Source organism: Salvelinus alpinus, chromosome 22 (assembly GCF_045679555.1).
Source record: "Salvelinus alpinus chromosome 22, SLU_Salpinus.1, whole genome shotgun sequence".
Lineage (NCBI taxonomy): Eukaryota > Metazoa > Chordata > Actinopteri > Salmoniformes > Salmonidae > Salvelinus > Salvelinus alpinus.
This window is the reverse complement of record NC_092107.1, coordinates 441,421-585,599: the sequence shown is the minus strand read 5'-3', so window position 1 is coordinate 585,599 and position 144,179 is coordinate 441,421. Positions and strand designations below refer to the sequence as shown.

Sequence of the window (144,179 nt, the reverse complement as noted above, 5' to 3'; positions counted from 1 at the left end):
GTTATGAATGCAAGTGCAAAGCACGTTCAAGTTGTGTTACAGATAGGTTTGTCATTTCCCTTCTTCACCTTAGCATTCTCAGAAGGTGAAATCATGAGTTCCTTGCTGCAGGCCGCATATCGTTATGTGGCAAAACAAAAACACAGGCAAAATACACAAGACGATTGGATGAACCCATTTATTATGCACAGAATAAATTGGCCTCTGAAGCTTGGTGAAATTAATCTTCCTCTGAATTTCCCCCGAAATGTTTTAAATGACACACATCAGTTTGGTTATGCTAAGTCAATCCGTAACATTTTCATTTATTGAGGAGTAAAAAGTCAAACCACTATTTGTAATCTGAATATATTGCCGATAAAATGGTAATTGTCTCCCAGTACAGACATTATTGTACATAATTCATCATACATTCATGTGTAGGCATCCACTAACACAAGACTGTTTTGTTACTGTAGTCTGTCGGGCCATTGGTGTGATGCTGATGTGTAGAGAACATGGAGGCCTTTGAAGACTACACCTGATCTTCCATTATATTGATATAAAGTCGTATTTTTTATATTTAATTAAAACATGTTATTTTTTTATGTAGATGGTAGATCAGCTTTAATATTTCAGATACATTGTGGCTTCCATCAATGTAATGTTCTGCATAATTTCCAATCCCCCGTATTTTTGGGGGAAATATATATAAATTATATACAATATATATATTTTTTATGTATTGTCTTTTATTATTTTCCCCTAACCCTGCCATCCCTTCCCTAATTGGAGTAAACTAATGGACAACAACACATAGGCTTCTACTTCCAGCTTATACATACTATATACATTTTACGGACACAGTATATTTTACAATAGTTATCTTTTGTTTGTTTTTAGTCCCATCCTTCAGCTCCACTCAACCTCTCCCATCCATCTCTGAACACCATACAGTTTCTATTTGTCATATATGTTTCAACTGTGCTGTGATGTTTCACAAAAGTTCTAAATGTTTCTATTCTCATAGATTCTACATATTGTAAATTAAAGATAAACATTTTTGCTAAGAGTATTATTATATTATTGATCGATTGACTATTACTTTTTAAATCACCCAGCAGTGCTATTTGCAGAGTTAACTCCAGGTAAATTCTGCAATTCTTCAGCCATTCCTGAACCTGCGACCAAAAGCAAGCTAGATATGGAAAGTATCAAAACATATTATCTAATGATTCTGTTTTTTGCAGCAAAATCTGCAGAGCTGGGAAGGTTGTATCCCCCATATACAGTGGGGCAAAAAAGTATTTAGTCAGCCACCAATTGTGCAAGTAACCTTGTGAAGACTTACAGAAAACATTTGACCTCTGTCATTGCCAACAAAGGGTATATAACAAAGTATTGAGATACATTTTTGTTATTGACCAAATACTTATTTTCCACCATAATTTGCAAATAAATTCATTAAAAATCCTACAATGTGATTTTCTGGATTTTTTTGTCTCATTTTGTCTTTCATAGTTGAAGTGTACCTATGATGAAAATTACAGGCCTCTCTCATCTTTTTAAGTGGGAGAACTTGCACAATTGGTGGCTGACTAAATACTTTTTTGCCCCAGTGTATATAACATTCTATTGGTTGCAAGAATTTTGTATAATCATTTAAATTGTGTATCAGTTCATAAACCATGTGCCATGGAAACGGTACATTGAAAATCTCTTCACAATTATTTTGCAATCTACAGTATATGGCACAGCTGTCAATTATTTTGTCCTTAAATGAAACTGGTATACATATTTATTTATCACAATTTCCTTTAGCAAATTTGGTCTTTAATCCACTTGCATCTTCCATTTTGCGGTAATGCTGCAAATAGTTGGTTGTAATTTTGTGTAATTTTGTTGTGTGTGACATAACTCCACCAGTCCTATTTATGATAAAATTTACAAAGATTATACCTTTTTAGATTATACCTAAATATAGTTTTTTTATCAATCAATTAGTATATTTGAGTTTAACCATAATATTTGTTCCTATATTTGTTTTGTCTTTTCTGGTGGATTAAATTGAAATTGCAACCAACTTTCTATGGCTTGTTTTAAATATAACGATATTTTTGGAGATTATTTCATTTTCAAATAACCAAAAGTGAGAGGTTGCAATTTGAATAAAGGGATATAGGCCATTCTTGAACATCGGTTGGGACATTCGTACTAATCTGCTAGAGAACTAGTTTGTATCTAAGTATAACTTCTGTATTACTGAAGCCTTTAGTGAGAGATCTAATGCTTTAATATTGAATAATTTCTGCCTTCCGAATTCATATTAATTATTTAAATAGGCCCGTTTGATTTTCTCTGGCTTGCCGTTCCAAATAAAATTGAATATTATTATTTAAGTCGCTAGCTGTAGGCAAGGCCATAAGCAAATTGGTAAATTGGGATATGACTAAAGAGTTAATCAAGGTGATTTTACCACAAATAGACAGGAATTTTCTATATTAAATTAAATTAAAATATATTGTAGTGAGATAATTTCTTTCGGGATATGTATACCGAGTATGTCCACTTCACCGTCAGACCATTTTATTGGTGAACTACACAGTAATGTAAAAGTTGTCTTTTTTAGTGATCCAATACGAAATATAGTACACTCATCATGTAATCCAGAGAGGTTAGAAAAAGTATCTAGATCATCTATGAGGCTGTGGGTTTAAAAGCAAACATGAATCATCATTTTACAATGACACCTTTGTTTTTAAGCCGTGGATTTCTAGGCCCTTGATATTATTGTTGGATCTGATTTTAATAGCTAACGTTTCATAATAAATAGATATGCTGATAGTGGACAAACTTGTTTTACAGTTTAATACGTTCGAGAAGTATTTACTATTTTACAGCTAGGTGTCACACCCTGATCTGTTTCACCTGTCTTGGGCTTGTCTCCACCCCCCACCAGGTGTCTTCCATTTTCCCCCATTATCTCCTGTGTACTTATACTTGCATTTTCTGTTTGTCTGTTGCCAGTTCGTCTTGCCATTTTCCTGTTCTCAAGATTTGTTTATAGTCTTCCCGGTTCTGAACTTTCTGCCTGTCCTGACCCTAAGCCTGCCTGTCGTCCTGTACCTGCCTGACTTTGACCTAGTTTATGAACCTCTGGCTGCCCTCGACCTGTCATTTGCCTGCTCCCTGTGTTATAATAAATATCTGAGATTCTAACTATCCGCCTCCTGTGTCTGCATCTTGGTCTTTTTCTGAGCCATGATACTAGGTTTACTATGCATAACTTTAACCCATTGTATAAGAGATTCTCCAAAATTGAAATATTCCAGTCATTTAAATATAAATTCCAGTCGTACTTTATCTGAATCCTGCCTTAGGAAGGCCACCAAAAATGTGGAGATTTCCATACCCAACTACAACATTTTCCATCAAGATAGAACTGCCAAAGGAGTTGCAATCTACTCCAGAGATAGCCTGCAAAGTTCTGTCATACTTTCCAGGTCTATGTCCAAACAGTTCGAGCTTCTAATTTTAAAAATGAATCTCTCCCGAAATAAGTCTCTCACTGTTGCCGCCTGTTATAGCTCCCAGCTGTGCCCTGTGTGAATGTGAATTGATTGCCCCCCATCTATCTTCAGAGTTCGTTCTGTTAGGTGACCTAAACTGGGATATGCTTAACACCCCGGCAGTCCTACAATCTAAGCTAGATGCCCTCAATCTCACACAAATTATCAAGGAACCCACCAGGTACAACCCTAAATCCGTAAACATGGGCACCCTCATAGATATTATCCTGACCAACTTGCCCTCCAAATACACCTCTGCTGTTTTCAATCAGGATCTCAGCGATCACTGCCTCATTGCCTGCATCCGCTATGGGTCCGCAGTCAAACGACCACCCCTCATCACTGTCAAACGCTCCATTAAACACTTCTGCGAGCAGGCCATTCTAATCGACCTGGCCCGGGTATCCTGGAAGGATATTGACCTCATCCCGTCAGTTGAGGATGCCTGGTCGTTCTTTAAAAGTAATTTCCTCACCATCTTAAATAAGCATGCCACTTTCAAAAAATTTAGAACTAAGAACAGTTATAGCCCTTGGTTCCCACAAGACCTAACTGCCCTCGACTAGCACAAAAACATCCTGTGGCGGACTGCACTAGCATCGAATAGTCCCCGCGATATGCAACTTTTCAGGGATGTCAGTCAGGAAAACAAAGGCTAGCTTTTTCAAAGATAAATTTACATCCTGTAGCTCTAACTCCAAAAAGATTTGGAACACTATAAAGTCCATGGAGAATAAGAGCACCTCCTCCCAGCTGCCCACTGCACTGAGGCTAGGTAACACTGTCACCACCGATAAATCCACGATAATCGAGAATTTCAATAAGCATTTCTCTACGGCTGGCCATGCTTTCCTCCTGGCTACCCCGGCCAATAGCTCCGCACCCCCCGCAGCTACTTGCCCAAGCCTCCACCGCTTCTCCTTCACCCAAATCCAGACAGCAGATGTTCTGAAAGAGCTGCAAAATCTGGACCCGTGCAAATCAGCTGGGCTAGACAATCTGGACCCTCTCTTTCTAAAATTATCCACTGCCATTGTTGCAACTTCTATTACCAGTCTGTTCAACCTCTCTTTCGTATCGTCCGAGATCCCTACAGATTGGAACGCTGCCGCGGTCATCCCCCTCTTCAAAGGGGGGGACACTCTAGACCCAAACTGTTATAGACCTATATCCATGCTGCCCTGCCTTTCTAAAGTCTTCGAAAAGCCAAGTTAATAAACAGATCACTGACCATTTTGAATCCCACCATACCTTTTTCGCTGTGCAATCCGGTTTCCGAGCTGGTCACGGGTACACCTCAGCCACGCTCAAGGTACTAAACGATATCATATCCGCCATCGATAAAAGACAGTACTGTGCAGCTGTCTTCATCAACCTGGCCAAGGCTTTCGACTCTGTCAATCACCGCATTCTTAACGGCAGACTCAACAGCCTTGCTTTCTCAACTGACTGCCTCGCCTGGTTCACCAACTACTTCTCAGACAGAGATCAGTGTGTCAAATCGGAGGGCCTATTGTCCGGACGTCTGGCAGTCTCTATGGGGGTACCACAGGGTTCAATTCTCGGGCCGACTCTTTTCTCTGTATATATCAACGATGTCGCTCTTGCTGCGGGTGATTCCCTGATCCAGCTCTACGCAGACAACACCATTCTGTGTACATCTGGCCCTTCTTTGGACACTGTGTTAACTAATCTCCAAACGAGCTTCAATGCCATACAACACTCCTTCCATGGCCTCCAACTGTTCTTAAATGCTAGTAAAACCAAATGCATGCTTTTCAACCATTCGCTGCCCGCACCCGCCCGCCCGACCAGCATCACTACCCTGGACGGTTCTGACTTAGAATATGTGGACAACTACAAATACCTAGGTGTCTGGCTAGACTGTAAACTCTTCTTCCAGACTCATATTAAACATCTCCAATCCAAAATTAAATCTAGAATCGGCTTCACTCACGCCGCCAAACATACCCTCGTAAAACTGACTATCCCACCAATCCTCGCCTTCGGCGATGTCGTTTACAAAATAGCTTCCAATACGCTACTCAGCAAACTGGATGCAGTCTATCACAGTGCCATCCGTTTTGTCACCAAAGCGCCATGTACCACCCACCACTGCGACCTGTATACTCTAATCGGCTGGCCCTCGCTACATATTCGTCCCAGACCCACTGGCTCCAGGTAATCTTTCAGTCTATGCTAGGTAAAGCGCCGCCTTATCTCAGCTCACTGGTCACAATAACAACACCCACCCGTAGCACGCGCTCCAGCAGGTATATCTCACTGGTCATCCCCAAAGCCAACACCTCCTTTGGCCGCCTTTCCTTCCTGCCAATTACTGGAACGAATTGCAAAAATCGTTGAAGCTGGAGACTTATATTTCCCTCACTAACTTTAAACATCAGCTATCAGAGCAGCTAACCGATCGCTGCAGCTGTACATAGCCCATCTGTAAATAGCCCTTCCAATCTACCTACCTCATCCCCATATTGTTTTTATTTACTTTTCTGCTCTTTTGCACACCACTATTTCTACTTGTACATCATCAATTTGTAAGTCGCTCTGGATAAGAGCGTCTGCTAAATGACTTAAATGTAAATGTAAATCATTTGCTCATCTATCACTCCAGTGTTAATTTGCTAAATTGTAATTACTTCGCTACTATGGCCTATTTATTGCCTTACCTCCTCACGCCATTTGCATATATAGACTTTCTTTTTTTCTATTGTGTTATTGACTTGTTTATTCCATGTGTAACTCTGTGTTGTTGTTTGTGTTGCACTGCTTTGCTTTATTATGGCCAGGTCGCAGTTGTAAATGAGAACTTGTTCTCAACTAGCCTACCTGGTTAAATAAAGGTGAAATAAAATAAAATAAAACAATTAAAAGTATTTTCAAAGTCAGCTATGAATACCAGGCCTTTTTCCCCCAGATTTTTCATAGTGTTCTATTGTTTCCAGTACTTGTTTTATATTATCTCCAATGTATCATCCATGTAAAAAACCTGTCTGATTAGGATTAATAATGTCACGTGTGCTCTCTCTCCGGCGCTCTATTTCGCGATGCTCCCGCTCCTCAGCCGGATCGACAGATTCCTGTGCCTCAGCAGAGGTGACCGGTCCGCTCCTGATTTCCGGGATCGTGATATTGGTCGGCGTCCTGCGGCAGGGGCCGCGCATCAGGGACGGGGTACTGTCACGTGTGCTCACTCCCCGGCCTCTAGGTCACCAGGCTGCTGATTATTGCGCACACCTGTCACCCGCATCAGCGCCTAATGACACTCACCTGGACTCCATCACCTCCTTGATTACCTGCCCTATTTATGTCACTCCCTTTGGTTCCTTCCCCAGACATTATTGTTTCTGTTTCAGTTTCATGTCTGCACATTGTTCATGTTTCATGTTTTGTATTATGTTTCGTTCATTCATTAAATGTATTCACTCCCTGAACTTGCTTCCCGACACTGTAATTTTCTGTACAGCTGTCAATTTTACATTATTACTAGGAAACAAATCCTTACAATTAACTTTGTTTTGTGGAGATGGAGACTGAAACAAAAATATATGCTTAAAGTACTTTGCTTCATCTTTCAAAATATTGTTTGGTGAATCATGGGTGACCCCGTCATTTGTAAGTTTCAGTAAATTCTTTTTGGTAGCATTTCTATGCTGAAGATGAAGAAATATTTTGCATTTTTCACCATATTCCATCCAGTCTGCTTTTTATAATATATTACACTTGTTCTTTCTTGAATAAGTTCCTCTATTTATTTGTGTTTTTCCTCTAATGTATTCTGTGCCTATATGGTACAGTTTTTTTTGCTATCTATCTGTACTGTTAGTCACTCTATTTCCTTTCTTAATATGAATTATTTTGACTTAAATTGCTTTTGTTTTAAAGATGGAAAAAGTAAGTTATAATTTATTCTGTCCTGGTAAAAAACAAGTTGACATCCAATAAATAGGCTTTGATTACATATCCAATACCCTCTCCCACATGGACATTCTATAAGAGTAATGTATATGCCAATTGTTTCATGGTCTGACTGAATTCTGTCCCCTATCAACACTTTTTAAACTTTTGGTGCCAGTGAGAATGACATAAGAAAGTAGTCAAGATGACTAGCTTGATTGAGCCTCCGCCATATATATCTCACTAGGTCAGAATATTTAAGAGTCCATATATCCACTAGTTCCATTATATCCATGTAAAGGCAGTCAATGTTGTTCTCCCCCTTAGACGAGAAGGAGCATGGATAGGACCAAGATGCGGATTGAGGGAAATAAGCCATCTTTTAATGACAACAGCAAACAAGACACTACAAAACAACAAATGTGACTAACCTTCAACCGTCCTGTGAGGACACAGGAACAAACACCCACAAAACCCCAGTGAAACCCTGGCTGCCTTAGTATGACTCTCAATTAGAGACAAACGATACACACCTGTCTCTAATTGAGAATCATACCAGGCCGAACACAAAAACCAACCTAGAAATACAAAACATAGACTGCCCACCCAAAACACACGCCCTGACCAAAAACACATACAAAAACAACATAAAACAGGTCAGGACCGTTACAGAACCCCCCCCTCAAGGTGCGAACGCCGGGCGCACCAGCACAAAGTCCAGGGGAGGGTCTGGGTGGGCAGTTGACCACGGTGGTGGCTCAGGCTGAGGGCGAGGTCCCCACCCCACCATAATCAATCCCCGCTTCTTTATCCCCCTCCCAATGACCACCCTCCCACTAACACCACCTAAATGAAGGGGCAGCACCGGGATAAGGGGCAGCACCGGGATAAGGGGCGGCACCGGGATAAGGGGCGGCACCGGGATAAGGGGCGGCAGGTCCTGGCTGAGGGACTCCGGCAGGTCCTGGCTGAGGGACTCCGGCAGGTCCTGGCTGAGGGACTCCGGCAGGTCCTGGCTGAGGGACTCCGGCAGGTCCTGGCTGAGGGACTCCGGCAGGTCCTGGCTGAGGGACTCCGGCAGGTCCGGGCGTAGGGACTCCGGCAGGTCCGGGCGTAGGGACTCCGGCAGGTCCGGGCGTAGGGACTCCGGCAGGTCCGGGCGTAGGGACTCCGGCAGGTCCGGGCGTAGGGACTCCGGCAGGTCCGGGCGTAGGGACTCCGGCAGGTCCGGGCGTAGGGACTCCGGCAGGTCCGGGCGTAGGGACTCCGGCAGGTCCTGGCAGGACGGCTCTGGCAGGTCATGGCAGGACGGCTCTGGCAGGTCATGGCAGGACGGCTCTGGCAGGTCATGGCAGGACGGCTCTGGCAGGTCATGGCAGGACGGCTCTGGCAGGTCATGGCAGGACGGCTCTGGCTGGTCATGGCAGGACGGCTCTGGCTGGTCATGGCAGGACGGCTCTGGCTGGTCATGGCAGGACGGCTCTGGCTGGTCATGGCAGGACGGCTCTGGCTGGTCATGGCAGGACGGCTCTGGCTGGTCATGGCAGGACGGCTCTGGCTGGTCATGGCAGGACGGCTCTGGCTGGTCATGGCAGGACGGCTCTGGCTGGTCATGGCAGGACGGCTCTGGCGCTAGGCAGACGGCAGACTCTGGCCGGCTGAGACGCACTATAGGCCTGGTGCGTGGTACCGGAACTGGAGGTACCGGGCTGAGGGCACGCACCTCAGGGCGAGTGCGGGGAACAGGAACTGGGCACACTGGACTCTCGTGGCGCACTCTAGGCCTGGTGCGTGGTACCGGAACTGGAGGTACCGGGCTGGAGACACGCACCATAGGGAGAGTGCGTGGAAGAGGAACAGGGCTCTGGAGATGCACTGGAAGCCTGGTGCGTGGTGTAGGCACTGGTGGTACTGAGTTGGGGTGGGAAGGTGGCGCCGGATATACCGGACCGTGAAGGAGGACACGTGCTCTTGAGCACCGAGCCTCCCCAACCTTACCAGGTTGAATGGTCCCCGTAGCCCTGCCAGTGCGGCGAGGTGGAATAGCCCGCACTGGGCTATGCAGGCGAACCGGGGACACCACCTGTAAGGCTGGTGCCATGTACGCCGGCCCGAGGAGACGTACTGGAGACCAGATACGTTGGGCCGGCTTCATGGCACTCGGCTCGATGCCCAACCTAGCCCTCCCAGTGCGGCAAGGTGGAATAGCCCGCACTGGGCTAAGCACGCGTACTGGGGACACCGTGCGCTTTACCGCATAACACGGTGTCTGACCAGTACGACGCCCTCTTACTCCACGGCAAGCCCGGGGAGTTGGCTCAGGTATCCAACCCGGCTTCGCCACACTCCCCTTTAGCCCCCCCCCCCCAAGAAATTTTTGGGTGAGCCTCTCGGGCTTCCGGCCTCTCCTATGTGCTGCCTCCTCATACCAGCGCTCCTGGGCTGTGGCTGCCTTCCTCTCCTCCCGAGAGCGGCGATTCTCTCCAACCCTTCCCCAGGGTCCTTTTCCGTCCATGATCTCCCAAGACCATTCCTCCTGTGTCCAGTGCCTTAGTTCCTTTTCTCTCTCCTCAATCCGCTTGGTCCTGTTGTGGTGGGTGTTTCTGTAAAGGCAGTCAATGTTGTTCTCCCCCTTAGACGAGAAGGAGCATGGATAGGACCAAGATGCGGATTGAGGGAAATAAGCCATCTTTTAATGACAACAGCAAACAAGACACTACAAAACTACAAAACAACAAATGTGACTAACCTTCAACCGTCCTGTGAGGACACAGGAACAAACACCCACAAAACCCCAGTGAAACCCTGGCTGCCTTAGTATGACTCTCAATTAGAGACAAACGATACACACCTGTCTCTAATTGAGAATCATACCAGGCCGAACACAAAAACCAACCTAGAAATACAAAACATAGACTGCCCACCCAAAACACACGCCCTGACCAAAAACACATACAAAAACAACATAAAACAGGTCAGGACCGTTACAATCCATGATATTTGTAATTTTCTTAAGTGCATATAGGTGATAGTGATTTCCTTTACAGTCCTTTGAGGTATTTAATTAAAACCATATTATAATCTCCCACCATAATAATAGAGTCTTGTATTGCTTGTAGGCTTGATCAATTATTACATATGTTTTGAAAGGAGCTTGGATCATCATTATTTGGACCGTATAGATTCATGAGTCAAATCTGTTTATGGTCCAATAAAATATTTAAAAGAATCCATCTACCCAGATCTGTTTGAACAATTTGCACATTCGGATCAAAAATACTCATCGTCTTTTCTTATTATCTGCTAAGCTATTACATTTTTAACTGGCAATAATTAATTATTTGCACTGCTACTGAGTAAACCTCCAATTTTCTCAACTATTCCACCCGCTAAAACCTCCCCCGATCCCAAGTTGGATTGTCGTCCCAGGGACTGGCAGACCACCCCTGTCCACCTGTATCCTAGGGCCACTGTTCCCCGGGCGCCGAAGACGTGGATGTCAATTATGGCAGCCCCCCGCACCTCTCTGATTCAGAGGGGTTGGGTTAATGCGGAAGACACATTTCAGTTGAAGGCATTCAGTTGTACGACTGACTAGGTATCCCCTTTTCCCTTTCCCTTTGAGAGATTGGGACCAATCCTTTAAAAAGAGCAAATTTTGCCACCCACAGAACAGAAGCAGATTAACTGCCAAAAGCATTTCCAATGCACTCACCTCGATTGTATTGTATACAGTTAGTAAAAAAATATACAGTACCAGTCAAAAGTATGGACACACCTACTCATTCAAGGGTTTTTCTTTATTTGTACTGGTTTCTACACTGTATAATAATAGTGAAGACATCAAAAATAAAGAAAAACCCTTGAAAGAGTAGGTGTGTCCAAACTTTTGACTGGTACTGTATATAGAGTTGAAGTCGGAAGTTTACATACACCTGAGCCAAATACATTTAAACTCAGTTTTTCACAATTCCTTACATTTAATCCCAGTAAAAATTCCCTGTCTTAGGTCAGTTAGGATCACCACTTTATTTTAAGAATGTGAAATGTCAGAATAATAGTAGAGATAACAATTTATTTAATCTTTTATTTCTTTCATCACATTCCCAGTGGGTCAGCAGTTTACAAACATTCAATTAGTATTTGGTAGCATTGCCTTTAAATTGTTTAACTTGGGTCAAACATTTCGGGTAGCCTTCCACAAGCTTCTGGCCCATTCCCCCTGGCAAAGCTGGGGTAACTGAGTCAGGTTTGTAGGCCTCCTTGCTCGCACAAGTTCTGCCCATACATTTTCTATAGGATGGAGGTCAGTGCTTTGTGATGGCCACTCCAATACCTTGACTTTGTTGTCCTTATGCCATTTTCCACAACTTTGAAAGTATGCTTGGGGTCATTGTCCATTTGAAGACCCATTTGTGACCAAGCTTTAACTTCCTGACTGATGTCTTGAGATGTTGCTTCAATATATCCACATAATTGTCCTTCCTTATGAGGCCATCTATTTTGTGAAGTGCACCAGTCCCATGCAGCAAAGCACCCCCACAACATGATGCCGCCACCCCCGTACTTCACGGTTGGGATGGTGTTCTTCGGCTTGCAAATATAACGATGGTCATTATGGCCAAACAGTTCTATTTTTGTTTCATCAGACCAAAGGACATTTCTCCAAAAAGTGCGATCTTTGTCCCCATGTGCAGTTGCAAACTGTAGTCTGGCTTTTTTATGGCGGTTTTGGAGCAGTGGCTTATTCCTTGCTGAGCGGCCTTTCAGGTTGTCGATATAGGACTTGTTTTACTGTGGATATAGTTGCTTTTGTACCTGTTTCCTGCAGCATCTTCACAAGGTCCTTTGCTGTTGTTCTGGAATTGATTTGCACTTTTCGCACCAAAGTACGTTCATCTCTAGGAGATAGAACGCGTCTCCTTCCTGAGCGGTATGACGGCTGCGTGGTCCCATGGTGTTTATACTTCCGTACTATTGTTTGTACAGATGAACGTGGCACCTTCAGGCGTTTGGAAATTGCTCCCAATGATGAACCAGACTTGTGGAGGTCTACAATTTTTTTCTGAGGTCTTGGCTGATTTATTTTGATTTTCCCATGATGTCAAGCAAAGAGGCACTGAGTTTGAAGGTAGGCCTTGAAATACATCCACAGGTACACCTCCAATTGACTCAAATTATGTCGATTAGCCTATCAGAAGCATCATTTTCTGGAATTGTCCAAGCTGTTTAAAGGCACAGTCAACTTAGTGTATGTACACTTCTGACCCACTGGAATTGTGATACAGTGAATTATAAGTGAAATAATCTGTCTGTAAACAATTGTTGGAAAAAATGACTTGTGTCATGCACAAAGTAGATGTCCTAACCGACTTGCCAAAACTATAGTTTGTTAACAAGAAATTTGTGGAGTGGTTGAAAAACGAGTTTTAATGACACCAACCTAAGTGTATGTAAACTTCCGACTTCAATTTTTTACTGGGTGGCAGGTAGCCTAGTGGTTAGAGTGTTGGACTTGTAACCAAAAGGTCCCAAGGTCAAATCCCTGAGCTGACAAGGTAAACAGCTGTCATTCTTCCCCTGAACAAGGCAGTTAACCCACTGTTCCTAGGCTGTCATTGAAAATAAGATTTTGTTCTTAACTGATTTGCCTAGTTAAATAATGTTTAAAAAAAATATATATATATACACATATAAATAAATCTTGCATATCTTAATTTACTTCCACAATTAACAAATAATATGCGTAATAATGCTGGCAGTTCATACGAAGCATTGTTACCTATAACCAGGATTAGCATTACATTAAAATTACATTTTTGGAAAGCAATTATTATTTCTGCAAACAATTATTGTGATTCATCCAGTATTGTCCCTAACATCATTACCCAATAGCAACAGATATGGGTTACATAAACCACACACACACACGCGCACACACACACACACACACACACACACACACCCCACCCTTCCCCCACAAACAATCACAAGCTCAGATGTTCAACAGTTGTTCCATCCCCGAGCCCAACTCAAGAGAAGACTTGATTTGTGAATGCATGGATGTAAAGTATTGGGTGACAGGCACAAAATGCATCAGTTTGTGCACTTTACCATGGGGCTGGCCATGGGCCTCTTTGTGTCACACCCTGATCTGCTTCACCTGTCCCTGTGATTGTTTCCACCCCCTCCAAGTGTCGCTTATTTTATAAGTGTATTTATCCTTGTTTTTCCTGTCTCTCTCTGTGCCAGTTCGTCTTGTATGTTTTCCTAGTCAACCAGCGTTTTTCCCGTTCTCCTGCTTTTTGCTATTCTCCTTTTTCTAGTCCTCCCGGTTTTGACCCTTGCCTGTTTCTGGACTCTGTACCCGCCTGCCTGACCTTTCTGCCTGCCTTGACCACGAGCCTGTCTGCCACTCTGTACCTCCTGGACTCTGATCTTGTATTGAACTTTTGCCTGTCCATAACCATTCTCTTGCCTACTCCTTTTGGATTAATAAACATTGTAAGACTCCAACCATCTGCCTCCTTTGTCTGCATCTGGGTCTCGCCTTGTGTCATGATACTTTGGTGTTGTATAGAGTAGGAATCAGATCCCCATTGGTACAAGTACATTCAAATCACAGTAGTATCACACTCTCCAACACATTTACCAAGACCTGAGTCAAAGAATTAAAGAGGGTTCAAATAGATTTAGTTCCTTTTGAGAAAAACATCACAGGTTGTTAGATATTGGAATTGACAGATTCAAGTTGTTTTCATGCAGCAAACAATCCTCAACCATAATCGGGAGAAAATATTGGATTCCACTTCTTTGTCAGCTATTTTAATATCAGAACATATTTCCCTATGAATGAAAGTACCCGGTGTGAGATGAATCAAAATTGCACAAAACAACAGTTGAAAAAGAACACCAAATAAAATAAACCGTGTACCCCCCATGTAGAATACTTACAGACAAGAATTTATGTGACTACAGGCTACATAGAAATGAATTGATTCTTTTCAGATGTCTTATACTGTCTGGATTCTTACAATAGACCTAGTCATCAAACATTTACATAGCCTGCTTCAAATCCACCGTACCATCACAAGGCTTATCAAAGGCATTGCTATAGGGAGAAAAATATTGCAAAGATGGGCTTTACTGTTACCTGCTACTTTCTCAGAGACAAATCATCTCCTCTTGAAACAGGTAATCCATTTCATAAAGATTGTGTTTCACTAGAACAGATTAGTTTTGAATGGCACAATTAGATCATCTCCATATGAAATTAATGCAACAAAGGATAAAAAATTAGGCCCAAAGTTAAATTGTTTCAAATAGGCCATTGGGGGAGGCAGTGGAGGTTGTGAGGAGTGAGAAGGCACCAGAGCAGGGACACAGGGGCTTGCTCAGTCAAGTGCTGAATTACTTACAACCCCCCCCCATGTGTTCCTGCACTGAAACCTTTTCTAACAAAGGTAATTAAAATCTGCAGCAAGCACTTAACAAGATTAATTCCATCTTGATCTCCAAAATAAGGGGGGTTGTCAACATATGTGTCTCAGGATCTCAAAATATGTTTGAGCTAGGAGGCACTGCACTCTAATAAATTCCCAGGTTTTCTAAAATAACTCAAGCAATGAACTTCAAAGTAAACACACCAAGACCGTCATGAGGAGGGTACAACAACACCTTTTCCCCCTCAGGAGATTGAAAAGATTTTGCATGGGTCCCCAGATCCTCAAAAAGTTTTACAGCTGCACCATTGAGAGCATCCTGACTGGTTGCATCACCATCTGGTATGGCAACTGCTCGGCATCTGACCGTAAGGCGCTCCAGAGGGTGGTGCGTACGGCCCAGTACATCACTGGGACCAAGCTTTCTGCCATCCAAGACGGTAGGCTGTCATTGTAAATAAGAATTTGTTCTTAACTGACTTGCCTAGTTAAATAAAGGTTTAAAAAAATATTATAATAATAATTAAAACTGTACTGGAGCGCCAAGTCTAGGACCAAAAGGCTCATTTACAGCTTCTACCCCCAAGCCAAAAGACTGCTGAACAATTAATCAAATGGCCACCCGGACTATTTACATTGACACTTCCCCCCACCCCCAATTTGTTTTTCCACTGCTGCTACGCGCTGTCTATTATCTATGCCCCCTGTATATAGCCTCGTTATTGTTATTTTATTGTGTTACTTTTTATCATTTTTTACTTCACTTTATTGAACTGTATTGTTGGTTAAGGGCTTGTAAGTAAGCATTTCACAGTAAGGTCTACTACACCTGTTGTATTCATGTCACGTTCCTGACCCGTTTTCCTTTGTTTTGTATTTATTTTAGTGTTTTGTTGACTTTCATTAAAAGAATGAACACTAACCACTCTGCGTTTTGGTCCACACCTTCTGTCAGCGAGGACAGCCGTAACAGAAACACCCACCACAAACGGACCAAGCGGAGTGGAGAAGGGCAGCGACAGCAGCAAAGACAGACAGAGGAATGGACATGGGAACAGCTGGAGGCAGCGAGGAGAGCAGAGGCAACCGGAGAGAGGAACCGGAGGTATGAGGGTACGCGGCTAGCACGGAAGCCCGAGAGGCTCACCCAAAAATTTCTTGGGGGGGAGCTAAAGGGGAGTGTGGCGAAGCCGGGTTGGATACCTGAGCCAACTCCCCGGGCTTACCGTGGAGTGAGAGGGCGTTGTACTGGTCAGACACCGTGCTATGCGGTAAAGCGCACGGTGTCCCCAGTACGCGTGCTTAGCCCAGTGCGGGCTATTCCACCTTGCCGCACTGGTAGGGCTAGGTTGGGCATCAAGCCGGGTGCCATGAACATGGCACCAGCCTTACAGGTGGTGTCCCTGGTTCGCCTGCATAGCCCAGTGCGGGCTATTCCACCTCGCCGCACTGGCAGGGCTACGGGGACCATTCAACCTGGTAAGGTTGGGGAGGCTCGGTGCTCAAGAGCGCGTGTCCTCCTTCACGGTCCGGTATATCCGGCGCCACCTTCCCACCCCAGCCCAGTGCCTCCAGTTCCGGCACCACGCACCAGGCCTACTGTGCGCCTCAGCAGGTCAGAGTCAGCCGTCTGCCCAACGCCGCCTGCGCTGCTTGCCTGCCCAGCGCTGCCTGAACTGTCTGCCTGCCCAGCGTTGTCTGAACTGTCTGCCTGCCCAGCGCTGCCCGTCTGTCCCGAGCCGTCAGAGCTGCCCGTCTGTCCTGAGCTGCCCGTCTGTCCCGAGCCTTCAGAGCCGTCCAGCCAGGACCAGCCAGAGCCGTCCAGCCAGGACCAGCCAGAGCCAGCCAGCCAGGACCAGCCAGAGCCAGCCAGCCAGGACCAGCCAGAGCCAGCCAGCCAGGACCAGCCAGAGCCAGCCAGCCAGGAGCTGCCAAAGCCAGCCAGCCAGGAGCTGCCAGAGCCAGCCAGCCAGGATCCGCCAGAGCCAGCCAGCCAGGATCCGCCAGAGCCAGCCAGCCAGGATCCGCCAGAGCCAGCCAGCCAGGATCCGCCAGAGCCAGCCAGCCAGGATCCGCCAGAGCCAGCCAGCCAGGATCCGCCAGAGCCAGCCAGCCAGGATCCGCCCCTCAGTCCGGTGCTGCCCCTCAGTCTGGTGCTGCCCCTCAGTCCGTTACTGCCCTTTGGAATAGTGGGATTGACATGGAGGGTGGATATTGGGAGGAGGCCACGGAAGCGGCGGTTGACTATGGTGGGGTGGGGACCACGACCAGCGCCAGAGCCGCCACCGTGGACAGACGCCCACCCAGACCCTCCCCTAGACTTTGTGCTGGTGCGCCCGGAGTTCGCACCTTAAGGGGGGGGTTCTGTCACGTTCCTGACCTGTTTTCCTTTGTTTTGTATTTATTTTAGTTGGTCAGGGCGTGAGTTGGGTGGGTTGTCTATGGTTGATTTTCTATGTTGGGATTTTGTGTTCGGCCTGGTATGATTCTCAATCAGAGACAGCTGTCAATCGTTGTCCCTGATTGAGAATCATACTTAGACAGCCAGGGTTTCACTTGTGTTTTGTGGGTGTTTGTTCCTGTGGAGGTTGTTGCCACACAGGACGGTTTTGGTTTTGTCACGTTGATTGTTTTTGTATTTTGTAGTGTTTTGTTGACTTTCATTAAAAGAATGAACACTAACCACTCTGTGTTTTGGTCCACACCTTCTGTCAGCGAGGACAGCCGTAACAATTCAGCGCATGTTACAAATAAAATTCGATTTGATTGGAAACAGTATCTCAAGGCTTATACAATGCTAAGTTTCAAAGTGTAACCTGCAGCTTGTGTTTACTCGTAAACATAAATATATCACCACACAGAATATTTGCTGTACACACACGTTATGTGCACATCGCATGCTGAACCGTCTCTTTTAGACCAATCATGGGCTCATGGGCTCTCCGCATGAGTCAGGGGTGTAGTTTTTTCCAAACAGTATTCATTGCCATGTTAATCTTAGTTTAGCAGTCAGAGCATTAAGGTACTGGCCATTATGTTGTTATTCAGAGCCCAGGGCAGTCAGAGCATTAAGGTACTGGCCAACATGTTGTTATTCAGCACCCAGGGCAGTCAGAGCATTAAGGTACTGGCCACCATGTTGTTATTCAGCGCCCAGGGCAGTCAGAGCGTTAAGGTACTGGCCATCATGTTGTTATTCAGCACCCAGGGCAGTCAGAGCATTAAAGCACTGGCCACCATGTTGTTATTCAGTGCCCAGGGCAGTCAGAGCATTAAGGTACTGGCCACCATGTTGTTATTCAGCGCCCAGGGCAGTCAGAGCGTTAAGGTACTGGCCTCCATGTTGTTATTCAGCGCCCAGGGCAGTCAGAGTGTTAAGGTACTGGCCACCATGTTGTTATTCAGCAACCAGGGCAGTCAGAGCGTTAAGGTACTGGCCACCATGTTGTTATTAAGCAACCAGGGCAGTCAGAGCGTTAAGGTACTGGCCACCATGTTGTTATTCAGCAACCAGGGGAGTCAGAGCATTAAGGTACTGGCCACCATGTTGTTATTCAGCAACCAGGGGAGTCAGAGCGTTAAGGTACTGGCCACCATGTTGTTATTCAGCAACCAGGGCAGTCAGAGCGTTAAGGTACTGGCCACCATGTTGTTATTAAGCAACCAGGGCAGTCAGAGCGTTAAGGTACTGGCCACCATGTTGTTATTCAGCAACCAGGGGAGTCAGAGCATTAAGGTACTGGCCACCATGTTGTTATTCAGCAACCAGGGGAGTCAGAGCGTTAAGGTACTGGCCACCATGTTGTTATTCAGCAACCAGGGCAGTCAGAGCATTAAGGTACTGGCCACCATGTTGTTATTCAGCGCCCAGGGGAGTCAGAGCGTTAAGGTACTGGCCACCATGTTGTTATTCAGCAACCAGGGCAGTCAGAGCATTAAGGTACTGGCCACCATGTTGTTATTCAGCGCCCAGGGGAGTCAGAGCGTTAAGGTACTGGCCACCATGTTGTTATTCAGCGCCCAGGGCAGTCAGAGCGTTAAGGTACTGGCCACCATGTTGTTATTCAGTGCCCAGGGCAGTCAGAGCGTTAAGGTACTGGCCATCATGTTGTTATTCAGCAACCAGGGGAGTCAGAGCGTTAAGGTACTGGCCACCATGTTGTTATTCAGCGCCCAGGGCAGTCAGATCATTAAGGTACTGGCCATCATGTTGTTATTCAGCGCCCAGGGCAGTCAGAGCGTTAAGGTACTGGCCACCATGTGGTTATTCAGCAACCAGGGCAGTCAGAGAATTAAGGTACTGGCCACCATGTTGTTATTCAGCAACCAGGGCAGTCAGAGCGTTAAGGTACTGGCCACCATGTTGTTATTCAGTGCCCAGGGCAGTCAGAGTGTTAAGGTACTGGCCACCATGTTGTGATTCAGCGCCCAGGGCAGTCAGAGCATTAAGGTACTGGCCACCATGTTGTTATTTAGCGCCCAGGGCAGTCAGAGCATTAAGGTACTGGCCACCATGTTGTTATTCAGCGCCCAGGGGAGTCAGAGAGAGAAAGATGACGTCAGCCTGGCCTGGGCCATCTTTAAAACCAAACAGACTCTGGCTCCTCTCTTCCACATGACTGTTGTAGAAAAACAAAACTGGTAGTTCTACCAGTAACAGGTCTTGGGGGCTTAAGCCACACAAATCCCCCAGATTCAAATGTCATAGGGCTTACCTTCTCTGCTGTTTTGCTTTGCCCACTTGGCCAACCTTAGAGTGAACTACCTCTGTTGAACCAATCTATTAATCAGTTATGTTTGATGATTGAGCCGTTGACAGAAAGTTGAACCGGATCAGGTGTTACCTGGCTGTAAATTGAGAGAGGGGGTTGGAGGACAGGAGTTCTGTACAATCATCCCTCTGGGGCTGGACAACATGCTCTCCACAGGTTCTTGTCACCACTCTTGTCACGACAGTAACAAATTACTTTTGCCTGACTTTTTTGGTTTGACTTTGCAACTTTGGAATCGCGGTTACCTAAACCATTACATAACTTCAGTTGTTTCATGAGGGCTAGAGCCATGAGAGCTCAAATGCTTAATAAGCTAAAATGTTGAATGTAAATTGCCTTTCACGTACGTTTTCTTGCCCATATCATCATGGTACCATAGTGCACCTCAGTTATCAAGGGAAGGATCACTTATACGGCAAGAATGTTAATCAACTCAATCATATAAATACAGTTGTTTTTATCATTTTGGTGCTATTTTCATAAGTATGTGGTGAATTTTAAAAACTCAGTACAAAACTCCAAACTGGTAACCCTTGTAATGCAGCAAGTCTCATATTCAAAACGTTTTATTGTGTATTAATTTTGCTTGAAGACATCTTTCAATACACAACCAGATACAAAATCTAAGTTTACTGTGATGAGGACATTGATTTAATTGCAAAAAAACAACACAATGATATCTTCTCAATTTTGTTATTTGAACAATCAAATCAAATCTATTTTCTTTTGTCTCGTGCAGAATACAACAGGTGAAATGCTTACTTACAAGACCTTAACCAACAATGCCTTTTTAAGAAAATAGAGTTAAGACAATATTTACTAAATAAACTAAAGTAAAAACTGTTTTTTTAAGTAACACAATAAAACAACAATAACGAGGCTATTTACAGGGGGTAGCGGTACCGAGTCAATGTGCGAGGTAATTTGTACATGTACAGTACCAGTCAAAATGTGGGACACACTTACTCATTCAAGGGTTTTTCTTCATTTTTACTATTTTCTACATTGTAGAATAATAGTGAAGACATCAAAACTATGAAATAACACATATCATGTAGTAACCAAAAAAGTGTTTAAAAAATCAAAATATATTTTATATTCTTCAAAGTTGCCACCCTTCGCCTCTATATTTAACCAGGCAAGTCAGTTAAGAACAAATTCTTATTTACAATAAAGGCCTAGGAACAGTGGGTTAACTGCCTTGTTCAGGAGCAGAACGACAGATTTGTACCTTGTCAGCAGGGGGATTCGATCGAGCAACCTTTCGGTTACTGGCCCAACGTTCTAACCACTAGGGTACCTGCCTTGACAACTTTGCACACTCATGGAATTCTATCAACCAGTTTCACCTGGAATGCTTTTCCAACAGTCTTGAAGGAGTTCCCACATATGCTTTTTTATTTAACCTTTATTTAACTAGGAAAGTCAGTTAAGAACAAATTCTTATTTACAATGACGGCCTACATGCTGAGCACTTGTTGGCTGCTTTTCCTTCACTCTGCGGTCCAACTCATCCCAAACCATCTCAATTGGGCTGAGGTTGGGTGATTGTGGAGGCTAGGTCATCTGATGCAGCACTCCATCATTCTCCTTCTTGGTCAAATAGCCCTTACACAGCCTGGAGATGTGTTGGGTCATTGACCTGTTGAAAAACAAATGATAGTCCCACTAAGCACAGACCAGATGGGAGGGCATATCGCTGCAGAATGCTGTAGTAGCCATACTGGTTAAGTATGCTTTGAATTTTAAATAAATCTTTAACAGTGTCACCAGCAAAGCAACCCTACACCATCACACCTCCTCCTCCATGCTTCACAGTGGGAACCACACATGCAGAGATCCTCCGTTCACCTACTCTGCGTCTCACAACGACACGGTGGTTGGAACCCAAAATCTCAAATTTGGACTCATCAGACCAAACGACAGATTTCCACCGGTCTAATGTCCATTGCTCGTGTTTCTTGGCCCAAACAAGTCTCTTCTTCTTATTGGTGTCCTTTAGTAGTGGTTTCTTTGCAGAAATTCGACCATGAATTTCTGATTCACACAGTCTCCTCTGAACAGTTGATGTTGAGATGTGTCTGTTACTTGAACTCTGTGAAGCATTTATTTGGGCGCAGTTAACTCTAATGAACTTATCCTCTGCAGCAGAGGCAACTCTGGGTCTTCCATTCCTGTGGGGGTCCTCATGATAGCCAGTTTCATCATAGCGCTTGAAGGTTTTTGCGACTGCACTTGAAGAGACGTTCAAAATTCTTGAAATTTTCTGGAATGACTGACCTTCATATCTTAAATTAATGATGGACTGTCATTTCTCTTTGCTTATTTGAGCTGCTCTTTACATAATATGGACTTGGTCTTTTACCAAATAGGGATATCGTCTGTATACCAACCTTACTGTACCTTGTCACAACACAACTGATTGGCTCAAATGCATTAAGGAAATAAATTCCACAAATTAACTTTTAAGGCACACGTGTTAATTGAAATACATTTCAGGTGACTAACTCATGAAGCTGGTTGAGAGAATGCCAAGAGTGTGCAAAGCTGTCAAGGCAAAGGGTGGCTACTAAATATAAAATATATTCTGTCAAGGCAAAGGGTGGCTACTAAATATAAAATATATTTTGAGTCGTTTAAGACATTTCTGGTTACTACATGATTCCATATGTGTTATTTCATAGTTTTGATGTCTTCACTATTATTCTACAATGTAGAAAATAGTACAAATATTATTTTTAATTAAAAAAAGTCAAACCTGTTTTCACTTTGTCATTATGGGGTATTGTGTGTAGATTTATGAGGAAGATTTTTCATTTAATCCATTTTAGAATAAGGCTGTTACATACAGTACATCTCTGATTTTGACAATATCAGATTTTCGAAAACTTACTTTGAAGTAAAATCAGAATAATCATCATAATAGTACATTGCAGTATATATATATCATACTTTATATGTTTATACTTTACAAACATACATTTTAATTATTCGTTCATTATTATTATTTCATCATTATTAGTTCTCAAAATCTGTAGTAGACAAGCCAGTTTAAAATCTATAGGTTTACCAAACGGTTAATTGATGACCAATTAAGAACAGTCGGATTCAGTAATAGTAAAATGTATTTTAACCATTGATAAGAGAATCATATCAAAAGTTAAGTGAGCTCTGCATTGTGAAAGGCAAGTACTTAATATAAACATACAGTTGAAGTCGGAAGTTTAGCCAAATACATTTAAACTCAGTTTCACAATTCCTGACATTTAATCCTAGTAATAATTCCCTGTCTTAGGTCAGTTAGGATCACCACTTTATTTTAAGAATGTGAAATGTCAGAATAATAGAAGAAAGAATGGTATTAGTATTTGGTAGCATTGCCTTTAAATTGTTTAACTTGGGTCAAACGTTTCAGGTAGCCTTCCACAAGCTTCCCACAATAAGTTGGGTGAATTTTGGCCCATTCCTCCTGGCAGAGCTTGTGAAATTGAGTCGGGTTTGTAGGCCTCCTAGCTTGCACACACGTTTTCAGTTCTGCCCACAAATTTTCTATAGGATTGAGGTCAGGGCTTTGTGATGGCCACTCCAATACCTTGACTTTGTTGTCCTTAGCAGAAAAGCACCCCCACACCATGATGCTGCAAGCCCTGTGCTTCACGGTTGGGATGGTGTTCTTCAGCTTGCAAGCCTCCCCCTTTTTCCTACAAGGTCTACAATTTTTTTCTGAGGTCTTGGCTGATTTCTTTTGATTTTGTAACGGCAGTCTATTTTGTCCTCCTCATCGGACGAGGAGAGGCGAGAAAGATCGGAGGACCAATGTACAGCGTGGTAAGTTTCCATGATTTAATAACAAGAAAACTAGACAAAATATAAAACAACAAACGTACTAACCGTCACAGTCCCGTGTGGCACAAACACTGACACAGGAAACAACCACCCACAAAATCCCAACACAAAACAAGCCACCTATATATGATTCTCAATCAGGGACAACGATTGACAGCTGCCTCTGATTGAGAACCATATTAGGCTGAACACAGAAACAGACAAACTAGACACACAACATAGAATGCCCACCCAGCTCACGTCCTGACCAACACTAAAACAAGCACAACACATAAGAACTCTGGTCAGGACGTGACAGATTTCCCCATGATGTCAAGCAAAGAGGCACTGAGTTTGAAGGTAGGCCTTGAAATACATCCACAGGTACACCTCCAATTGACTCAAATTATGTCAATTAGCCTATCAGAAGCTTCTAAAGCCATGACATCTTTTTCTGGAATTTTCCAAGCTGTTTAAAGGCACAGTCAACTTAGTGTATGTGAACTTCTGACCCACTGGAATTGTGATACAGTGAATTATAAGTGAAATAATCTGTCTGTAAACAATTGTTAGAAAATTTACTTGTGTCATGCACAAAGTAGATGTCCTAACCGACTTGCCAAAACTATAGTTTGTTAACAAGAAATTTGTGGAGTGGTTGAAAAACGAGTTTTAATGACTCCAAACTAAGTGTATGTAAACTTCCAACTTCAACTGTATATTTCTAGATGAAACACTGATTAAGTTTGGTGAAGAAGTGACTATATGATTTTGTGTGTTGTGCTTAGTCAATTGAAAATGTGCTTAGAATTTTGAAAAATCTGCCTTTTTGATGATCTGTTTTGAGTTTTGTACTAAGAGCGGTGAAAATGTTACCACATACTTGTGAAAATTGCACCAAAGCAATAAAAAAAATAAAAAATTCTTGATTTGAGGCAAAAGAATATAGGCTAGCTACCCTTGCCTAACATGGCATGTATGGATTCCCTTTCTACAGAATCCAGTACATTGGAATTTGAAAGGGGTTCATTGAATTTATTTAAAGCCTGGAAATATGGGAAAGTACAGGCCAAAACAAAGTGGTTCAAAAACTACTCCAGAGAAAATACTTTTTGATGTAATGACAGCTCTTTCAACCCCTAGCCCAAAAATGGTATCCGTAGATCTAGCTCCTTCGTCTGTGGTTGAAAAATAGTGTCTTTAATGTTGGATTTCTATGTCATCTCTTTGATATTCTTGACATGTCCTTTTCACTCAAATCTATCAGGTTTTATCTTGCCTTTTCTGCTATATATCTCCAGCTTTTGCTTTAAAGATTAAATGGCTAATCGAATATCAACCTGCTTTCTTTCTCACAAAGATTTCTGCTTTGTTTGAATTTGGATCTGTAGCGAATGATGGGGAACAGAAAGAGGACTATTACAACATATTTACCTCTAAAGTCAAACACAGCTGGGTCAGAGGATTAGCAGGCTAAGGTTTTCCAATGCTTTCAATTGTTATAAAGCTACACTACAGTGAATAATAAGCATATAAAACTGATGATGAAGTAATTAATACCCTGATACCTAAAGTGTAGTAAGTAAAGTAGTATTAAAATAGTAAACTATTATTGTTTGTTAACATCTTTCACTACATTTTGGAAAGTCTGCTGTCTTTGGAGACTGAGTAAAATGAATCAGCAAAAAGGTCCACAGTCCCAGACTTGTTCGAGGCAAGACAACATTGCAAAGTTGGAGATCCATACTCTTTGGCAGCTTGGCAGATGCATAGGTTATTGCAGGTCTGTGAGCAAGCCCAAACCATCCCCATGATAGACACAATGTTTACAATTACATATCAAAATCCAATAATCAAGATACTGTAGTGTTCCAGTGCAATAACTATAAATTGGACTAGACTCCTAAATTAATGTGGGATTTGATCTGGCCTCACATCAAAGAGAGGAAAGTTCAACATTAAATGATTTTCCAGTTTGCCTGTTTAAAAAAAAATATACAGTATATATACATTTAAACACAATCCATAATTAACCTGTATCATTGTCTGCATCCATTGCATTAGCTTGTGATGTTATACAAACAGTTGGATTAATGAAACGCTTCGGACCATTGTGCACATGGTGCACATTGGGAGAAAAGCGTAATTAGGTATCTATAAACATAGCCGGTAAGATGTTCTGCTGTCAATTTTTTCTCTGGACCAGATTTATTTTTTTGCCCGTGCTACAGACGGCTATATCGGTACGCTAATACAGGACTAGTAAAGGCCCAGTGCACTACTTTTGTAAAGAAAAAAACATGTTTTATTCAGATTTCTCAGTGGGTGCTGCAGCACCCTCAGAACCCCTACTTTCCCGCGGCTATGTCTATAAATCTCACCTCATTAAACACACAATTTTCAAAAGTTATCATTTGTTTCTTTTCTGGGTTTGCTTTCTGATTGTAAGCCTGCAGGCGGAGAAAACATAAGTACGGTTGATTCCAGAGGCATCATTAGCTGACAAACCAACAAATAATTGCAGGTTTGGGTGAGCATAAACATTAGTGATGCCTGACAGCTGCCTGAATCCTAGCAGACAGGCCGATGTCTTTATGAATAATTTCTCCACCTCTCTAGCTACCAGCGAGTAACATTTAGGGATATAACAGGTACCAAACAAACAGCACAACACAGCACAGCACAACACAGCAGCATGCATGGCAGACTACACAGTGAATGCCACAGACTGAGTAATAGAGGCTGGGAATAATTAGCCCAATTGAAACAATATGACGGGCCTAACTACAATAAAGATGCAACCTGCCTTGTTGCTTTAATAGATAGCATCAATAACCCATTTTTATTGATTACCTTAATATAATGATGGAGGACTTGAAGGGGATCAAACACAGAGATCTGGAACTATGAGGAGGATGAGTTCTGAAAAAAAGTTTAACTCTACAGAGAACAATAACATCGATTCCGACACTGACTCTGCGCAGAGGCAGAGCTAACCTGCCATCGACCACTGGCCGCTCGCACACTCAATCAGATTAACTAGTGAAGCAATCATCGATTCGAGGCTCTGCTGCTGGCTGACACAGGGCCGGCCATTAAGTGGATCCTCATCTCCCATGGACACAGCACAGAGAGAATGTCAGGGTCACTGTGTTCTCCGTCCGCTCTGTTCCACGGCCTTGTCACAGAGCCTATTCACTGGGAGACTAATCACTCCACCACTGGCCCCTGGAGGAGATGTGACCTAGGCCTCCTGCTTCATGGGACCTGCAATATCATGTCCCCAAGGCCCAGCCAGGGGACAGCATGCCCTGTGTCATATCATACATGCTGCTTCTCCACAACGGAACACAGAGACAGAAGCAGGATTACTATCAAGGCTATGATGGTGTAATTAATGCACCATGTTTCATTAAAATGTCACTCTGCTGTCCTGCTCAATGCCTTATATAGCCTATTCAGAGCATGAGATGATAAAATGCACTTAGGTAATCAATATATCATTATGTTACAGTCACTTAAGACCCTCAAAATAAGTAATAAAAACTCCCCAGCAATGTAATGATTTCAACCCATGAAAGATTCACTGTGTAGGTATGTTGACTGCCCCTATATATAACTAGTTTTATTCTACGAATTCATAGAAACGCAAGGTTATTTTTATTCACCCTGATAGCAAGGGCAATGTCACAAGATGTCTCAAAAGATGTCAAGGCGAGAACATTCTCTTTCATCAAATAAAAGATGTGAGCATCGGTACAGTGGCTCAGATATGACATGATATGCTGAAATTCATTATTCCCTGTGAAACCTTATTATTTAGCTCTGTGGATAGCAAATGCTTTCCAGTGCATACTAAATATTACTACTAAATTACTGGGTATTCATTATCATTCTTTCCCTCCTAAACAAAAATATATATTTTCCTAGCCACTGTGCATCTGCATTGCTTGGTCTTTGTGGTTTTAGGTGGAGTATTTGTATGAGCACTTTGTGACAATTGATGGTGTAAAAAGGGCTTTATAAATATATTTGATTGATTTAGTATTGTACTATTTTGTGTGCACCTTTTAGAACTAACAAAGCTACATTTGCTAGGATTTGCATAATATGTCATTTGTAATCTGTAACACAATAAAAAAAACGGCATTATCTTGCAATCTTGTATAGTATGTGGAGTTAGAGACTCTTAGAGATAAAGTTTTTAATGTTCTTGTTCAACTATCTCAACTATATATGTTGGCCATCACTTCTTTCAGATGTTCAGTCTTGGAGTTATTTGCTTTAGCCTTGCCTACCCTAGCTGGTTTATGGGTCTCCTGAGATCCCAGCTCAAGTGCCAATTATACCAACCTGTTTTTGTTTGGTAATTGAATGCCGAACAAAGTCTAAGGCTTTGTCACCATTCTGACCGAATCATTCTCACCCGTGTGGAAAAAAATAAATAGTTATCTTTTTCTTCCTGTGCAGTCAGGCATATCACTCTCACAGAATATTGCTTTGTGGTTCACTCCTAATCAAATTGCATTTAGTTTTTCACAACCAGTGCACGCAGTACATCCTTACAAAACCATTGTACTTGAAATCCTTCTCCGGTTAGATACATTTTCACCCCCACAAATCGGCTTTTTACCCAAGCTTGACCACTCAGTTAACAGCACAGTGAGAGCTAAGTTCACAATGTCTGGTTTTGTCAAATGCAAACTCCATAATCTCACTCACTTCTGATTCTCAGTCTCACCTCTGAATGTCTAGCAGCATTAGAAATTATGCTCTGCTCGTCTGATCAGAGCACAACCTCATGAAATTGGTGCTTTGATGGAGTCACTGGCAGAGGCTTCAAGGTAGATATGAAGCTCAACAGACACAGAAATAAACTCTGAGTCACAGAAACCATCTAAAACCCACTGCCATCTCAGTTAACTGCAGCAGCAGCACACCTCAGCCTTGTACATATTACCTCGACTAACCCCGCTCATTGACTCGGTACCTCCTGTATATAGCCTCGTTATTGTTAAGTAATTTGTGTTCATTTTTATTTTATTTTTTTCTTTAGTTTATTTAGCAAATATTTTCTTAACTCTATTTCTTGAACTGCATTGTTGGTTAAGGGCTTGTAAGTAAGCGTTTCACAGTAAGGTCTACACCTGTTGTATTTGGCGCATGTGACAAATATAATTTGATTTGAAAACAAGTAAAGCCAGCAGCAGCACAGTCTGAGTCTAGTGGGAGTATTGACTGTATAGTACTACCTACCCAAACACAAGTACTGACTGCTCACATCCTCTCCAACCTTTAAGATACCTCTGTCCTCATTTTAATCAACACAGGATTAAAGTTTAACACCTGACGTTGCACAATGCTGAGCCTCTAATCAGGATGTTAGTGAGGCGCTAGTTTGAACACCTACTGTCTCTCTCTGCCATCAGCAACTGAAATCAGGATTCAGTAAGGGACGAGCGATGTAATCTAGACATCATGCATTTTACATTTTAGTAATTTAGCAGACACTCTTATCCAGAGCGACATAGAGCAGACATTGGCAGATTTTTCACATAGCGGGCTCGGGGATTTCAACCAGCAACCTTTCGGTTACTGGCCCAACGCTCTTAACTTCTAGACTACCTGCCGCCCACATCATGCATTTTATTTCAGTCATTAGCATTACAAACTTGGGTGGCACATAAAACAGCACATTAGCTATGAGGAGTCACAATAGAAACTGGCTGCAGTGGAGACTTTAGTGCTAGCCCACACCCCACCCTTTTCACATCCAGCCTGGCCTCAGAGCCATACGAAACATACTATACTTGTTTCTGAGCAGCTCCAAGATGTATGATATCTACTTATGGTCAAGTTACTTTAGACAGAAACAAAAGTAGGGAGGTTGGTCGGAGAGGATGCGTGGGTGTAATCCACGACAGTCTAGCAATCCAAAGGTTGCAAATTCCACTGGTATTTTATTCAAACTATCTCTTGCAATGCAAAAAGGCAATGTAAAATAACAGTGCGCTGCAGTTATGAATTTAAACTATGAAGAGCCACCTTGAGCCTCCCACTGGGCAGAAACTGGCTGAATCAACGTTCACTGTAATGATGTTGAATCAACGTGGAAAACTTATTGATAGGGGAAATTCTTGTTTTTTAACCTAAATCCAATGACATGGTGACACATTTTTTTATTTCACATTGAATTCACATTAGTTGACAACTCAACCAAATGTAAATCAAAACTAGACGTTGAAATTACATCTGTGCCCAGTGGATTATTTTGGCCACTGTGTATGCTTATACTTGTCTTACTTCACACATGTACAAATGTGTATTAATTTCAAAATGTGTTTTTTGCATATCCCACTCTCCCTGAGACCCTCTGAGCGTGGGGTCACGGACAGGGTCTGCCATTATCAACAGCGACCCGGGAGCAAGTAGGGTTAAGTGCCTTGCTCAAGGGCACATCAACAGATTTTTCAAATTGTTGGCTCAGATATTCTAACTAGCAACTTTTTCGTTACTGGCCCAACACTCTAACCGCTAGTCTGTGTGTGTGTGTGTGTGTGTGTGCGTGTGCGTGTACGCGCGTGTGTGTAATGCAGTGCGGAGTGGGATCCACAAGATTGTGGTAGATCCTGGGCGGAGTTGCTGTAAAATCCTACCCTACAGAGCTTCCCGTCGTCGCTCACTCGATGCGCTCCCACATTTGTTTGCCAGTGCAAGTGAGAGAGCACATGTTATACAGCAGTAACTGCACACAGTTAGTGAATATTTAACCCTGAAGTTTACGGAAATAAGTTAGCTGATCGATAATAACAAACATATTATCGACCTTTAGGAACAGCAGGGCAAGGATATCTGGCTTTCGCCAGGATGCATTTTTCCAGCTGTCTGTGTGCCCTCCTCGTCGCTCTTGTCTACCAAGGTACTGTATTTAGCCTATCATGCATCATATCTTACATTGTTTAAAAGAAAACTGATAAATTTTGTCATAATTTTTAACAAACACATCATGGGAACTGCATGGTGGTGATGAGTTTGTAGACGATACATCTGAAGTGAAAATACTTGTCATTCGATTAGCAATTTTGATTTACACTGAGGTTTGTGAATACAGAGTTATAGCTAGTTATAGTCATGGTTAGAACGTTATTTTGCAACTCTACCATTATTGCTCATAGCATAACTACTGCGTAACTACAAGTTGTATAGCGCATTAAGTGTGTACAACCTCTGGCCACACTTCGTGGGAGTGTTGAGTATGTTTCGCCAGGTGATAGTCATGCGCTCTCAATTTGGGAGCGATGTCCTCTCATTTTATTTCAATAATTACAACAGTAAACCAACTTTTCACAATAATTTGTGAGATAAACGTGTGTGGTAAACGTTCATTCCCAAACATACATTACGCACTCAAACGCGCACACTTGTTTCCCCACGAGGCAGGAACACCTTGCAGATTAAAGTTAGGCTTTTTTACATTCTGTAAATGTCGTTAAATAAAGCTTTTTTTCCAATCCAACAAGTATGCACCATGTGTTTAAGCATTCAGACTCAACATTTAACCAAACTGCAGTGGAGCTCTCAATAGTCCTTTGGGAGAGGGAAAAACCTGTTCTCAAAGCATTTCGTATTATTTTTTACGTAAATCAGAGACACTCCATTTAGTATGATATGTTACATTTCGTATGGTATGTATTAATTTATGGATGTCCATCACCCATTTCATATATGTTACGAATTACAATTACTATTATATGTTACGAATTTGCAAACTTTCAATATGTTACGAATTTGCCAAATGGATGATTTGTTACGAATTCTAGCTAGGTGGCGTTAGCTAGGCTAGGGGTTAGGTTTAAGATTAGGAGTCCAAATCAAATGTTATTTGTCACATGCGCTGAGGGGTTAGGTTTAGGGGAATAATTTGCTAAAAGGGTAAAGGTTAGGGGAAGGGTTAATTAACATGCTAAGTAGTTGCAAAGTAGCTTAAAAGTAGTAAGTAGTTGAAAAGTTGCTAATTAGCTATAAAAAAAAATAAGTTGTCCGCGATGAGATTCGAACCCACAACCTTTGGGTTGCTAGACGTTTGCGTTATATGCCCGACCAACCAACCTCCCTTTGTTTTTGTCTTAAGCAACCATCTGTCTTATGTAACCATACCAAACATAACATATCATACTAAATGGCTCGTCTCGGAATTACATACAGAATAATACGAAATGCTCTGAGACCAGATTGGGAAGGGAGGTGGGTGATCAGACTTAGGTCCTCCTCTGTCTGACACTGTCACTTGACATGCCTGTCATTGTAAATTACAGTGTGCCTCCCTTGTCACTGTCACCCGCTCTCAGGCGTTTGTACTTGAACTGGTTGGAAAAAAGAGCCTCCCCTATAATAATAGCATGTCACGTGTTAACAGTTTTTCTAGTTGGACTGTGTGTTGTAGTTCTGTTGCCAATTGCAGCAGTTTTTAAAACAGTGGAATTTGAAGGCCTTTAGGGTGGGGCTGTAATTTAGGTTTATAGCCCTCCACACCAACATTTGATGAGTAAACATGATGCTGGCAGTTTGGCCGTCAGTCCTCCATAAATGGTGAAACCATGTGTCTGTTTGCTTGTTCTATGGAGGATTGATGATGACTTTTCAATGTGCTGGTTACTCATTACAACTTCATATGCAGTGTCATTTTAAGAAGCACTAGGCAACCATCTAGTTATTCATCTTCATCAAATCACAAAATCCCTTAGTCTAAACACCACATATTTCATCTATCACTCATGCCACCTTGTAAATGTTGAATTGGAGGTTTTAAACTAAGTGCTCAGTTTGTGAAGGTAGTTTTCAGAATAGACACCATCAGTCAGTAATTAGATACACTGTTGATCTTTTATTCCAAAAATTCTCCTCTGGCAAGCGGTTCAGGCCAATCATGCTCAAAACCTCCCGCAACCTGAACAGTTTCTTTCCCCGGGCTGTGGCCCTCACCAACCGGCCATTGGGCCCATAGAAACGAAAGGACTATGCACTCTATGCTGCACACGGGATCAAGCCATCTCTGAACTGTACACAAAATAACTACACTATACTGCATTGCACTCTGTTCATCTCTCTTCATTTAGATATATTCATACTGATACTGTACATCCACTGTATATCAACTGTATACCCATCATATATTTGTTTACCGACTGCACATTCTCTTATATGTTTATCCTCAATCTATCTAGTTGTATATAATGTACCATATGTAAACTTTGTTTAAACTCCACTGTCGGTATTCTGGCTCTAAATGTTGTCTATCACTAGCAGCACCATATCACCAAGTCACATTCTGAGTATGTGTAAACGTACTTGGTGAATAAAGGTGATTCTGATTCCGTTGTTTTAGAGGTTGTTAAATGCAGTTCCTCTGGCTCAAACACTGAGAGCTGTGACCCTCGGCCTAGACCAGATAGTGCTGGAAAAACAGGGCCCCGAAAGACTTTTAGAACAAATAGTCTGCATAGATGCATTTGTTTTTTTGTTCCCTGCTTTCCTCCACTCCTCCCCCACCCTCATCCTACCCTCCCTGGAATAGACAACACTCAGTATCACACCTGGTATTACTCGTCAAGCAAGTAGGGCTCTTCATTTGCTAATGGACTAATCTGGCCCCTGTTCGCATGGGGACCACAAGGTTTCATTGTCTGAGTGAAACCTCATTGAAATATGTTCATCCACTTTCTCACTCTCCGTAACCAGTTTTTGTCCCGACATGATAGATAAATGTTCAGTTGATTGGTGTAGAGAAAGACTGGAGCGATTTGTGTTCTCAGTTTGCACTTGGGATTTGCGCATGTTAATTTGTGTGACTGTGCACGTCACGTCTTGTTTAGAGGCGGGTTTGTCTAGATGTTTGTGGTTGTTCTATCTCCCGTTGACTCCTTATACAATGTGGCCCTTCATGCAAAATGTCGTTTCATGGATGGAAAGCACAATAACATGAAACTCTTCATCCTTAATCGTAGCTGTTTATGATCCAGATCCTATTTACAAAGGAGAGTGTATGTGGGGCAAGACAGTGATATCAGATAATGCAATTGTAATATCGTTATTAACTTGATGTTCTACAGTTAAATAAAGGTTAAATATTATTTTTTTTTATGCTGATGACAAGTTTCATGACAGTGTTACAGGGAGGTGATAGAATATAGATAAATATAGATTAGAATATAAATAAAGTGCCACTGCTATGCTGAAAATGCCACACTTAGCTCTGAGGAGAGTGGGTGTCACTCAGGATGACATCATCATTTTGTGTGCTCTACACTTGCATTTACAGGTCTTCAATCTGTAAATCATTCCTGTAATATCTTTGCAGAAAATGTCACCATCCTACATCATAATACTGCAAATATGGATGTTTTTAATGAGACAGTATCAACAGTTTGGTATACAAGACTATATATTTATTCCTATGAGTGTCTTTCTCTCCTTTTCTGAATTCATTTCCTACCCCTCATTTAGATATGAATTACTGGAAATGGCCTCAATCACACATCATACCCAATAAGCATACCACCTTTATCCAGCTTTGCAAATTTTCAACTCGCACTAACAGCTCTTAATTTCCTTCAAAGCCACTGTGGGACAGTCAGTGTTGTGTTTGAACTGACATTTTATGTATGTCATAGGAAATTGCAATGAGCAATGTTAAATGGTCTCATTCTTTGAGGGTGTCTCTTGCTTTCTCAGTCTTTCCACTATATCATTGAAGTGCTAGAAAACAACTGGTGAAAAAAGAAAATAACTTGTATATTTCGATAAGGGGCATCATATTTTGGGCAATCTGGGAGTGGGAGGACATATTCATTCTAGTAAACCAACTGCACTATTGTGGCTCTGCCTCTTTATAATTCAATCCAGATTAGGGTCACAGAGACTAATTTAGTTTTAATCCACTTTGAGGCCTCTCGAGAAAAGGGGTGAGTGACAAATGGAACCTATCCTTTTACCCAAATGCTGTGGATGAGGGTGAGCTAGCCAATAGGTCAGGGTTCCCCAAATGGCGGCCCGTGGGCCAAATTTGGCCCGCAGGTGGTTTTTATTTAATTGGGAGGACAATGTGTACAGAGACAGTTGACTAGGTGGAGGGTCCAGGATCCTACTGAGGGACCTGTAGTGGTTGCAATGGCCCTGCTCTCTGTGTGTTCCCAGTCGTTAGTAGGACCAAAATTCAGTGTCTTTATGTCTACATATCATTACGATAACTGCTGGTGAACTGGCCAACGTTTACCCAGCTATTTGAAGTGGAGCTTTCCCGTTACAGCTAATATCACAGGTGAGAGGGAGAGCATACAGCTCCATGAATTAAAACTCTATAAATCATCCCTACACTTTTAGAAAAAAAGGTTCCAAAAGGGTTCTTTGGCTGTCCTCATAGGAGAACCCTTTTTGGTTCTGTGGAAAGGGTTCTATATTGAACCTAAAAGGATTCTTCCTGGAGCCAAAAAGGTTTCTTCAAAGTGATCTCTTATGGGGACAGCCGAAGAACCCTTTTAGGTTGTAGACAGCACTTTTTTTCTAGGAGTGTACATGAGTGAGAATAGGCTATGATATGCACACATCTAGCATACTAGAGTCATTCACTCTGGTTCAATCTCTGATTTCTCCCCTGAAATGTTAAATTCTCAGTATTCACTTAGTTTAGAGAAAAGTATCGGCACTTTCTGTTAAGAGCTCAGGATTCTCCGACATGATCTGTCGTGAGAAAATGTTTCAGCACTACAGAGCTATAGTCAGGCAGCAATGAGAACATTTAAGCCAACACAGAGAACAGTGTATTTCCGCAATGTATAAAAGAGTATTCACAGTGACTGGACACACAGCTTTGCTTAAGGAAAATGAAAGGGCTTGTGTGGCCAGTGTAATCAGTCTCAAACAATGACTCACTGGTGAAAAAAACATTTTGTCTGCCTGTGACAGTTTTACACATGAGGGTATCAGTAAAACAGCCAAGGGAGTCTCAATTACACTAGCTAGTATGATTAGCTCGTCCCAGTTTTAGAAAGGAGCGGGAGATACGTTCTGTTTCAACATTCATGATTGAGATTTCCCCTTAATTCTCCCCTTATCCAGAACACTCACAACTCTGCTTGTATTGTCACTGGTTAGACAGGTTAGAAAGGCCTGGGTTGGGTTTTATTAGACAGCTTAAGATATATGACATGTTTTACATATAGATTACATTTCCAGTCACACATTCCTGCGTGAAAGCTATAATGTAAAAATGTTGGAGAATGGCACAGAACACCCTGGTATTTCATTGAATGGAGATGCCAGCCTTCGAGTCCGCATATGTATTCTACTCCCCATTATCTCTCAGCAATCTTTCTTCATCATAGCACTCCTGCTATTCACACACAAAAAATATATTTATTTGTTATATGAAGGGAGTGACTACATTTTTGAGAAAGCCTTTAATAACAGGAGTGAGATGACTGGTCCCTGGTCCCTTATGCCGAAATGCACCCATTGAAATGCATGAGGGTATCTTTGGTTTTGGGGAAAGCCTACAGCGCACTGGAAACAGCTCTACCCCTGTTTTGGGACAAAAAAGTGAGGTTGTTTCTCTGTTTTGTTATTCACATTATCCCCCCTGCTTTCTCTGGTTTCCTGCGGACTCCCCCCGACAGTATTGATGCTGACTTCTCCTGCCGTCTCCTCTCTTTGTCATGAAGATGGAACAGTGCACCCCCCTGGGAGGGCATTGAGTATCTTCCCCCTGTTCTCCCACCTCTCATATGCGCAAGGCAATCCAAGCCTACTGGGGGAAAATAGGTCTGGTCCATATGAAAGCTAATGACATGGCCCATAGTGAATGACACAACAATCCTAGTTGAAATATTCCTTGGAAAGCTTTTCACTAGGTGTGATTTAATTAGAATAGTTCATTAGCTGCATGAAGAGGAAGGGGAGGTGTTCCCAAGCTCTTTGTTCTCAGAACTCATAGAAGAAAATGTATCTTGTCTTGTTTTCCTCACATTGCCTGATGGAATCTGAAAAGAGAAAAAGCCGAAATAGTGTTTCCCATTATTGAGAGCCTATTAAGAGCTCTCAATAAGAGAGCTCCCAAGCACTAGGAACTCAACCAGACCCACTAAAGGTCAGTGGGGAAACTGCCAAAATGTACACACCCATAAAGTGATTATATTGCCACCTATTTACATGGAGTCAGGGCTGAAGCAGGTGGTACTATTGTATCACACCTATTTTTGACTCTGCAATTCAGAGCGGTCTACTGAGATGACAATGTCATTGTCCAAAAGATGAAGCAGAAATAAGAAGCAGTGTGCAATAAAATGTCATGCAATTTTCACTTTCCCATTCACTTTTAAATCGCTTTTTGGTCAGAAACAGTCCATCAATAGTGACTGGTCTCTATTCATTCAAACTTTATTTTGCAATTTTCAGCCATGAAAACACAATGTCATATTTAGTGTAGCTCCATGAAGTATCCTGCCCCAGGGATCCAAACATAAGTGTTTTGTGTCTGCATTTGACCTCAGTTGGGCCCCCATTCTAGCCTTTATAAAAGCTAGTTCTTTGTGCACTGTTGATGTCCCTCATCTATCCTTCTGAGAAGGCGGCACACTACGGAGCCTGGAGCTATCTATGATTACATGCTGCTTCAGATGAACTTGCAGGAGTTCTCATTCAAACCCAGAGAGCGCCTCACTTTCAACAGGGACAGACACTCAGTCATTGCATATCTCTGCTTTCTGGAGATTAAAACGCCTGTCATTTTTCATGCCAGGGTATATAAACTCGTAAAAATACAGAATATCATATTCAACCCTTTTTCTTCAGCCCACTCACATGTCAAGAGTACAGGGTGTACTCTTTCTTAGTTGCTTTAAAGTATTCTTCAAGGTCCTAAACATGTTGCTCAGGAAGTTTCAAATGCATGCTTCCTCTCATGCGTTGGATTCCTGGCTGTAAATCCCAGGTGGTAAAGGACTTTGTAAGAGAGTGGTATTTATGCTGATACTTATCTGGTTGTGGCGCTCTCGCTGCCTGGAATTCAAAGCCTTGTATTAGCCTCGGATGTATGGAGTTCCTTCACCTGATGCATACATGAAAAATCTAGAACCAAGGCTTTTGTGATCATTTGTAACAATTCATTTTATATATTCTAAACATAAATCTGAATTATTATTTTTACCATATGATAAAAGTACGTTGAAAGGTGTCTGGTGAGGTTGAGAACTAGACATATTTACTGGTCAGTCACTGGTTGATTCTCATAAAACTGCCTTGTGAACGACCACTGAAATCTACTGTTTATATAGAAGGTATGTACAGTACAGTGTATTTTTTAAATTAAATCTAAGTACTCAGAATTCTTCACACCAGCTCTATTATCTTAGATGTTGAACCACTTCACTTTCAATTAAGTGAAATGGTGCTCTAGTAAATGTGTCACTGTGTGGATGCCGTTGATAATGAATGCCATGTAAAACTGTGAGGTGTTTCATTAGCTAGTTGCTACTGTGCAGTAGCTGTATTCTAACCCTTCCATTGTCAGACATTAGTGGGTAGGCGAAAAGCCTATTGTGCACCATTTAGATGGAGAACCTAATTGTCTAATGGGACCCATCTTGAGAGGTCAAGTAGCCCCATGTTCCTGCAGAGAATTCTGAAAAGTACTTTAACTCCCATCGGAGCTGTTAAACCAGGGTTTCCCAAACTCGGTCCTTGGGACTCCAAGGGATGTACGTTTTGGTTTTTGCCATAGCTCTACATAGCTGGTTCAAATAATCAACTAATTATCAAACTAATCATCAAGCTTATCTATGCATTGTCACTTCACCCCTACCTACATGTACAAATTACCTCGACTAACCCGTACCCCCGCACATTGACTTGGTACCAGTACCCCCTGTATATAGCCTCGTTATTGTTATTTTTTTGTGTTACTTTTTATTTAAAAAATTACTTTAGTTTATTTATTCAATATTTTCTTAACTCTATTTCTTAAACTGCATTCTTGGTTAAGGGTTTGTAAGTAAGCATTTCACAGTAAGGTCTACACCTGTTGTATTTGGTGAATGTGACAAATAACATTTGATTTTATTTGAAAAGCTTTGATAATTTGAATTCGCTTTGTAGTGTTAGGGCAAAAACCAAATGTGCACTCTTTGGGGCCCCCAGGACCGAGTTTGGGAAACGCTGTGTTAAGCAGTGAGACAGCTTAAGACGCATCACAGGAATTTGCAATGAAACACTAGAATCTGTTCTACAATTGTCACGTTCTGACCATAGTTCTTTTGTGTTTTCTTTGTTTTAGTGTTGGTCAGGACGTGAGCTGGGTGGGCATTCTATGTTGTGTGTCTAGTTTGTCTATTTCTATGTATGGCCTGATATGGTTCTCAATCAGAGGCAGGTGTTAGTCATTGTCTCTGATTGGGAACCATATTTAGGTGGCTTGTTTTGTGTTGGGGTTTGTGGGTGGTTGTCTTCTGTCTTTGTGTTCTCTGCACCAGATAGGACTGTTTCGGTTTTGCCACGTTTGTTATTTTGTATTGTGTTCATGTTCAGTCATTTATTATTAAAACTTGGACACCTACTACGCTGCGTCTTGGTCCGATCCCTGCTACACCTCCTCTTCAGACGAAGAGGAGGAAGGCTGCCGTTACAACAATGATGAGTCTTTTGCTTTAGAATCACCTTTCATGTTAGAGAGAAGGAATTATGTTTTCTAAAGGAGTCACAAACAAATTCAGCTGCATAGTTCCGTGTCAAATAAATGGTGCATTATTCGAAGTGCCAGCCCAGTATATGAGAGCGAAGCAGTTGTAAAATAAACTTCCAGGTGTTTCATTTTGAGTAATGGAGGTGCCATAACCCATTATGAATGTGTTTACATTCTCACCTGCAGTAGATACAACGAGGAGAGGATTTCTCTTTTCCTAATGTAATGATAGTGATTTCATTTAAATCCTCCGGGTTATGCAATAAGAGATTCTCACAATGGAAAATGCATAACAATTGGCTAGTCATATTAGTTTATGTGTTGTATGTATGACTGGGTATGGCATTCCCCCTCTCTCTCTCTGAGGAATTTTCTGGATTACCTGTCCCATGCTCCAGACCTTGCCATTGTGTGTTTGCCTATAAGCAGATCTGACACAGGCAATGCATCACAGTGGAGAGCATCACTACCCCTGTCTGCCATTACATGCACATTTACCCAGACAGTAATGTCTCCAGATGGCCTCACCAGTAATTGGATCGCTTTGTCACCCTTTGGCACCAGACAGTACTTTTCCGGGTTCTCATATACATTCTTTATTGATGTCCATGCTTCATAGAGTGTTGTCTCATATTGTGATCCCCACACAGAATGTTGCTGTTGCTTGTTCTTTTGTCCGTGTGGACTGTTGAGAGGCTGTTGTTCTGTACGTACGGAATGTTCTAGGGCAGGTTTTTCATTTGACTATTCAAAGTGTGAGGATCCAGCCCAAGAGCTCTCCAAGCCAACGGACTCTTTAATCAGGAGATGTTTCCTGCGTGGATTCATTCTGTTGGAATGATATGAGTCATACAGCTGAAATGTTGCTTATCGACAGGCTCCTGTGAAGTTATCGTGTCTTTCTGCTGCTGGTGATAGTGAAGGCAAATCAGCTCATTATCAGGAAAATTGGCAAACCTCCTGTTCAAAAGCACCAATGTTGGAATATGTTCTGTACAGACAGACAGGAGGGGATACTAGTGGAAGGCGCATGGCGCCAGGCTAAATGGTTTAAAGCACTTATGTTGATATATGGCTGCTCTCGTGTGATGATGGAAGGAGAAAATGTAATGGCCATTGAGTCATTTGTAGTAAAACGAATGAAAATATGTTACACCTGAGAATGAATTCTCATAAACGAGGGACACCTAAGTGAATGGTAATACTCGATGTGAGGTGACAGTTCTAACAATTGATTGATTTGAAAAGTAAATACAAGTGTTCAACTTCTCTCCTTTGTTTCTGAAGAACATAATAATCTTACCAGAACATTACCTTTTTAAACAAGTCATGTTCTCTACCCCACTCTGTGTATAAATGTATTCATTTTAGTTTTATAATACTCCCTGTGTTTTCAAGCCTTTAAAAAAGGGAACATTTGTCAGCAGTGGGCAGTGAACTTAAATAAGCAATTTTGTCTTGTAATTGTGAGGGGAAGTGTGGCTGAAGTATGCAATTTTCTCGAAGTGCTTGAATGACATTTGAACGTATGCAATTTCTCACATGGATTTTTGTGACAATGCCACTTTTTATAATAATGGGTCAAAAGCATACTTATATTATAATTTTTCACACGGCCACATTTGAATATTTACTGTATGTAGTACACTTACCATTTTATGCTTACTGTAATCCCGCCAAAATCCCTGCACAGAAATGCTTATTACATACTTAGTGGAATACAGCCTCTTGAGGATTTAATCACATCTTATGAAGGTTGATAGTAAATTCATTATCTTTTCTGTACAGTTGTCTGTTGGGGAACAGCTTTGCATTGCACACTTTAATTGACTGAAAGCCTACTTAAATTGAAAACTACATCTGCATATTATGATTATGTTGGGAGAGCGCTCAAGCACTGCAGTGTGGTGGTTAGAAAACGACAGGTATTAAAACCTACTGCCTCCCGAGTTTTACAGGCTGCATCCTGCTCAACCAGTTTGAAAAATACTTTTTAATTAAAAAAAAAAGTTGTATAATTGTAAGTGTCGCTCTTTGCCAGCGAGGCCAGGCGTGGAGACAGTGATAACAGTGTAGTAATAGTTGTAGTAATAGTTGAGTTCAGTAGGGCATTGGGTTTTCAACTCATGCTGTCCTGGAGGCATCCATGTTAGTCACTGGACTGTGTGCTCAGTCTGTTATTGGACCAGCACAGTGTTCCCTCTCTCCCTTTCTCCTTAATCTCTGTGTTAATCTCTCTGAGGGAGTGAAGGGGGAGATCACTGCACTCTATTCTAGATCCATGGCTCAACATTGACCTCAGGGTCAACAGGCAGAACCTTTGGCAGCCTAGCCCAGAACCCTAGAATGGGGGGTGCCAAAGAGTGTGCCAAGTCCAACACAAAAGCTTTCTCTGTTTTGTTCTGCACGTTGAATGTTACTTCCCGGTCCACTTTATTTAGATAGTGCATCTGTAGATGCTCTACCGACTGTCCACAGTATATCAGTAACATTTTTACTACCTATCTTCTAACCCTAACCGTGACCCTTATCCTAACTATAAACTGAACCCTAGCCCTAACCTTAACCCTTACCCTAACCCTTATTCTAAACCTTACCCTAACTGTAATCTTAGCAAGCAGATGCTTATCAACAGAGAGTCATAATATCAACAAACTATCTGTAGAGCATCTAAAGATGCAAAATCTGCGTTATACAAATAAAGTGTGACCTACTTCCCTTGTTATACATTTACTAAAGCAGAGTAAACAATATTATTTCTGCAAGGAAGACACTCGAGACAAGACATCTTCCTTTTGGAATTGATAGCAACAGGAGTGTGAAATCCCCCTCATAAGTCAAATCAAATATTATTGGTCACATGCACCGAATACAACAGGTGTAGACTTTACAGTGAAACGCTTACTTTCGAGGCCTTTTCCAACAATGCAGTGTTAAAAAGTAAGAGAAATATTTGCTAAATAAAAAAGGAAATCGTAACTATATAGAGACTATATACAAGGAGTACCAGTACTGAGTCAATGTGCAGGGGTACGAAGTAGTTGAGGTAATTGAGGTAAGTCAGTATGTACATATAGGTAGGGGTAGAGTGACTAGGCAATTAGGATATATCATAAACAGGATATATAATAAACAAAAAGTGTGTGTGTGTGTGTGTGTGTGTGTGTGTGTGTGTGTGTGTGTGTGTGTGTGTGTGTGTGTGTGTGTGTGTGTGTGTGTGTGTGTGTGTGTGTGTGTGTGTGTGTAGGTAGCCATTGGATGAACTGTTCAGCAGTCTTATGGCTTTGGGGTAGAAACTGTTCAGGAGATTTTGGGTCCCAGTGTAACGCTCAAAGAGGGAATGGGTGTGGAGTCAGGCGCAGGGAGCAGATGATACGGGAAAAAACACGCTTTAATGTCCAACCGAAAACGTACAAGAGGTGACGCCGAACACAGGCGTAATACACTCCACCTAAGTACACACTGGTATCTAACCGGACAGCGGAAAACCCACAATAATAAAGAACACCTCTTAATTAACAGAAACAAGCCCGCACAAACACAAGCGGGCTAATCGAACTTAAATAACACCAACCCAACAACCCCAACAAGGAACAGGTGAAAACAATTAGACAAAACCAAACGAAAAGGGAAAAAGGGATCGGTGGCAGCTAGTAGACCGGTGACGACGACCGCCGAGCGCCACCCGAACGGGAAGGGGAGCCACCTTCGGTGATATTTGTGACACCCAGACTTGGCACTCTGGTACTACTTGCAGTGCAGTAACAGAGAGAACAGCCTATGACTTGGGTGGCTGGAGTCTCTAACATAGCCTTAGACTTTGGACACATTTTCAACCTGTCACAGCAGTTCTCCAAAACATGTGACGTTGGTTGGTGGGCATAACATTTTAAAATACACAGACAGGATGCCCATGCAGGTATTTAATCATCTGTGTGTATTATCTGCATTCCGTGTGTTCATTCATGTTATCTGTGTTGCCTTCTGAGTGACCTCAAACCCCCAGTGTTTAGAACGTCAAGCAGAACACAAACTCTCCGAATTCACAGCTAATGCCCTCTTAATACCAACCAGGCTGCGGACCTTATTGGAATGGAAGACAGGCCTGGTCTGTTTCACAGTGAAGGGTTGAAAGGTCAGTTCTGTCATTAGATGTTCCACAACACAGTGCACTACTTACTGGGATCATGAGGAATCATCAAGCACCGCTATGGCAATTACACAAGATGAAAGCCATTGCCGGCAGTCAGTTGAACAAATAGACATATTTGTATTAGCTTTTTTACAACATAATAAGACATACATTATTGATAGCGCAAAGTACAAACAAACAATGAAACTGTAGGTTCGGTTGAGTGTATACACCCATTAATCATTCATTTTGCATCGGGGAAATGTCAGCTCCTGCTTCTTACACCGTCTAATGAAGCACTTTCAGATCAATAGCTGGATGGTGTTTTGTTTACACATAAATATAAGTGATCAGCCTTGGGGTCGTATCACCTAACTCCCTCCACACACACCCCCATCCACACAGCCAGGGCAGGAGTGGGGCTGCTAGCATGATCGAGGCTATAGAAAAGGTTTAGTTTACGCTCAACATAGGTATTTTGTGGCACCAAGTGTGATCGGTATCTACCGGAACAGCCTGCTACCATATGTAGATAGCATAAATACAAGGGGCCCCTCCAGCACCCATGGAATGCAAATGTTCAAAGCACCAGGTACTGGGGGAGAGAGCGAGAGAGAGAGAGAGAGAGAGAGAGAGGAAGGGGGTAGTAATGAGCCCTGCAGGGGATGCTTTAGGAGGAGTGCCTGTAACTGAAACGTACTAGATGTTTGAATGCAGGTTAAACACCAGTCATTCTTACACGAAAGGCAATGGGTTAAGAGCAGCCTATAGCTTTGGTTCTTCTCTGTTTTAATCTGACTACTCCAAAGTGCCTTTCCTTGTCATTGTTGATATAATAGGCTTGCCACAAGGGTGTTGGGTGTCCAGGCTTGCTTGTGAAGTGGTTTGTTACAGGGACATTGTTAGAAACCCCCAGGGCTACTAATGAAATTGAACTGAATGGTAAATTGAATGTCAAACGAACCCAGTCAGAGAGGACTGGGCCTAGAAATTGTGCTCATGCTCTGCTGCTTGTGTGCTAGCTTTGCCTCAGGCAGGGAAGGATAGGATAAGAATTTTATGGCTGGCCGTATGCAAAAAAAAAAAAAAAACGTGCTGTCTGATGCAAAACCTGTTGAAGAGGTGTGTTGAGAGTAGGAACACTTTGATGTCAAGAATGTTGTCTTCGGGTGCCAAGACCATTTTGAAGTTGCCTTAATAACACTTTTGTCAGAGCGCAGTCATACCAAGCCAGAATCAGAATGGACCAGTGTGCTATGTAATGATTTACCTGTGAGGAGGCTAATGTCTTTGTAAAGAATAGAAAGACCCTCACACTGTTTATGCTCCCAATTCACCGCTTTGTCTTTTCCATAGACATGGCGGAATCAATTCAATTTCTGCAGCAATTAGAAGAAACATGTTCTTCAAAGGTCACATGTCGACACAGCTGTTGAGCAGATGTTTAGTGAATAAGCTGGAAAGAAATAACACTGAGGTAAGAATGTCTGATTTGTCATCAAGTTCATTCAAAGTCGAGACTCCAAAACGTGGTTCTGACTTGGTAATCAAGAAGCTCCATTAGCCCTCCCACACTGTTCTTTCACTCTGTAGTCTGACTAGTTCAAAGTTACATTAAGTGCTTCCGTAATATACAGTACGTAACCCATAGACTACTAGACTGAGGTAATCTCAGTTTCTGCAGAAGCAGCAGAATGAAGTCATTGCTAAAAATCTGGATGCAGTGAATTAGATTAGGAGTTAATGGACCACAGGGGAAGCAGTGTAGCTGTGCTTTGTTAATGGCCTGATGTGGCATTAATGGCACGCCGTTAATGGGAGATGTTGGTGGATCTTTGGGGTCAGTACTGTGAGCCTCTGTTGGGGTTTGTTCCTTGTTCCTTGTCAATCATTGGCTCATTGGTGAAATTAGCATTCAGACAATTGCAGACAGAAGTTGACAACAGGAACATAGCACGCATGTTTCCGAGTAAGTTCTGCACCCCACCTAAGGGCACAGCTGATTTTATAGATGTGATCACTCCCTAGTGGTATGATCACCTACGTCAATGTATGTGTGTATCAATAAACTGAGGTTACCTTATAAGACAACCTAGTACAGTAGTTTCTCTGAATTTATTAGAATTGTCCACTGTCTCACAAGATCAAAATATCAAAACCAGACAGTGGTTACATCTCTTTATCTAGTTTCGGTCTGACTCAGGCCTAGCCTGCAAGCGCACTCTCACAACAGCCAGGGCTTAACCACAAAGACTAATATAGATAGCTTGTGCAACCTATAGTGGCAGAGTTTAGACACATAGCAACAGTATCTTACTATAAGGCCTGCAGCAAAACATATGGATCTTAAGGTCCCCTTAATCAATAAGGGGAGGGTCTTTGGTACCCACCCCCTACACCTCCCATGATCTGGCCCTCCCTTATCTGGAGAGACGTCCCTTAACCACCCATCCCCTGGGGTCCCCTCCCCGGCCGCCCCCTTCAAATACATCATTCACAACATAATGGATGTGATTTCAGAGTGCACTTATCCCGTAACCCAACAGAAGGCTGCTGTTTCTGAAAGCAGTTCCTGTACCCTCCCTGCTCATCCACAGAGATAATTTATTAGGTTTTTTAAGAGACTTTATCGGAGCTTGCGTCGGGTTTGAGTGCGTAGAAGAGGACATTTGAAAGGCTAATGATTCCCACAAAATCAATTTCAGGCCAACCATGCTGGCCTTTCTAATTTGGTGGCTTTTCTTTTTTCTTATAATGTGCTTTGTCTCTTCCTGTCTGTCTCGTCCACATACATACATGCATACATACATACGTACGTACGCGAACACACCCTCATTCACCCTAATGTCCTCTCTTTTGTACTGCAGTATGGCACATCAGTCCTTAGACATAATGGCATAGCACAGCATAGATATAGCTTTGTAGTGTCCCAAATTTGAACTCTGTCTGTATTCTTACATAAATCCAACTATACTAATATAGGTAGCTGCCAAATGTCATTTGGGAGTGAACTATCCCCTATAAAACACAATTATCAAACTAAACTATACATAAAAATAAATAAAAAATGATTCAGCTTTATGGTAAGGATTTATTCCTAATTACTCTCAGCTCCAAGGTAAACAGCATCCCCAGATATTCCTCTTTCTAAGTGAGTGCTCTGCTCTAGCATGTGAACATTTTTAATTAAACAATTTCAGTTAATTGGAAGTTAGAGATACAAGATTTTCTCTCTCGATTGCGCTGTCAGCAAGATTCAAAGCCTTCTTTAAATGAGCATAGGATAGATTGCAGGTTGCAAATGGAAAATGTAAGTATTAATCATTTACTGAAATGATCTGCCAATGCTTTCCTCGTTTCATCACTGTAAAATCAACTGAGCTATTTTAGGCATTTACTGTTGGCAATAAAGATCAGTAACATACATTTTTTATTTTCAGTGACTCCTGAGCTTGAATGCTATTGAGCTGGAACCTGTGTGAATATCAAGGCCTGTTTTCTTCTCTGTGACACTGGGATGTGGAAGGCTTCTCTCATGGGAGGGCAATGGAGGAAAATGAGGCACCTGTTCACAAACAATGCACAGACTGCTGGGTAATTTGTTTGCATCACCTGGCGATGGCTTAGGGCTCAGAGGAGACAAGAGACAGAGAGAGGCTTCGTATTGTCTGCCTCTTTGTGTTTACTCTTCAAAATGAACTCTGGTGATGGAGAATCTAGAATAGACTTTTCAGCAGGTGTTGCTGGTGCCTGTGTTGTAGGGTGATAAAATAAATGTGTTAAAGGGCAATTCCACCGCTTTTCAACATCATTTTCATTATCTCCAGTACAATACCAGTGTCACTGTCTACATATGTGAAAACGGCGCATTTCTATGCTTTGTAGAAAATAATATAAAGTTAAAAAGTTTTACCCGATGACATCATAAAAAGTTAAAACATTTTAAAAACAGTCATTTTCAAACACTATGAGATTCGCAGTGATGTGGAGAGCAAGAAAACACCCTCCCTCATGCTAGAAACTCGTTGCAGGTTTTGAAAATCACAGTTTTATTTGTACTTTTAATCCTACCTTTTGATGTCACAGACAAACGTTTTTTAGGACCTTTCTTGTTATCGTTTTAACCACAGTTCATAGAAACGCGCTGTTTTCACATACACTCTGTGGACACCACTTCAAATGAGTGGATTTGGCTATTTCAGCCACACCTCTTGCTGACAGTTGAATAAAATCGAGCACACAGCCATGCAATCTCAAAAGACGAACAATGTCAGTAGAATGGCCCGTACTGAAGAGCTCAGTGACTTTTAACGTGGCACCGTCACAGGCACTGTCAAATTTCTGCCATGCTAGAGCTGTCCCGGTCAACTGTAAGTGATGTTATTGTGAAGTGGTAATGTCTAGGGGCAACAACGGCTCAACCACAATATGGTAGGCAACACAAGCACACAGAACGGGACCGCCAAGTTCTGAAGCGCGTAGCCTAAGATCCCCATGCGCAATGCCAAACGTCAGCTAGAGTGGTGTAAAGCTCGCCGCCATTGGACTCTGGGGAGGTGGAAATGCGTTCTCTGGAGTGGTGAATCAGGCTTCACCATCTACCAGTCCGGCGGATGAGTCTGGGTTTGGCGGATGCCAGAAGAACGCTACCTGGACGAATGCATAGTGCCAACTGTAAAGTTTGGTGGTGGAGGAATAATGATCTGGGACTGTTTTTCATGGTTCAGGCAAGGGCCCTTAGTTCCAGTGAAGGGAAATCTTAACGCTACAGCATACAATGACATTCTAGATTATTCTGTGCTTCCAACTTTGTGGCAACAGTTCCCTGTTTTAGCATAACAATACCTCCGTGCACCAACGTGGACCGTCGTTGGAGGTTCCGGACTGTGGCCCGTCGTTGGAGGTTCCGGACTGTGAAACATCGCCGGAAGCTCTGGACTGGGAACTGTCGCCGGAAGCTCTGGACTGGGAACTGTCGCCAGAAGCTCTGGACTGGGAACTGTCGCCGGAAGCTCTGGACTGTGGAGGCGCACTGGAGACCTGATGCGTGGGACCGGCATAGGTGGCACCGGGCTGATGACACGCACCTCAGGGCGAGTGCGGGGAAGAGGCACAGGACATACTGGACTGTGGATGCGCACCGGAGACCTGATGCGTGGGACCGGTACAGGTGGCACCGGGCTGATGACACGCACCTCAGGGCGAGTGCGGAGAGGAGGCACAGGACGTACTGGACTGTGGAGGCGCACTGGAGACCTGATGCGTGGGACCGGTACAGGTGGCACCGGGCTGATGACACGCACCTCAGGGCCAGTGCGGAGAGGAGGCACAGGACGTACTGGACTGTGGAGGCGCACTGGAGGTCTGGAGCGTAGAGCTGGCACAATGCGTCCTGGCTGGATGCTCACTTTAGCTCTGGCACAGGATGCACTGGGCTGTGAAGGCGTACTGGCGATACAGTACGTAGAGCCGGCGCAGGATTTCCTGGTCCGAAGAGGTGTACTGGAGACCAGGAGCGCTGAGCCGGCAAAACTCGTCCTGGCTGGATGCCCATTCTAGCGCGGCAAATGCGGGGAGCTGGAATAGAGCGCACCGGGCTATGAATGCGCACTGGAAACACCGTGCGCATCACTGCATAACACGGTGCCTGACCAGTCACACGCTCCCCACTGTAAGCACGGGGAGTTGGCTCAGGTCTAAACCCTACCTCAGCCAATCTCCCCGTGTGCCCCCCCAAAAAAAAGTTGGGAGCTGCCTCTCGGGCTTCCGTGCTAGCCGTGTCCCCTCGTATCGTCGCCGTTCCTCTTTCACTGCCTCCGCCTGCTTCTATGGCAGGGTCTTGTCCCCTGCCATTACCTCCTCCCAGGTCCAGGATGTCCTCCACTCTCTTTTCTCCCGGGCCCAGGATCCCTGCTCCTCTTGAACATGCTGCTTGGTCCGTGTGTGGTGGGATCTTCTGTCACGTTCATCAGTGTTAGCTCTCTGTGTAAAACCAAGGGCCAGCCGTGCTGCCCTGTTATGAGCCATTTGCAATTTTCCTAAGTCCCTCTTTTTTGCACCTGACCACACGACTGAACAGTAGTCCAGGTGTGACAAAACTAGCGCCTGTAGGACCTGCCTTGATGATAGTGCTGTTAAGAATGCAGAGCAGCGCTTTATTATAGACAGACCTCTCCCCATCCTAGCTACTTTTGTATCAATATGTTTTGACCATGTATCAGAACTCAGGATAAGACTCAGATGCAGACAGCTAGAGTCACAGATGTTTATTGGCCCAAGCAGGGGGAGGCAAAAGACAGGTCAAAGGCAGAGGTCCGTAATCCAGGGCAGAGTCAATAAGGTACAGAACAGCAGGCAGGCTCGGGGTCAGGTCAGGCAGAGGTTCGTAAACAGGTCAGAGTCAGGCAGGTACAGAACGGCAGGCGTATAGTCCCCGCTGTTCCATAAGGTGTATTTTTTTCTGTTTTTTAAAATCTAAGGCTCATGGTCAGTGCAGGCAGAAATGGTCAGAACCGGGGAAACTAGGAAACAGAACTTGAGAAAGCAGGGAAACGGGAAACACGCTGGTAAGACCTGACAAGACAAAACGAACTGGCAACATACAAACAGAGAACACAGGTATAAATTCACTGGGGATATGAGGAAGATGGGTGACACCTGGAGGGGGTGGAGACAAGCACAAAGACAGGTGACACCATGACAGTTTACAATCCAGGGTTACTCCAAGCAGTTTAGTCTCCTCAACTTGCTCTTATTTCCACTTTATTCATTACAATATTTAGTTGAGGTTTAGGGTTTAGTGAATGATTTGTCCCAAATACAATGCTTTTGAAATATTTAGGACTAACTTATGCTCTTTGTTAAGTGTTGCTGTCATTTCAGTCGCTGTGGTAGCTGACGTGTATAGTGCTGAGTCATCCTCATACATAGACACACTAGCTTTACTCAAAGCCAGTGGCATGTCGTTAGTAAAGATTGAAAAAAGTAAGGGGCCTAGACAGCTGCCCTGGGGAATTCCTGGTTATACCTGAATTTTGTTGGAGAGGCTTCCATTAAAGAACACCCTCTGTGTTCTGTTAGACAGGTAACTCTTTGTCCACAATATAGCAAGGGGAGTAAAGCCATAACACATCCGTTTTTTTCAGCAACAGATTATGATGGATAATGTCAAAAGCTGCACTGAAGTCTAACAAAACAGCCCCCACAATCTTTTTATCATCAATTTATCTCAGCCAATCATCAGTCAGTGCTGTGCTTGTTGAATGTCCTTCCCAATAAGCGTGCTGAAAGTCTGTTGTCAATTTGTTTACTGTAAAATAGCATTTGATCTCAAACACCATTTTTTCCAAAAGTTTACTAAGGGTTGGTAACAGGCTGATTGGTTGGCTATTTGAGACAGGTAAGGGGGCTTTACTATTCTTTGGTAGGGGAATAACTTTTGCTTCCCTCCAGGCCTGAGGTCACGCACTTTCTAGCAGGCTTAAATTGAAGATATGGAAAATAGGAATGGCAATATCATTCGCTATTATCCTCAGTGTTTACTTATTTACATCAAGATCTCACCAGTCATCACAAACAGGCACAGCAGCTCAGGAGAAGTCCCTTTTCAGCTGAAGTAGAGAACTCAATTTATATGCCCCTTCTCCTCTAAGAGCTGCATGTTCAATATGTTTTGTACTTTTCTGGAGTGACTGTCACTGTAACACAACCATTTTTTGGTGTGGCCAGTGAATAGAGTATTCACTATAGCTGCATCTTTCCTTTCTGGTATTTTCTTCTTCTGGTACACAGGAACTCACAAGGACTGTGTTTCTTACAATGCCCTTCTTGCATCATCAACAACATATTCTTTACTACTCGTCATAGAGGCTGCAAATTTGGCATTTCTGTCAGTTGTTTTGAAAATGGGGCTGTAGGCCTAAGTGTTGCTACACTAGCTCTGTGTAAAAAATAAAGCCAATGTTGCAGATAGATTGCACTCTGCACTTGGTTTATTTACCTTTTATGAATTCACATGAACCCTCTGTGTTCATCCAGACCCCATAGGCATTACAATCACTAAACAAGGTCATAGCCGCGGGAAGTAGTTTGGGGTTGGGGGTCCTGAAAAATAATTGTTGCCTGGGTTACAGACAGCTAGCTAATACAGGACTAGATAAAGGCACTACATTTGTGAAAACATTTTTTTATTTTTTTATTCTCCGGATTTTTCATAGTCAGTGAAAGATGGCCAGATATTGATCTAATATATGATATCCATCTGGAGGTTTTGTCATCATACATGATTGACTCTAATATCTGTGGAATCTACAGTAAGTCACATCTCCTATAGAGGAGTGATTCATCATTGCACAGTTCAACAGAGCCCGGGGAAACACTTGTTTTGGTCTCAGTGTTAAAGAAACTACATGAACATTAAAATGTACCCTTTTCAATAAATAATTGATTGCAAAATATATAGCCTAGCTTTGAAAGTGAGAAAGAAACCTTGGGTTCCTCCTCATTTTTCTGCGTCTCAGAATCTCAGTACGAAATGTTTCTGTCATAATCCCCTCAGACATAGAATTGATGACCTGAATTGATAAAACCCCAGCTTAATTTTGTCCCCAATAGAATTGTAGAATACTGCTGTAGATTACTGAGAATTTACAAGATAAAGCTCATTTTCTCTCACGTTTCAAACAAACAGACATAGCTCAAAAACAAAGAACAAATGACAATTACAAGTTAACTTACTTTTAAAGAGCACAACCTGATACCACATTCATGTCAATAATAATAACACAAAATTTGTCTTCCATTGTGTGAAGACACTCACTATCAAAAAAGGATTAACACTCAACACAACGAAAAACCCTAGAGTATTTCATTGTAGTACATTTGATTAAATGACTCACTCAACATGTACCAAGTATAATATATTATACTTTTAAATATTATTTACATATAAATACAATTATCCAAAATGTGACCAATTTTCAGAAAGTATTTGAAAACCGACACAAAGTAGATGATTTGATTGACAACAATTCTTACTTCTGTAATAATGTAAAAATGTGAACAACTATGTCAGAATGTAGGTAACCTCTCTCAATAATATTTAGTACAGACCAGGCCTGACACAAAATGTAGAAATAGCAGCCTACTGTGACAACAATTCAGTGAATGCAACAAGTATTAGATAGAGGCAGATAAAGAGAGAAGACACAAAACACAACAGTTCAGAAACAATCAAATATTTGTAGGACAAAATATTTCACACGGTCACTTTAGTGTTTAGTCTACAACATGTCATGGAACTTCTGGAAGCACTGCCCCATCCTGCAAAGTGGCTCAGAACACGTAGAGCACACAAAGGATGTTTCTACACATCTCCAACTCTTTGCCCTGCGTCCACTTCGGATGCAGACCACACACCCTCTCTATCGCCCTTCAAACTTCACCTGCTTTCAAATGAGTTACAACTCAGTCTACACACCCTGGTGCCACAAGCTTGGCTCCCCTCTTCCTACCACTGTAGCCATATCACAAAGTGAATGCACAAGCTGCATTGTGAATGCCTTCAGTGACCAAAGCCTGCAGTTTCTGGGAAGGGGCCTTTGCAGGGTCCCCGACACAATGTATGCATTTATGATGGCAATGTTGAGCATCCCCCAAAACACATACTTCCATAATTTTCTGCCTGTGTGTCCAACATTGTAATAGCTCCTCAGTTGGTCAAGATGGTCAACCCCCTCCCATTTTCTTGTTGTAATCCATTACAAGCTCTGGAACAGATATAAGTTCCTACCACTTTTAAAAACAACTCCAAAACCCCTGCCACTATCACTTATGGCCCAGGCTGTGTGGTACAAGGGTGAGACACACTCCATGGATACGTAGGCTCCCCTCTCAGGTGTAATCTCCCTCTTCCTCCTCCTCTCCCTCTGCTTCCTCCTCTCCCTCTGCTCTGTACTCTCCCTCTGCTTCATACTCTCCCTCCTCCTCTCCATATCTGTCTCCCTCCAGTCTCCTCTCCCTCCTCTTTATTCTCCTCTTCCTCTCTCCCTTCACTCTCCTCTCGCTCTACTCCTTCCTCTTTCTTTTTCACAACCATACACATACTATCTTCCTAATAAGGTCTTTCCATAATAAATTGTGTGATACAGTTACACGCCTCATATTCCCCCCCCCTCCCCCACACACACACTCTCTCGCTCTCTCCCCTCCAATTAACTCTTCCTTTTTTTGTCTGACAGACTAACTACAGAGTTTGCCAGTGTTAGCTGATTAGTTACTAAACTGGGACAGTTTCCAAATGAAATGCATCGGTAGAAACTAGCCTAAACAAGCAACTTGTTAACTATAAACAAATATCCAACTCATAATATGAGCTCTGCACGGGCATCTACTACCCTAACACGACAGCTGAGCTGTCAAATAATAGGTAAACAAAGCAATGTATAGCCTATGAATATCTGCACCTAGCAAACATGACAAACCATAACCTAAACCCAACAAATAAAAACAAATGACTCAAGCCTTCATTCCGGTGGCTAGTTAGCTGGTCGTCTGTATGGCTAGCTAGTGAAAGTGTCAACTGAGTTTGACACTTTGTGAGCGCAGCCCTAATTTACCGCAACACACAACTTTTCTTGCCTGACAGACTAACTTGGGCTGTTTCCAAATGAATTACATCGGTAGAAACAAGACAAAACAACCAACTAGTTCGCTGACAATATACAGCTAAACACTGCAACTACTTCCATGAGACAGAGAGCAATCATTCGAGCTCTGCCGCTAATGTGCTCACCTGTACCAACCAAGTTAACATGACAGGATTTGCTAATCGGAGTGTTATTGCCCAGGTTTCACAGCATCAAACATCGACAACACCAAACATATATCTGTTGTTTACTTACTTCACTCACCTCATTACTTTTCAAAGTGCAAGGACATGTCCAGATCAATTTCCTGTAGGGAGTGTAGACATTTCATAATTTTTTTTCTCTCTTTACTGGTCCCCCATGCAAATCGAACCCACAACTCTGGTGTTGCAAGTACCATGCTCTACCAACTGAGCCACACATCACCAACATAGATGCAGCTTATTTTACAGTGAACAGTCGTGTCCCCTTCTGCGCCGTCATTTTGAGTAATGAAGTTAAAAAAAAACTGGAAAAGTCCAATGACAGAATACCCTGTATCCAGTTTCTGGTTGGTGACAACAGCCACGTGAATACGACAACAGGTTGCTAGCTGTCACGTTCTGACCTTAGTTCCTTTGTTATCTCTTTATTTTAGTTTGGTCAGGGCGTGAGTTGGGGTGGGCATTCTATGTTGTTTTTCTATGTTTTGTTCTGTTGTTAGATTTCTATGTGTTGGGCCTAGTATGGTTCTCAATCAGAGGCAGGTGTCAGTCGTTGTCTCTGATTGGGAGCCATATTTAGGTATCCTGTTTGTCATTGTGTGTTGTGGGTGATTGTTTCCTGTTGTAGTGTTTGTTTCACATTTCAGGACTGTTTCGGTTTTCCGTATTATTCACTTTGTTATTTTGTAGTTTTCAGTGTTCAGTTTTAATAAATTTAAATGGACACTTACCACGCTGCGTATTGGTCCGATCCTTGCTACTCCTCAGACGAAGAGGACGAGAACCGTTACAGAATCACCCACCAACACCGGACCAAGCAGCGTGGTAAATTGGAGCAGAGGATTATGGACTCATAGACATGGGAGGAGATATTGGACGGTAAGGGACCCTGGGCACAGGCTGGGGAATATCGCCGCCCCAAGAAAGAACTGGAGGCAGCGAAAGATGAGCGGCGGCGATATGAGGAGATAGCACGGCAGCGCGACAGGCACGAGAGGCAGCCCCCAGATGTTTTTGGGGGGTGGCACACGGGGAGTGTGGCGGAGTCAGGTTGGAGACCTGAGCCCACTCCTCGTGCTTATTGTAAACAGCGCGTTACTGGTCAGGCACTGTGTTATGCGGTTAAGCGCACGGTGTCGCCAGTACGCGCCCATAGCCCGGTGCGCTACAGGACAGCCCCCCGAAAGTGTCATGCGAGTGTGGGCATCCAGCCAGGGCGTATTGTGCCGGCTCAGCGTGTCTGGTCTCCGGTACGCCGTTTCGGTCCAGGGTATCCTGTGCCGGCTCTGCGTGCTGTGTCTCCGGGGCGCTGGGAGGGTGCAGTGCGTCCTATGCCTGCGCTCCGCTCGTGCCGGGCGAATGTGGGAATTGAGCCTAAGGGAGAGGTGCGCGTAGTATGCACCAGATCTCCAGTGCTCACCCACAGCCCGGTTCAACCTGTGCCTGCACTCTGGAGGGTCCGGGCTAGAGTAGTCATCCAGCCTGGGGGAGTGGTGCCAAGGCTGCGCACCAGAGCTCCAGTGCTCCCACACAGCCCGGTCCTTCCGGTGCCTTCTCCAAGCCCCAGGCCTCCTGTAGGTCTCCCCAGCCTGGTGGGTCCTGTGGCAGCCCCACGCACCAGGCTGTCTCTCCGTCTCCTCCCTCCAGGTTCTCTCTCCAGGCCAGAGCCGCCCGTCTGTCCTGAGCCGCCAGAGCCGCCCGTCTGTCCTGAGCTGCCTGAGCCGCCCGTCTGTCCTGAGCCGCCAGAGCCGCCCGTCTGTCCTGAGCCGCCCGTCTGTCCTGAGCCGCCCGTCTGTCCTGAGCTGCCCGTCTGTCCTGAGCTGCCTGAGCCGCCCGTCTGTCCTGAGCCGCCTGAGCCTCCCGTCTGTCCTGAGCCGCCTAAGCCGCCCGTCAGTCAGGAGCCGCCTGAGCCGCCCGTCAGTCAGGAGCCGCCCGTCAGTCAGGTGCTGCCTGAGCCGCCCGTCAGTCAGGAGCCGCCGGAGCCGCCCGTCAGTCAGGAGCCGCCGGAGCCGCCCGTCAGTCAGGAACTGCCGGAGCCGGCCTCCTGTCCGGAGCTGCCGGAGTCGCCCTCCTGTCCGGAGCTACCCCTCAGTCCAGTGGTGCCCTTTACTAGGGTCTCCAATCCAGGGTCGGTGACGAGGGTCGCCGCTCCTAAGGTGTCACAGAAGTGGGTCGAGACTATGGTGGAGTGGGGTCTTTATTTTAGTTTGGTCAGGGCGTGAGTTGGGGTGGGCATTCTATGTTGTTTTTCTATGTTTTGTTCTGTTGTTAGATTTCTATGTGTTGGGCCTAGTATGGTTCTCAATCAGAGGCAGGTGTCAGTCGTTGTCTCTGATTGGGAGCCATATTTAGGTAGCCTGTTTGTCATTGTGTGTTGTAGTGTTTGTTTCACATTTCAGGACTGTTTCGGTTTTCGGTATTATTCACTTTGTTATTTTGTAGTTTTCAGTGTTCAGTTTTAATAAATTAAAATGGACACTTACCACGCTGCGTATTGGTCCGATCCATGCTACTCCTCAGACGAAGAGGACGAGAACCGTTACACTAGCAAGTCAATTTTGCGATAGTGACACAGATATTATTGTTGTGGCTGTTTTCAACTCTCTAGAGACCGCAGGAGCGGTAGAGATACTCTTAATGATCGGCTATGAAAAGCCAACTGACATTTACTCCTGAGGTGCTGACTTGCTGCACCCTCAACAACTACTGTGATTATTATTATTTGACCATGCTGGTCATTTATGAACATTTGAACATCTTGGCCATGTTCTGTTATAATCTCCACCCGGCACAGCCAGAAGAGGACTGGCCACCCCTCATAGCCTGGTTCCTCTCTAGGTTTCTTCCTAGGTTTTGGCCTTTCTAGGGAGTTTTTCCTAGCCACCGTGCTTCTACAGCTGCATTGCTTACTGTTTGGGGTTTTAGGCTGGGTTTCTGTACAGCACTTTGAGATATAAGCTGATGTACGAAGGGCTATATAAATAAAGTTGATTTGATGATTGTTAGAAAAACAAGGCCGTTCGCGGCCGCTATAGTAATTTAAAGAAAGGCCGTCGACGGCCGCTATGGTTCAGTTGCCTTTACCCTGTCATGTCTAATCATTAACCTAGTTGGACTGGATGTAGTCTGCAGAACAACATGTAGCTTGTCAGGTGACAGAATCAGGCAGAACAACATGTAGCTTGTCAGGGGACAGCATCAGGCAGAACAACATGTAGCTTGTCAGGGGACAGCATCAGGCAGAACAACATGTAGCTTGTCAGGGTACAGAATCAGGCAGAACAACATGTAGCTTGTCATGAGACAGCATCAGGCAGAACAACATGTAGCTTGTCAGGGTACAGAATCAGGCAGAACAACATGTAGCTTGTCAGGGGACAGCATCAGGCAGAACAACATGTAGCTTGTCAGGGAACAGCATCAGGCAGGACAACATGTAGCTTGTCAGGGAACAGCATCAGGCAGGACAACATGTAGCTTGTCATGAGACAGCATCAGGCAGAACAACATGTAGCTTGTCAGGGGACAGAATCAGACAGAACAACATGTAGCTTGTCAGTGGACAGCATCGGGCAAGAAGAATGGACACTAAAGAGCACAACACAGACGGTCGGGTGCTCCCATGATATAGTGGCATGGTGCGTTGAACAAAAAGGGCCCTGTGCGATAAGGTTGTTGTGCAAGTGTGCTGTCAGTCATCCATCAGCGAGATGATTACACCCCTTCCTCAGAGAGTGAGACAGAGAGAGGGAGATAGAAAGAAAGAGTGAGATGTGCAGCTGTGTGTCACAAACCTGTTCAACTGGTTGCTCTATGCATGTCAAAAATGTTTCCTAAGAACAGGAATCAGTTGAATAACATTGACTTGGAATCATTGTGCAAATTAGCATATGAAACCCTGCCATTGTAACTGACTTACAATGAGCTTGATGAATCAGTGACTGAACCCCATTGATACAGTATGGACAAGACAAACATACAGTAGCTCAGCTTTTATCCTCAGCCTCACATTACAATCTAGTTACATTAGTTAGCTCATAGTACTGAACAGCTGTGAGGAAATGGTAGGCTAGGCTAAACTGCTCTGTATTGTTTTGTTTCTTCAGATTCTAGATGAAAGAGTTTGTTAAATTACTGTTCTCTGTGCTCTCTCAAGAGACTCCAGGGATATGGGATTCAAAATTCCGTGGTGCTTGCTTAATAATTCACGAATACATGGAAGGAAAAGAAAACTGTCATGCAAAGTTAAGTTTCCTTTTATTTCTGCTGCCTATACAAGTAGTGTACACTGTAGGAGTCTGGCCTTTCTGCAACCAGTATTGATCTAGTGGTTCTCCTAGCTGCTCTCTAACCCCTGCATTCCCAGCTATTTGCCATGGTGCCTTTGTGGACAGGCGCCACGGGATCACCATTCATTGCACAGCCCGTCAGTTTCACCACTTAATAAGTGTGGGCTTATTTTTTGTATCTCTCTCCGAAGAGGTGTGTGGCACAGAAAGAGAGAGAGATAGAGAGGAAGAGGAACAACAGAGAGAGGCAAAGGAGAGGAGTGCAGGCGGGGTGTGGTGGGGGGGAGCTGATTTCCCCAGTGAGCGCGTATCGGAGCTATCTTCAGCTGTCTCTCCTCAGGGACATAGCCACCTTAATCAGGAACATGAAAGTATCTCCCGTCCTGTGGTGCCGCTGTCTGTCTGTCTGTCTGTCTGTCTGTCTGTCTGTCTGTCTGTCTGTCTGTCTGTCTGTCTGTCTGTCTGTCTGTCTGTCTCTCTCTCTCTCTTTTATTTGATTTCCCATTTCCACTGTATGCAGTATTAACTCATTTCCACTGTATGCAGTATTAACTCATTTGAACCTGAGGATTTTACTTTGATGATTTCACATCAGAACTGGTGATCTGAACTTATTAAAAGTCCAATGCAGCTGTTTTTATTTTAATATCAAATAATTTCTGGGTAACAATTAAGTAACATACTGTGAATATTTTCAATTAAAATTATCAAAAATAAACAAAAATATAAATTTCTCATGCAATAATTTTGCTAGGACTGTCTGGGAGTGGTCTGAGTGGGAGGGGAAAACTGAAAATGGGCTGTTATTGGCAGAGAGGTTTGGAACTCTCTTTGTTATAGGTCTATTAACTAATTTTCCTCATGGTGATGTCACCAGGCAGGCCAAAACTCTATCTCACCAAAACAGGCTGAAATTTCAGCCGCCCTTTTCAAACAGTTTTTACAATAAAAGGGTATTATCAGCATTTTCACAATTTCATAGTATTATTCCAACCTCGTAGTGGGGAAATGTATATAAAACACAGGAAATCAAATGTTTGACTGCAATGGGCATTTAAATCTTCAGAGGACATAACCATGTCATAATATGTCATAACAGCTGACTTAACGTGACATAACTTGTCATAATATGGTCATAACACTGTCATGACACATATATCTAGACCTGTTGTGACATATTGTGTTATATTATGGCTGGTTATTACACCTACATAAGAGTGTCAAATACCACAAAACCTACCACACAAGGCAAAACATTCCATTACACCATAGCCTATTTGTCTACAGTATGTTTATGTTATTTTAACATTTTCTGAAATTGACCATGTTAAATGATCATTGTAATTGGCATGGCCGATTAATTAGGGCCGATTTCAAGTTTTCATAACAATCGGTAATCAGCCTTTTTGGGCGCCGATTATGGCCGATTACATTGCAATCCACGAGGAGACTGCGTGGCAGGCTGACCACCTGTTACGCGAGTGCAGCATCAAAAAGACCTTGTGGCTGCAAGGAACCAAGGTAAGTTGCTGGCTAGCATTAAACTTATCTTATAAAAAACAATCAATCTTCACATAATCACTAGTTAACTACACATGGTTGATGATATTACTAGGTTAACTAGCTTGTTCTGCGTTGTATATAATCAATGCGGTGCCTGTTGATTTATCATAGAATCACAGCCTACTTCAACTTGATGATTTAACAAAAGCGCATTCGCGAAAAAAGCACAATCGTTGCAATAATGTACCTAATCATAAACATCAATGTCTTTCTTAAAATCAATACTCAAGTATATATTTTTAAACCTGCATATGTAGTTAAAAGAAATTCATGTTAGCAGGCAATATTATCTAGGGAAATTGTGTCACTTCTCTTGCGTTCAGTGCAAGCAGAGTCAGGGTAGATGCAGCAGTTTTGGCCGCCGGCTCGTTGCGAACTGTTGAAAGGCCATTTATTCCTAACAAAGACCGTAATTCATTTGCCAGAATTTGACATAATTATGACATAACATTGGAGGTTGTGCAATGTAACAGTAATATTTAGACTTAGGGTTGCCACCCGTTCGATAAAATACGGAACGGTTCCATATTTCACTCAAAGAATAAACGTTTTGATTTCGAAATGAGAGTTTCTGGATTTGACCATATTAATGACCAAAGGCTCGTATTTCTGTGTGTTTATTATATTATAATTAGGTATATGATTTTGATATTTGATAGAGCAGTCTGACTGAGCGGTGGTAGGCAGCAGCAGGCTTGTAAGGATACGTTCAAACAGCAGCTCTTAGCAATGCTGGGAGGCACAGCGCTGTTTATGACTTCATGCCTATCAACTCCAGAGATTAGGCTGGCAATACTAAAGTGCATATAAGAACATCAAATAGTCAAAGGTATATAAAATAGAAATGGTATAGAGAGAAATAGTCCTATAATTCCTATAATAACTACAACCTAAAACTTCGGGATAGGCCCCTTTAAAAAAAAAATTAGCCTAAAATGACATACCAAATCTATCTGCCTGTAGCTCAGGCCCTGAGGCAAGGATATGCATATTCTTGGTACCATTTGAAAGGAAACACTTTGCAGTTTGTGGAAATGTGAATTGAATGTTGGAGAATATAACACAATATATCTGGTATAAGAAAATATCAAGAAAAAAACGAACATCTTTGAAATGCAAGAGAAAGGTCCCAGTTCTAGCCATCACATTGGTTGTATTTCCGATGGTGTCCACAAGATGGCAGTAGTGTATGTGCAAAGTTTCAGACAGATAACTTGAGGAATGAGCGAACTACATGACATTTAGTGTGAAGTCACCCAGGTACATTTGGGCAAATCGTGAAGGATACATTTGCATTCATATTACATTTTTCTGCAAGAATATCGTCAAATCTGTATACTTCGACTTTGATTTAGCTTTTCCAGTATTAGTAGCCATATTATAAGTTCAACATTTGCAAAACAACCAGTTTTCATAACTTCATAACTCTGAATATTCTTATAATTTTTGTCCAAAAGGAAAAGGCATGCTATCATACAAGGTTAGTAGCTACATTTTTAACATATACAGGGTTTCCGGATACTCCCTTAAAGCCCAGCTCATTGGCTATCTAGCTAGCTTTGTTGACCCCGATTGGTGCTTATTTGACAAAGTTAGAGTCGTTCAAGTGAAGACCGCCCACATCATCGGCGTGCCATGAAGGCGTGGCTCTCTGACCAAATATGATGTCCTATAGGATATACTACACCCCTAATGATATAGTGAAGTCTAGTTATGTGCTAGGATCTCTGAGAAATACATACGAACGTTATTTGACTGGTTGAAACAACGTTTAGGGTTCGATTTTCCTTTCCGATTCCTTTCTTCGCAAATTGAACGAGTGGAAATACAAAATCGATTGTGCATGCTATATGGACCTTTTTAGGATATGAAAAGGGATTTTATCAAATAAAACGACACTTCATGTTATCTCTGGGACCCTTTGGATGATTATTCAGAGCAAGATTTCAGAATGGAAGTACACATTTCACCTTCAGAGGTGAATTTATTTATTTATAACCTATCGTGGTGAAAAAAGTGTTTTGTTGTCAGGAGCTCTCCTCTAACAATAGCATGGCATTTTTTCACAGTAATAGCTACTGTAAATTGGACATATTAACAAGAATTTAAGCTTTCAGCCGATATAAGACACTTATATGTACCGACATTTGTTGTTTCTCTAAAATCTGCGATGGTGACACAAGGCGCTGCATGATTTACAACTGTCCCGTTGACGGGACGCCGATCCCTAAGAAGCTGGGAATATTGAAGACTTATGTTAAAGGATCCACCAGCTTTCATATGTTCTCATGTTCTGAGCAAGGAACATAAACGTTAGCTTTTTTACATGGCACATATTGCACTTTTACTTTCTTCTCCAACACTGTGTTTTTGCATTATTTAAACCAAATTGAACATGTTTCATTATTTTTTTGAGACTAAATTGATTTTATTTATGTATTATATTAAGTTAAAATAAGTGTTCATTGTTCATTCAGTATTGTGGTAATTGTCATTTATTACAAATATATATATATAAAAATTGGCTGATTAATCGGTATCGGCTTATTTTGGTCCCCCAATAATCGGTATTGGTATCGGCGTTGAAAAATCACAATCGGTCGACCTCTAGCATGTATGTGATAGGCCAATCTGGCTAATGATGGTCATAATACTTCTTGACAGTGTCATAAAGTGCATTTTCTTAGTCCAAGTAAAGTAACAGAGGATGGTCATAATGCTTTATGACAGTGTCATAAAGTGTATTTTCTACAAGTTATTTAAAATAAGCTGAAAAAAACATGACTGTAAAGAATTCATTACAACAAAAGACTTATAAAACAAACTTTCAAATGAAAGGAAACTTCTTGGCAGGGAAAAAACACTATTTTATGTAGGTGTCATACCTAGCCATAAAATAATACAATTTATAAACTGGGTGGTTTGAGCCCTGAATGTTGATTGACTGACAGCTGCTGTATATCAGACCGTATACCACGGGTATGACAGAACATTTATTTTTACTGCTCTAATTACGTTGGTAACCAGTTTATAATAGCAGTAAGGCACCTCGGGGGTTTGTGGTATATTGCCAATATACCACGGCTAGGGACTGTATCCAGGCACTCCGCGTTGCGTTGTGCTTAATAGCAGCCCTTAACTGTAATATAAAAGGCCATATACCACACCCCTTGGGCCTTATTGCTTAAATATGTCACAACACAGGCGAGTTCAAAAAGGCTTCTTTTTGCAGCGAACATGTTGCAAGAGTAACAATTTCAGTTGAGCGATTTGAAATGAACATTGCAAAATGTTACGGTGAACATCAAACAGCTACTTTTTGTAAGTGTTACTGTGGCTTTTTAGCGACAATATTCAAACTGAAAATTACTTAGCTATTCCTACTAAATATAGTAAAAAGCCACTTGATTATTTTTAGCGGCAGTTTAGACCTGAAACAGACACTTACGTTCACCGCACACTATCTTCTCAGACTGTAAGCTAATGTTAGCGAACGGTTGCGGCTAACACAAAACAAATGGAATATGTTAACTAACGTTAGCCAAACTATTTCCCTTGTTGAACGTAACTCAGGTGTAAAGATAAGGGTCATGACAGTGTTTTGAGTATATTATGACATGGTAATGACCGTGTCATACCATGTTATGACGCTGGGTGTCAAGTAAAGTGTTACCGGATAATGTGTGACACTATGCTCATGTAACAGCTGCCCCGCGAAGACAAGAAGACTGGTCTCGGCACCAGTGTAACAGATGTGACCGTACTTCGTAACTCTCTTCCATTGCGTTTTTAAAGAAAAAACTGTCCAGTCAGCAGCCCCAGTTGATTGGTGTTTATTCTGACGATAGACACAAGGAAGCACATTAGATGTGCAGAACAACAATATGTTGATGGCTGTAGATTTGTGATTTGTCTGTTAGCATGGAAATAACTGTGAATTAGCAGGGAGCTAATGTGACCATTACAATAGGAGCATGCTAGCTAACTCACTCATAAAGCAGTAACATACATACAAAAGGACATCGCTGGAAGCCCACAATATCTACTGGGAACCGTACACATACATATACACTGAGTGTACAAAACATTCCATGACATAGACTGACCAGGTGAATCCAGGTGAAAGCTATAATCCCTTATTGATGTCACTTGATAAATCCACTTCAAATCACTGTAGATGAAGGAGGGGAGACAGGTTAAAGAAGGATTTTTAATCCTTGAGACAATTGAGACATGGATTGTGTATGTGTACCATTCAGGGGGTGAATGGGCAAGACAAAATATTTAATTGCGCTTTGAATGGGGTATGGTAGTAGGTGTCAGGGGCACCGGTTTGTGTCAAGAATGGTCCACCACCCAAAGGACATCCAGCCAAAATGATAACAGTGGGAAGCATTGGAGTCAACATGGGCCAGCATCCCTGTGGAACGCTTTCGACTCCTTGTAGAGCCCATGCCCCGACAAAGGGGTGCAACTCAATACTATGACAGTGTCCTTACTGTTTTGTACTCTCAGTGCATATACATATATAAATATATCCAACGTGTAATTAATAACATAGAATATATTTAGAACTGCACTGTTAGTCACATGTTGTCAACATGTGGTCAACCCTCCATCTGGAGAGCTCCTGGGTGTGCAGGCTAGGCTTTTCCAACATTACAACCAAATACTTTTGTCTTTATAAAGTTATTCCCTCATTCAATAAATCAGGGATCAAATGGTTAAGGTAGGCTACTTCAAAGAAAGTTATCTAATTAGACATGTTCATATTGGCTCAAATATTCATGTTTCGGGGGAGATCTATGCACAGCAAGTTAAAGGCAACGAAATGAATGCTTAGTTAGCTATAGTTAACTAGCAAGATGGCCTCCCAAGTGGCGCAGCGGTCTAAGGCACTGCATCGCTATGCTAGAGGACTCTGCAGTCCATCTCATTCCAAACCATCTCAAAAGTCAAACAATAAGTTGTACATATTCACTTTGTGTGCAGAAAAAGTGTTTAACATAATTTTTTAATTACAACCTCATCTCTGTACTACACACATACAATTATCCATAAGGTCCCTCAGTCGAGCGCTGATTTTTAAACACAGATTTAACCACAAAGACCAGGGTGGTTTTCCAATGCCTCGCAAAGAAAGGCACCTATGGGTAAATGGGTCAAAATAAAAAAAGCAGACATTGAATATCCCTTTGATTATGGTGAAGTTTTTAATTACACGTTTGATGGTGTATCAATATACCCAGCCACTACAAAGATACAGGTGTCCTTCCTAATTCAGTTGCTTGGGAGGAAGGAAACCACTCAGGGATTTCACCATGAGGCCAATGGTGACTTTAAAACAGTTACAGAGTTTAATTGCTGTGATAGGAGAAAACTGAGGATAGATCAGCATTATCGTTACTCCACAATATCCTAATTGACAGAGTGAAAAGAAGGAAGCCTGTACAGAAACATGCATCATTTTTGCAACAAGGCACTAAAGTAATACTGCAAAATATGTGTCAAACCAATTCGTTTTTTTTATTCTGAATACAAAGTGTTATGTATGGGGAAAATCCAATACAACACATTACTGAGTACAACTTTCCATATTTTCAAGCATCATGTTATGGGTATGTCTGTAATTGTTAAGGACTAGAGAGTTTTTCAGGATAAAAAAGATACGGAATGCAGCAAAACACAGGCAAAATCCTAGAGGAAAACTTGGTTCAGTCTGCTTTCCACCAGACATTGGGAGATTAATGTACCTTTCAGCAGGCAAAATCTAGACTGGATTTGCTTACCAAGAAGACAGTGAATGTTCCTGAGTGGCCGAGTTACAGTTTTGACTTAAATCTGCTTAAAGATGTATGGCAAGACTTGAAAATGGTTGTCTAGCAATGGTCAACAATCAATTTGACAGAGCTTGAAGAATTTTGAAAATAATATTGGACAAATATTGTACAATCCAGGTGTGCAAAACTCTTAGAGACTTACCTAGAAAGACTCACAGTTGTAATCTCTGCCAAAGGTACTTCTACAAAGTATTGATTCAGGGGTGTGAATACTTATGGAAATTTGATATTTCTGTATTTCATTTTCAATAAATTTGCTAAAAATGTTTTCACTTTGTCATTATGGAGTGTTGTCTGTAGAAAAAAATATTTTATCAATTTTGAATTCAGGCTGTGACACAACAAAATGTGAAATAAGTCAAGGGAAATGAATACTTTCTGAAGGCACTGTATATGCCAGTGATTTGTTTAGCATAGCAATGCCGAATGAATAGAAATATTCGAATTAGGGACTGGTTCAAAACATGAGAAAATATCTAATGACCAGCCCACTTGGGTAGCAACTTCAAAATGCAAAAAAGATTTAACTCGTTAAAATAATGTTTTTAATGAAAACATTTATTTAATATTTGTATAAATATGTTGGCAACCGTTTTATGAAAGCAATAAGGCTCTTGAACCAGGGGATTATCGTGTGATAACTCCTGACTAAAGGTTGTTCTTAGGCCCGAGGCGATAATCCCTGGGTTCTTATGCCTTACTTCTTAAGTAGTTCTACACACCGTTCTACTACTAATGTTCTGTTTTTGAAACTAAACATTAAATGGAGTGCACACGTCATTTGTAATAAAAACATAGTGGGGTTTTAAGGCTAGTAATTGTCACGCCCTGGCCTTAGTTATCTTTGTTTTCTTTATTATTTTAGTTAGGTCAGGGTGTGACATGGGGGATATATGTGTTTTGTATTGTCTAGGGGTTTTTGTATGTTTATGGGGCAGTGTCTAGTCTAGGTGTTTGTATGTCTATGGCTGCCTAGATTGGTTCTCAATTAGAGGCAGCTGTTGAGCATTGTCTCTGATTGGGAGCCATATTTAGGCAGTCATATTCATTATTTCGTGGGTTATTGTCTATGTCTATGTTGCATGTTAGCACATTGTTTATATAGCTTCACGTTCGTCGGGTTTTTGTTTAGTTTGTAAAGTGTTCTTCGTTTCGTGTCATTAAACGAGAAGAATGTATTCTAACCACGCTGCGCTTTGGTCCTCCTCTCTTCCACCATACGACGATCGTGACAGAATAACCCACCAACCAAGGACCAAGCAGCGTGGTAACGGGCAGGAGCAGGAGAGACAGCGAGGTCAGGATTTCTGGACATGGGAGGAAATACTAGACGGAAAGGGACCATGGAAACAGGCTGGTGAGTATCGCCGCCCCAAAGCTGAGCTGGAGGCAGCGAAAGCGGAGAGGCGGTGGTATTGGGGGGGGCACACGGGGAGTGGTGTTAAGCCAGGTAGGAGACCTGAGCCAACTCCCCGTGCTTACCGTGGAGAGAGAGCGACCAGGCAGGCACCGTGTTATGCAGAGATGCGCACGGTGTCCCCGGTACGTGTGCATAGCCCGGTGCGGTACATTCCAGCACCTCGTATCGGCCGGGCTAGGGTGGGCATCGAGCCAGGTGCCATGAAACCGGCTCTACGCATCTGGTCACCAGTGCGTCTCCTTGGGCCGGGGTACATGGCACCAGCCCTACGTATGGTGTCTCCCATACGTGTTCATAGCCCAGTGCGGCTGATTCCACCTCGCCGCACTGGCATGGCCACGGGGAGTATTCAGCCAGGTAGGGTTGGGCAGGCTCGGTGCTCGAGACCTGTAGTGCGCCTCCACGGTCCGGTCTATCCGGTGCCTTCTCCACGCACCAGTCCGCCTGTGGCAGTCCCTCGCACCAGCCCAGTACCACCAGTGCCAACACCACGCACCAAGCTTCCTGTGCGTCTCCAGAGTCCAGTACGCCCTGTTCCTCCTCCCCGCACTAGCCTTGAGGTGCGTGTCCCCAGCCCGGTACTACCAGTTCCGGCACCACGCACCAGGCCTACTGTGCGCCTCCAGGGTCCAGTATGCCCTGTTCCTGCTCCCCGCACTAGCCTTGAGGTGCGTGTCCTTAGCCCGGTACCACCAGTTCCGGCACCACGCACCAGGCCTACTGTGCGCCTCAGCAGGCCAGAGTCTGCCGTCTGCCCAGCGCCGCCTGCGCTGCCCGTCTGCCCAGCGCTGCCCGTCTGCCCAGCGCCACCTGCGCTGCCCGTCTGCCCAGCACCGCCTGCGCCGCCCGTCTGCCCAGCGCCGCCTGAGCCGCCCGTCTGTCCTGAGCCATCAGAGCCGCCCGTCTGTCCTGAGCCGTCAGAGCCGCCCGTCTGTCCTGAGCCGTCAAAGCCGCCCGTCTGTCCTGAGCCATCAAAGCCGCCCGTCTGTCCTGAGCCGCTAGAGCCGCCCGCCAGTCAAGAGCTGCCAGAGCCGCCCGCCAGTCAGGAGCTGCCAGAGCCGCCCGCCAGTCAGGAGCTGCCAGAGCCGCCCGCCAGTCAGGAGCTGCCAGAGCCGCCCGCCAGTCAGGAGCTGCCAGAGCCGCCCGCCAGTCAGGAGCTGCCAGAGCCGCCCGCCAGTCCGGAGCCGCCCCTCAGTCCGGAACTGCCCCTCCGTCCAGTGACGCCCTTTACGAGGGTCTTCAGGCCGGGACTCGCTGCAAGGGTCCCCGCTCCAGAGGCGCCACCAAAGCGGATAATGACTATGGTGGAGTGGGGTCCACGTCCCGCACCCGAGCCGCCGCCGTAAGAAGGCCCACCCGGACCCTCCCCTTCAGTGTCAGGTTTTGCGGCCTGGCCTTAGTTATCTTTGTTTTCTTTATTATTTTAGTTAGGTCAGGGTGTGACATGGGGGATGTATGTGTTTTGTATTGTCTAGGGTTTTTTGTATGTTTATGGGGCAGTGTCTAGTCTAGGTGTTTGTATGTCTATGGCTGCCTAGATTGGTTCTCAATTAGAGGCAGCTGTTGAGCATTGTCTCTGATTGGGAGCCATATTTAGGCAGCCATATTCATTGGGTATTTCGTGGGTTATTGTCTATGTCTATGTTGCATGTTAGCACATTGTTTATATAGCTTCACGTTCGTCGGTTTGTTGTTTTTGTTTAGTTTGTAAAGTGTTCTTCGTTTCGTGTCATTAAACGAGAAGAATGTATTCTAACCACGCTGCGCTTTGGTCCTCCTCTCTTCCACCATACGACGATCGTGACAGTAATTTAAATGGCTGATTATTCAGTTCATGGTTACCATTGTGTCATGTTGATGGTCACCTACTCTTGTTGCTGAGGATTACCTTATCTCAACAGGCAGCAGGAGCTTTATCCTCTGTAATCGTGTAATTTAGCACACTGTGATTCGTTCCCATTGTGGTCCATTGCAGTCTGGACAGATAGTATTTTTTTTTTACAAACTCATTTAAAGTTCTCCAAGAGGGTGAACACGGCTTTATTTGACTATTCAAAAATACATATTTGAATATGAGTTACAAGGAGTAGTTATTATCCAATGGAAATAGGATAACTTCACAACTGCTTTGTTTGAGATTATACTGTATGGTTTTGTGGGGGTGTAATATTTAGAACTTGGATTTTAGACTTTTGGTGAAACATTTATATTGAATAAGGTTGTGTTTTTGTAAATCCTTGTAACTCCCTTTGTCACTGTCCAGTATTTGCAGATCTACCAAGTTCTATTACTGTGTTCAGTTTGACGTGTAACAGAATGGGTATTGAGTGTAGAAAATCACACGTTGGGCTATTAGATCTGGTGTGCACATACAGTACAGGATGCAGGATGCCACTGGTCACTCTGGACAGATCTGTGTGGACTCCATGGTAACCATGGTAAAAGCATTTACTCCCATTCAAAAGGGATTCAAATTCAACGGTGCATGGGAAGCAAATGAAAACACTTCTAATGGTTACTTACTGCTTGCTGACAGGAACTTCAACTCTGCCAAAAAAATAAATATTTATGTGTTTTTCATTGGGGAAAAAACAACACTATATTGAAGTGGCATGTGTAAACAGTGTAGCGAGCGTCTATACAGATAGCATACCCTGCTGCTGCTGCTTTTGTTGAGAAGATTAGATCCCCTGATGTTGCAATGGAGGTGATCAATTTAGGTTTGAATGTAAAATGGATCTGGACAGTTGAGTACTTAGTTAATTGTTTACGTATGGGGTTAAGGCTTTTTTACCAGTAAATCTAGCAGGTACAGTATGTTAATTGCCGTCCTTTAGCCTCCGTTCAAGGGGTTTTATTGGTTCCATGGCTCTCCTATGTCATTTCCTTTCCTACACACCCCCTAACCCTGACCTGAACTCTGGAAAGGCTGAAATGTGAGTGCTGTTTATGGCTAGCTGAGCAACACCTTGTAATCAGTTGAACCATGGAGGACCTCTTTTTTCTCTCTCTATGCCTGTGTGACTATCCCTCCCCTCAGTCCCCTGTTTTTTCTCTCTCTCATGCTGGACTTTGTCTCCACAGCAACATATTGGGGACGGGAAAGGTTGTGAAGTAAAGTGGCTGTAAATAAGCAATTTCAAACGTTGGCTACCCTTGTGCATTTCGTTAATGTGCTATAAGGTAGACAGACACCTGTCAATTAACAACCTGTTAGATTAGATATATTTATGAAGATGAGCTGGAATTCCCCACAAAAATCAGTAAGACCTGAATCCATTTGAATGTAAATAGATCTCGGGCTGTGTTAAATATAATCAAATTTTCCCACTGACTGAGTAAATAACCATGTGTTTTTCACTCTCTCTCAGTGAGCGGTATGGATACAGTTATCGGCCTGTATGGAGAGACCATTGAGGTGCCATGCAACAATGGAGCCCCCAAACCAAAGGACCTGTTCATGACCAAATGGAAATACGTAAGTTGTTCATATACACTGAGTGTATCAAAACATTAAGAACACCTTCCAAATATTTTGTTGCTCCCCCAATTGCCCTTAGAACAGCCTCAATTCGTTGGGGCATGGATTCTAAAAGGTGTCGAAAGTGTTCCACAGGGATGCTGGCCCATGTTGACTCCAATGCTTCCCACAGTTGTGTCAAGTTGGCTGGATGTCCTTTGGGTGGTGGACCATTCTTGATACACACAGGAAACTGTGTGTATCAAGAAGCGTGAAAAACCCAGCAGCGTTGCAGTTCTTGACATACTCAAACCGATACCATATCCCGTTCATAGGCACTTAAATCTTTTGTCTTGCCCAAAAACTTGAAATTGGTGAACTTAATTATAGATCAAATCAAATCAAATTTATTTATATAGCCCTTCTTACATCAGCTGATATATCAAAGTGCTGTACAGAAACACAGCCTAAAACCCCAAACAGCAAGCAATGCAGGTGTAGAAGCACGGTGGTTAGGAAAAACTCCCTAGAACACCACGTAATTATGCAGTTAAATTAAATCGTAAGAGAAAATATATATTTTACAAACATGCTTTTATTGATTGTAAAAATTATTTTAAAAAGGTATGGAATACAGTTATGGGCTTACTTGGTAAATCTATTTCATCATGCCCATCTAGTGTGGAGGTTGACGGGAGAACAATAACAGAACCAGCTGATATTGCCAATCATTTTGCAGATTTTTCTTTACAGAGAAAACTCATTTACTGAGAGATAATGTAAACACCCATTCTTGCAAACAAGCCAATGGATTGATGATCGTATTATGAGCAAAAAAAACTTATTTTAGTCTACCATTGGTGTCTGTAGAGTAGGTGTTAAACCTATTAAAGTCATTACCTATGGTTAATCTACAGATGATGATCTTATGGACAAGCAATTTTTGACTTTACTATACTGCTCCCCAGATTGCAGCTCCACTGAAATACATATTTAATTGGTCACTGGAAAAGGGGAAATTTCCAAATGTTTGGAAGAATGCTAAACTGTGTCCAATCCGAAAGACGGCAAAGAACCCATTACTCCTGCCAATAGCCAGTCTACTATTGTGTGTAGACAAATTTGGGAGCATCTGGAAAATAATGATCTGGTCACAGATGATCAGCATGCTTATCACAAAAAACATTCCACTACCACTGCATTGGTTGACATGAATGCTATGGATAATGGCAGGTTTGTTGGTGTACTATTTTTAGATTTCAGTGCAGCATTTGATTTAGTGGATCACTAAATAACTGGGACAAAAATATTGCATTATGGGTTTAAGGGGGCAGCATTGAATTGGGTACAGTCATATCTAACTGACAGGAAACAGTCCACCTACAGTATATCAATGGGTCGTTTTCTTCCCCTCATGGTTTAAACTGTGGAATACCGCAGGGCAGCTGCCTTGGGCCACTTGTTTACTTAATATATATCAACGACCTTCCTTATGCTTTATCTGAAACTCAAGCTACTATATTTGCAGATGATACTACAATTTATACAGCAAGACAATCGGTACAGCAAACAATCGGTACAGCAAGCTACAAGTAGATCTTGGAAATATCAGGTAGTGGGTTTTCCGGAACAAACTTGTTTTGAATGCCAAGAAAACCAAAGTTATGTTGGTCTGTTCCACCAGGAAAAGGCCAACACAGCATGGGAATGCAATTAAGCTTGGGGGAGTACGAATTGAGGAAGTGGCAGAAACCAAACTACTTGGTGTGCAGCTAAACAACTGCTTATCATGGTCGTCTCATATAACTAATATATGTAAAAAATTCAAAACTCCATGCATGATCAGAAGGATAGCTAAATATTTACCGGGAAAGATTCTTAAGCTAACAACCCAAGCATTAATTGGGAGTTAGGTGAACTACTGTTCTGTGGTCTGGGGAAATGCATCATCAAATCAAATCCAATGTTATTGGTCACACACACGTGATTAGCAGATGTTATTGCAGATGTAACGAAATGCTTGTGCTTCTAGTTCCAACAGTGCAGTAATATCTAACAAGTAATATCTAACAAATTACACAACATATACCCAATACACACAAATCTAAGTAGGAATGAATTAAGACTATATACATATGGATGAGCGATGTCAGAGCGGAACGGACTAAGATACAGTAGAATAGTATAGAATACAATATATACATATGAGATGAGTAATGCAAGATATGAAAAACATTATTAAGTGAATGAGATACCGTAGAATAGTATAGAAAACATTATATACATACGAGATGAGTAATGCCAGATTTGTAAACACTATTAAAGTGATTAGTGTTCCATTCCTTAAAGTGGCCAGTGATTTCTAGTCTATGCCTATAGGCAGCAGCCTCTAATGTGCTAGTGATGGCTGTTTAACAGTCTGATGGCCTTGAGATAGAAGCTGTTTTTCAGTTTCTTGGTCCCATCTTTGATGCACCTGTACTGACCTCGCCTGGATGATAGCGGGGTGAACAAGCAGTGGCTCGGGTGGTTGATGTCCTTGATGATCTTTTTGGCCTTCCTGTGACATCGGGTGCTGTAGGTGTCCTGGAGGGTGGGTAGTTTGCCCCCGGTAATGTATTGGGCAGACCGCACCACCCTCTGGAGTGCCTTGTGGTTGCGGGCGGTGCAGTTGCCATACCAGGCGGTGATACAGCCCGACAGGATGCTTTCAATTGTGCATCTGCAAAAGTTTGTGAGGGTTTTAGGTGACAAGCCAAATTTCTTTAGCCTCCTGAGGTTGAAGAGGCTCTGTTTCGCCTTCTTCACCACACTGTCTGTATGGGTGGTCCATTTCAGTTTGTCAGTGATGTGTACGCCAAGGGACTTGAAGCTTTCCACCTTTTCCACTGCGGTCCCGTCGATGTAGATAGGGGGGTGCACCCTCTGCTGTTTTCTGAAGTCCACAATCATCTCCTAATCAGCAGGTGAGATTAGGAGGCTGCAGATTGGACAGAACAAAGCAGCAAGAAGGTTTTAAGGTGGAGATATGATTCTTCTGTTGTAGTCATGCACAATGCTCTTGGGTGGTCATCAATCAATAAAAAAACATGCTTATTTTATTTCACAATGTACACCATTTAAAACGGCCAAACTCCATTCACAAAAGTATTCAGTTAGTAAGAGACAGACATTCAGTCAATACTAGGAATAGATTGTCCACCATCTATGTGTTATCCCGGCAGAAAAGAGAAATATGCTAAATAACATTTAGATTCAGAGTAATAAAGAAATTGAATAATTTATCTGAGCAAACCAGAAACCTTTCAATATATATATATTTTAGAACCATTTAAATATAATAAATGGGTAGGTTGTGCAGGGCTATGGTAGATGAAGGAACAAATCTATCTTTTCAGACTGTAAGTGTCACGCCCTGACCATAGTTTGCGTTGTATGTTTCTATGTTTTGTTTGGTCAGGGTGTGATATGAGTGGGCATTCTATGTTGTATGTCTGGTTTGTCTGTTTCTATGTGTTTGGCCTGATATGGTTCTTAATCAGAGGCAGGTGTTAGTCGTTGTCTCTGATTGGGAGCCATATTTAGGTAGCCTGTTTTGTCTTTGTGTGTTGTGGGTGATTGTTCCTGTTCCTGTGTTTGTGTTCACTATTACGGGACTGTTACGTTTTCGTTCGTTTGTCGGTTTATTGTTTTGTTCGTTGTTTAAGTATTCTTATTAAAATGAATACTCACCACGCTGCGCATTGGTCCTCCGATACTTCCTACTATTCCTCCTCAGAAGAGGAGGAAGACGAGCGTTACAGTAAGAGTATTTATCTGGTCAATATGTCAGTGTTATATGTCTGTTGTTTGTAACAGTGTGTTAGATGTGAAAATGTGATTGTATTATAAACTGTATTTTAATGTTTAAGGACTCTTGGAAGATTAGTCCAAATAAAGACTAAAAGATCCTAATAAAATAAAATCAAAATCACCCTCTGAATTGCACACACACAATCAATGTCTCACTTGTATCAAGGCTTAAAAATCCTTCTTTAACCTATTTCCCCCCTTTTAACTACACTTGTTGAAGTGGATTTAACAAGTTACATCAATAAGGGATCATAGCTTTCACCTGAATTCACCTGGTCAGTCTATGTCATGGAAAGAGCAGGTGTTCCTGCCTAAAGTTCACTGGGCTAATGTTGGAGAGACTGATAGAGACTGAGACAAACACATATCTGAACCCCACCCTGTCTGGACACACATATACACCTTTAAGTGTATTTCCACTGTGAAGACCACAAGGAGATATAATATTTTGTATACTATATGTATACATGTCCTCTTTACACCTTCAAACTTCCACAGCAGCAACAGTGTGGTTGATATTCTAAAATAGCTATTAATAAGTCACAAATTGTCTATTTAGCTCCTGCACCATTAGTGGGTGCATGTTTTGTTCAATGGTTTTTATACCAAGACAGTCTTAAAGTAGTGCAGCTCCATTAGCTAAGTTTTTAAAACCCAAACTGTTTTATATTTACAGGACGATGGAGACCTGCTGACCCAGCTTAAAGACCAGGACGCCTCCGTCATAGCCACTGACAAGTACAAGGACCGTGTCAGCATGGCCGAAAACTCCAGCCTGCTGATTGCTGCAGCAACACTGAAGGACGAGAAGACTTTTACTTGCATGGTGGTGGCTGGGGCTGACATCTCAGAATACCCAGTCAAACTCCTTATCCACAGTGGGTACATAAGGGCAATATTGCAGCCATACTAATGCATGCTATGGAATGGGCCTTTGAGGTACAATTCAATGCTGTGCTGTGTGATATTATTATGGTTAGCCCTGGTGATAGTGAGTGCTCTCTGAGATGCCTACAGCTAGTTAATGTTATGAACTGTGTTCTACAGAGGCTCCAACCGGAGTGGAGATCACAGCCCTAGCCACGGAGTTGGAGATTGGCAAACCAACCCAGGTAGGTTCATCATGTGCTTTGCTTATGCCTACATTATATTAAGCAGGAATATCAAGGGAAATCCTTCATTGCAGATGAAGTATCTTGAGGCAAACTAAAGAAGGACGGTGCTGCTGGAATGATGAGAGATTTGAAGTGATCCTGATGAATTAGTAAACAGCAGAATATCCCTCCTCCAATTAAAACAACCATGGGATCTAAGGGGGGGTTTAAAATGCTTTGGGCATTTCATGCTACATGAGGGGAGTTCACAAATGCAGTAAAGCCAACACAGATGAGAGATAGTTTGCATAGATATTTGATAAATTTAGCAACAAAAATATTGGAATTTTACTGAGCTACTTTCATAACATAAGGATTTTCCAACCTTTCGTGTGCCCTTGTGGATTGTTCTAAAAGAGGATTTTGCAGCTTTTTTTCCTCACTTTGTTTTATCATCTGCACAGCTAGGGCAATGCAGCACCTCTGATGCCAACCCAGCTGCCAGCATCACATGGTTCAAGAACAAGAAACCTCTGGTGGCTGATGGGAAAGGTACGTTATTGAAATTCTAATGGATTATTTACAAGTGGTAAATAATGAAGATTGCACATTCACACATTTCACTTGTTCGGTGTGAGATTCCACAAGAACCGAGCAGTGAAATATCACCTCTAGAGCTACATATTTTCTTCAATACTCATAAATGTGTCTGTTTCTACAGGATCTAAAATGTCAGTGACTTGGTGATAATATTATTATTTATCTGTGTGTCTGTAAGCTACTCTGTGACCATACCATTTCTAATCAGTATTGTTGTGATTTTTAGGCATTATAATCAGTTCCAACGTAAAGGTGGACGAAGTCACTGGCCTCACCACCACCTCCTCCACTCTGCAGTACACAGCTGAGAAGGGAGACACAGCAGCTCTGTTCACCTGCGGGGCGTTGAATACCTTGTCCCCTCCAGTCTCCTTCACTGTCACCTGTAAGTAACCAGAGAGCCACCAAACTACTCCAACTACCCAAACTAGCCCAACTGCCCCAAAGACCTAAACTGACCAAACCAACCTCAAACTGCCTCAACTACCCTTACTACCCAAGCTACCCCAACTACCGTAACTGCCTCAACTAACCGACACAACTTCCCTAACCGCTGGTTGTCCTAGGAAGGCTTTTTGATCTGCTATCAGCCTCAGCAGTCAGCAGTTAGTGTATCGACAACCAGATTGATGGCTATTTTATTTTCAAGTTATAGTTGGATAATTTGTGCCTCTATGGCTTTTTTCTTGCAGCCCAGACAGACAACAACAATGACACCGTAATGGCACTAATTTAAAAATGAGGTGAGCATGAGTCTGTTGTGGGAGTGATTTGGAGCATAGCGTTCAAGGAATAGCATAGTCGGTGTTATTTGCTCTAGATGGCCCTTTAAATAGGACAGGGCTCAGATGCTGTTTGAATCCTGTTTTTAAAGAAATGTGGGCAATTTGGCTCGTCTGGAGCAGTACCATTGACGTTTGAAAGGAGCTTTTTGTCTAGAGCCTTGGGGTGTGACTGCCATTCGAACAGCTCCACCGCTGCATTCAAAAGCAGCCATCGCCACAGGGACACACTCAGAAATGGAGTGTACAGCCCTGAGGATTTCACTAGCTTGGCTAGTCTGCTCCCTGTGATGGTCTCAGAAGCCCTGTCTGTCCAGGGTCACTGTCAATCACCACATTCTTATCGGCAGACTCAACAGCCTTGGTTTCTCAAATGACTGCCTCGCCTGCTTCACCACAACTACTTCTCAGACAGAGTTCAGTGTGTCAAATCGGAGGGCCTGTTGTCCGAACCTCTGGCAGTCTCTATAGGGGTGCCACAGGGTTCAATCCTTGGGCCGAGTCTTCTCTGTATACATCAATGATATCGCACTTGCTGCTGGTGATTCTCTGATCCACCTCTACGCAGACGACACCATTCTGTATACTTCTGGCCCTTCTTTGGACACTGTTTTAACCAACCTCCAGATGAGATTCAATGCCATTCAAATCCTTCCATGGCCTCCAACAGCTCTTAAATGCAAGTAAAACTAAATGTATGCTCTTCAACCGATCGCTGCCCACACCTGCCCGCCCGTCCAGCATCACTACTCTGGACGGTTCTGACTTAGAATATGTGGACAACTACAAATACCTAGGTGTCTGGTTAGACTGTAAACTCTCCTTCCAGACTCACATTAAGCATCTCCAATCCAAAATTAAATTAAATCTAGAATCAGCTTCCTATTTCGCAACAAAGCATCCTTCGTTCGTGCTGCCAAACATACCCTCGTAAAACTGACTATCCTACCGATCCTTGACTTCGGCGATGTCATTTACAAAATAGCCTCCAACACTCTACTCAGCAAATTGGATCCAGTATATCACAGTGCCATCCGTTTTGTCACCAAAGCCCCATATACTACCCACCACTGTGACCTGTATGCTCTCGTTGGCTTGCCTGGCCCTCACTTCATATTCGTTGCCAAACCCACTGGCTCCAGGTCATCTATAAGTCTTTTCTAGGTAAAGCTCCGCCTTATCTCAGCTCACTGGTCACCATAGCAACACCCACCCGTAGCACGCGCTCCAGCAGGTATATTTCACTGGTAACCCCCAAAGCCAACACCTCCTTTGGCCGCCTTTCCTTCCAGTTCTCTGCTGCCAATGACTGGAACGAATTGCAAAAATCACTGAAGCTGGAGACTCATATCTCCCTCACTAGCTTTAAGCACCAGCTGTCAGAGCAGCTCACATATTTCTGCACCTGTACACAGCCCATCTGTAAATAGCCCATCCAACTACCTCATCCCCATACTGTTATTTATTTTATTTATTTGCTCCTTTGCACCACAGTATCTCTACTTGCACACTCATCTTCTGCACATCTATCACTCCAGTGTTTAATTGCTATATTGTAATTATTTCGCCACTATGGCCTATTTATTGCCTTACCTCCCTTATCCTACCTCATTTGCACACACTGTATATAGACTTTTTCTATTGTATTATTGACTGTATGTTTGTTTATTCCATGTGTAACTCTGTGTTGTTGTTTGTGTCGCACTGCTTTGCTTTATCTTGGCCAGGTTGCAGTTGTAAATGAGAACTTGTTCTCAACTAGCTTACCTGGTTAAATAAAGGTGAAATCATTTTTTAAAACTGTGCCAGGTCTCAGCCTGACTGTGTCCTCCTCCTCTCTGACCCCTTTTCTCTCTCTCTCTCTCTCTCTCTCTCTCTCTCTCTCTCTCGCTCTTTCCCTCTCTGCTGTTCACTCTCTGCTGTTCTCTTGCTCCTGTTCTCTCTCTCCTGTTCTGTCTCTCTGTCCTCTCCCAACAGACCCCACAGAGAGGATCAGTCTGCATGTCATTTCGAAAGGGCCCCTAATGGAAGGAGCCAACGTGACTCTGAAGTGCAAGGCCGACGGGAACCCACCTCCCACCAGCTTCAACTTCCACATTCTGGCAAGCTCTCAGTGATATGACTCCATTACCCTCCCACACAACCAGAAACCCCACCTGGCATACTGTATGCCCTTAGTTCCTACTCTGATCCCATTAATTACTTGCCTTCTACTACTATTGTCCTCTTTAACCCAGTCGAAACCTATACCTCGTCAAACTCTACACATCCTACACCATCCACCCTGTCTTTAAAGCGCTACATTAACCTAGACTCAAGCCCATCTGAGAGTTTCCAAATGTATTCTTATGTTCCTAAAGGGAAAGGTGGTGAAGGTGGAGAACTCTGACTCCTATACTGTGACTGATGTCACACGTGAAAGCACAGGGGAATACAAGTGTTCTATCATTGACAATGCCAAGATGGAAGACTCCAAGAACATTACCATCAATTGTAAGTCACTCTTTATCTACAGATATCTTGATCAATGGTTTAAGTTATTGATTATGCGTTCTTCAATTAAGTAACGTATTATCTTCAACTGAGATACTGCCAGCAATTTCTTTAACGATGCTAGGCCAGCAATGAATTCATGAGAAATACCAGCCATAATGATAGCCCACTTCCTCCTGCTATAGATTGCATTTCTCATCATCTAATTCATAATTAATTTTATGTCCGGCTGTATAACCTCATTAGGGTTAGTTTTCTCAAAGGGGAACATTGTCAGAGTATATTTCCGTTTGCAACCTCATCCCTCAGCAGGAAAGGACATACGGTTTGTTATAGAGAATAGAAGCCGAGCATCTCCTCTCACGCTGTGAGGTGAAAATGCTTGGAGAGCTCAGGTCCTTTAATGCGTTAAATAAGCTGGATCAATGAGGAGGTGCTGGGGCTTCTGTAGGGAGCTGATATGGTTTTCAACAGGAGTGCTGTGGCCCCGTCTCCTCCAGACTGTTAAACTGCCTGTTTACAGTGTGTCCTCCTCCCTTCTCCCTTTCAGACTTGGATATGAGTTTGAGCCCCTCAGGGAAGGTGATGAAGAGCTTTGGCGAAGGCTTGGCTCTGACCCTGCAGACCCATGCATCTGGAGAACTTAAGGTGTCTTGGACTAAGGTAAGACTAAACAGTACCAAAGTTATTATAAGGCCAAAACTTATGTTTTTGGTTAGAAATGGGTGATAAAACCTTCTCAAAGCGATAAGAAGACTTCCCGTGTTTTTCATCCTTTTAATGTAGGTGAAGGTAGCCGACAGGTTGATGGTTCAAATACCTGAGCCGACTGCGTGAAAAATATGTTGATACTCCCTTGAGCAAGGCACTTAAACTTGTTGCTCTGAATAAGAGTGCCTGGTAATTGTCAGTTTTGTTCATTCATTTCAGGACAATGGCAAGCTGGACAGTAGTCCCACATTTGACAAGCTGACCTACTCTGATTCTGGAAAGTATGAGGTTGTGGTCACCATGGGTGCTCTCATCAAGAAAGCCTCTTTTGAGCTGGTCGTTGAAGGTAAAAACTTCGTGACAGTTACTCAGATATGGCTTTTCTGTTGTTACTGGGCACATTCAACGCTGTTTCACAAAAATCGATTTTTGTACTTGTTCCTAATGATAGAGATTTTTATTCAAAGATCCCGATTCCCCAGTGGATGGCAGTCTCACTTGAGGGAGAGGCTTTCTCCATATTTGTTTGTGTTGTCCATACCTCATGTGGTGTTGTGGCATGGCATGGTGTGATCATTTTCTTGTTCGTTCTGGTGTAGCTGAGGAGGCCGTGCGTCTTCTTGCAGGTGTTCCAGTCATTCGGCGGGTGGCCAAGCAGCGCGGCGAGGACGGCCAGCATAAGGTACTTACCTGCGAGGCTGAGGGCTCCCCCAAACCCACTGTGGCCTGGAGCGTCAACGGTACCTCGGTATGAACAAACACAGACATCTTCACTAAGGCGCCAGGACACTCCACTGACACACAGGAGGCGCCATTAGACTTCACACCCATAGAGACAGTCATTATACAGATCACACATACTGTATTTATCCATCAGTTACTGTAAAAAGCACAACACCCTTATCTATCTTGGAATTGCAGCAAAGACTCACAAAATCATTAGTCTATCTGGAATTCTCTCAAAGCAACACTTTGTGCCATGCACCCATTTTTGTGTGGCGTGTCACCACATGAACGGAATGGAACACACAAATCCTCGCCATCTTTCCGGATGTGTTACTGCCAATATGAAAGCAGCTCCTGACCTTATAAAAAGAGTCCATTTAAGCTTCCTTTTATTGGAATCTGTCAGGAAGCCAGGGAACTCTAAATCTGTGAGGTTTACAGTCAATGAACCTTTGGATGTCTTTGTAGTGAATCAGTGCTTGTGGTTTTTTACTCTCCACACTCTATTTCAGACAGACAGAAACTTCCCCCATAATATTTTTCACTATGTTACTATTTGTGACTTCCTAAGTAACTTGTATTCTTGAAACTTTTCTGACTGACACTTTCCAAATGGATGGGCTCAGTGTTTTTGTAGATAGGTTTCCTTCTCTCAGATGCACACCACGTTTATTATGCATTAGTCTGTCATGAAGACAAAGGCTTTTTGTTCTTGGCGTACCTGTGTGTGCACTGATAGCACAGCTACACAATGAGCCAGCGTGAGATGATGTGCAGCTGTCAGTGTGTGTGTGTGTGTGTGTATTTTTTTTGTGTGTGGGTGCATGTGTGTGGTCATGGCTCATGACCACGCACACACCCATTGGGTCTGCATGACTAATCCAATCCAATGTGGCACTGACCTCTTTCAATGACTATTCTAAGGCTGAGTCACTCACACACAGTAATTTAGTCACAGCCCACATTGCTGCGCATCTGGGGACAAACACACCAGTGCATTCAAAGTTTAGTCTTTCATCTCTTATTGTGTGATAAAGAGTTCTTTAAAACAGTAAATAGGATAAGAGATCAAATGTAAGCTTAGTGCAGGCTCTTTTCATAGCAGACGCACACTGTTTGCCTGTGTGTCTGGGGGTTTCTCTAGTCACCTCCCTCTATGCCCTGAAGATACTCCTTATCAGGAGTAGGTTGAGCCTCACAAAAATACAACACCACCTCCTAGTGATAGTACATAAAATGCACGTATTTTATTTTATTCTAGCAATGTTCATTCTGCCATGGAATAATATAAGATTCCATATATTCCTCGCAATAGATTTATATGATAGGCATCTTTGTGCTATTACTGAAGAGGAAGCAGCTATGTTCTGCCATCGTTAAATCTCTATCAGATACACAAGATATAAGATAAGCCTTTGTACACTAACTAACTGCATCTATTTGATTTTCAGGCTGATGAGAGTCCCTATGTCAATGGAAAGATCACACACAAGCTGACCATTGTGCCTACAGTCAACCTGACCGTTGTCTGCACTGTGTCCAATGAGCTTGGCCAGGACACCAGGACTATTAATGTGTCGACCTGTAAGTACAGTGTGGTGGTATGGCCTACAATTCCCTGCCCTATCCCCTTCCTTCCTCTCTAAAGGGTAACTCACTAATTCTTGTGTGGGTCTGGTCTATCACCCTCTTCCGACGCTAACAAACTCACCCACTGTCTGTATGCATGATGATTAGTCAAATAATATGGAACAGTTTTATGGAGGGAACCTTGGCCATGGGGACCTAGTTCTTGTCTCTAGCCAACCTAAAACATGCTAGTATGCATACTGGGCATACTATGCATGCTCCTTGGCAATAATAATCTCCCTTTGGTTTCTGCAGTATCTGAATAGATAAATGAGTATAGACAGCCATATCTCACTCATCTTTGTGTGTTTTGAAAAGCATTTGTCCCTTTTTAATTCGACTCCTTCACTTTTGGTCTGTTTGTCGGGATGCTGGACTCTATCCTTTCCCCTCTCTGCGTCACGTTCTCAGTTTGCATGCGACCGGAAAATCTACACAACTCACAGCGTTACACTCAAGCTAGAGTTTAACATAGCCAATAACGCACTGTCTGACCAATGACATTATACAGTATACTTAATTGATTTCTGGGTTGGACGTTAATATCCCTTTATATCTGATTTCAGTATTTGAGGAGGTGAGAATGGATAAACAAGGTAAGTTGTGATGGTCTTCTTTATCATTTCCTGTAGCAAGAGGGAGGAGAGGAGGGATTCTGTAGAAAATATGTAGGATTCCCAGAGAAAGTGGAATCTGTTATTGTGTATTATACCCTTCAGAGCACAATATCAGATTAACAGCAGCCAGAAATTTCCCCACTGCTGAAAATCTGTTCAACAACAAGATGTGGTGCTGGGGATGTTGGAAATATTTGTTAAGATAAACATACACATTCTAAGGATCAGAAGGAGTGGAGCCACCAGCATCCTGACAAAATCTCTCAATGTTATCTATCCCTTCATTTGCCAAAATTGTATTTATTACCCGTTCACAAGGAACAGATCACATTTTCACACATGGCTTAGGGATAAACTGGGTTTGCATACTGTTCGTATGTAGTCAGTGATACATTTATTTAAATCATAATACAGAAGGTTACAAATTGTATAACAACCATCTAATTTTGTGGCATGTTTGTGTATACCTTATTCATTCATTCATTCATATGTATTCATTCACTTAAAAAAATATATATATATTTACCCCTTTTTCATGGTATCCAATTGTTAGTTACAGTCTTGTCCCATTGCTGCAACTCCCATACGGTCGAGAGCCGTGCGTACTCCGAAACCAAACCGCACTGCTTCTTGACATAATGCCCACTTAACCCGGAAGTCAGCCGCACCAATGTGTCGGAGAAAAACACCATACACCTGGCGACCGTGTCAGCATGCACTGCACCTGGCCCGCCACAGGAGTCACTACTGCGTGATGGGACAAGAACATCCCTGCCGGCCAAACCCTCTCCTAACCTGGACGACGCTGGGGAAATTGTGCGCCGCCCCATGGGTCTCCCGGTCGCGGCTGGCTGCGACAGAGCCTGGACTCGAATCAGGATCTCTAGTGGCACAGGTAGCACTGTGCCTTAGACCACTGCACCACTCTGGAGGCCATTTATTGACATTTATACACTGGTTTGGGCAGTAACTTTTAACAGTTACATGTAATCTGATTACAAAAACCCCAAACTATAATTAGTTACGTTACCAGTTAAAATATTGTAATCAGATTGCAGATACTTTGGAAAACCTATATGGTCCTGTGTGGCTCAGTTGGTAGAGCATGGCACTTGTGTTGCTAGGGTTGTTGGTTCAATTCCCATGGGGGCCCAATATGAAAATCACTACTCACTACTGTACATCGCTCTGGATAAGAGTGTTTGTCAAATAACAAAAATGTAGATGATTATCTCTTGGATTACATTTAGAAAGGATGTTTGTGAAAACATACATTATGACACCTTTCTATTTTCATAATGACATTTAATTCAGCCTTGAAAAAAGGCACGTTTAACTCCATTGGTCCTAGGACTCCCACAGTGAAAAAGCTAAAATTCACTGCTTTCATTAATCTGCTTGCACTGCCCTCATATTTATCCTCACATTGAAGTGTTTTACCATTTTCTTTTCAGGACAACCATGGCTACAGGTAGAACACAAAACAATGGCTTGAGCATCATAGAGAAAAATGTGTTAGTGAGAGTCTCAGCCAGTGGAGGCTGCTGAGGGGGAGGACAGCTCATAATAAGGACTGGATCGGAGCTAATGGAACGGCATTAAGCACATGTAAACCATGTGCTCGATGTATTTGATACCATTCCACCTATTCCGCTCCAGCCATTACCACAAGCCTGTCCTCCCCAATGAAGGTGCCACCATTCTCCTGTGGTCTGTATAGATGGGTCAATAGTTTGTAGCTCAAACCGTTCTGACTTTACAGACATTTTTGTGAGAAGAACCACTTTTGGGATCCACCCTTGTCTCACAAACACCACTCTAGCACAGCCCCTGTTAATTACACACACTAATGGTTAGTATCAGCGGATGCAAAAGAAATAGAAGAATCTAATGCAGCAGTAGTCTGGAGCTCAAACACACAATGTTTAAAAAGAGTTAGAAGTCCAAAATGCACCGGCGTGACCATGGGACTCAAGTTAAGTTTGTTCCACCTGAGCATTTTACTTGCCATTACTGTGAGATGTTGTTGTTGTTCATCAACCTTAGTTGAATGCACTGATTGTAAGTCGCTGTGGATATCAGAAGTCTGCTGGCACAATCAAATCAAATTGTATTGGTCACATACACATGGTTAGCAGATGTTAATGGGAGTGTAGCGAAATGCTTGTGCTTCTACAGTTGTGGCCAAAAGTTTTGAAAATGACACAAATATTAATTTTCACAAAGTCTGCTGCCTCAGTTTGTATGATGGCAATTTGCATATACTCCAGAATGTTATGAAGAGTGATCAGATGAATTGCAATTAATTGCAAAGTCCCTCTTTGCCATGCAAATGAACTGAATCCCCCAAAAACATTTCCACTGCATTTCAGCCCTGCCACAAAAGGACCAGCTGACATCATGTCAGTGATTCTCTCATTAACACAGGTGTGAGTGTTGACGAGGACAAGGCTGGAGATGACTCTGTCATGCTGATTGAGTTTGAATAACAGACTGGAAGCTTAAAAAAAAGGATGGTGCTTGGAATCATTGTTCTTCCTCTGTCAACCATGGTTACCTGCAAGGAAACACGTGCCATCATCATTGCTTTGCACAAAAAGGGCTTCACAGGCAAGGATATTGCTGCCAGTAAGATTGCACCTAAATCAACCATTTATCAGATCATCAAGAACTTCAAGGGGAGTGGTTCAATTGTTGTGAAGAAGGCTTCAGGGCGCCCAAGAAAGTCTAGCAAGCGCCAGGACCGTCTCCTAAAGTTGATTCAGCTGCGGGATTGGGGCACCACCAGTACAGAGCTTGCTCAGGAATGGCAGCAGGCAGGTGTGAGTGCATCTGCACGCACAGTGAGGTGAAGAATTTTGGAGGATGGCCTGGTGTCAAGAAGGGCAGCAAAGAAGCCACTTCTCTCTCTGAAAAACATCAGGGACAGACTGCTATTCTGCAAAAGGTACAGGGATTGGACTGCTGAGGACTGGGGTAAAGTCATTTTCTCTGATGAATCCCCTTTCCGATAGTTTGAGGCATCCGGGAAAAAGCTTGTCTGGAGAAGACAAGGTGAGCGCTACCATCAGTCCTGTGTCATGTCAACAGTATAGCATCCTGAGACCATTCATGTGTGAGGTTGCTTCTCAGCCAAGGGAGTGGGCTCACTCACAATTTTGCCTAAGAACACAGCCATGATTAAAGAATGGTACCAACACATCATCCGAGAGCAACTTCTCCCAACCATCCAGGAACAGTTTGGTGACGAACAATGCCTGTTCCAGCATGATGGAGCACTTTGCCATAAGGCAAAAGTGATAACTAAGTGGCTCGGGGAACAAAACATTGATATTGTGGGTCCATGGCCATGAAACTCCCCAGACCTTAATCCCATTGAAAACTTGTGGTCAATCCTCAAGAGGCGGGTGGACAAACAAAACCCACAAATTCTGACAAACTCCAAGCATTGATTATGCAAGAATGGGCTGCCATCAGTCAGGATGTGGCCCAGAAGTTTATTGACAGCATGCCAGGGCGGATTGCAGAGGTCTTGAAAAAGAAGGGTCAACACTGCAAATATTGACTCTTTGCATCAACTTCCTGTAATTGTCAATAAAGGCTTTTGACACTTATGAAATGCTTGTAATTATACTTCAGTATTCAATAGTAACATCTGACAAAAATATCTAAAGACACTGAAGCAGCAAACGTTCTGGAAATTAATATTTGTGTCATTCTCAAAACTTTTGGCCACGACTGTACAAATAAATATATGGATGAGCGATGGCCGAGTGGCATAGGCAAGGTGCAATAGATGTTATAAAATACAGTATATACAGTACATATGATATGAGTAATGTAAGATATGTAAACATTATTAAAGTGGCATTGTTTAATGTGACTAGTGATCCATTTATTAAATTGGCCAGTGATTGGGTCTCAGTGTAGGCAGCAGCCACTCTGAGTTAGTGATTGCTGTTTAGCAGTCTGATGACCTTGAGATAGAAGCTGTTTTTCAGTCTCTCGGTCCCAGCTTTGATGCACCTGTACAGACCTCGCCTTCTCGATGGTAGTGGTGTGAACAGGCAGTGGCTCGGGTGGTTGTTGTCCTTGATCTTTTTGGCCTTCCTGTGACATTGGGTGCTGTAGGTGTCACGGAAGGCAGGTAGTTTGCCCCCGGTGATGCGTTGTGCAGACCACACCACCCTCTGGAGAGCCTTGCGGTTGAAGGCGGTGCAGTTGCCGTACCAGGCTGGGATACAGCCCAACAGGATGCTCTCGATTGTGCATCTGTAAAAGTTTGTCAGGGTTTTGGGTGACAAGCCAAATTTCTTCAGCCTCCTACTGTCTGTGTGGGTGGACCATTTCAGTTTGTCTGTGATATGTACGCCAAGGAACTTAACTTTACACCTTCTCCGCTGCTGTCCCTTCCATGTGGATAGGGGGGTGCTCCCTCTGCTGTTTCCTGAAGTCCATGATCATCTTCTTTGTTTTGTTGACGTTGAATGAGGGGTTTGTTTTCCTGATACCACTCTCCCGAGTGCCCTCACCTCCTACCTGTAGGCTGTCTTGTCGTTGTTGGTAATCAAGCCCACTACTGTTGTGTCGTCTGCAAACTTGATGATTGAGTTGGAGGCGTGCATGGCCTACACAGTCGTGAGTGAACAGGGAGTACAGGAGGGGGCTGAGCACACACCCTTGTGGGACCCCAGTGTTGAGGGTCAGCGAAGTGGAGATGTTGTTTCCTACCTTCACCACCTGGGGGCGGCCGGTCAGAAAGTCCAGGACCCAATTGCACAGGGCGGGGTTGAGACCCAGGGCCTCCAGCTTTATGATGAGCTTGAAGGGTACTATGGTGTTGAATGCTGAGCTGTAGTCAATGAACAGCATTCTTACATAGGTATTGTGATAAGTGTGTCTGCTAAATGACCAAATATAAATATTTTGCAAGTGTTCATTTTACATTTACATTTTGGTCATTTATCAGACACTCTTGTCACACCATTGTGCCAGCAGACTTCTGATACCAATGTAGGGTGAAAGGGGGACACAACATTGTGGACCGCTATTTTAAAAAATGGTATAGAAAGTATTTTGTATTTTATTTATTTTTGGAAACAAATGACATGCCCATTAAGTATATTGTTACCAAATACATTCGATGAAGTAGTTCAGGCCGGTGAAATACAAATTACTAAATACTCAAAAGAAATTGAAATAAAGGATTACATTCAGAAAGTAGCCTACCCAACCCTGTTTATGCATACATGTACGGAAATGTATTTTCTGCAGTCTCTTCATTTGCAGTGTTCTCTCTCCTAGTTTCTGATGTTTTTCCTCTCTCTTTGTGCCTTTACAGACTCATCAGATGAGGGTGACACGACAAAGTTGGTGGTGGGAGTTATTGTGGGTCTGCTCCTGGCCACTGTAGTTGTGGGTCTAGCATACTGGCTGTACATGAAGAAATCCAAGTAAGTGCATCAATTCAAAATGCCATTCTTATATAGCATGTTATGGTGATATATGTATTATTATTGGAGGGCTGTGATTAGTGTTAAACAATCTGATTTGTGTTAAAAGGCAAGGCAGCTGGAAGACTGGTGAGAAGGAGGATGGATCCACTGAGGAGAGCAAGAAACTGGAGGAGAAAATAGAAGAGAAGCTGGAGGAGAACAGCCAGAAAGTTGAGGTGTAAAGAAAATAAATGTTTAAAGAATGAGAGAAAAAAAAGGTAAAGAACTTGTTTTGAAAAACACATCTACTACTGAATATTATAATATTTGCTTCTTATGTTTTAGATTAAAATATGCCGTTAACATCATCACTTTTTATTTTTCTGCAGTGTGGAAGCAGCAACTAGAAGATTTTGCACACTTCTGTTAAAATTTGAAAGGGGGCATTGAATTGGATGAAGACCATTTGGATTCGGACTTATACACAAAACTTTGTTTCCTCTCAATACTGAATGAAAAAAACTGGCTAAATGAACAGATATGTGTTGTACATAAGCCTAAATTGTCTACACTCTAGATAAAATGCATTAACTTTCCTACTATAATAGTTTTTGTTTCAAGTGTTGGTTAAGAGGGATTTGGTCAAATTGAGAAAAATGACAATTGGAGTGTTTGGCTTGGATTTAATTAACATTATTGCTGGTAGAATTACTACTGGACCAGTTGCCTTTTCTGTAAGGATGTGTACATTGGCCTATACCTCCCTGACTCTCAATGCATCCCGAAGAGCTGAAGGTCTTCACCGCAGTTACGTCTCAGTTCCATATCATCAACACAACCAAACACCCATCTACACAACCACAGTCAGTGCATTTTGTCTGTTTTTAATGGCACATTCACTGCCATTTTTTGTAGTCTCCACTGGGAAAATAAATTGTAGAAAATGTTAATGAAAGGGCTAAGGGTATAGGCTACATAAACAGCTTTGGGTGTTGTAAGGTAATATGAGTTAAGCATTATACCAAGATGCATCGCCTTGCATTGCAGGAAGTAGAGGATCTGTTGTACAAATTATTTCATGACATGTTTCATGGTTCCTGTTTATTTAAAAAAAAAACATTATTACCATCAAAAGTATCAGGAGATTGAGTGATGCTGTTAGGCATCCATTACACTCTTACCATCTGTTTGTGTATCAGTGGGTCGTGTTTAGTTTGAACATAAGACATATTCTGTAATGTAGTGGTTATCTCAGTTGTGTTCATAGTGTTTATTTCTGTGCTTTCATGTCATTTTTTATGTGGAAAGAGACAAGTTGTCCAGCAGTTGTATACTTCACAATTTAGGTCAGGGTTATGAGCAGCATTTAATGAACCTGTAAATATATCAGATCTGAATGTAATTGTGATTTGTTTAGGTTATTTTTCGCTATTTATATTGTTCAAGGTTACACATTTAGCATCTCTGTTAGTTATATTCAATTATTCTCACAAATTCCACCACTTAGTTTTAAAGGTACTGAACAATTGATGGTACTTTCTTGCAGGTATTTGACAATAATAATTATAATGTAAGCATTCTGTGGATTTCTATGAGATTTACCACATGTTATCTCATATTGTCAGCTGGCTGTTTGTTTCCTACATTGTAGTTAATCTGAAACCATCAAATTGGAAATAAGACCAAAGAGGGTAAATGTTGCCATGCAAGTATTGTAAATACTGGCTTTTGTTTTTGTACTTTTGTTTAAAATAAAGTGTAGCCTACATTTTGAAGAAAGTTGTTAAAGAATGTTTTGTTGGCTCTGTCATTCTACTCACAATACATCCTAAAAATGATCGCCCTTCGGTCATCATTGAGAATAGGTACATATACACACCAAAATCCCAGAGAATCAATCTCTATTCATCATCCATAAATCCATATTTTACAATTGGACCACTATTGAGCATTCCTCAACACTAATAGCATGACTCTGATAAATCAATATAGAATCAGAATCATACAAAACCATGATAATCAGAAATCCAGAACTGCACATAGAAAGGACGTATGCTGCCATCCATTGGCCAAAGAACATAGCACATGGATTTGCTTCATCATCATTCAGAGAGATAAAAAATGTTACAAATAAGATCCCACTTGGATATTTAAATCAGGTTACTTTCTGTAGTTTGATCTGATTTATGAATATCTTATCACATGTAAATGTTACTAGTAAATTCATGTCAAGCATCAGGTTTTGCTAAACTGAGTTCATGGAATACAGTATAGGCTACATGTGGGTGCCCTTTATACCTCTAGTCTCTGCTGTAAAGCACAACAGCCACTAAAATAAAAACTGAATTTAATTCTGTCCTGATAAGGAATGTATTTTATAGCTGTGTTCTATGCAACAATATCACACAGCTTGTTCATATTCAGGAATCATGATGTCAATCTGACTGTTTTTTAATTTATTTTTAATTTAACCTTTATTTAACTAGGCAAGTTGGTTAAGAACAAATTCTTATTTACAATGAAGAAGACTAGGTCTGCATGTCTTGCATTTCATTTTCTACTCATTTATTTTTGCAGTCATACATACAGTTTTATGACTGTTTCAAAAATGCATGCAAGAAAGTTTGGCAAATTCCTATTCATGCATTTAATTTAGAAATCCTATCTAGATGATTTTATTCTACTTTAGAATGTTATAGTTAAATTGAAACAATTTCTTCATTAGAATTACTGATTGATTGACAAGTTATGACAGCATGCAACGTTGAATCTGTGGTTGAATTATTCTCGTCATTGGTTCATCCGGGGATTGGATAATTTGATTGACAGTTGTCATAGTAACAACTCAGGCCGTCGCCATTTTGTCAGAAGGTTTTTTTGTGGATTATTTTCAAATGTTCTCCCTTCCCGCCGGAATAATGCAATCACTGGATATACCATTGACATTTGTGTTGAAGACAATGCGTCGAATGGATCGAATTTAGACAATTAAGAAGCAAATGATTTAGCATAGTTTAAATATATTTAGGGGGAGCCGCATTTATAGTTGTCAGTGTCTCTGGTCTACCGGGCCGGTTCACTGCGCAGGTTTGGGACGCGCGCCATTTTGTGAAAATTGACATAAAAATGATTGTCCAAAATAAGCGTATATTTTAGGGCATGATATTTGTTTCATATTTTGGGGGATTTTGATTATTATTCGTTATGATTGCCTACGTCCGTGTTTCCCGTGGTGAGCTTGCAAGAAAACGGAACAATCTGAATGTAGCAACCTTTTATTTAGCTATTGAATTCCTAGCTACAGAATCTTGTTAGCTAACCTTAGCTAGTCAACAGCAGTAGCCACGTTCGTTTTGTCAACTAGCTAGCGAGCATACGAGCTAGCTGGCGCTAGTCATCAGCTGATGCAGGTCGAAGTTGGGTGGATAACTAATTTTCTTGGTTGGGAACGCATTTGATCGTCAAGGAGTTTTACTTGGCTGGCCAGAGGGGGATACTTTTCACCTTCGCGTTACGGGAATTGAGTTGACTGACTGCTACCGTTAACTTATCCGACGACTGAGGGCGGAGAAGCTCAAGCTGGATAAGTTGCCCTATCATACAGGTTATTTGACTTTAAATGAAGATCGTGCCATCAGAGGTGAGCCCGTATATGAAGCTGACTGTGTGTGTTGTGTAATAAAGGTAGCTAACTAATAAACTATCTAGCTAGCGATCAGCAACCATTGCATTGGCCGGAGGATGTCATCCGAATGTCGCTAACATTAGCCAGTACAGATTTGCTAACTAACGTTAGCGCTCTGGATCTAGCTACACCTAACATGTTTTAAACCTAGCTAGTGAGCTAACAACATTGTACCTTTAGTTGTAGCTAGCGGCTAACTAACGTTACGTCAGAGTGCTAACGTAAGTTAATAGCTAGCTAACGTTACGTCGAAGTGCTAACGGAAGTTAATAGTTAGCAAACGTTACGGGTTTATGGGCAAGTAAGGCTCGTTAGCTAGCTACGGTCGTTAACATGGCTAACCTGTTAGAAAGGTGTGGGCAAGGTAACAGTAACAAGGTAGCCAGTTAACAATTCAGGCCCCATATCTTACGTTATTGGCTTGCTAACAAGTTGGCAAGCTCGCCACATAGCTAGCTGGTCATCTAACGCGTAGCTTGCTAGTAGGCCCATACAGCTCGCTCGCAGAACACATCGTCACTGCAATCACTCTGGCGAGAGGAAACGGGTGGCTTGCCTTAACGTACTTGCTAGCGAGCATACGAGCTAGCTGGCGCTAGTCATCAGAAGGGTAACGTTAGCTAATGAGCAACCAAGCTAGGTAGTATTTGTCATTGTGGACGAAGCCAGACTTTGCCGTTGACATTTCTGCTCTTGAGAAGGCTAAACTAAACAGATGATTTCCTTTCCAAAGTCCAACCATGGCGAGAACCACTCCATCACCTGTGAGTAGTTAGCTAACAGTTGACAATTCCTTATTTTGAACTGATGACAGCCCGATTTGAGTGTGCAAGTATGTAACAAAACTGAGGGAATCGTTTTTAATAAATAATGTCATAAGATAGACATAGTTAGATATGAAGATGCATACACACAATTCGTATTATAACGGTATATCAATGTAACTAGGCCTGTGTTCATGCCTCGACTCAATAGCCAGGAAAGGAACTGTTCAGAAGACGGTCCTGAAAACAGGGGATTTTATGATCGTTTATGCTTTACAAGCAATTACCATGTTTTTACTTCGAGGAACAATTGGATGCGTTATTTCTACTTTATATGCACTGTTCTGAATAATTTAAATGGTGTACAGTTTGTATTCAAACCACTTGCATTGTAATGTAGGCTTATACTGCATATCATATTTAGCAACCCTTCACACCCTGATAATACTTCAGCTGACTGTCTACATAGTGTAATATTTTGTTTATTTTATTAATTAGTTGCTGTTGAGGCATTCGGGTCGTCTTCATCACAGGCATATCAAGTTAATGGCTTTGACAGTGAGTATAGACATTATGAGAGGAGATCTCTAGTTTTACTAGGTCCAAAACAATGGTCAACCTGTTTTGACCTGCTTGTTAGGATGGCACCTGTCTCGGTGTGAACCATGTTTCTGAACTGTTCTTGCAGCTTTATTCAGCTTAGATTTATATGGTCACTTGTCAACATGCCGAACACAATCTTTGAGTCATTGGTTCACTGAAATTAACCAGACTGACTGGGAAATGTGATTTGTTGGATTGATTAGAGCTTTCTATTTTCTAGAGTTACGGAATGTTAAATTTACAATATATATTTTCTAAAAAAACATTGTGTGAGTCATCCATTGCCTTTGCAATGTTTTGGTATTTTTCCTCCCTATTTTTTCCACCAAAGTTTTTGTACTATTGGAAAGTAGATCCCACCAGAAATGCACAGTCAATGATACTTATCTCTTTTTGTTCTTCATAGTGGGTTGTGGTTTGCTGCTGGACTCTCCTCCCAGGATGATATGAAATTTTACAGGAGACGATGCATCCAGGTTAGCTGCAATATCTGCAATATTTTCTCTTTGATGGGGAGGAGGCAGTCTTCTGACAATTTACAATTTGGAGTTGGGATTACATTAAATGGAGTGAAGTTTAAAATAAACCATGGTGCACCTCAAGATGTCAGCCAAGAAAGTGGAGAAGAAAGAAATGCCAGTCATCCTTACAGATGAATCTTTTGGGTTTAGTGAGCTTGGAAGGATGCTTCAACAACTGGCAAGCATTATTATTGAACAGTTACACAAAGGACAAGGGTGAACTGACCAGCCCCAGATATAAATCTATAATTGCCTATATAATATTAAATGTACAATATTATACATGAAATATAAATCACAATTTATAAGGAATAGTACTGTACTACATATAGTGAGAAACGGGGTTATTCTAGGCTACCTTGTTTGATTTTTGTCAGATTCTGAGGTCACCCCCATGATCAGTTATACTTAATACATGTTTTATTATTGTATGATGTGTCAGAAATGGCATATTACAATTGTATAATTCTAAACTGGATTCTCCTGGAATGTAGCTACTGTACATCTTTATTTCCAAGGTTCTCCTAATAATATCTATCAGTCTGGATATATTTGTTCCTCCACAGCTGGGTCAGCTCTGTTTCTAGTGCTCTCAGATGGAGTGCAGGTTTTAGGCTGTGCTGCTATTTTGCTGTCAGGCTCTAGTGTACTGAAAGAGGCCTCTAAGTGTGCCAAAGTTCAATTTTATTTCTTGTTTATTTCTTGCTTTCTCATTGGAAAATGGGAGCTGCTCTGCCCTGGCAACAAAAGTAGGCTATTTGCATACTGCGTTGTGATTGGCCTGTGCATTGATGGGCTTGCCAAATCACACTGTATCTCTGTGGTGATAGGCTATGCTAATTAGGTGCTGTTGCTGGGATTCTGAATAGTGGTTACTGTGTAGCGCTAGTGAATTGTTGTCTGGTGAGATGCTGATAGATGAACAAGCTACGTAATACTTTTCTGATTTCTTTTCACACAAAGAGAAGGTTGATTAACTACCCAGGCTGTATAAATATTGCATTTTTATTCCTGATCTTAAAGTACATATTCTATAGCCTCCCGCTGTTCTGTCGGCACCTTCTCATGGATGCTAATACAACAAACATACCATATATAATTTGAATAATAGCGCTATTTAACAGTAAGAGTTAGGCCTATGTCTTCCTACTCATGTCAATTATATGAGAGAAATTACACTGACTGTAAAATGTTAGTTAGAATTTACCAACATCCCATTTCGGAATTTCAGTTGATAATCATTGAGATTCATACTACATAGTAACGCTGTGTGCCTACACTTCTAGACCCCTTGATGTGGTATTTTAGATCAGTTTGTCACTGCAGGAAACCTGCCATTGATAGAGTAATCAGTCTGAAAAATCAAATTGATTTCTCACTACTTCAGGGAAAGTTTGTATAAGTTTAAATATATATATATATATATACAACATTTTCAGCATTAACTCGTGTAAATGTTGACTTCTTTCAGGAGGAGAGACTTCAGCATGCAAACCTTCGTCCGTCCGGCTTGCGCCCTCTTTTTCTTTCCACGCTGCTGGTCTTCAGATGGCTGCTCCAATGCCCCATACGCACCAGCAGTACAGTGACCGCCACCAGCCAAGCACTGACCAAACTGCTGCGGTCCTACCGTACAGCGACCAGACGCAACAGCTCACTGCCAACCCGGTATACAAGCAACCCACAAACCTCTCAATTTGCCATACACTTTAACACACACTTGCCCAGTAGAAATCAGAACTTTAAGTAGCCTATCATTTTGATTGCAAATTGTAAGAAAAGTTCATACACATTTTTTTTTTGTCTGAGATATTAATGCTTTTCTTGTGATTTGTTACAGAGGCACATGCCCCAGTGCTTTCGTGACCCTACTTTGGCTCCCCTGCGGAAGCTCTCCATAGACCTTATCAAAACCTATAAACAGATCAATGAGGTGAGACTGGTTTCTGCTGTTTAATGTACTGCAATTGCCACAGCATAAAAATGTATAGTTTTGAATATTTTTCGTGTAGTCAGTTAGATAAGGACGTACATATGCTAATGTCTGTATTGCGGTTCTTTCCTGGACTCTAGGTGTATTATGCAAAAAAGAAGCGGCGGCACCAAACGGGTCAGGGTGAAGACTCCAGTCACAAGAAAGAGAGGAAGGTCTTCAACGATGGCTATGACGATGACAACTACGATTACATTGTCAAGAATGGGGAAAAGTGGATGGACCGCTATGAGATTGACTCATTGATCGGCAAAGGGTCATTTGGACAGGTACACTTTTGTAAATGATTCAACATTATTCTCGTGATCACTTGTGTAGCTAGTGTGATTAAAACATAAGAAAATGCAGTACCAGTCAAAAGTTTGGGCACACCTACTCATTCAAGGGTTTTTCTTTATTACTATTTTTTACATTGTAGAATAATAGTAAAGACATCGAAACTATGAAATGGCACATATGGAATCATGTGGTAACCAAAAAAGGGTTAAACAAATTAAAATATATTTTAGATTCTTCAAAGTAGCCACCCTTTGCCTTGATGAAAGCTTTGCACACGCTTGGCATTCTCTCAACCAGCTTCACAAGGAATGCTTTTCCAACCGTCTTGAAGAAGTTTCCACCTATGCTGAGCACTTGTTGGCTGCTTTTCCTTCACTCTGCAGTCCAACTCATCCTAAACCATCTCAATTGGGCTGATCTCGGGTGATTGTGGAGGCCAGGTCATCTGATGCAGCACTCTATCACTCTCCTTGGTCAAATAGCCCTTACACAGCCTGGAGGTGTGTTGGGTCATTGTCCTGTCGAAAAACAAATGATACTTCCACTAAACGCAAAGCAGATGGGATATCACAGCAGAATGCTGTAGTAGCCATGCTGGTTAAGTGTGCCTTGAATTCTAAATAAATCACTGACAGTGTTACCAGCAAAGCACCATCACACCTCCTCCATACTTCATGGTGGGAACTACACATGCGGAGATCATCCGTTCACCTACTCTGCGTCTCACAAATACACTGGGGTTGGAACCAAAAATCGCTAATTTGGACTCATCAGACCAAAGGACAGATTTCCACCGGTCTAATGTCCATTGCTCGTGTTTCTTGGCCCAAGCAAGTCTCTTCTTTAGTGGTGGTTTCTTTGCAGCAATTCGACCATGAAGGCCTGATTCATGCAGTCTCCTGAACAGTTGATGTTGAGATGTGTCTGTTACTTGAACTCTGAAGCATTTATTCGGGCTGCAATCTGAGGCTGGTAACTAATGAACTTATCCCCTGCAGCAGAGGGTCTTCCTTTCCCGTGGTGGTCCTCATGAGCGCCAGTTTCATCATAGCACTTGATGGTTTATGCGACTGCACTTGAAGAAACTGTCAAAGTTCTTGACTTTTTCTGGATTGACTGACCTTTATGTCTTCCAAGTAGTGATGGACTGTTATTTCTCTTTGCTAATTTGAGCTGTTCTTGCCATAATATGGACTTTGTCTTTTACCAAATATGTCTATCTTCCGTATACCTCCCTGCCTTGTCACAACACAACTGATTGGCTCAAACGCATTTAGAAATTCAACAAATTAACTTTTAACAAGGCACACCTGTTAATTGAAATGCATTCAAGGTGACTACCTCATGAAGCTGGTTGAGAGAATGCCAAGAGTGTGCAAAGCTGTCATCAAGGCAAAGGGTGGCTACTTTGAAGAATCTCAAATATGATTCCATATGTGTTATTTCATAGTTTTGATGTCTTCACTATTATTCTACAATGTAGAAAATAGCAAAAATAAAGAAAAACCCTTGAATGATTAGGTGTTCTAAAACTTTCGACTGGTACTGTATGTGTTGGTGTTTTCTCTCCTTGTGATTGCTGTAGGTTGTAAAAGCTTATGACCGTGCAGAGCAGGAGTGGGTTGCCATCAAGATCATCAAGAACAAAAAAGCTTTTCTCAATCAAGCCCAGATTGAAGTGCGTCTCCTAGAGCTCATGAACAAACATGACACTGAGATGAAATACTACATAGGTAATGCACTCTAGTGCTTGTCTGTTGTCCAAGCCATTATGGAGTACTGTTATGTTTTACACCAATCTCTCCTGTATGTGTATCAGCCGAACTTGACTGGCAGAATGTCTCCTTTTCCTATCATGTAGTTCACCTGAAACGTCACTTCATGTTCCGGAACCACCTCTGCCTGGTGTTTGAGATGCTCTCGTACAACCTATACGACCTGCTGCGGAACACCAACTTCCGTGGCGTCTCTCTCAACCTGACCAGGAAGTTTGCCCAGCAGCTTTGCACTGCGCTGCTGTTCCTGGCCACGCCTGAGCTCAGCATCATCCACTGTGACCTGAAGCCTGAGAACATCCTGCTGTGCAACCCCAAGAGGAGCGCCATCAAGATAGTGGACTTTGGCAGCTCCTGCCAACTGGGACAGAGGGTATGCTAATCTACTACTTATTGTCTTGGTCCAAAAGAGTTTAACCTTGTCTTTCACAAGTCTCATTTCTTGCATATGTTCTGTATACCTCTGACGTATATTCTGTTCTCAAGCTTGTAATGCTGATATCTGTAATGTTATCTTTAAGAATGGGTTGTGATTTACTCTTTCTCCTTCCTCAGATATACCAGTACATCCAGAGTCGCTTTTACCGCTCCCCAGAGGTGCTGCTGGGCATGCCCTATGACCTGGCCATCGACATGTGGTCCCTGGGCTGCATCCTGGTAGAGATGCACACCGGAGAGCCCCTCTTCAGTGGCGCCAACGAGGTACAGTAGGCTTGACTGACTAGCTGGAGATCTTTTTAAATGTAGCCAACTCTGAGTAAATGAATTTGATACACGCAATTAACATTAATCCATGGCAGTATTTTGTTCTGTTCTATAATTCTCAGGTGGACCAGATGAATAAGATAGTTGAAGTTCTAGGTATCCCCCCCAATCATATTATGGACCTAGCCCCAAAAGCCAGGAAGTTCTTTGAGAAGCTATCAGATGGCACATGGAGCGTTAAGAAGACCAAAGATGGCAAAAGGGTGAGGGTTCTGCAGTTCCTCTCTCAATATGGTGTCCTAACAGTGGCTTTTGGTAGTGTTGTGTATTTGAGTTCAAGTACCTGACACCCCCTCGTCTTTCCTCTGAGCAGTATAAGCCTCCAGCCTCTCGAAAGCTCCACTCCATCCTGGGTGTGGAGGCCGGGGGTCCAGGTGGCCGGCGGGCGGGGGAGTCTGGCCATGCCGTCGCTGACTACTTGAAGTTCAAGGACCTGATCCTGCGGATGTTGGACTATGACCCCAAGAGCCGCATACAGCCCTACTACGCCCTACAGCACAGCTTCTTCAAGAAGACTGCAGACGAGGGGACCAACACGAGCAGCAGCGTGTCTACCAGCCCAGCGCTGGAGCAGTCCCAGTCCTCTGGAACCACCTCCAGCACCTCCTCCAGCTCAGGTAACACTCCCGGGCTCAATTGACCCTCTTTCTCTCCTCGGAATATTGTAGTTGTGGGCTCATATCTCAAAGTGGTGCCTTTTCAGTGCACTGGTGGGAAACCCAACAGTTGATGGTGCTTAAAAAATATATACTATTTTAAACCTTTGTTAGGTTGTCATTTTTTAGATGTGATGGGCTGAGGTTGTGCCCTCGTCTCTCTCTTGCAGGAGGATCATCTGGGACAAGTACCAGTGGCAGAGCAAGGTCCGACCCCACCCATCACCACCTACACAGTGGAGGGCACTTTGGGGCAGTGCTGCCAGCCATCGATGGTGACACCCTCTGTCCACAGGTGACATGTCTTTGTCATTCATTTGAAGAAGCTAATTAATCAATAGACAACCTGTTGTAAGTCCTAATATAGTCAATATTATTTAAATGCACTGGGAATGTAATGGTATGACATTTTCCAAGTAGCATTTGACAAGAGTATTGACATTTTAGTCATTTAGCAGACGCTCTTATCCAGAGTGACTGAGTTAGTGCATTCATCTTAAGAGCTAGGTGGGACAACCACATCAGTCATATTAAGTACATGTTTCCTCAAAGTAGCTATCAGCAAAGTCAGAGCCAGTATGAGAGACATTAATTGATTTGATTTCTGTATCTGTGGGCCTCACAGGCAAGAAAGACTTACCCTCCCCCATTGGTGAGGGGAGGCGGCATTGGACCAGAGCCAGTGGCCGGAGAGACCCACCCAGTCCAGGAGACCACCTTCCATGTCCCCCCTCAGCACCCCAAGGCCCTGCACCCCCACTCCCACCCCCATCATCACCACGCGCAGGTGATGGCCACAAGGCCCCGCCCACGGCATTACACCTCCCCCACACACAGCGCCTCCACACAGGACTCCATGGAGGTGGTGCATGGCCATTTGTCCATGACCTCCCTGTCTTCCTCTGCCTCCTCTTCCTCCACATCTTCCTCTTCCACTGGGAACCATGGCAACCAGGCCTACCAGCTCCGCCACCTGCCCTTTGGGCACCACGGCGGGCTGAGCATGGGGTTGGGCGCCTTCTCGAACCCCCGGCAGGAGACTGGCATGGCCGCCCACCCCGCGTACCCCATGGGCACAAACACTGGGCCGGCTCACTACCTACCAGAGGGCCACCTGGGCATGAGGCAGGGCATGGACCGGGAGGAGTCTCCCATGACTGGAGTATGTGTGCAGCAGAGTTCCATGGCCAGCTCGTGACTGCACTGACATTTGGCTGTGTGTTCCCCCTGTGCGTCATTTTTAAGGTGGTGTTTTTTACTACAGGTGTGTCGAACTAAAGCTGCTCACGTCAGAAGGGAAATATCACTGAACCGCTACTACAGAGAAGATCCTTTAAAAGAATGTGGTTTCCGTTTTTCTTTTGCAATCATTACACATAGTAATGTTGCAAAATAACCATAGTAAAATTCAATCCATTTCACAAAATTCATGTAACAAATAACCACCATCTGGTATTACGTGGCAAAATCTTCTGGTGAGCATTGGGGATAAAGTTGGAAGCAGTTTTACAGGTAGCTGTCAGTAATGAAATGCTAACACATCCTCTTATTTAAAACTGTGGAATTTCTGACATTTTTGTTCCACAGGTTGTTGATTGTTTTACCCTTTTTAAAGTGAATTTTCACAAAAGAGCTGCTTTTAAAACATGTAGCTTGACCAGGAGGAAGTGTTTGCAGTGATATTTCGTGTTGTCTGTCGGTATTGTGTAACTCTGTGAGAGGGGAGCACATAGCAGTGGAGTTCCTATAGCGTGCGCTGGCCCAGACAGTGGAGGGAATACCCTGCAGGTGGAAGATGTTGGGAGGTTCTGAGGGGAGCGCTGCCCCCATTAAGTCCAGGGGCCTGGTGAGCTGGGCCCGGCCTGGCACCGATGAGAGATTGGCTCTGGAGAAGAAAAGGATCCGGCCCAGCGCGGGGAAGACTGGTTCAGTCAGTGGCTGGTTCTCAGATAACCCTTTGGCCTTACGACTCATGGACTTGGAATGGGACGGAGCTGGACATTATCATTTGAATTAACATGGCTTTCCTCTATTTTTTTTTCTCTAGACAGCCCTTAATTCTTTAAGGAGAATAAACATCATAGAAAAAGGTAATTAAGAATGATTTCTGAGGCCTTTCTCTACAAAGATTTCTCATGAATGGGGCCCCACATTACAGGGTCTTCTTGTACACACCAATCTCCTAAACATTACTTCCTCAAAATCTTGTTCACAGATTAAGGATTTCACAGTGGAAAGAACTATCTTTTCCAGAGTCCCTTTGCTTACCCCCCCCCCCCCCCCAAATCTGCATGTAGTTCTTCATCTGAACACCTGCACAAATTCTCCATCTTAAACGGAAACTGAAAAGAAAAAAAACGAGTTAAGTGACTGCCTTTTTTCCTCCTCAAATTATGCTGTGAATTTTACAATAATTTATTTTCCCTTTGGATATTTTTTATACCAAAGCAGTTGTTTTTAAAGCATATTAGGTGTCTGTAACCAATAATGTAGCAGTTCACCACTTTTGACTCCGTTTATCAAGATCTTATTTTAACGTCAATACAAAACAGCAGCAATATATTGCTCTAGCAAAACGGGAACCCGTTGTTGAACTTAGCTACTGTATATTTTAACAGTTAAGGTTGCAATGTTTTACCAAACCTGTTTCCATATTATTTGGTTGATTAATTTGTGGAGTCTCTCTTTTAACCTTAGTATGTTTAGCGACATTGGTAGTTACTCTGCAGGCTCCAGAGTAGCAGAATTAAAAGCTCATGGTTCAATGGAGACAACTGCATTCTATTTCTGCATTTTCCCCCACGTATACCAATTATTATTATTTTTTTTACCTTTATTTAACTAGGCAAGTCATTTAAGAACAAATTCTTATTTTCAATGACGGCCTAGGAACAGTGGGTTAACTGCCTATTCGTTAAGGGTTTCGCTGCCTTTCATACATAATTTGGTCGACATGCTAGCTACTGCCATAACTCAAGACTATTTTAGTTTCATTACCCTGGCAGTGTACAGACAATTGTTTCAAAATTATTTGGCAGGGCACCTTGTGAGCCTGGTCCTATTCAAATGGAAAGGGTACCAGTCAGCCCTCTTGCTAATGTCCTGACGATGGTGCTCAACTTAGGCAGACATGCATGTCCGTAGAACTCGACAGTAAATAAAATACATGTTTCATTCAGTTTATTTTATATCAGGGATTTTGAAGTGCTTATTTTTTTTTATGCATTTTTTTTTTTTGGTCTTCTCCGGAAAAGTAACAAGACCAAAGTCCTGCTCATAACAGCCTTCTTAGTTAAACACACACACTGCAGGACACCATTCTATTGTCATCATAATTCAGGGGAGAGACCATCACAAGGACAAATCATGTTTGGTATAACCACAAACTCAAATGCAAAGCTACCTGTAATGATATTTTGATTTTATCTAAATGTTAAAATTTTCATCACAATCATTTTTCATACCCCTCATGATTTTTGAGATTCAGAAAGTAACAGTGGTTTTGCTGGCACTCATACTGGTACTAAACATTCCAAAATAAAGGTTTAAAAAAATATTTAAAAAAATTTACTTGAGTGACTCTTAAGTGTGAGCCTGTTTCAGATCATGCTGAATGACCTTTGATCTAGAGCAGTTGTCATGACATGCAGCCCCTTTTTAATAGTTGAAATAGAATTTATGTATATATTTATATTTTTTAATAAAGGAAGTATAGAACTCACTACCTTGCTCCTGCTGGTATGATTGTTTGTCAATTTGGTGACCATTCAGTGGCAAGATCTCAGTTTTCTTAGTCAGTGGTGTATCATGGTCTCTGGTCAGAGGTACTTGACTACATCAGGACAACACTATGAGGTAGGGTTTGAATCAAACAGGGAAAGCTATATCTTCAAACCTTAATTTTCACAGGGTATATTGTAAGTGCATGTACATCCACAAACCTTACATTTTGGTTGTATGAGAAGCACATGGTGGGGAAAAAATGGTTCCATTTTCAATAAGGCTGTTATGTTTGGGTTTCACACATTTGAGTACTTGTTGACATCCCTCACCCTACAGAAAGAAGCGCAAGTCCTCTGATTTCATTTGAATACCTTTTCCTTCAATTTTTATTTTTTATTTCATCAAATTTTTTGTACATGCAACATGCACTATAAAACTGAACAGCATGGGGAAAAGGATAAGTCCATGTATCCACAGATTGTAAGATCTAGTCAAGACTTTGCTGTGTATATGACAATGCCCTTTGTATTATATTAAGACAGTCTTATGTATGATATATAAAAAGAAGTTAATTGAACTGTTGTGAGCCTCTGTTCCTCAACTTATCTTCACACACACCAATATGTATTTCTTCCAGGAATACACTATTGTCTCAATGCTATTTATACCTGCACAAATACCAAATACATTACCATGATAGTGGACACTTTTCTGCTGAATAATAATAACTGTTTAACACCATAACTCCTTTGTGTAGCCTAAAATTACGATTCACACTCATTAATACACTGATCAGCACAACAAACCGGCAACGTTATCGTACTAGTGTTGTAAGAAAGCCGAGTGATTCTCAACACAACAGCAAGCTACATGTAATGGGTGTAGATGAGATGTAAATTATTTGTATTATAATTGAAGTGTCCTGATGAACTCTTTAATGTTAGTCAAATGATCACGTGGAATTTCTTATTTTATAATCATGTAGATCAGCTTGTTTTACGCTGTGGCTCGTTGGTCTAGGGGTATGATTCTCGCTTCGGGTGCGAGAGGTCCCGGGTTCAAATCCCGGACGAGCCCATCTTTTTAAATTTGAAGAGTAATGGTAAGATACAAGTATTTGAATGCTGTAACATAGCAACAACGTAGTGAAAAGTGGTACATTTGGTGCAACTACATAGAATAACAGAGATTGAACAATAACTTTATGACGCAGTGAGTTCTATTTTTGCTGGGTTTAACTCATGCACATGTATAGCGAATTCACCATGTTTCCATCCACAACGTTGACACATTAAATTTTACACATAAAAAGAGGGCTCGTCCGGGATTTGAACCCGGGACCTCTCGCACCCTAAGCGAGAATCATACCCCTAGACCAACGAGCCAGATGAAGCATATAAAGTATGTGTTTTGTGTTTATTCACGCTCGTTTACAAGTACATTAGTGTTTATTTTCTTCTCATGAATCCGAACTGTAGCCGTTTAAAGTTGACTATATTTCCTATATGTCCAATTGCCATGACAAACTAGCTATATTTTTGCAAATTTGGGGTACCTCTTACACGAGTGTAACGAAATCGTTAGTGTAACGTAGAAGACGCACGGTCATCTGGAAGCCTCTGTTCACGGGTTTTTACACTGATCCGAGGTACGTTTTACTTTTAACCCTTACAATGTAAATGTGTAATGGTTGTTAGTTAGAGCTGATCCTGGATCTGTGCGTAGAGATAACACAAATGAGCACGTGACAAGACATCATTGTGACGTACATTGTTGAACGGAAGCAGTTCGGTTTCCTCTTTCTCAAATCCTCCAGGCCACGCTTAGCACTGTTGCGCGCCTTTTAGGTTAATTTCAAAGTAACAGGTAGCTAGCTTGTGTAATATACATTATTCAAACGCAAAGCATATGTCTGAATACTAAATTCATTTGAAATCGAATAAACGTTTATGCACAATGCCCAATTTTTGCGCGGCTCCAAATTGTACCAGGAAGAGCACTCAATCCGATTTGGCTTTTTTCAGGTTTCCAAGAGATCCAGAAAGGTATGACAACGTCTGACCGTCACAATATGAACTCCTACCTTGCTAAATGTAGCTATGTTGTGTTCAGTAGCACGCTAGTCATCATAGCTAACTTTAATATGTGGAAAATGGCTACCTAGCCAGCTCACTTGCAGCGAGCCAAGTGGTGTGTGTGGCTTACAGTGCTGACATTCGCCTGTAGCTGAGTTGTACAGATAAGTTAGCCCCCATGGCATTTGTGGTGTAGATCCATCGTACCTCTAGTGAAACTTTTGGACATATACATTAGGTACCACCCCAGCACCAACACACCTAAATAATAAATTAATCATCGTCTTCAGTCTGGACCATGATTCTTTAAAACTAATAGTTTACAGGTAACTAGGCCAATAAGAAAATTCCACCTAACCCCTCCTATTCTGGTTTGTTCAGATGTAGGCTCTGGGTTGAGAACTGTCGCCGGGCGGATCTGGAGGCGAAAACATCAGACCAACTCAATAAACACTACAGACTGTGTGCCAAACACTTTGACCCGGCTATGGTTTGTAAAACAGTAAGTGCATTTCAAACCACAAAGGTCTTTCTTTGAAACATGTCTACCTCACTGAACAATCTGTCTTTTTAGAGATTATCCTAATCTTACATTTGATAGGTTAGGAGCTGTGTGTTTTGATATTCATGTATTTGAATAACTTGTTTTGTCGACATTATTGTTTTTCAGAGCCCTTACAGAACAGTACTGAAGGATACTGCTATTCCAACCATATTTGATTTAACAAGCCACCTCAAAAATCCTCATAGCAGACATCGCAAGCGGATCAAAGAATTGGTATAATATCGCTTATTTTTTTACTAGGACTTTATATCCTTGTGTTGCTTCAAAAAAAAACAAATTCTGTTAACTACTACTGGCTATATTTCTGTAGGTCTGTTTTCAATGTAATAGTTAACATAGTTACATTGTCTTATGTTTCAAATAATTGTTTTAACAGACTGAAGAAGACATAAGGAGAATTAAAGAGAGAAGATGTAAGTTGCATTGTTTTTGTTTAAAAGTATTGTTGTATCCATACACCTTTTAAACATCAGCTTATATCGAATTTCATTTTTTTGTTTCCTTGCAGTGGCATCCTCCATTGAACAGCTCCACTCAAAGAAAGACATTGAGGCAACTGAGGGTCAAGATGCCGCTGAGGAGGAAATCAAGCTATCCCCAGAGGAGAAGGAGTTCCGAGATTACCTGAGGTCTCTGTTTGAGATTGTTTTCATGCTAGGAAAGCAGAACATCCCATTGAAGACCAATGTCCCAGAAGGACTGGAGAGAGATCCCAGTAATTTCCAGGCCTTACTGGAGTACCGCATTAATGCTGGAGATAAGGCTCTGAGGAGACGGTTTGAGGCCACAGCAGTGAATGTGGAGTACCTCTCCACGGCCCAGCAGAGCCAGCTCCTAGACGTCTGTGAGGGCACTGTCAGAGAGGAGATCCTCATGGAGGTGAGAGAGAGTCGCTTCTTCTCACTGGTCACAGGGGACCTGGTGGAGTTCGCTGGGGAGAGACACCTGCCTCTCTTTCTGCGGTTTGTAGATCAGTCCAACACTCTCAGGGAGGAGTTCTTGGACTTTCTGCCATTCGAGGGGGACGAGGCCTCACTGGTAGAGAAGCTGGAGACTCAAGTGACAGACGGGTGGGGGCTGAGGATGGAGGACTGCCGTGGCCAGGCCCATGTAGCCACCGGCACCTTTGCCACTAAGATGAAAGCTGTGGCAGTCGGACTGATGGGAAAGTACCCCATGGCAATGCACACGCCTTGTTCCACCTGCGCACTGAATATACACCTGGCCAACAGCCTTCCCTTCCCCAGTGTTCAGGTTGTCATGGCAACCCTGAGAAAGATTGGCATCTTCTTTAAGCAGTCTCCATTCTTGCAGGCTGAGCTGGAGAAGGCCATCTCTGTTTACCACCAGGGAAATTATGAGAAGGCAACTGAGCTGAAGGAGGCCTGCAGCTCTAACTGGACAGTGCAGCACAACGTGTTTGAACTGACTGTGGACCTGCTCGAGTCCCTCCTGCTGTGCATGGATTGCATTCGGGACAATGAGAATGTCAAGTTCCCTGATGCTATGACTGGGGACGCCTACTCAATCGCAGAGACCCTGGCTGACTTTGAGTTTATTGTCACCTTGGTCATCCTGAAAAATGCGCTTTCTTTCACACGAGCCTTCGGCAAAAACCTGCAAGGGGAGGCCCTTGATGTGTTCTTCGCTGCCAACAGTCTAACAGCTGTCCTGCACTCTCTGAATGAAGTCTTCGACAACATTGAGGTCTACCATGAGTTTTGGTTTGAGGAGGCTGTGAATTTGGCGGGTACCATGGAGATCCCTGTGAAGGTGCCTCGTCTGTTCCTCCGGAAGCACCGATTGCCCGACACAGACGAGATCCCGCCAGAGACTTACTTCAAGGAGTATGTGACGGTCCCGGTGATCCGCGGCATCATCGATGAAGTGGACGACATCTTCTCCCAGAGCAACCTCAAAGCCCTCAAGTGCCTGTCACTGGTCCCTGCCATCATGGGCCAGATGAAGTTCAACACCTCAGAGGAGAACCATGCAGATGTGTATCGCAAGGACCTCCCCAACCCAGACACGCTGCCCGCTGAGCTGCATTGCTGGAAGATCAAATGGAAGCACCGGAGCAAGGAGGTCCGCCTGCCCTCCACCATCCACGAGACACTTCAGCTGTCGGACGTCAAGTTCTTCCCCAACGTCAACTGCTTCCTGAAGGTCCTGACCACCCTGCCTGTTCTGATGCTGGAGGACAGCGGCAGCTCTGAGACATCCAGGAAACGCCTGCAGACTTATCTCAGTGACACACCTATCAAACACAGGTGCAAGAGTCTGGCCGTGCTCCACATAAACTCTCATGTTAAGCATGACCTGGATGTCATGGTTGACAAATACTGCAGACTGTACCCCGAGGATGAGCCTGAACCCGAGCCTGAGATCAGCACCGTGGTGATATAGCATATTAAGTTTGAACTTGTGGAGTTTTTTTCCGTATAAATGGGACAAAATCCAATTAAAATTACATTCAAATGATGTCTCCCTGTTGTATTATAACTTTAGTCTGATAGTTTCATGAACATAGTAACTGTAAAGTCTGAGTAAAATATGACCTCTAGACAAGGTTTTTTGGGGCATAATTTTATGTAACATTTTGATAATTAATATTGCTCTGTACCTTAAGAATATTGCCATTAAACATTTTTTTTATATTTTGTTTTGTTCTAATTAAATGCCACTTGGTGTCTTGAATGATACTGCTCTTTATTTTATGGGAATTCGTCATATACATTTATGTTGATTTAGGACTATAGGCTACCACTATAATTTTGGAGGGTAAATATGTATTTGTCACCATTATTTGCCATTCTGTTTTATGACAACTTTACAAAAAAGGTTATACCATTTCCCTCCTTAATGCTACAAGCACAAGTCTACCAGTTACTGTGACCTGCCCATGACCTTGCGCAGAGGAGGGAAGATGATACCAAGATACTATAATCGTATAATGTTGCAATTTTACTGCAGGCTACGTTATTACTATGACGTTCGAATTTTGTCTTGAAATTATTTCGGAAAATCCACAAGAGGGCAGTCCAATCTCAAAAATTGCAAAATAGATATCGTCATCCCGAAAGAGAGCCATAAACCTAGTAATGGCGTCTTTTTGTAGGCACTAATTCCGCCATTGTTCGTTGGACAAAGCCACAGATACAACAATGAAACAGATATTTCACTGGATGTATAAATGTGAAGTTTCCACTCATACTAGCCCACTGGCGGGCAGTGGGAGAGGATGAAATTAGATGGATTTTGGCCGAAATTCTGCACATTTTCTCACCAATGGAACATTTGATCTCAATACAATTATATGTTCCCATAACTACAATATGTTATGAACAGAGTGGACTCAGGTTTGTAGACTTTACCCATTGCAAAAGTTTGAAAAAATCGCGTTGTTTCGGAGGAGTGCAAAGGCGAATTGAGTTATTGCACACGCGCACCTCACAGAGTAGGTGTTCCCTAACGGAAATATGCAGATGATGCTAGAACGCGCCAAGAGGATCTCGCTAGCTCATGCTTGGCTCTGCCCCCCATCGCTCATTTGTTCCCATTAAAACGAAAGGATGTGGTCTTAGTTATTGAAATGTTTGACAAAGCCTATGAGGAAATTAATGGAGTTTTTTTTACACCGAAAATAAGGTCTGGTAAATTCATAATGGTCGTGTTAACTGATTGATATTATCTCATAGAATAAAACATAAAATCTCATAAGCCTGTGTTCGACTCAGACCTTATTTGGCGCATTATCCGAAAACCCAAATTTTTCCCCATAGGAATGACTGAACAAACCAGAGGTAACTCATTTCCAGTTGTTAGGACTACAAGCTGGCCAGATGGTAAATAGTTACACATTTTTGCGTTGCAAAATTACCTGTTGTAAACAATTCTGATAATAACTAGACTTTGTAATATGTCTTGGGAACAACAACCTTAATATGGTGCTTTAGTATGTCATCACTTAATTGGGGGAGAGTTGTGCATGTGACTCCATTTGATAGCTGTTTCTGTTTGGTATGTATGACATCCCACAGAGCCCAGAACAAGGCCGCACTCAATTTTTTGTTGTTGTTGCTCTTTTGCATGTTATTTTGACATTAATACATGTCACATATCAGTTTGCAAACAAACAATGTAAAAAATATATATATTTTCATAATAAAGCTGCATACATACATGGTGTTTTTTGCTTTTCTTAAATAATGCATCTCCAAAATGCAGGTGTTTCAGTCCAGCTCGGTGCTTTCTGTGGTGGAGGGTCAGCCGCGGAAAATACAGAGCATAGGGGTTGGTAATCTTCTCTAGTTGCTCCGTGATTGGCTCAGTGTTCTGTCGCTCATGGGGACCGTGTCACTGCAAAATCTACAGGGATAGCTTGAAAGTTCAAGCCCCCTTGGGTGCTGCCATAGATTTACATTAGAAGTGCCCATCTAAGAAGGTTCAAGGTCATTGGCCAAAGATACAATTATGTAAAATCACGTTAAATCTACCGTAGCTTTGATTGAAAGGATCATGTCAACATCATACTTTCAAAATCTGAGCTAGCAAGCTTGACAAGCAGTCATCATCATGAATCACATCGACAATCTACTGGCAAATCCTTTTCAATCCTTGTCATATGAAGAGAAATTATAGATAAAACGTATCAATGCTCATCGGCCATTGGACATACATCACACAACAAGTTGGAAATCGCAAATTCAACAAAGAGTGGTTTGGAAGGAATCAGTTGCTAACTGCAAGCGTTGCAAAGCAATACCTATTTTGCTTCCCCTGCCTGCTATTCGGTGGAGAGGGTGTGTGGTCCAAGTCTGTGTTTAAGGGTCTCTTTTCCAAGCTTAAAACCATAGGATAAATAAAGGGGGCATATAAACAGACTATGAAAACTCTTACAATATTTGATGACATTTCTCTAAAACAGGCTATAGGCTACATGTGCACCACCAAGTCAGAACTGTAGGCTAAGTTATGAGGGGGAAAGGGACCCAATTCTTAGGGTGAAGCACATGGGCTACTAACAGCTTAGTACACAACATAAACTTAGTATTAATTTCTTAGCTACATTATACATATCTCCCTGACATATTACATAATTTATGCAGCAGCATAAAATACATTTTTGGACTCACCTTGTTGTGCTGTGAATGCTTGAACAGGATGGTGGTGCAGCGGTCCTTTTTGTGAGCAAATTTTGTCATGAAACTTTGTCATCTAAGTCTAGCTTTCATGGTTCCTTCTATTAAGGCAAGTCGTCCAGGTCCTGAGGCAGCAAAGCATCCCCAAACCATCACACTACCGCCACCATGCTTGACAGTTGGTATGAGGTTCTTACTCTGGAATGCCCTGTTTGGTTTTCGTCAGGCATAATCAACCATCAAGACTCTTGGAAGAATGTTCTATGGCCAGATGATTCAAAAGTGTTTGTGTTTGTGTTTTGTTTAGTCACCAATACATCAGATAATGAATGATAGGCTCACCATTTAGTAATCTTTACTAACATTTAATCCAATAGCAAAAAATTCTAGATACACAGTTATTTTTGAAGTGCTGAATAATAGATGGTAAATATAATTTTCAGTATCATGCAGTATTTGACTATAACTTGATAGTTATACAGTTCTAATCAACATCTCCAACCTCATCTCATTGATTGGACTCCAGGTTAGCTGACTCCTGACTCCAACTAGGTTTTGGGGAAGTCATTAGCCTAGGGGTTCACATACTTTTTCCAACCTACACTATGAATGTTTAAATGATATATTCAATATAGACAAGAAAAATACAATAATTTGTGTGTTATTAGTTTAAGCAGACTGTGTTTGTCTATTGTTTTGACCTAGATGAAGATCAGATCAAATTTGATGACCAATTTATGCAGAAATCCAGGTATTTCCAAAGGGTTCACATACTTTTTCTTGCCACTTGCCAAAACATTTTGGGCGGGCTTGCCTGTTATGCATGTTATTTTGGCATTAATACGTGTCACATATCAGTTTGCAAACAATGTTAATAAAGCTGCATACACACATGGTCTCTTTTTTATTTTCTTGAATAAGGCAGCTCCAAAATGCAGGTGTTTCAGCCTAGCTCAGTGCTTTCTGTGGTGGTGGGGCGAGCCAGCAGAAATAGGAGCATTGTTCCGCGACTGGCTCAGTGTTCTGTCACTCATGGGGACACTACGTCATCGCCAAGTTTAAGTCCTTCGTAAGGGTAGACATCCAAAATTTCAGCCCTTTGGGGGCTGCCATAGAGTGCCCTTCCAAGAAGGCTCAAGGTCATTGGTCAAAGATAAAATGACATCAAATCAAGTTATATGTACAGTAGCTTTGATTGGACTGATTATGTCAACATCTTACTTTCAAAGTCTTAGCTAGCAGTCATCATCATGAATCAAGTCGACAATCTACTGGCAAATCCTTTTTAATCCTTGTCATTTGATGAGAAATAATGAAGAGAAATTATAGATTTCGGCCATTGGACATAAAGATTACACAAGTTGGAAATTGCAAATTCAACAATGAGTCGTTTGGAAGGAATCAGTAGCTAACTGCAAGCATTGCAAAGCAACCACTAACGTTAGCTTGCTATTCAATGGAGTGGCTGTGTATACTGTAGCTAAGAAAGTAGTACTAAGTGTATGTTGTATACTAAGCTGTTAGTAGCCCATGTGCCTCACCCTAATAATTTGGTCTATTTTCACCAAAGCGGTATTGTACACACATCCTTTGTGGTATTTGTGTGCTTGTTTGGTACAGCTTTGACAGTGCTACTGATAGTAGGGGTGGCGCTTGGCTTGCAGGTGCAACTTCAGCACACACAACATTCTATAATAGAATTGTGTTATTTGACATGTCAAATTAAAAGCTTATTTAACGTGTCAAATAGTGTTATATATTTTTTGGGACACGCAAAGACCCAAAAGCCATTCAATGTGCCTCACCCTAATAATTTGGTCTATTTTCACCTCTTAATTTCAGCTACTGTTCTAACTTGGTGGTGCACATGTAGCCTTTAACCTGTTTTAGAGAAATGTAATCATCGAATATTGTAAGAGCTTTCATTGTCTGTTTAAATGCCCACTTTTTTTATCCTACAGTTCTGACTTGGTGTACAGGGAGTACACTGTAAGAACAGCCCATGTTCTGAATTCTGTCGCTGTACATTTCAAAACTGCTGAACAAGTAGTTATATTGACTATCTCCGTCGTCGCTCATGAATGTCTTAATTGAAATTACGGATTGCCTCTTAACCGCTTGTCGTCCCCTTATGCCATAGTTTGCACATCTCAATTGTCAGTAGAAACCACATTTGTTGAAGCAAGTCAGCCATATCAGCTATGTTTTTTTTAAAGGCAGTAAATGAGGCTGAATGAACTGTTTCGCTGCCAGACAAGGCTCAGCTGAAAGCCAGGTCTAGCAGTGGTAAGGTGTTGGGACTGCTGTTGGGACTCTGCTGTTGGGACAGCTTTATGTAGGCCCTAACAGTTTGTGGGCACCGTTTGTCACCGTTATAGTGCAATCAATGTATTGTTTAGTGTTGTGTAGTGGATTTGCTGGCGTGCATCCCACTTCTTTTTTTTTTGCCCCACCAAGATTTACATTCTAAAATTGCCACTGGACGTCACAGAGTCAATTGCTGCTACAATGGGTCTACCTGTGGGAGGAGACACTTGTTTGTGTAATTTAGAAACTGTATAAAAAGTTGGTATCTTAGGAAATTTCACATATAGAAATTCACATAATTTTTGGGGTGATTTGTTATGATTCCAAATAGATTTTCACTGTGGATATCAAATCAAACTTTATTTGCCACATGCCCCCGAATACAATAAGTGTAGACTTTACCATGAAATGCTTACTTACAAGCCATTAACCAACAGTGCAGTTCAAGAAGTAGAAAATATTTACCAAGTAGGCTAAAATAAAAATAAATAATAAAAAGTAACACAATAAGAATAACAATAATGAGGCTATATACAGGAGGCGCCGGTACCGAGTCAGTGTTTAGGGGTACAGGCTAGTTGAGGTAATCTGTATATGTAGGTGGGGGCGATGTGACTATGCATAGGTAACAAACAAACAGCGAGTAGCAGCACTGTACAGGTGGTGGTGGTGGTGGTGGTGGTGGTGGTGGGGGGGGTGTTGAGGAGCCTTTTGGTCCTAGACTTGGTGCTCCGGTACCACTTGCCAGATATGATATTATGCTGGAATTCTAGGGTAGGGTCATGATTCAGTTTGTGATAGAAGTCACCTTTAGATAGTTGTCGGCAACATTCATTCACATAGTCACATTTGTTTTGTATGCAAATTCCTCCTCCTTTGTTAATTTTCTTTATGATAATAGAAGGATCTGATTGTAAGTCCTTAAGAGCCATTCTCTCGTCTCTACTCAGGTTATCATAGGATTTGTGTTTCTGTTTGTCTTTCAGTCTGTCACCTACATAATTCTCAACAATCCTGCAGAAGGTTTCTACGGATGCATTGCGTTTGGGGGAGGTATGAATGAACTTTTTGCTCTAAATGTGTTTCTCTCAGAGTTGTCCGGTACCTTAGCTTGGTTGATGGCTCTATCTCCTGCTTGGCTCACAGTAGGGCAGGTAAGTCTATTGATTAACATGGTAGACCTATGTGTATATCTCACTGAGGATGACATTTCAAGTGGAGTCATGTAAATTTCACTGTTATTAAAGAAGTCACACAATCTCAGATTACAGAAAAACTTAAAAAGATCTATATGGAGGTCAAAGTCATTAATGTATGTAGTACAGTTGAAGTTGGAAGTTTACGTACACCTTAGCTAAATACATTTAAACTAAGTTTTTCACAATTCCTGACATTTAATCTGAATAAAAATTCCATGTCTTAGGTCAGTTAGGATGACCACTTTATTTTAAGAATGTAAAACGTCAGAATAATAGTAGAGAGAATGATTATTTCAACTTTTATTTCTTTCATCACATACCCAGTGGGTCAGAAGTTTACATACACTCAATTAGTATTTGGTAGCATTGCCTTTAAATTGTTTAACTTGGGTCAAACGTTTTGGGTAGCCTTCCACAAGCTTCTCATAATAAGTTGGGTGAATGTTGGCCCATTCCTCCTGACAGAGCTGGTGTAACTGAGTCAGGTTTGTAGACCTCCTTGCTCGCACACGCTTTTTCAGTTCTGCCCACACATTTTCAATACCTTAACTTTGATGTCCTTAAGCCATTTTGCCACAACTTTGGAAGTATGCTTGGGGTCATTGCCCATTTGGAAGACCCATTTGCGACCAAGCTTTAACATCCTGACTGATGTCTTGAGATATTGCTTCAATATATCCACATAATTTTCCAACCTCATGATGCCATCTATTTTGTGAAGTGCACCAGTCCCTCCTGCAGCAAAGCACCCCCACAACATGATGCTACCAGCCCCGTGCTTCACGGTTGGGATGGTGTTCTTCGGCTTGCAAGAGTCCCCCTTTTTCCTCCAAACATAACGATGGTCATTATGGCCAAACAGTTCTATTTTTGTTTCATCAGACCAGAGGACATTTCTCCAAAAAGTGCGATCTTTGTCCCCATGTGCAGTTGCAAACCGTAGTCTGGCTTTTTTATGGCGGTTTTGGAGCAGTGGCTTCTTCCTTGCTGAGCGGCCTTTCAGGTTATGTCGATATAGGACTCGTTTTACTGTGGATGTAGATACTTTGTACCTGTTTCCTCCAGCATCTTCACAGGGTCCTTTACTGTTGCTCTGGGATTGATTTGCACTTTTCGCACCAAAGTACGTTCATCTCTAGGAGACAGAATGCGTCTCCTTCCTGAGCGGTATGACGGCTGCGTGGTCCCATGGTGTTTATACTTGCGTGCTTTTTGTACAGATGAACGTGGTACCTTCAGGCGTTTGGAAATTGCTCCCAAGGATGAACCAGACTTGTGGAGGTCTACAATTTATTTTCTGGGGTCTTGGCTGATTTCTTTTGATTTTCCCATGATGTCAAGCAAAGAAGCACTGAGTTTGAAGGTAGGCCTTGAAATACATCCACAGGTACACCTCCAATTGACTCAAATGATGTCAATAAGCCTATCAGAAGCTTCTATAGCCATAACATCATTTTCTGGAATTGTCCAAGCTGTTTAAAGGCACAGTCATTTTAGTGTATGTAAACTTCTGACCCACTGGAATTGTGATACAGTGAATTATAAGTGAAATAATCTGTCTGTAAACAATTGTTGGAAAAATTACTTGTGTCATGCACAAAGTAGATGTCCTAACCGACTTGCCAAAACTATAGTTTGTTAACAAGAGTGGTTGAAAAACGAGTTTTAATGACTCCAAACTAAGTGTATGTAAACTTCCGACTTCAACTGTAGGTACAAATGATAACCCATGTCATAATAGAAAAAAGGCAAGAGACATGAGGGCATAGGTAATGGTAAAAAATGGAAATGTATGTGCTGCATTTTAAATAATCATGCCAATATACATAGTATGCTAAAAATATATTCTACAGCTGGTTTTCTAGTCTTTCATTTATTGATTCACTTTCAAGATTAGGTGTCAACCCAACTTTATGATACTACTATAAAGTATTTAGTTTTTTCCACATTTTGATTGTTTTGCTGTAAAATCCAGAAAATGAAAACGACAACAATTACAGGGTGAATGGCTCAAAGGCATCAGTTCTTTACAATGAACAAACAAAGATATCAAATGTTTTACAGGCATATGTAATGTTTGAGAAGCAACTGAAAGTCAATATGGTGACATACTGTATCTTGTTAAGCTGTGGTAACAAACACATTACTCCTTCAACAGATGCACATGTGGATGGATGTAGAGCTGGGGACCACTGCACTGACTGACAGGCAGATTCAGCGCTTTCAGTGAGGGCTTAATGATTCAAACTATGATCAATAACATCAGAGGGCACCAATGAGAAATCATGGCCTTCATACTTTATTATCGTTTTAAAGAAGGAATAAAACATGTAGTGTGACGACAGTTGAATGTTTTTTGTGTTCTGTGCCCTTCTAAAATAAAGGGGGAAGGTTATAGTGTGTATATGTTTTATTAAAACCTACATTCGCATCACTGTTTTGTGAACAGATAGTCACAGACTATGATAATGTGGAAGCTACATCGTGAGTGTCTATTGACCTCACTTGTTCTTATGTGGAAAAATTTGAGGACAAGTGAATTTAGATAGTGTCTCTCTGAACAATATCTTTAAATTTACACACTGAACCACTGAATAGTTATATTAAAACATACAAGCAACTAATAATACATGATATTGCATGCCTGCTTGATATACAATATTTTACAAAAGGTTTGAATAGCTGGGATACATTGGTTCGTTCACTGTAGTGAAGAGTCAAGACACCCCCGTGTGGCCATGCAAGTGACATGTTAAGACAAATACAGAAAGACTTGTTAAGACAAATACAGAAATGGTTTGACATCACTATGTTCTCTCTGCAAAATATATTTAGAAAGTGCCTCAGAAAACAACCCAGTTCTGATTCAAAAAGCAAATGTTATGGATTTAAAATACACATGATCTGTTTTATTTTCATCAGCAGAACCATAAATTGAAGAAATATGCTGCCCCCTGGGGGTTATATTGAAGTGAATGTGATGACAGTAATAATGCATCAAATGTGTTACAGCAGGCTATGGTTCCAGACAGAAAACAACAATCTTAACCCAGGACACTTCACCTAGTGAATATCCTAGAAAAGAACCGGCAGCATCTATTGTGTTTCTGTCTGTCTTGACAGGTAGCCTTTGATCTGTGAGATGGTTCCTTTAGTCACAGCTTCAGTCATAATGTACAAGGCTTATCCGGAGCAGCCAACGAGGAGTGCTTGCGTCTGACCCGGCCAGGGTATGACCACTCCTCAGTGAATCACCAGAACATTCTCCTCCCTCAGCTCAAAGTGGGTCTTGTGCTTGTCAAAGAGTTGTGTAAGGGAGCTCATGTACATGGTGTGGTGATGATTCACTTCTTCTTGGCTGGGTGAACTGATCTTGGGCATCTCCGGGGGGTTTTCCAACTGAAAGGCGAAATCATTTTCTCAGTTTTACTCACCCTAAAATAGATCAAATGTACTTGAATTCTAGATTACATCCAAGGTCATTCTCCACATACATACTTTAATGGGGTAAAAAGAAAATGTAAACGCTTGGTTGCACTTTGTTTTAGAGGAACAGAAATTACTAAGAAATGACATGGTCAAATGGTAATTACATAGTAATAACATATAAATAACTTTACACAAGACCCGCTAGTATTTCTAGGGAACATGGTAAGCTTACCAACTGAGTTGATGGGTTTGAAGAAGGGGACCAGGCCCTAAGTGTCAGGGGAGAAGAGGCCCCGGCCCTGAAACACACAGGGGGCAAATCCCAGGATCTTCTGTAGCCTCCTCTGGATCAGCCTCCACCACGATCCCTCATTCAGTATCAGCTGCTTATACACATCATTCTCTCCAAATGAGTACACAGGCACCAGGTTAGCCCTGGTAGACAATAACACAATAAGACACAACACAACATAGTCAGTCTCACCTCCAGATGATTAGTTTGACAGTCTGTTCAAAGTGTATCTCCTTGAATCAATGTAGCTTTCTGGTGTGGATTGTTTGTGTATACCATGGGGACCCACCCTTGTTGCAAAGCCAGTGTCACAGAGCCCTTGTGGTTCTTTAGGGTCATACAATGACCTCCTAGAGTACAGTCCAGAGATTCAGCTGCCCCTCCAACACTAATAATGACTGCATTCCCTGTCCCATTAAATCAAATCAAATGTATTTATATAGCCCTTCTTACATCAGCTGATATCTCAAAGTGCTGTACAGAAACCCAGCCTAAAACCCCAAACAATGCAGGTGTAGAAGCACGGTGGCTAGGAAAAACTCCCTAGAAAGGCCAAAACCTAGGAAGAAACCTAGGAAGAAACCTAGAGAGGAACCAGGCTATGAGGGGTGGCCAGTCCTCTTCTGGCTGTGCCGGGTGAAGATTATAACAGAACATGGCCAAGATGTTCAAATGTTCATAAATGACCAGCATGGTCAAATAATAATAATCACAGTAGTTGTCGAGGGTGCAGCAAGTCAGCACCTCAGGAGTAAATGTCAGTTGGCTTTTCATAGCCGATCATTAAGAGTATCTCTACCGCTCCTGCTGTCTCTAGAGAGTTGAAAACAGCAGGTCTGGGACAGGTAGCACGTCCGGTGAACAGGTCAGTAGCCGCAGGCAGAACAGTTGAAACTGGAGCAGCAGCACGGCCAGGTGGACTGGGGACAGCAAGGAGTCATCATGCCAGGTAGTCCTGAGGCATGGTCCTAGGGCTCAGGTCCTCCGAGAGAGAGAAAGAAAGAGAGAAAGAGAGAATTAGAGAGAGCATACTAAAATTCACACAGGACACCGGATAAGACAGGAGAAGTACTCCAGATATAACAAACTGACCCTAGCCCACCGACACATGAACTACTACAGCATAAATACTGGACAGAATGAACTCCAGAGTGGCACGATTCACAGGACAAACCCCTGAAGATTAATAATGAATCACTATTTTTAGGAGCAACATTTACAGAACTACTCAATCATATCTATAAATTAAACCTTTACTGTCCTTGGAGGGAAATTCATCTACAATGTATGTCCATGTTACGAACAATCACTCATTGTTTTAGTATGAGTTGAGACTAACCAGAGACCAGTGTCCTCACCTGCAGACATCAGGTACTCTCTGGCTAATGGCATGTGGAAGTTCCCAGCCAGGGTAGCCACAAATGGTGTTATTCCAGGGAACTTTGCTGAAAAACCATTGGCCTCTGTTGCAAAGTTACAAAGTGCTCCAATTCCATGTGGGTGGTAGCCAAGGATATAGTTTCGATTGGGCAACAAGTTGTGAGTCTTGATAAGCTGAAATCACAAGATTGTTAAATATAAGACTCAACATTGAAATAATACTAAATAGCAAATATTGGCTTGAACAACAGTTAATTTGACCTTGGAATGTGACAAATCTGTGTGCAGTTACTATCACTCACTCGGATACGGAAGTAGTTTCGGTAGTAGGTCCACGCTGTCCAGTTCCTTACCCACGAGAACCTTCGGCCAGCTAGGAGTAAACACACCATATCATCAACAAAAAGCTACAGTAAGTCTGAAGAACAACCAGTGCCCTACTCCAACTGTATTCTCTAAAGGGCTGTAATGTAGCGATTAGCTTGCCTTGTTTGTGTGTGTTCCAATCATCTACTCTCTTTATTAGTGCAGGGGACATCTGAATATTGTCCTTGTATATTATCTGTTCCATTATGTCAGAATCCCCAACTGGGCTACGTTGCCTCTCTTTAGTCATATTACATGACCTTTATAAGCTACATAAGCAAGCATCCTGGTCTCATAGACTAGGCGTAACATAGTACATGTAAATCCGGGGCACTCAAATTATTGTGGTATGTTAAGTTTGGTATGGTTACATAAGACAGATGGCTAGTTAAGGCAGAAACTAAAGTAGGGTGGTTGGTCAGGGTGAATGAGTGGTCGTATAAAGCGAACATCTCGCAACCCAAAGGTTGCGAGTTTGAACTTCATTATGTAATTTGTAAATTATAATATGAAAGGGGTGATGGACATCCACATATTAATACATACCTTAATATGAAACGTAATATCATACTAAATGATGAAGTGTTGTGGATTTACGTACAGAATAATACAAAATTCTCTGAGACCAGGTTGAAGCAAGGGATGAATTGGGTGTCAATAATGATTGTCAACTAATAAAGGAAATATGTCCGATAGCAAAATCAAACAGAAAGGTAAATTTATTTTTTCTTTGATTGAACAAATGTGTTTTTCCTAAGCAATCAGCCCATAGATCATGGCGTCAAAATTAACAGATACACAAGCTGGGAAAATCCAATGGTAGTCATAGGGTGAGAGATTCCATTCCAGCGCTTTGAGACAACGTGTTCTCATAGACTGTCCTTGGTTCAAAACAGCTACTGTAACAATTAACAGCATGTCTTTGTTTTGCAATGATCCTGTAATCTTAACATTTTTGTTTAATAAAGGAAACCTTGACCCCACATTGAAACCAATGAATGAATCATGGTGAAAATAAACATGAAAATGTATCTTGCATACAGTACATATTTCTAAGGAGTCTTCTGTGAATCAAGTAAAATACAATAAATTTTGCCACCTGAATTATATTGGCAACGTTTCCTTACTTAATGTACAGATTTAAACAGATCACTATGAGCAAAGACAGGTAGGCTATCCATCAATGCCACTTTTAGTCTCATTGATGGAGGCAAAATGCCTAAATGCATTATAAGCCTCATATTGGCTTATTTAATAACATTCCCACATGATATGAATCCTAAACAATTGTGCAATTCACCCATTCACAAAGCCTATCTAATACGCCCCTCCATTATAATTGATGATACTTTGTATCTCTCAGCCACGTGTAAATGTTTTGAATAATGCCCTGGTTGTTCCAACTGTTTGTAGCTTTTTCTATCCCTCTGTGTTTCTGTGTTTGTTCCCAGCGGTGTCTCTGCGACTGATATTTGTGACCTTTACATACTCAATAAAGTAGGACTACTCACACTAAATCACACCCCAATAGCCTCAAGCACCATAGGTCTACTTATAATTATTCAGTATTGATGCTACGCTATATATACAAAGGTATGTGGACACCCCTTCAAATTAGTGGATTCGGCTATTTCAGCCACACCCAGTGTTGACAGGTGTTTAAAATTGAGCAGCTATGCAATCTCCATAGACAAACATTCGCAGTAGAATGGTCTTACTGAAGACCTCAGTGACTTTCAACGTGGCACCGTTATAGGATCCCACCTTTCCAACAAGTCAGTTCGTCAAATTTCTGCCCTGCTAGAGCTGCCCCGGTCAACTGTAAGTGCTGTTATTGTGAAGTGGAAACGTCTAGGAGCAACAACGACTGAGCAGCAAAGTGGAAGGCCGCACAAGTTCACAGAAGGGGACTGCCGGGTGCTGAACTGCGTAGCGCTTAAAAATAGTCTGTCCTCGGTTGTAAACCTCACTACTGAATTCCAAACTGCCTCTGGAAGCAACATCAGCACAAGAACTATTCGCCGGAGCTTCATGAAATCTGGAAGTCTGACGGACGAATCTGGGAGCCCTACCTGCCCCAATGCATAGTGCTAACTGTAAAGTTTGGTGGAGGAGAAATAATGGTATGGGGCTGTTTTTCAAGGTTTGTGCTAGAACCCGTAGTTCCAGTGAAGGGAAATCTTAACGCTATAGCATACAATGACATTCTAGATGATTCTGTGCTTCCAACTTTGTGACAGCAGTTTGTGGAAGACCCTTTCCTTTTTCAGCATGACAATGCCCCCGTGCACAAAGCGATGTCCATACAGAAATGGTTCAGTGTGGAAGAACTTGACTGGCCTGCACAGAGGCCTGATCTCAACCACATCAAACACCTTTGGGATGAATTGGAACACCGACTGTGAGCCAGGCCTTATTGCCCAGCATCAGTGCTCGACCTCACTAATGCTCTTGTGGCTGAATGGCAGTAAGTCCCCGCAGAAATGTTCAAACATCTAGTGGAAAGCCTTCCCTGAAGAGTGGAGGCTGTTATAGCAGCAAAGGGGGGACCAACTCCATATTAATGCCCATGCTTTTGGAATGAGATGTTCAACGAGCCGATGTCCACATACTTTTTGACATGTACTGTATTGAACTAAAGCCTACTCACAGAGCTTTAGGCTATAGACATACAGGTAACTGCCAAAATAAAGTAAATACCAGCATAAAGTGTCTTAATTAATTGGGCGTTGGTGCACCACGAGCCAGAACAGCTTCAATTCACCTTGGCATAGAGTGTCTGGAACACTATTGGAGGGATACGACACTATTCTTCCAAGAGAAATTCCATAATTTGGTGTTTTGTTGATGGAGGTGGAAAACGCTGCCTCAGGCACTGCTCCAGGATCTCACATACTGTAAGTGTTCAATTGGGTTATGATCTGGTGATTGAGATGGCCATGACATATGGTTTACATAATGTTCATGCTCATCAAACCATTCAGTGACCACTCATGCCCTGTGGATAGGGGCATAGCCATGGCAGCCAAAATAATGTCCAAAATAATGTTCTGCCAAACATTTTTATACATGACCCTTAGCATGATGGGATGTTAATTGCTTCATTAAGCCAGGAACCACACCTGTGTGAAAGCACCTGCTTTGAATATACCTTGTATCCCTCATATTCAAGTGTTTCCATTATTTTGGCAGTTACCTGTACATCTCCCATCATCCATTCTAATATATAGTTTGTGAGGGCAGAGGTAAGCTATACTGTACACTAGATCGAGGTCGGCCGTGTCTGTACATCATCCACGGGAAAAGGAGGGCTAACCAGGCAGCGTCTCCTCCCTCTTTAAGGAGGGTGACAGGTGACAGTTCACAATGCAGACCCAGTGCATCTTCTGAGGTTTTACGAAACGTAGCGGGGTGGGGTCGCTCTGATGCGCAACCAGAAAGCCGATCCAGACCGGGAATGCAATGTGCTCCACACAGCAAATCCAGTCTATTTCAACTTAAATTATTTTAGCTGTGCAGAACTAGTAGCCTACAGAGGACTTTGCTAATTTGTATTATAAGGCTCTTACATTTCTTACCATCTAGCAAGCATCGTAGGATTTCTGAAAAAAATGAGACATAGGTGGACAAGTACATTTTCCTGACTGGACAGAATTTGAGTGGGTGCAAGGAGCATCATTTCTCCGTCTCCAGTCCGCGAGTAGGACGTTCTTTCAGGACTCTCATCAGTAGCCTAACACTTTGATTCAGATTTGAAGTACAGAGGTTATTCTATCTCCATCGTTGATTATGGCATGGCCGTGCATCACACGGGCTTGCTGCATTAACCGCTTCTGGAGTGAATTAGACAAAGCGGACATCGCCGTCCCTCTGGTTTTCACGAAATATTCGGATGTGGCCGAGTTGCAACACCTCCATCCTCAGCCTCCATCTAGACAGAAGAGGACCGGAACTATCACCATAGAAACCCAACCTTCTCACAGTGAACCGGCGGCGGTGGCGGCCAAGGCACCGCCCGCGACTGGTGCCGCATCAGGAAAACATGGCTGTAGTGCGTCTGTGATGCGCCAGGATTTCAGGGAATGGAAAGATATACGCCCGGAGCCCAGCTACAAACCCAAGAATGAATATCACCCCTCGGCGACTCCTTTCAACAACGTAACCCAGTATCAGAAGGATTATAAACCATGGCCTGTCCCGAAAAAGGGAGACCACCCCTGGATCCCCAAACCCAGCCCCACCGCCTCCTCCGGTGCCCAAGAAGTAGGCGTTGGGACCAAATTGGAGCATGCAACCACAGAGCCCGAGAGCGGTGTTGAGAAGAGTGAAATTGAAGAAAAGGTGCAAGAGAAAGAATCCATAGAGAGGAAAAAGAAACCAGTGAAGAAGGAGAAGACTGTAGAGAAGAAAGTGAGTGCCAAAACGGAGGGACAGCCACCAGCAGGTGCCACTGTGGAGGGGAAAGGAAGGGCAGCAGCAGACGCGCTGAACAGACAGATTAAACAGGTCGTCTCAACTGGCACTGGCAGCTCTTATAGGTGACGATCTGATTACTGTGGGACTATTTTCATTGAATGTTCATTATTGAATTTCTTTATTGTACACATTTTCTGCCTCTGAAATATATTTTTTCACAGTTTAAATACAGTATATCAACCATAAATTAAACATGGAATGTAGGCCACAATGAACTTTATTGTGGAGCCCAAAATTATTTAATAAGGCATAACACAATATTTTGTGTTGCTTAGCCAATACTCAATGTACAATTAATTACACAACATCTTAATTTAGCATTACAGTAACTACCTAAATACATGCATCAATTGTTAATCAACTGTATTTAAATATTGTGCACATGTTGGTAAGAGAAGAAAATATTGTGCACAACATTTAAATACAATTGATTAACAATTGATGCATGCATTTTTGGTAGTTACTGTACTAGCAGTAGCAAAGCCAAGATGCATGTAGCCTTCAGTCTATTGACAATAAAGTGCACATAATCCCTACTGGGCTTTATAATCTACTCAAGAAAGCCCACGCTGCCTCTCCATCATGAACTGTACATGTCAGTTTCTTTCTAGATTAATCTTACATTTTTTTTTGTTTGATATTTGATATAACATATGTTCTCTCATTTCAGTGTCCTGTGATCATGATGATCGGACTACTATTGTCATAGGTAGCTGCTGCAGCATTGATTGTCCCCTGTTTCATCCTCCTCTATTACCAGATCAATACAGAAGCGCATCATGTCAGGGCCAAGGCAGTAAAGGAGCTCTGGATATAATCATGTCTACTGTTCTCAACCTATCCCTAAGGCCTCTCTAGGGGGGCTCTCCCTTTGTTTCCCTCCATTTTGACTGCAAGGTCAATGAGTTTCTGTGTAAAATATGTATAGAGTTTTGCAGCTGTCGTCTGTGTGTAAAAGTAAGCAAAAGCTCTGTTTTGTAGTTACTGTAATGGATAGTAAAGTGACTAACGAGTCATGCTACACTCCCGGTGTACACTTTGGCTGTAGATGTCATTTTGGTCAATTTCCTCCCACCGATTTTGGGCAACAGCAATGTTTGTTTGGGATTCATAATAAGACTTAGTCATTTGTTTTATGATTAATTAATACAGTAGCATCTAGAAAAAACAACAGTGGAACTAATGCTGAGTTTGCTGATTCATTGTTTTTCAGGAATGAGTTCAAGGCGTACAAAGATGTGAAGCCAGTGAAGTTAACCAAGCCCCAGTCTCAGTACAAACCTCCTCTGGATGAGAAGGACAAGACCACCCTGGAGACCAGCTACAGCGCCACCTACAAGGGGGAGCAGACCAAGGTGCAGCCCACTGACAACAAACTACTGGAGCGCAGGAGGATACGCAGCCTGTACAACGAGCCGGGCGGCAAGGAGACCACCAAGGTGAGCCCACATCAACATGCATGTGACACTGAACACTAACTATTTTATGTTAAAATGTGTATCTAATTGCACAAAATACATGTTCAATTTAGAGTTTTCCAACCTGTTGCTGTGACGGGCCAATTCATGTTTATGTATTTATGTCTCATTGAAAATTAAGATAATGCAAATTACACTTCCAACTGCATTAGTTATTCTGGACATGGTTGTTTTCATGTATATGTTCTCCTTCAAGCAATATACTATTTTGATTTAGATGCTACAATAATAATGATTGAGATCATCACTGTAGCGTGTTCCATGGTCCTAATTACTTTGTAAAGTTGTACAGCATAAAATCCCAGAGGAACTGTCTAAACTAGAAAATGAAGATAAGCATTAGCACATCACAAAACTAATGTAATCAATCAAGGTTAATTAAATCTCCACGTGCATGTTTGTGCGTGGTAGGAAAGTCTCATGTGTTTGCATGCTATGTTTATATGGCCCCTCCCTCTCTCACTCTTGTAGGACTGTTCTGAGACTGAGAGCAGCTCTATTCTAGATCTGCTGTAGTCAGGTGTGTTGACAATTTCTTCTGGAAGGCATGGAGGTTAACCTCAGATTAACTCACGCCTTGATGAATGCACCTTAACCAACAGGACTAGGGTCACATTAGCCACCAAACTGACAGATAATTCAATCCTTCTGTAAAGCTGTCAGCCACATCTTCAGAGTTTGGAATGCCTCTCTCAAGACCACCAAGAAAGCTTGGATTCATTAAATGAATGTATTATTTTGCATGACATTTCAACTCTCAGTCCTTTGGTTTGATTGGTGTCAGAAGAGGCACTTTATACAAAAGGCAAACATCACAATGTTCTTTAAAAAAAAAAAAAATGAGATGAATGACCAAAAATATAGTCTCGTCCCAGGGAAATAGAATAAGACGGTGCATATTAAGTTAGTTGTTCATATACTAACCCCAACTTTATACTGTAAATTTGTATTTTAGACACAACCTTTGTTTTGTGAAATTCGTTTTTCTAAACAGAGATTTTGTTACAATGGACACAAGTGGTTTTCTTCCATTGTAAAGTGCACTAACCACGCAGTGCAAATATTACCAGCAAGATGATGACATTTGCTATTTTATTTTTATTTGATGTTAGTAACAGGAAGGTATGTATTGCATGCTCATAATAAAGATTTACTGTAACATCTCCAGGAAATGAATTACCTTATAGATTCATGAGCTCTTTGTATTACTGTATCATATAGTATCATTGCAAAGAGGATACTGTAACCTGGACTGATGACATTTTGGCTGCATAGTTTGCCTCCAGTTTTAGGAGGATGTCAAGTACAAAATGCCCTCGTCTCTGCCCCTATAGGTGGACAAGACAAAAACCAAACCAAAAAAGACACCAACAACAACGAGCAAAATGGTGAAAAAGGCGAAAGAGAAGACCATCGCTGGTGCACTGTCAACCAAGAAGAAAACCTCCACGAGCACCAAACCAGACGAGTCCAAGCCAGAAGGAGGCGTTATCTCAAAGAAGAGCAAAGAGATAAGCAATAGACTGGCTGAGGCAAAAAAGTAAAAACAAAACATCTCTGCACTACTTAATTTTGGGAATTAAAGGCTGCCTAAAGAATTAGAGAACTCTCATCCATTTGGTCTATCTCTTTCTCTTTGTCTTTTCCTTCATGTTCCTCATCTCTGTGTATACTCACTAGATGTGGAGCTTTTAAGTTGACAGTTTGACATCTTCACCATGCTCTCGTTTAACTATAATGCTTTGTGCGTGCGTGTGTGTGTGTGTGTGTGTGTGTGTGTGTGTGTGTGTGTGTGTGTGTGTGTGTGTGTGTGTGTGTGTGTGTGTGTGTGTGTGTGTGTGTGTGTGTGTGTGTGTGTGTGTGTGTGTGTGTGTGTGTGTGTGTGTGTGTGTGGGTGTGTGTTCCTCTCTCTGTTATAACTTCAGCACCTTTATTGCACATTATTTTGTTGCATTTGTCAAACCTTTGTAGAAAGAATGATTAACCATTCTAAAACAGAGAGCCATTGATACACCGTATGTGGCTCTTAAACGGCTGTTGAAGGCAGTGAGAGGTTAAGCTTTTTTTTCTGACTACCTATCATCATACTGATGATGGATTCTCTATGGTTCTTCTTATCCATCTCTTAGACGGCATTGACTATGTGGTCTCTGCAGATATAAAATCTTAACTACTGTAGCGTTTCCTGGTTACAGTGACTCCGCTCTTTGAACCAAGATTTAATATCATTTAATATTTCATCATATTCGGGAGGATATCTGGTTTCATAAATTTGGTTGCTAAGAAACCAATTGAACTGTAATGTAATTGCTACAGCTTGCATGCAAAGGCCCTATTTGTGGTCGTATGTAGCATTCTAGTATCCTATTCTCACGGTCACAATCTAGCTTGTAATTGAAATCATTCATGAGAAATCAAATGGGGGCAAACCATTTCCAGAATTACTGCATGTGTAGTCATAGTCTGATCTCATACCATAAGTGTCTACACAAACAAGAAAACTGTCACTGACTTACAGTACAAAAGATAGCACTTAGTACTCTAGTGCCTATTGAAACTGTTATGTCAACCCACCAGCTTTGTAGTTCTCACCTTCACACACATGGTTCTACTGCCTTCTTCAATGTGAGAACCACTTTGTCCACTTCCCAGTTATTTGATACAGTATGAAAACTGATGTATTTCTGATAATATACCCCTATTTAATGATATGTCATTATTGTATCCATTACAAAGCTGTGATGCTATTGGTGTGCAAAACCATGTATAATGTAAGAAATTAGCATATGTATGATATAGGACATAGGAAAACCTACTGTATTTACTCAATCACCTCCACTTTCTTCAATGGGCTCAGTAGTTAGGTGTAGAAAGATGAGGGGGCCAGGATAAGAAGATCAAAACAGCTTTTTGGAACATGCAGCTGTCTGTCTGGAACCATTGATATCACATCTATTCACAGTGAGTGCTACTCTAAAATCATCTCACCCTGTCTCTCTTATGTCTGTGCACCTGCAGTCCGCCAGTGTGTTACAGTATGTGGCAGTCCTCCTCCCATATGCTGCTGTGTGTCTGCTACTATCTATTGTACCCCCAGACCACCCTGCTCTCTAGTGCCTGTCAGGGTTCAGTGTGTTAGACCTCCGCAACTCGCCGGCTCCTAGCGCCTGCACCCCAGTACAGTAACTAACGTGCTGAGCACACCACACCTCGGTGCTATTACTCTCTCATCTATATGCTGTCAGTTTGATGCGAATGTACTCAAACCGTGTGAAATGAAGATAATAAGATGTCATATATTGCAGACGTGTTGTGATTGTGTGCTTGTGTTCTCAGCTTGCTCTGAATGAACTAATTAAAAATGTTGAAGCAGAATCTGAATGTTGTGACTTATTATCATGATACAGTATTAGTTAATGCACCTGTCTTGAAGTCTTGAACTGGCCCATAGACACTCTCTCAGACTCCTTCAGAAGAGGTATTAGTCATTTTCATTACGCTACATAGACAAAGAGAGATTGAAAAACCTATTGGAAAATGAGGGCACCAAAACTGCCTCTTTATTTTAGTGGACATTAAAGATTCAGAGAAATGATGTAAGGTCCAGTGAAGATGGTTTGGTTGCTTTGTTATTTCCCATTGGGTGGTAAAATAAAGTGTTTGTTATGGCAGTGGAATTCACATTCTGTCAAATTACAATTATTTAATCATATAAGCATAAAGTACAACTTGAACAAAAAAAATGCTGTCAACTTGAAAAAAAATTGCTTTACAATTTGTAAAACAAGGAACACTTCCAACTATTGATAAATGAGGAACAGAAAAACATCATCAGGAATTAGTTCTGAGATATAAATGGCCCCATCAACAAGAAGTCAACAAATGATTTTGCTTCCCACAAACAAAAGGTGCCCTCAGGCAACTGCAGCTATAAAATGGAAACAGTAATTGATTGCTTTCCTAGCCAATCCAATGAAGGACTGAACACATGCAGTGTCTGTTGTTTGTCTGTGATTCAGTCATCCTAATGTAAAACCTCCTGAATAATTAAGTTGTTATGGGCCACTATTTGGAGAGCGAGCTGTATGAAATATTTAATGGAGGAGCAAAGATGGCAGTGGAACTGCCTAATGCAGAATCCCCTGTTTGGCCAGAAGTATCTTCACGCACATAGCTCGCCATACTGTAGACCTTTTACAAGAACAAAGGTGATGTTTAATTATTTTAATCTACATTCACCAGGTCCACGCTAAAAAGTCTAGCTGACTTTGTATCTCCCATTGGGTAAAAAGTAAAACATTAGTGCTACATCTTCAAACGGATATGATCAGACACTTCTTCATTTACCTTTTGTAAAGAACAAGGTGATTCAGGTAACCAATGTAGACACTCCCACAGGCTGCAGCTATTTAACTGAGAGACTGGACTCAGTGGAGACATGAGACCTATTAATGAATAATGAGCGAATCAGGAAAGGACTCTGATCTGGAGTGACAGACAACTCCTCCTGTCTGGGAGTTAATACCCAGGGAACGTCAGTCTGTCTGCCCCAGAGAAGTCTAGCCTATCAGGACTGCCCCTGTTGCCATGTGACCAGTCAAGACCCCACCAGTATAAGCATTTATATTTATTTAATCTTTATTTAACCAGGTAGGCCAGTTGAGAGCAAGTTCTCATTTACAACTGCGACCTGGCCAAGAAAGCAAAGCAGTGCGACAAAAACAACAGAGTTACACGTGGGATAAATAAACGTACAGTCAATAACACAATAACACAGTGTGTGCAAATGAAGTAAGGAGGTAAGGCAATAAATAGGCCAATAGTGGTGAAGTAATTACAATTTAGCAATTTACATGTGCAGATGAGGATGTGCAAGTAGAAATACTGGTGTGCAAGAGCAGAAAAACAAAAACAAATATGGGGATGAGGTAGGTAGTTGGTTGGATGGGCTATTTACAGATGGGCTGTGTACAGCTGCAGCGATCGGTAAGCTGTTCTGACAGCTGATGCGTAAAGTTAGTGAGGGAGTTATAAGTCTCCAATTTCAGTGATTTTTGCAATTCGTTCCAGTCATTGGCAGCAGAGAACTGGAAGGAAAGGCGGCTAAAGAGGTGTTGGCTTTGGGGATGACCAGTGAAATATACCTGCTGGAGCGTGTGCTACGGGTGGGTGTTGCTATGGTGACCAGTGAGCTGAGAAGGTGGAGCTTTACCTAGCAAAGACTTAGATGACCTGGAGCCAGTGGGTTTGGCGACGAATATGTATTGAATCCCTGAGCTGACAAGGTAAAAATGTCGTTCTGCCCCTGAACAAGGCAGTCAACCCACTGTTCCTAGGCTGTCATTCAAAATAAGAATTTGTTCTTAACTGACTTACCAAGTTAAATGAAGGTAAAAATAAGTATGGGGCTTTGGTGACAAAATGAATGGCACTGCAATAGACTGCATCCAATTTGCTGAGTAGAGTGTTGGAGGCTATTTTGTAAATGACATCGCCGAAGTCAAGTTTTAGTCAGTTTTACCAGGGTATGGTAAAATGAGTGCGAAATAGGATGCCAATTCTAGATTTAACTTTGGATTGGAGATGCTTAATATGAGTCTGGAAGGAGAGTTTACAGTCTAGCCAGACACCTAGGTATTTATAGTTGTCCACATATTTTAAGTCAGAACCATCCAGAGTAGTGATGCTTGTCGTGCGGGCGGGTGTGGGCAGCGATCGGTTGAAGAGCATGCATTTCGTTTTAATATGAGTCTCGAAGGAGAGCAGTTGGAGGCCACAGAAGGAGTGTTGTATGGCGTTGTCCAAAGAAGGGCCAGATGTATACAGAATGGTGTCGTCTGCATAGAGGTGGATCAAAGAATCACCCACAGCAAGAGCGACATCATTGATACATCATGTAGTCTGTACTAAGTGAAGGAGATTGGAGGAGCGAATGAGGTGCTTGTCTGCAAAATAGAATCACCTTCCTCCAAGACGAATAGAGGTACGTTTAAAAGGCACATTCAAAATGAATAATATCAAAATTAAAAATTAAAATGAGCGCATTATGAGTTTTAGGGCTCCCGAGTGGCACAGCGGTCTAAGGCACTGCATCTCAGTGCAAGAGGCGTCACTGCAGTCCCTGGTTTGAATCCAGGCTGCTTCACATCTGATGCACAATTGGCCCAGCATCATCCGGGTTTGGCCGGAGTAGGCCATCATTGTAAATAAGAATTTGCTCTTAACTGGCTTGCCTAGTTAAATAATAAAACTTTTTTTTTTAATGGGTTCATGGCATTGCACTCACACTGACACAGGTGATATCATGGTACTATATTCAGTTATCAGACAACTGTGGCTTCTGGTGGATTGCTTCAGTACTCTTATCCACTGCAATAAGATCCAGGCCATTATGCACTCAGTGAAGTTGCATACGTACACAATAGCACTTTAAAACAATATATTTAGTTCCCATTGCAATAGTAAATGTTTTCTCCAGATCCAAACATTATTCCTGTTCTCATGAGTGACAAATCTTAATTAATGGATTCTTGAAAGTCGGGACAATCCTTGTCCGGCATGGAAACTAGATTTTTATACTAGATTTTTTAATATATTTTTTGCATTATTTGAGCTTAAAATACATTTAGGGGAATTTTATTAGAGCAAAGATTTGCTTTTGGAATTGTCCAAATATTTTCAATATTATTCATTTCCATGTCGGCTCTATGCCCGGAAATGCCCTTACAAAGGATCCCAATTTCAAACTCTCCAAAAAAGTGTTTAACATTTTTAAAAACAGGCAATAATGAATACTAACTGAAGAAATTTCTTATGTAGTTTCTTCCAATAGCCCTCTCTGACTTTAAATAATATTTCTCTCAAAACTAGGAGATTTGGTCAACTCTGTCAGATTTGTCTAAAATCCTAAATGAATCAGGAATGAGAAGGGACAGCTTCACCATAAGGACCCCTTCTTCATGTCCTCATTACCTGTAGTGCAACAAGACCACTCATGGTCTGGAAAGTTCTCTCCTTTTGATAGATTTAAACAAACAATATTAAAATCACCATTGTCACAACCATAAACTGTCAACTCCATCTGCCGAATAGTTTAAGATAGGACATTATATGATTAGGTTTTAGAGTCATAAAGAAACTGAGGAAAAACTTTGTATATTACTTGATTGAAGAAGAAATATTTTATTATTTTATTATTTATTTTATTGCTGGAGGTCATTTTGCAGGGCGCTGGCAGTGCACCTCCTTGCACAAAGGCGGAGGTAGCGGTCCTGCTGCTGGGTTGTTGCCCTCCTACGGCCTCCTCCACGTCTCCTGATGTACTGGCCTGTCTCCTGGTAGCGCCTCCATGCTCTGGACACTACGCTGACAGACACAGCAAACCTTTTTGCCACAGCTCGCATTGATGTGCCATCCTGGATGAACTGCACTACCTGAGCCACTTGTGTGGGTTGTAGACTCCGTCTCATGCTACCACTAGAGTGAGAGCACCGCCAGCATTCAAAAGTGACCAAAACATCAGCCAGGAAGCATAGGAACTGAGAAGTGGTCTGTGGTCACCACCTGCAGAATCACTCCTTTTTTGGGGGTGTCTTGCTAATTGCCTATAATTTCCACCTTTTGTCTATTCCATTTGCACAACAGCATGTGAAATTTATTGTCAATCAGTGTTGCTTCCTAAGTGGACAGTTTGATTTCACAGAAGTGTGATTGACTTGGAGTTACATTGTGTTGTTTAAGTGTTCCCTTTATTTTTTTGAGCAGTGTATAATTCAAATGTTATTAATATTCAATATCTTGATATTTTTTTATCTCTGAACTACATCTGGTAAGAATAACATCCTTGTAAATAGTCATTGGACACCACCTGTCTGTTGTGCTCTGTGTGCTGGAGGTTGTATGAGGTCAGCTTGCTAGTTGCTCTCCTCACTGCGGTGCTGATCAGAACGACAACCCCGACTAACAAAATCAAGCCCAACAGAACTCCCAGGACTATGGTCGCCACTTTCCAGCCTTCTCCCGGGGCCGTTGATATCTGGGAAACTCCTACAGGGGAAAAAACGAATGTTTGGTCAATGTCTATAAGTAACTACTGAAAGGACAATATTAGATAAGCAGCATCCCACACAAAATAAAACAAAAGAAATTAGTGAAACCACAACTAAGTCACATACATTAATTGAACAGAAAAAACACCATCGCCATGTAATGCCAATTCACACAAAAAAAAAAAAATGTTTTAAACATACTTTTCAAGGTAGTTATGGCGGTTGTGCCCAGGTGTTTGCAGATAGTGTCCTGTAGAGCAGTCTGGAGAGCTCTTTCATCAGCGTAAATATTCCCATTAAAACCACACATCATCCTAACTACCACACTACCCTTCTGAAAGCCCACCACTGTCATGTCAAAGGATGGCTCTGACAGAACACGCCGTATTCTGGGGACAACCTGGATTTAAAAAAATAGTAAAGTAGATGTCTATTTCAAGAAATTGTTACGGAAAAGAAACCATAGTATTTTAAGATAGCATATTTAAGACATAATGATAATTACAAATCTATGCACTTACAGTTGTTACGATCTTTGTAGAGGCATACGCCCAAGCATCGCTCCCTGGGTCGTACAGAGAGGAATTGAAGATCCAAGAGTTTAACTTTGCTGTTAATTGGAAAACATTCCTCACTGAGGGAAGCAGAGAGAGTTGTTATAATAAGCTGTAGGTCATCGTGACTCAGTCAGAGGCACAAAAAGGCCTCAGTATTACAGGTTCCTCTTTCTCTGAATACCGTATGTGAGATCTGAAGAGTTGGTATGATTTCAGAACTTACGTGAGCAGAGAAACTTGGACGGAAGACACTGATTTTGGGATGAACAAAGTTCCTTTTCTTGATCAAAACAGTCCACTGGATCTAGAGTGGGTAGATGTTGATGACATGAAGATGTAATGTAACCTATGTGTAAGATACTTAAGTAAGGAATTGACACAGATACATTTTGAGGCAGAGGACGTTAGTGTACCTATGCACAGCTTCCCAGGATTAACAGGATTCTGATCTATCAAACCAGGATAGCAGCTACACTGCTGGCTGCCTCCAGGACCAACCACACACTGAGCACGTGGTGAACACAAGCCTTTGCATGGATCTGCACCTGGAGTGATATTTCCTACAAAATAGTGAGTGCAATAGTGGTAAATACTGCTTAACTGGAGGTACTTACTAGTGTATTACAGGGTAATAAAATGTTATTCCACTGGTAGTTACTCTTGTATAAAGTACTTATTTAATGTAAAGTGTAGCACACATTTCAAGCAACAAAGTTATTTTACTCTTGCAGTCGGTACCCAGTACGGTTGGATTTTGGTCATAGAATTCTGCCTTGCATTCACATGTATGTGAAGGTCCCTCTCTGACACAGCTGGCATTTTTTGAGCATGTGTAACCTCCTCTTTGACAGATATCTGCCTCTGTAATAAAGTAATAAATTAAGTTACTAAAAGCCACTAAATACACATGGCGATATGATAGCCACCTGGTGTGAATGTAGACTTGTTTTATACCTAGATATACAAATCTATCATTCAATTGATCCAAAGCATCAATATTTATGTTACTTCTTAAATATTTATTCCGAAATCACTTGTTTGATTAACTAGCATAGAAAATATCATTGTACGTAGTTATTGGAATTGAACCTTTTACAGAGGTGATATTCAGATCCACTCCGAGTGCAGATGAATTCAGCGCATTAATGACACTTTATGTTTATCTGTTTATGTTTATATTTATATTTATATTATGTTTGCTGAAATGTATTTCTTGATACTGCAGGATAAGTACTCAATAATCAGAGTGTATATGGTTCCAGGAGTAAGGTCTGAGAAAACAGCTTTGGTGGCTGAGGTCTCACTCTGGATTGAGTTTGAACCAGACTCCAGCTTCACCTTGTACTGTATCTGCTGGTCCAGGTTAATACCTGTCCAACTCACACTGATTAACATACTGGTGGCATTCTCCAGCCTGATGACATTCACCAGAGTTTCTAACACTGAACACAAATTACGATAAATAAAGATAAAATAATTCTGTGTATGTACAGCAATATTTTCACACATTTCAATAGTCTTTGGTATTAATTTGTAAGTAAAAAAATAAATAATTCTATACTATGTCTACTACTTTTTTTATTAAGAATCATATTCTCAAAAACCATCATAAGATGATGGTTATAATCTTACCGCATTCTGCAACAGGGGTTTTGATTGTTGTCACCAAAGTAGTGTCTCTGAAAGTTAGTCCCTGTGAGGGGGTGGAGGGAGTGGATACTGCTACAAATGTTGAGGTTTTTGTTATTACTGTAGTAGTACCACTTGTTGATGGCATTATTGGTCTTAGAGTAGTGACATCACTTGTGACTGTCGATGTAGCATTGGGAGTGGTGGCATCACTTGAAGTGACTGTAGACGTAGTTGAAGGAGTGGTGGCATCACTTGAAGTGACTGTAGACGTATTTGAAGGAGTGGTGGCATCACTTGAAGTGGATGTTGATGTAGTTGAGGGAGTGGTGGAATCACTTGAAATGGGTGTTAATGTAATATTACTTGAAGTCAATGTAGTAGTGGTGGTATCACTTGAAGTAACTGTCAATGTAGTTGACTGAGTGATGACATTACTTTGAGTGACTGTTGGAGTGGTGGCATCATTTGAAGTGGGTGTTGATGTAGTTGAGGGGGTTTTGGCATTACTTGTAATGAATGTTGATGTAATATCACTTGAAATGACTGTTGATGTCGTTGAGGGAGTGGTGGCATCACTTGAAGTGGGTGTTGGTGTAGTTGAGGGAGTGGTGGCATCACTTGAAGTGGGTGTTGATGTAGTTGAGGGGGTTTTGGCATTACTTGTAATGAATGTTGATGTAATATCACTTGAAATGACTGTTGATGTCGTTGAGGGAGTGGTGGCATCACTTGAAGTGACTGTTGATGTAGTTGAGGGAGTGGTGGCATAACTTGAAGTGACTGTTGATGTAGTTGAGGGAGTGGTGGCATAACTTGAAGTGACTGTTGATGTAGTTGAGGGAGTGGTGGCATAACTTGAAGTGACTGTTGATGTAGTTGAGGGAGTGGTGGCATAACTTGAAGTGACTGTTGATGTAGTTGAGGGAGTGGTGGCATAACTTGAAGTGACTGTTGATGTAGTTGAGGGAGTGGTGGCATCATTTGAATTGACTGTTGATGTAGTGATGGCATCACTTGACGTGACTGTTGATGTAGCTGAGGGAGTGGTGGCATCACTTGATGTGACTGTTGATGTAGTATCACTTGAAGTGACTATTGATATAGTTGAGGTGGTGGTGGCATCACTTGAAGTGACTGTTAAGGGAGTGGTGGAATCACTTGAAGTGACTGTTGATGTTGTTGAGGGAGTGGTGGCATCATTTGAAGTGGGTGTTGGTGTAGTTGAGGGATTGGTGGAATCACTTGAAGTGACTGTTGATGTAGTTGAGGGAGTGGTGGCATAACTAGAAGTGACTGTAGACGTAGTTGAAGGAGTGGTGGCATCACTTGAATTGACTGCTGAGGGAGTGGTGGAATCACTTGAACTGGGTGTTGATGTAGTTGAGGGAGTGGTGGAATCACTTGAAGTGGGTGTTGATGTAGTTGAGGTGGTGGCATCACTTGAAGTGACTGTTGATGTAGTTGAGGGAGTGGTGGCATAACTAGAAGTGACTGTAGACGTAGTTGAAGGAGTGGTGGCATCACTTGAATTGACTGCTGAGGGATTGGTGGCATCACTTGAAGTGGGTGTTGATGTAGTTGAGGTGGTGGTGGCATCACTTGAAGTGACTGCTGAGGGAGTGGTGGAATCACTTGAACTTGAACTGGGTGTTGATGTAGTTGAGGGAGTGGTGGAATCACTTGAAGTGGGTGTTGATGTAGTTGAGGTGGTGGCATCACTTGAAGTGACTGCTGAGGGAGTGGTGGAATCACTTGAAGTGACTGTTGATGCAGTTGAGGGAGTGGTGGCATCACTTGAAGTGACTGTAGACGTAGTTGAGGTGGTGGTGGCATCACTTGAAGTGACTGCTGAGGGAGTGGTGGAATCACTTGAAGTGGGTGTTGATGTAGTTGAGGGAGTGGTGGAATCACTTGAAGTGGGTGTTGATGTAGTTGAGGGAGTGGTGGCATCACTTGAAGTGACTGTTGATATAGTTGAGGTGGTGGCATCACTTGAAGTGACTGCTGAGGGAGTGGTGGAATCACTTGAAGTGACTGTTGATGCAGTTGAGGGAGTGGTGGCATCACTTGAAGTGACTGTAGACGTAGTTGAGGTGGTGGCATCACTTGAAGTGACTGCTGAGGGAGTGGTGGAATCACTTGAAGTGACTGTTGATGCAGTTGAGGGAGTGGTGGCATCACTTGAAGTGACTGTAGACGTAGTTGAGGTGGTGGTGGCATCACTTGAAGTGACTGCTGAGGGAGTGGTGGAATCACTTGAAGTGGGTGTTGATGTAGTTGAGGGAGTGGTGGAATCACTTGAAGTGGGTGTTGATGTAGTTGAGGGAGTGGTGGCATCACTTGAAGTGACTGTTGATATAGTTGAGGTGGTGGCATCACTTGAAGTGACTGCTGAGGGAGTGGTGGAATCACTTGAAGTGACTGTTGATGCAGTTGAGGGAGTGGTGGAATCACTTGAAGTGGGTGTTGGTGTAGTTGAGGGAGTGGTGGCATCACTTGAAGTGGGTGTTGATGCAGTTGAGGGAGTGGTGGAATCACTTGAAGTGGGTGTTGGTGTAGTTGAGGTGGTGGTGGCATCACTTGAAGTGACTGTTGATGCAGTTGAGGGAGTGGTGGCATCACTTGAAGTGACTGTTGAGGGAGTGGTGGAATCACTTGAAGTGACTGTTGATGCAGTTGAGGGAGTGGTGGCATCACTTGAAGTGACTGTTGGTGTAGTTGAGGGAGTGGTGGAATCACTTGAAGTGACTGTTGATATAGTTGAGGTGGTGGTGGCATCACTTGAAGTGACTGCTGAGGGAGTGGTGGAATCACTTGAAGTGACTGTTGATGCAGTTGAGGGAGTGGTGGCATCACTTGAAGTGACTGTTGATGCAGTTGAGGGAGTGGTGGCATCACTTGAAGTGACTATTGATATAGTTGAGGTGGTAGCATCACTTGAAGTGACTGTTGAGTGAGTGGTGGAATCACTTGAAGTGACTGTTGATGCAGTTGAGGGAGTGGTGGCATCACTTGAAGTGACTGTAGACGTAGTTGAGGTGGTGGCATCACTTGAAGTGACTGCTGAGGGAGTGGTGGAATCACTTGAAGTGACTGTTGATGCAGTTGAGGGAGTGGTGGCATCACTTGAAGTGACTGTAGACGTAGTTGAGGTGGTGGTGGCATCACTTGAAGTGACTGCTGAGGGAGTGGTGGAATCACTTGAAGTGGGTGTTGATGTGGTGGAATCACTTGAAGTGGGTGTTGATGTAGTTGAGGGAGTGGTGGCATCACTTGAAGTGACTGTTGATATAGTTGAGGTGGTGGCATCACTTGAAGTGACTGCTGAGGGAGTGGTGGAATCACTTGAAGTGACTGTTGATGCAGTTGAGGGAGTGGTGGAATCACTTGAAGTGGGTGTTGGTGTAGTTGAGGGAGTGGTGGCATCACTTGAAGTGGGTGTTGATGCAGTTGAGGGAGTGGTGGAATCACTTGAAGTGGGTGTTGGTGTAGTTGAGGTGGTGGTGGCATCACTTGAAGTGACTGTTGATGCAGTTGAGGGAGTGGTGGCATCACTTGAAGTGACTGTTGATATAGTTGAGGTGGTGGTGGCATCACTTGAAGTGACTGCTGAGGGAGTGGTGGAATCACTTGAAGTGACTGTTGATGCAGTTGAGGGAGTGGTGGCATCACTTGAAGTGACTGTTGGTGTAGTTGAGGGAGTGGTGGAATCACTTGAAGTGACTGTTGATATAGTTGAGGTGGTGGTGGCATCACTTGAAGTGACTGCTGAGGGAGTGGTGGAATCACTTGAAGTGACTGTTGATGCAGTTGAGGGAGTGGTGGCATCACTTGAAGTGACTGTTGATGCAGTTGAGGGAGTGGTGGCATCACTTGAAGTGACTATTGATATAGTTGAGGTGGTAGCATCACTTGAAGTGACTGTTGAGGGAGTGGTGGAATCCCTTGAAGTGACTGTTGATGCAGTTGAGGGAGTGGTGGCATCACTTGAAGTGACTGTTGATGTAGTTGGGTGAGTGGTGGAATCACTTGAAGTGACTGTTGATGTAGTTGAGTGAGTGGTGGCGTCACTTGAAGTGACTGTTGATGTAGTTGAGTGAGTGGTGGCGTCACTTGAAGAGGGTGTTGGTGTAGTTGAGTGAGTGGTGGAATCACTTGAAGTGGGTGTTGGTGTAGTTGAGGGAGTAGTGGCATCACTTGACACGGATGTAATGTATGTGACAACTGTGAATAAAAACAACAATGTATCTATTTGAAGAGAGTCGCACACTCTATCTATAAACTCCCAGTAATTTATTGGGTAAAACACCAACGTTTCGGCATCACTGTGCCTTCTTCAGGGTAATTTCATGAATGCTTGAAACAGGTTGTGTAGACAAACAGTGCAATTATTGCAACCAATGACAATAGTGAGGGGTGTGTCATTATTATTAGGTTGATTAGTATGAATGAAGTGTTATTGTGACATGTAATCTCTTAGTTCAACCATAATGCATAATAAGCATCATCAACAGGGGGAACATGTTGGGTGTACGCTGTTAAGCTGGATAAATAGAAAGAATAGTACACCCCCCTCCCCCTTTGCCCTCAGAACAGCCTATATTTTTTGGGGTATGGACTCTACAAGGTGTCGAAATGCTGGCCCATGTTGACTCCAATGCTTCCCACAGTTGTGTCAAGTTGGCTGAATGTCCTTTGGGTGGTGTACCATTCTCAATATACATGGGAATCTGTTGAGCATGAAAAACCCAGCAGCGTTGCAGTTCTTGACACAAACCGCTGCGCCTGGCACTTACTAGTATACCCTGTTCAAAGGCACTTCAATCTTTTGTCTTGCCCATTCACCATCTGAATGGCACACATACACAATCCATGTCTCTAGGCTTAAAAATACTTCTTTAACCCGTCTCCTCCCCTTCATCTACACTGATTGAAGTGGATTTAACAAATGACATCAATAAGGGATCATTGCTTTCACCTCGAGTCAGCTGGTCAGTCTATGTCATGGAAAGAGTAGGTGTTTAATGTTTTGTACACTCAATGTAGTATATTAACAATTACTAAAACGTCACACTGCTCTTTACTTTTTAAATGTCATTCAAATACTTAGCATTAGTTCATTTTAAACTGCTTTGACCTCAGTGGACAGTGGAAAGCTGAGTCATAAACTACAGTCTACTTAAAGTTTATCACCTAGGAAACAACTGGGTTAAAGTTAGCAGTTATCAAATTAAAAGCTTCATGCAACCATACATAAAACATGTAACAAATTTTAACAGAGATCTATTCTTTTTTGCACATACGGTCTCTATTTATTATTTTGTCATCTGTGTCATCATGCTGTCGATTTATTCAGTAATAAGGAAAGGATGGACAACAAAAACGTTTTGGTTCCAGCTACTATGCAACATAATTAAATCAGTGGTACTTACATAACATAAAGGCAACCTTGATAAGCCAAGAGGATATTCTTTCTTGCATTTTAAAAATAAATATTTTTCTTTCCCAGGCACATCTCCTTTTAACCCAGCCCAGATAGCCTGCTATGTGATGTGAGGCAGAGATGATTTCCTTGTTCACAGGTGGAAGGCAAGGTGTGTATGGCAATCTGTTTTGTTTGGAACAACCCATTTTGCTCTCACATTTAAGTATAACATGTAGGATGGATCAGGGAAGTGTTGAATTCACAAAGAGACCTTTGATATGTTACAGCAGGACTGAGGGTGGAACACCATGGTAACCAGTTGGTCATTCATTAGAAACTTTGCATGATGCAACCCCCTGGTAAAAACATTGATGGAAATATTAAAACAGGCTGCTTACAAAAACTCGACCTCAGCTTTGCATATTGTAGACCGTACCAGCATCCCGGAGTCGCCTCTCCACTGTTGACGTTGAGACTGGTGTTTTGCGGGTACTATTTAAGGAAGCTGCCAGTTGAGGACTTGTGATGCATCCGTTTCCCAAACTAGACACTCTAATGTACTTGTCCTCTTGCTCAGTTGTGCACCGGGGCCTCCCACTCCTCTTTCTATTCTGGTTAGGGCCAGTTTGCGCTGTTCTGTGAAGGGAGTAGTACACAGTGTTGTACGAGATCTTCAGCTTCTTGGCAATTTCTCGCATGGAATAGCCTTCATTTCCCAGAACAAGAATAGACTGACGAGTTTCAGAAGAAAGTTCTTTGTTTCTGGCCATTTTGAATCTGTAATCGAACCCACAAATGCTGATTCTCCAGATACTCAACTAGTCTAAAGATGGCCAGTTTTATTGCTTCTTTAAATCAGAACAACAGTTTTCAGCTGTGCTAACGTAATTGCATAAGGGTTTTCTAATGATCAACTAGCCTTTTAAATTGATCGACTTGGATTACGCAACATGTCATTGGACCACAGCAGTGATAGTTGCTGATAATAGGCCTCTGTACGCCTATGTAGATGTAAAAAATGTGCCGTTTCCAGCTACAATAGTAATTTACAATTACTACACTGTATTTCTGTTCTATTTGATGTTATTTTAAATTGACATTTTTTTTTGCTTTTCTTTCAAAAACAAGGACATTTCTAAGTGACCCCAAACTTTTGAACAGTAGTGTACATATACTGTAGAAGTATTTTGTAGTGTAACTATCAATTTTAATGTTCCAATTAATCCAGCTCCAAACTATTTCAATGACTGATTACTAATTAAACAAGGGTATTGGTGGAGAAATCATGCTAATTGGTAGAGGGAAGTTATTGTTTTGTATTGTTTTAAATCCTTTAACAGATCACCTTGAAAAGGCTCCTGAACACAATAGACCTGATGGTGTTACTATAGAAGAGTGGGAAATGTGATAATTATACTGATTTAAAAAGAGTCACAATATGATAATGATCAGGTATTTTTTAATTGAACCTTTATTTAAAGTTAAGAACAAATTCTTATTTACAATGACGGCCTAACCCAGACCAATGGTGCACTGCCCTATGGGACTCTCAATCACAGCCAGATGATATTCAGCCTGGATTCAAACCAGAGACTGCGGTAACACCTCTTATATTGAGATGCAGTGCCTTACACTGCTGCTCCACTCGGGAAACACGAAATCAAACACCAAGAGGCAAAATAATTGTTCTAGTTGGATATAGTCAGCAAAGGGCTCTCAATAGACATATTTTCATATAGGCTACCGGTAATGTAGTTGGAAGCAAATTTGAGGAAGCTTTCAGAGACATTCATCTATGCCCCTGTAGGGCCACAGTGTGGCAGTCAAAGTTATTTTCATCACTCTTTGTGCCTACAGTGGCATTAAATGGATACTTTGGGATTTTGGCAATGAAGCCCTTTATCTAGTTCCCCTTTTTCTTGTAGACTTTCAATCATTGAGCTAACGCTAACAGCATTGGCTCGCGAAACTGGATCTAACTTCCTTCATGCAGGACACAGTAACATAAAAATGGTAGGCTATCCAAGAGTTCATCTGACTCTGTGGAAGTAGATAAAGGGCTTCAATGCCAAAATCCCATAATGGATCTTCCACTGCAGAACCACAGAAAAGCATGGTTTAGAAATGATGTGACTATAGTATCTTCATAGTAAAATTCACACTGCTCAGTGAAAAAAAAAAAACACATCCGGTGTTTTGTGGTTTGTGATGATACTAGATTATCTCACATAACAGCACAGTCATTTGCATGTTTGTTTTAATGGAAATGTTAACACTGGCACACAAAATGTACAGTCAAAGCCAGAGAAATAGTTTTACTGAAT

The 144,179-nt window shown here is 42.2% G+C and overlaps 5 protein-coding genes, 2 non-coding genes and 1 pseudogene across 17 annotated transcripts; 5 read left to right on the top strand and 3 right to left on the bottom strand.

The window, feature by feature from the left end:
- The first annotated feature begins 30,158 nt into the window (after positions 1–30,158).
- LOC139548725 (CD166 antigen homolog) lies at positions 30,159–90,512 on the top strand. 6 transcript variants are annotated; one of them, XM_071358478.1, is made up of 16 exons: positions 30,159–30,418; positions 70,694–70,800; positions 75,311–75,512; positions 75,682–75,746; positions 76,193–76,280; positions 76,555–76,713; positions 79,088–79,212; positions 79,471–79,603; positions 80,154–80,266; positions 80,534–80,660; positions 80,941–81,062; positions 82,492–82,624; positions 83,236–83,265; positions 88,628–88,739; positions 88,849–88,999; positions 89,111–90,512. In XM_071358478.1, exons 1-15 carry the CDS (start codon positions 30,367–30,369, stop codon positions 88,961–88,963), a joined length of 1,683 nt encoding a protein of 560 aa, XP_071214579.1. In that variant the 5' UTR covers positions 30,159–30,366; the 3' UTR covers positions 88,964–88,999; positions 89,111–90,512. The 6 variants fall into 6 exon arrangements, with proteins under 6 accessions (XP_071214579.1, XP_071214581.1, XP_071214583.1 ...); XM_071358482.1 differs by having other exon boundaries at positions 30,222–30,418; positions 80,941–80,996; XM_071358481.1 differs by having other exon boundaries at positions 30,222–30,418; positions 80,914–80,996.
- Positions 90,513–91,408: 896 nt separating this feature from the next.
- LOC139548724 (dual specificity tyrosine-phosphorylation-regulated kinase 1A-like) lies at positions 91,409–104,062 on the top strand. Of its 5 annotated transcripts, XM_071358474.1 has the most exons (13): positions 91,409–92,361; positions 93,669–93,728; positions 94,180–94,249; positions 95,766–95,962; positions 96,135–96,227; positions 96,368–96,556; positions 98,152–98,299; positions 98,428–98,714; positions 98,897–99,043; positions 99,169–99,309; positions 99,420–99,723; positions 99,933–100,057; positions 100,388–104,062. In XM_071358474.1, the coding sequence occupies exons 3-13, from the start codon at positions 94,240–94,242 to the stop codon at positions 100,958–100,960; spliced, it is 2,214 nt and encodes a 737-aa protein (XP_071214575.1). In that variant the 5' UTR covers positions 91,409–92,361; positions 93,669–93,728; positions 94,180–94,239; the 3' UTR covers positions 100,961–104,062. The 5 variants fall into 5 exon arrangements, with proteins under 5 accessions (XP_071214575.1, XP_071214573.1, XP_071214576.1 ...); XM_071358472.1 differs by lacking the exon at positions 93,669–93,728; XM_071358473.1 differs by lacking the exons at positions 91,409–92,361; positions 93,669–93,728 and adding an exon at positions 92,373–93,170.
- A 428-nt stretch (positions 104,063–104,490) lies between these two features.
- On the top strand, positions 104,491–104,562 carry trnap-cgg (transfer RNA proline (anticodon CGG)). The gene has a single exon. It is a non-coding gene; the product is annotated as a tRNA-Pro (tRNA).
- A 236-nt stretch (positions 104,563–104,798) lies between these two features.
- trnap-agg (transfer RNA proline (anticodon AGG)) lies at positions 104,799–104,870 on the bottom strand. Its single transcript has one exon. It is a non-coding gene; the product is annotated as a tRNA-Pro (tRNA).
- A 400-nt stretch (positions 104,871–105,270) lies between these two features.
- LOC139548723 (52 kDa repressor of the inhibitor of the protein kinase-like) lies at positions 105,271–108,782 on the top strand. The gene is made up of 5 exons (XM_071358471.1): positions 105,271–105,530; positions 105,942–106,062; positions 106,231–106,338; positions 106,502–106,538; positions 106,634–108,782. Exons 1-5 carry the CDS (start codon positions 105,442–105,444, stop codon positions 108,529–108,531), a joined length of 2,253 nt encoding a protein of 750 aa, XP_071214572.1. The 5' UTR covers positions 105,271–105,441; the 3' UTR covers positions 108,532–108,782.
- Positions 108,783–117,167: 8,385 nt separating this feature from the next.
- On the bottom strand, positions 117,168–123,946 carry LOC139548722 (diacylglycerol O-acyltransferase 2-like; annotated as a pseudogene).
- Positions 123,500–129,568, top strand: LOC139548721 (microtubule-associated protein 6 homolog). Of its 2 annotated transcripts, XM_071358469.1 has the most exons (4): positions 123,500–124,777; positions 125,929–126,154; positions 126,665–126,713; positions 127,528–127,658. In XM_071358469.1, the coding sequence occupies exons 1-3, from the start codon at positions 124,029–124,031 to the stop codon at positions 126,707–126,709; spliced, it is 1,020 nt and encodes a 339-aa protein (XP_071214570.1). In that variant the 5' UTR covers positions 123,500–124,028; the 3' UTR covers positions 126,710–126,713; positions 127,528–127,658. The 2 variants fall into 2 exon arrangements, with proteins under 2 accessions (XP_071214570.1, XP_071214569.1); XM_071358468.1 differs by lacking the exon at positions 126,665–126,713 and having other exon boundaries at positions 123,507–124,777; positions 127,528–129,568.
- Positions 129,569–133,803: 4,235 nt separating this feature from the next.
- On the bottom strand, positions 133,804–142,018 carry LOC139548720 (mucin-2-like). Its single transcript, XM_071358467.1, has 7 exons — positions 141,863–142,018; positions 136,431–140,654; positions 135,212–135,358; positions 135,022–135,102; positions 134,763–134,875; positions 134,443–134,641; positions 133,804–134,239 (listed from the first exon to the last, which is right to left on the bottom strand). The coding sequence occupies exons 1-7, from the start codon at positions 141,909–141,911 to the stop codon at positions 134,013–134,015; spliced, it is 5,040 nt and encodes a 1,679-aa protein (XP_071214568.1). The 5' UTR covers positions 141,912–142,018; the 3' UTR covers positions 133,804–134,012.
- Positions 142,019–144,179: the final 2,161 nt, after the last annotated feature.

What these genes read in the sequence shown, in the direction of transcription:
- LOC139548725 (XM_071358477.1), top strand. Translation starts at nt 30,367, where the DNA reads ATGCATTTTTCCAGCTGTCTGTGTGCCCTCCTCGTCGCTCTTGTCTAC. An exon ending in CAAGAACATTACCATCAATT is followed by an intron (nt 79,604 to 80,153) that starts GTAAGTCACTCT and finishes TCTCCCTTTCAG; the next exon opens with ACTTGGATATGAGTTTGAGC. An exon ending in TTAAGGTGTCTTGGACTAAG is followed by an intron (nt 80,267 to 80,533) that starts GTAAGACTAAAC and finishes CATTCATTTCAG; the next exon opens with GACAATGGCAAGCTGGACAG.
- LOC139548724 (XM_071358472.1), top strand. An exon ending in AACAGCTCACTGCCAACCCG is followed by an intron (nt 95,963 to 96,134) that starts GTATACAAGCAA and finishes GATTTGTTACAG; the next exon opens with AGGCACATGCCCCAGTGCTT. An exon ending in CAGCACCTCCTCCAGCTCAG is followed by an intron (nt 99,724 to 99,932) that starts GTAACACTCCCG and finishes TCTCTCTTGCAG; the next exon opens with GAGGATCATCTGGGACAAGT.
- LOC139548723 (XM_071358471.1), top strand. Translation starts at nt 105,442, where the DNA reads ATGCCCAATTTTTGCGCGGCTCCAAATTGTACCAGGAAGAGCACTCAA. An exon ending in TTTCCAAGAGATCCAGAAAG is followed by an intron (nt 105,531 to 105,941) that starts GTATGACAACGT and finishes TGGTTTGTTCAG; the next exon opens with ATGTAGGCTCTGGGTTGAGA. An exon ending in GAGAATTAAAGAGAGAAGAT is followed by an intron (nt 106,539 to 106,633) that starts GTAAGTTGCATT and finishes GTTTCCTTGCAG; the next exon opens with TGGCATCCTCCATTGAACAG.
- LOC139548721 (XM_071358468.1), top strand. Translation starts at nt 124,029, where the DNA reads ATGGCATGGCCGTGCATCACACGGGCTTGCTGCATTAACCGCTTCTGG. An exon ending in GGCACTGGCAGCTCTTATAG is followed by an intron (nt 124,778 to 125,928) that starts GTGACGATCTGA and finishes ATTGTTTTTCAG; the next exon opens with GAATGAGTTCAAGGCGTACA. An exon ending in GCGGCAAGGAGACCACCAAG is followed by an intron (nt 126,155 to 127,527) that starts GTGAGCCCACAT and finishes CTGCCCCTATAG; the next exon opens with GTGGACAAGACAAAAACCAA.
- LOC139548720 (XM_071358467.1), bottom strand. Translation starts at nt 141,911, where the DNA reads ATGCAAGAAAGAATATCCTCTTGGCTTATCAAGGTTGCCTTTATGTTA. An exon ending in TCCTGGGAAGCTGTGCATAG is followed by an intron (nt 135,103 to 135,211) that starts GTACACTAACGT and finishes TACCCACTCTAG; the next exon opens with ATCCAGTGGACTGTTTTGAT. An exon ending in GTCCAAGTTTCTCTGCTCAC is followed by an intron (nt 134,876 to 135,021) that starts GTAAGTTCTGAA and finishes TGCTTCCCTCAG; the next exon opens with TGAGGAATGTTTTCCAATTA.